The following is a 144179-nucleotide window of genomic DNA, read 5'->3' as shown; positions in this document are numbered from 1 at the left end:
TTCAGGTCGCAGTGCACAACACGTGGCCCAGGAAACCCCAACGCCATATTGTGTTAGTAGATACAAAGTTGATAAAGTCAATAATTGATTCAAGAGATAGGTTTTGTAAGTCATAAATGATACTACTTCTTGTATATTCAACATGGTGGTCTTAATATTAGTGTCCTAAATGTATTTAACTTTAGTGGTGATAGACATTAAAGCAATATTACGGTGATAGACATTAAAGCAATATTAAAGCAATATTCTTACAAGGCCCATTTTTGAGTCCAAACTTTTCCTAATGGCTCCGTAATAGCCTCGAGTAGGAGGACCATCATCAACCTCAAGATTTGCATCCAATTCAAACAAAGTACATCCACCAAGCGCAAAAAATTCTAGTTCTTCGGCCATCACCTCTTCCCCTTGCTCTTGGCTATCTTCATTGTCATCCATATTCCGTTGTGGTACGTGTTCTTCATACTTTTCAAATTGAATATTGTTGAGGAGTCTACGATTGCAATACAAAGTATACCAATTTTTCGGCACGATCGCTAGAAGGCGATTACAAATAGTCGAGTGCACATAGCTGTAGGTACTCCAATTTTGCTCATCCCTAGACACCTTGAACTTAGAATCCAGTGCAAGCATTGAGAGCACTTTATAGTTTGTCTAGACTCAGTCCCATGTCACACACGTCCAACTAGACATGTTGTGCAAATGACATGGCAAAAAATGATTTGGCTACTAGGGATGTCCGTTAGTAGACAGAGTAGACCGGGGCTACCCCCTCACCCTTCACATTAAGGTAGTGGACATACAAAACAGAAGGCTTGCAAAATGCAAGTAGAGGTCTTGACCTCGTTGCTCCTTGCAAGGCATGCGAAATCATTTCCAAGTGGATTGCACTCATTCGCTAACGAGAAAGGTTCTTTTAATTTGTTGATTTCATTTGTCTATGTGTGAAACACATGCTTCCCAATAGTGCACTTTTTGGCTTGTTCGATCACCTGTGTAAAACATTGGCCTCATTGATTGCTTTAGATATGAGATATCGCTTGTGTGTGCCAACGAGGGTGTCCACTTTGCTTGTTTTGGCATGTTCGAGTGTCATCCACGTGTGAAAGAGGCCTTATTTTATCCAAAATGAACCTGCGTGTAGCCATCTGCGTCAACGTGAATGGCTGCAAGTAGGTTGACACTCCATTGACTCACACAACATGGCTTCAAATTGTCAATTCCCTATAGCCATTTGCATCGACGCAGATGGCTAACTCTAGGCTTCTCATCACCTCTCTTGAATGATCTGCTGCGTAATCCTATCATAACTCTCAATTGAATCATGTCTCTCTCCACCGATTTGCTTTGTTGATTCCACCGCTTCTACGTATAAGTGGTCGAGTCATCTTGGGCTTTTGCTGGTGCGGTGAACTACGCTCAAGCAGTGACCAGCTGCTCCAACCCAAAGGCATAGAAAATATTTAATGGCAGTCGAAAGCGACCTATATGCGGCCAAGCGAGCAACTATCTTGAAACAGAGAAAAAGCGCAGAGACGATCCGGGAGCTGGGGAGAACATTGCAATGGAGAAACACCTTGTGTGTGTGTGTGTATGTGTGTGTGTGTGTGTGAGAGAGAGAGAGAGAGAGAGAGAGAGAGAGAGAGAGAGAGAGAGAGAGAGAGAGAGAGAGAGAGAGAGAGAGAGAGAGAGAGAGAGAGAGAGAGAGAGAGAGAGAGAGAGAGAGAGAGAGAGAGAGAGAGAGATAGATAGATAGATAGATAGATTGTATTATCGTCCACGGAGGTCAGATATGACCTATGGGACCAAAAACAAAACATTACAAACGTGAGGGGATTGTGGGATACATCTTAGTTAAGGACTGAGGGTCCAAAAAGAAAGTTAAGATAAGATAAGATGAACAAAATCTATGCAGAAGGAGGTGAGGAGGGAACCGGTTTGGGAGTTCGAAACTCTTAAGTAATGGCTCTACCTCCTCAGTAGACTGCCCATTTTCTTGCTATGCGCGCTTCTCACATCTTCTGTAGTTCTGCCTTCTTTTGCTTGAGTTGAGCGGGTGTAAGATCTTCTGCAAACCACACTTTGGTGTCCTTTAGAAGTCTTGATTGCTCAAGAAATTTGATCCTGTCCCTCTTGGTTTTGAAAGTGTAGATTGCATGATTGGTGCGATTCTCGTGTGCAAGAGAAGTGATTGTTGCTGGATCACATTGTACCATAGGGATTGCGGATTGGATGCGGGCAAATGACTCGCTAAACTTGGGATCCCCCTCCCCTTTCCAATCTCTTGGAAGCCCACCAATGCGAACGTTGAGGGCGATATCCTCCTGTCGTTGCCGTTCACGTAGTGTGAAAGCCACACGATCTTCGACCCTGCGAGAGATTACCTCTTGTACTTGAGTTTTGACCTCCTTTGTGATGGTCGTCTCTACTTCTTCTTTTGCCTTTGTGAGTTTGATTTCGATCTGTTTTAGCTCCTCCTCCTTGCAATTCTCTATTGTGGCTAGCCGAGCCTCGAAAGCTGCAAGCCTTTGTTTCAACTCGTCATTCTCCTTGCGAAGGCTTTCGACTTCCGTTTGAAGGCGGGTGATGTTGTCTACCTTCGGAGGTGTTTCCACGACTCCGGCAAAACTAAGCTTACTTCGGGACGCAGCCCGGGTAGCCATGAATGCAATGAGCTGCTTAGGTCGGAGTAGTAAAGACCGAACTTCTTGAAAAATCCGGCCTTCTTGAGGTCGCAGTGCAGAGACAAGACCTTAGGAATGCCAACCTTCTTGAAATTGTTTGAAGTTGCTCGGGTGAATCTCAAGCAGTGAACCAGGCCGAAATCAGACTGTCAGGTGGTGGTGAATCTCACGCAGCAAACCAGGCCGACAGACCGAAATGAGCTAAACCTCTTCGAGGGGCCGAACCAGGTTGTCACATGCACGAGACTGTCTCGCAGGGCACTCTGTCGCTCGCAGGGTTACACAGACGACTCTATCTCGTAGGCTCACACGGACTGTCATAGTACGAGCTCGTGCTTCTTGAGGTCGAACGAGCACGCACACAAACTGTTGCCTCACACGGACTGTCACACGCATGAGAAGAGAGAGAGAGAGAGAGAGAGAGAGAGAGAGAGAGAGAGAGAGAGAGAGAGAGAGAGAGAGAGAGAGAGAGAGAGAGAGAGAGAGAGAGAGAGAGAGAGAGAGAGAGAGAGAGAGAGAGATCCTTTAACAGTCACGCATTGGCACAAGTCGAGAGAGAGAAGAAGAGAGAGAGAGAGAGATCCTTTAACAACTGATTGTTGGCCGTCGTAGGCCGAGCGAGAGAGAGAGAGAGAGAGAGAGAGAGAGAGAGAGAGAGAGAGAGAGAGAGAGAGAGAGAGAGAGAGAGAGAGAGAGAGAGAGTTCCATCCACTGAGAAACTGCGGTTGAAGAGAGAGAAGGGAAGATCGAGAAGCACTATCGTTTGGAGCAGTGAGAAGTAGTGCTTATGGACATGGGCAATTGGTGCTGGACATTGCACTTTTTCATCGATAAAATGTTGAAAACAGATGCATCTGGGATCCCTGAGAGAGAGAGAGAGAGAGAGAGAGAGAGAGAGAGAGAGAGAGAGAGAGAGAGAGAGAGAGAGAGAGAGAGAGAGAGAGAGAGAGAGAGAGAGAGAGAGAGAGAGAGAGAGAGAGAGAGAGAGAGAGAGAGAGAGAGAGAGAGAGAGTTCCTTTAATCACCGATTGTAGGCGAAGGCCAGTTGAGAGGGGGAACACACATGCACTGACTATAGCCTTTGAATTGATATTTCAAGAACGTGAATCCTAAAAGCGATGCAAATTCACCGATTGGAACCAAATAAAAATTGCACTTTGTTGTTGCATAGGGAGGTGTGATGGAGAAGGTGTGGAGAGTTGAAGGGGGAACTTCCACCAAAAAATAGGAGAGAGAGAGAGAGAGAGAGAGAGAGAGAGAGAGAGAGAGAGAGAGAGAGAGAGAGAGAGAGAGAGAGAGAGAGAGAGAGAGAGAGAGAGAGAGAGAGAGAGATAGATTTTATTATCGTCCTCGGAGGTCAAATATGACCTATGGGACCAAAGTTACATGTGATGTAGTATGTGTATGGCTGATGAGTGACTCTCAATGCTCCAAAATTGTGGTGATCACTGATGAGAGTCGCTTGCAATGGAGAGCCCACTCTGTGGCTAGGAGAGGAAAGTGTGTAGGTCTAACTTATGGCTGAAAATGTGAGAGAAGAAAGTTCGGATGTGACCAAAAGCTGAGCACTCTAGTAGTGTGTGGTACTCTGACTCTCGAACTTGCAGTGAGCATAATGTGCACAGTCGATTTGACTCTTCTGCATTGCCCCAACGCCCTATCTCGCATTGAAGGAAAAGGGAGCTAAGCCGAATGGCTGCGATAGTATGAAGCATGACCCACCGGATTTCTCCCAAGCTGTAATACATTGGCGTTGTAGAAAATCTTCATTCACTTGGGAGTCAATTGAAGCATCACGTAGCAAGTGTAATGCATCCCATCTCCCAAACCACTTCTTTATGTCTTGCATCCATCCCATGCTCAAAATCTTGCTTTTATGCATCTTTTGAACTTTTTTGCTTGCTTCCCATGCAATTGTAGGAAGTCGATAGTGCATCAAGATATGCGTTTTGTTAAATTAACACCCCATCATCACCGCAGGCCAATTGAGAGAGAGAGAGAGAGAGAGAGAGAGAGAGAGAGAGAGAGAGAGAGAGAGAGAGAGAGAGAGAGAGAGAGAGAGAGAGAGAGAGAGAGAGAGGTGCTTTGTACCTTGAATGGCCCATTGTCACCATAGGCCACATAAGCGAGAGATAGATATATTTTATTATCATCCTCGGAGGTCAAATATGACATATGGGACCAAAGATACATGTGATGTATGGAGCCGATAAATGAATCTCAATGCTCCAACATTGTGGTGAGGAGAGTCACAGTTGAGAGTATCCATCCCACGCTCAAGATCTTGCTTTTATGTGTCTTTGAACTTTTTTTCTTGCTTTCCATGCAATTGTAGAAAGTCGATGTGAAGGGTTTCAAAGAATTTTTATCATGTAGTCAAAAACACTTTCCATGTCCATAACCTCAATTGGAGGAGATTCTGACTCAAGAAGTCATATATGAGAGAGATAGATAGATATATTTTATTATCGTCCTCGGAGGTCAAATATGACCTATGGGACCAAAGTTACATGTGATGTAGTATGTGTATGGCTGATGAGTGACTCTTGATGCTCCAAAATTGTAGTGATGAGAGTCGCAATGGAGAGCCCACACTAAGGATGGGAGAGGAAAGTGTGTAGGTCTAAGTTATGGCTGAAAATGTGAGAGAAGCAAGTTCGGATGTGATCAAAAGCTGAGCACTCTAGTAGTGTGTGGTACTCAGACTCTCGAACTTGCAGTGAGCATAATGTGCACAATCGATTTGACTCTTCTCCATTGCCCCAACGCCTTATCTCGCATCGAAGGAAATGGGAGCTAAGCCGAATTGCTGCGATAGTGCGTATCGCGGACAAGGGAATAGGCTCAAGCATGTAAGTGTGAGTACGGTTTCCTCTCTCAGCGAAGAACATGGTTTTGTAGTTGGGGGCAATATAGGTGGTGTAATGTATGAAGCGTGACCCACCGGATTTCTCCCAAGCCGTAATACATTGGCGTTGTAGAAAAGCTTCATTCACTTGAGAGTCAATTGAAGCATCATGTAGCAAGTGTAATGCATCCCATCTCCCAAACCACTTCTTTATGTCTTGCATCCATCCCGTGCTCAAGATCTTGCTTTTATGCGTCTTTTGAACTTTTTTGCTTGCTTCCCATGCAATTGTAGGAAGTCGATGTGAGGGGTTTTGACGCATCTTTATCATGTACTCCACAACCCTTTCCATGCCCATAACCTCAATTGGAAGAGATCCCGACTCAAGAAGTAGGAGCATATATGGTGTTTGTGTCTTAACTTGGAGAAAGTTTGTAAGAAAACGCTTTTGGACATTCTCAAACTCTTTCAAGTAGACTTTGAGATGCTCCCGCCCCACACTTAAACTCCATAAAGAAGAACCGGTGTCACCAATGCATCAAAAAGATACTTCTTGAGACCCAACACTTGATGTTTCCCGCATTACACATGTTCTCAAATGCATAATATGCTCTCTTTCCCGCTTCCAAACAACGCATAACACATTCATGCCACTTGTGATTGGATGGAACCTCAAGGCCAAGGTACTTAAAGCTCTCAACAACTTCAAGTGTCTCGTTGTTGTACACAATGCATGGCTTCTCCTTATGGTTGGTTTTCACAAGCATAACCTTTGTTTTGGATTCATTTACAATCAGCCCACTATGCAAGCAAAAGTTCTCAAGGACAACCATAAGCTTTTGTGCATCTTCTAAAGTGTGTGCTAGAAGCACTACATCATCCGCATACAACAAAAGCATGATTACCGCATTGCAAATAGTGACCTCTTCAATGCCTTCTTCTTGCATAAAGTCAAGTACCATTTGTTCCAATTGATCGATGCATAGACCAAAGAGAGTTGGTGACAATGGACATCCTTGTTTAACCCCAATAGTGCTTACAAAAATTTCTGAAATTTCTCGTCCCATGCGCAATTCACAAATCACCTTCTCATAGATTCGAGAAACCGCAAGCATAAACTCACTTGGCACTTGGAGTTCTTCCATCCTTCTCCACAAATTGTTACGTGGAATCATATCAAAGGCTTTCTTAAAGTCCACAAAACAACAATACAATCGCTTGCCTTTCAACCGACTTTCCTCCATGAGAACACGAAGAGTGACAAGATGATCAATGGTGCTATGGCATCGACGAAAACCCCCTTGTCCCTTTGCACGCTTGTCATTCTCTTCAGCCCAATCACTCAATTTCATCTCCATTATGCACCCAAACAACTTTGCCATAAGAGACCCAATCATTATAGTCCGGTAGTTGCTTACATTCTTTACATCCCCTCCTTTATGCAAAGTCCTAACCCAATTAGTACTCCAATCATAAGGCATACCATGTTGAAGTGCAAGGTTGAACATATCACACATCCACTCATGGATAAAATCTGCCGTCCATTTGATCATCTCCGGCTTGATACCTTGAAGATCTCTCACTTTGCGAGTGGCCAACTTTTCAAGCCCACCGCATACATCCTCAATAGTAAAAAAAGATGGCATACATGGGAGTGAACCATAAAATGGTATTTTTTCAGTATTTTCTTGCTCATATAATTGCCTACAATGTGTGTACATATCCACTAGACTCAAGTTACCAAAATTCTCAACCCGCTTAAGCGCCTCTCAAGTTTCTCCAAAATCTTCCACATTCATGTGCCTTTTCTTGGACTTGAAATTCTTGTTGCTTTACTTCCCATCTTCTTCTCTTCTTTTGAATCAATGCCTTGTATGTATGCAAATGACTTCGATAGTTGTCTTTGTCCATAGTTGCATCAAGCTTTATCAAGGACTTTCGAGCATCTTGACATTCTTTACCAAACCACCTTTTGCGTGATCTATCTTTGTTGATACCATGGAGATGCTTTATGGCAAAGCATTCTTCCGCACAAGAATAAATAGCTTTCTTGAAAGCTTCCCATTTAGTTTCCAATGGTGCATCACATTGAAGCTTTGTCATCCATAATTTTTGCTCAACCATTTCAATGTACATTGGTGCCCGTTTGAAATCCATACATAGTGATAACTTCTCTTTCCTTTGGCTGCGATTATCATGCTTAGTTGCTTCTCCACATGAAAGGTCAATACATAACGTGCAATGGTCGGATTCCGGGGTCCATTGACCAAAAATAAAACTCTTTATGCGATACATGATGGCTTCAGAGAGTAGCATATAGTCAATCACACTATCCCCATTATGTCTCCTACATGTAAATCCATTGGTTCCACTCCACAAAGATACACCATTGGCAATGAGCATACCCGTGCTATTACACATGTGTAAAAGTAACTTTCCATAGTGATCCGGCTCTTTCTCATCCATTGAAGTACGATCATACAAGTGAACTTCCTCCAACACCCTTGAAATGTATGGCATATCAAATTGTTGAGTATCATGTTGCAATGTTTTTGTGCGAGCATTCATATCCCCAAATACAATAACATCACCTTCACCTTTGAAATAAAAAATGTCCTCTTCCAAATTAGAAAATGGTTGATCTCTATCCATGCAAGCATAAAAGGGAGAATCATGATGAGGAATGTAGCAACTGGCTACAAAAATGGGTGCTCTTTTTGGTGTCATAATTTTCAACCATACATAACGTTTGTACTTGTCATCTTTCACAATTGATACAAAATCTTCCAATCCTTTCTTAACCATACATGCTAACCCTCCTTGTCCTCTTCGTTGCTTGAGATTCTTTGACCACATCAATGAATGTACATTGTAATCCTCCAAGCCGTTAATCCTTTGTGTATCATGCTCCCAAGTTTCAACAAGAAGTACAACATCGGCTTTGCTTGTTAGTTCATCAATGCCAACCCCCGCATTCCATGGGTATCCATTACAATTCCAAAAGCATATTTTCAATTGTAACTCGGTCTCATAGGTCACGCATCCCTATTTGCTTGAGAGACTTGCCTCCTCTTTGGGCACATTTTCTTCATGAGAGATCTCCTTGTTTTTATTATTCTTTTCCTCATATGCCTTGCGACGCATATTTTGTTGCTTAATAGTGCGATCTTCACATACAAAACATTTTGTATCCCTCAAATAGATCCAACTATTATCAAGGATAATCTTTCGCTTGGTCCCATCCGGCATGGTGCATACAATTGGCCGTTCTCCTGAGCGAGGAGCTCCTTGCTTCCCCACTCTATGTGCTCCATAGACCATAACTCCGGACATGCCAAAGTGGGTTTTGAAGAAATCTTCAATAACAATGGCAAGAGAAGGAGGTGTCTCTAACTTCTCTTCGGGAATTCCACGAATAACAATGTTCTTGGAACGTCGCTCCCGTTCCTTCAACTCCTCCACATCCACATCCTCAACATTCTTTGTTTGAACCATAGCTTGCATGAGTGAGGAATTAGAAACCACATTGCTACCATATACATCAGCCCAAGACTTGTTTGTGCATACATTTTTCATGTCGCATACAACCCGGCTCATAGTGTCAAATTTATCCTCTTTCAATACATGGTCATGCTCTACTTTGCTCATCCGCTCCTTCAAAGCATTCAAGTCCACAAGAGAGAGAGAGAGAGAGAGAGAGAGAGAGAGAGAGAGAGAGAGAGAGAGAGAGTGAGAGTATAGTATCATTCAAAAAAACAAACAAATTTCAAGAACTCTTCAAATTTATTGATGGTACAAGGTATATGTAGTGATGCACTCATGGTAAAGTGGGTGATATTGCCCCGTAATATTAGCTTTAAGTTTGCTCGGTTTTACGTTTTCTTGGAGTATGGGATTCCTCAAGAGTTAATAGTGTCACTAGAGAAAGACTCAGTGATAAAATAAAACAAAGGGTTGCACGAGTCCTTATTGTAGACAGACATGCAGGTGCACGATGAAAGTTACAAATGTGTGTGGCAAAGGAAATTGTGACAAAAACTTTGATGCAAGAAGGGGGCTCCTGCCATGTACTTGGCAAGCAAGAATTTCTAAGTGTTGTTGCAGCAATGGGCCCCTTAGTGGAGGAAAATTTGTGAGGATGATTACTTGTTGCTCTTGTTTGTGCATATTTTTTCAAAGTAACTAAATTCTATAATACATGTTTCATGGGTTTGTGGCAGTCAACAAGAAATGGCCCAACAAAAGAGAGCTTCAATACAAGTTTCCTGTTGCGGCTAAAAAGGGATTGCACATATGATTTTTTTCATAGAAGTAGGTTTCTTAGGCAAGGAGCAAAAGGGGAGTGTGCTTTGTGTTCAAGATGTCTATGATTGGCCCTGTCTCATGTTTAAATTTGATCACTTGGATGTGATGAAGTGGAATTGGAGATCTTCGGCACGCTTAGGTGCAATTTGATCACACTCATCGAGTGGCAGACTAGGTGACCATGGCATGCCATGTGTACGTTCCAAGGTTTGGTATTCTAGCAACATATTTTTCAAGTTTGACATATCTTGAGAAACGACTATTAATATGTATACTATATGAATATAGCATGCAAGACCTCCTCACTATTGCAACTTGTGACATAAAAGAGAAGGACATGGAAGGACAAATCCTTTTTTGACAATGCATAAATGATTTTATGGAGGAGCATGGATGTGAGAAAGAGGATTTTCATGTATTCATGGCAGACAAAGCTCAAGACAATAGGAATGTAGTTCGCATTGTGTTCAATTGTGGGAAAGAGAATGTTCTACAACGTCTAGAGCTATCTTGATTTTTTCATTGGAAGAAAAGCATGGTGGTGCACAGAAAAAAGTACAGTGTTTCGTCGTCTCAACAAACTCACAAAGACATAAAAGTGGTGTTGGGTAGCCTCTAGAGAGGTAGCATCTGCATAATGAACATTGCATGGATTAGAATATCCCTGCAATGGACTCTTGGTTGAGTTGGTGGAAGGTACATATTACACATTAGGGGAGAATCATGAAAGCACTAGAGAAGAGTAGTAATGGGCAAACACTCCAAGAACCAACTTGGCTGAGAGTAAGCATGGGAGATGGCTTGCAAGTGAGGGATTCCAAAAAAAAAAATCCCCATTTGTATGATGCATGTACTTCAGATATGGTGAATGCAATACTACAAAGCAGGAAGGCAATTTATTACTCTCAAGGTAAACTTATTGGAAAGGGTCCTTCATTAGAGAGACTCAAGGAGAGAGTTTCCTCTAGTTCAACGCAAGTGATAAGAGGAGTAGATAAGGCTACATTTGGAACACCCATGTATAAAGCTCGCACACCTCTGTAAAGAGACAAAGAAACCATTCTACAAAAGCGAGGGCTATCGATTGTGATTGATGTTGAGGATGAATCCATACATAGGCCAGAGTACAATGCAAAAACATGTGATCGTACATCACGTGGAAGGCCCAAGAAGATCATTTTTAGAGAGGATTCAGGGGCTGCAGATGGGAATGAAAATTCTAAAGACAGCAAAGGTTTGTGTTCTGGTATGAAAGGTCAATGAAGCTATGTGGGCAATTAGAAGGACTCCTCTCGGCAGCCATGTAACATGAAATGACACCCCCAATGGTGGAAAAAGATGTGGACAAAATATAGTGGCATGTTGTAAAGGGACTCCTGCACCATCTTTTGAGAGGAATAGAAAACATCCAAATGGGCTACTCAAGCTATGGTTTTGGTTTTTTCGCAACCATGTTATTCATTGTTATGTGGTGGATCATAACATAGATCCAAGGTCAGCTCCTCCACCAACAATTTGGTCGGTTGATCTAGGAACAAATCTTACAAATGAGGAAGTTCAGATATTGCTTGAAGGAGGATTTCAAGTGGGGATAGTTGCAAAAGAACAAATGGGTGCAACTACAATGCGGACTCCTCCTAGGGTGGAGGTGATTCCTCTTCCGCTTCAACAAAAGCAAGTAGTAGTGGTTCAATACTAAGAAATGGCATAAGAGTCAAATTTCATATTTCCATTTTAGAGGAAGCAACAAAGAAAACTGGTTTGGCTATTTGTTTCAAGGCTAAGGTGATTGAAGAGAAATCCATTAAGAGAAATCCATCACAGACAATGTACATGAAGTCTTCAAGGTGGAGTTTCACACAGGAGACGGTCATGTGGGGGTGTATGAGGTTCACATCATGGATGAGACCTACTGCACATGCTTTGATTCACCGATGGGGAGGCCAAGAAAAAAGCTTATTTGGATTGCCAACATTTGTACTTCATTTTCTTGAGAGGCTTGGATTGAGCCAAAATGAAAACATGTTCATATATCAGCCTATGCTAGGCGAGGTAGATGTCTACAATGCTCTTAGCCATTGTTGCGCGCATTTTGAGAACCCCATTTTTGTAATTCGTACATATGGACATGATGCCTGATGTCAAAAGGGTGTGTGGGATTTTGTTTTGTGGGTTTTTTATCTTGCTTTAGCAAGAACATGTACATGCAAGGCAAGTCGCTAGTGTAGCGCCAACTACTGTGAGGTTATTGTAAGTGTCCGTGAGTGAGTTTTTTAAAGTGAGACTTGTATATAACTAAAACTCATGTACAAACTTAAAAAATTTCAGCCAAAGTTCAGAAATTTATAGGTTTTAGCTCGTTGTGTCTCCTTGATGGTTTTTAATGCAGTTTTTGCCCTCACCTTGCTTGCTCTATGTGTAATCGTGTCGGGACAGCTCTCTGTTCGCGTCAATTTTGCATGTAGCGGTGTGTAGAATCAATTTTGATCATCTCTAGATTTCTCACCATTCATTTTTCAAGCTTTCTCTCAAGCTTTAAAATACCCCGATTGGATCGTGCTCTTCAAGTTATGACCAGTTCTTTGTAGGGTTATGGCTATGGCATCCTAGTGGCAAATTGTGTGCAGACAGATTGGGAGGACATGCATCTATGAATTGTGGAATTGATGTTGAAGTTGTGTATTTGTGATGTTAAATTGTGAAAGGTGAGGCCCTTGTATTCATATGCATTGGTCGCCGTGTGCTATAAATCCGTGCTTTGACGGGGTTTTGCTCATATGTGCTATGGTCCTTTGGGTGGGCGTGTGCTTGTAAATTCCCAAGGGAGCATAGGCCTTTTGGTTGGGGTTTACTAAGAGTGGTTTTAATTTATGTTTTGGTGCTGAGGTTGCAATTTTAATGCTCTTGGGTTGTAAAGCTATAGAGGTGTCCCACTTTTTCTATTGCCCACCAACAGTGTTTTGGTGCCCCCACTGAGGAGTTGCTTCAAGTTAGCTTTAGTGTTGGTGGTTCATACATAAAAGTGAATCCATGGTCAAGGTCAGTTATGCATTGTTCAAGATGAATGATATGATGAATAAGTTGAAGCTAAGCAACATAGTAGAGTTAGGCATGCACTACATGAGGTTTTGCTCTCTAAAGCAGGAGCTAGAGGTTTTTGAGGATATGGTTCTGGATGCAAAGGAAGAGAAATTCTTGTTTATTGGTACTCTTCCAAGATGTCTGGGCATTGAGGTTTCTTGCATTGAATTGTTGGGTGTAAAGAGCATTATTGATTTCTTGAAGCAAGGAAGATGGTTGGAAGATGTCAACCAGTCTTCTACTTCTTCATGCATTTCACACAAGAGCTTCTCTATCACTAGTGATGATTGGAGCAGTAATGATTATATTGAGTTGGACGTAGAAGATGAGGTTTTGTCTCTTGATGATGTAGATTTTATTGAGGTGTTATGTGCGGGCAATATTGTGAAAGAAAAGACCTTGGAGTGCATGTATGACAAAGAGAGCAATGCCATGGCTGATTTGGTTTCCTATACAAATACTTGTGAAGATGAGGTCTTTCATACTCCTATGTGTTTGGATCACATGCTTATCGGTTCTCCTGCTTGTGGTGCGAATGACATGTATGTTGACATTTTGGGTGATGTTTTTTCTCTTCCATATTATGAGTTGATGTGGTATCCAGATGAGTTGTGGGCATGTGGACCCATTTGGGATGCTGAGATTGATGTTTGCTACGTTGATGGTTCTATTGGCGGCATTGAGTTCCCTACTAGTTATGAATTTCATTGTGAGCAAGAGGTTGGTTTGAGTGATGTGGATTGTGATGGTAGTCTTGATTGGGGCTTTGATGATCCACAAATTAAGATGGATGATGAGATTCAAGTTAAAGTATGCCATGCATTGTCAAGGGTAAAAAAATCTTAGGGAAACCTCACATTCATGTGTGGATGTTGAAGAGGATTGTAGCTTGGAAAGTTGGAATAGCCATGATGACATGGATACAATGGATGTTTTGTCTTGGCTTGATCTGAGTGATACATCTCATGATGCTGAGAATGTTGATTCATGGTCTTTTGGTTTGTATGACATGAACGTTGATGGTTGGAGCTCACTAGTGATTGATGATTGTCCTTGTGACTTTGAAGGATGCCATTATGTGTGCACGATGTATGCAAGGGATAATATTTTTCCATTTGATTGTGCTAAGGGTATATGATGCTGATACCTTGAGACATGATGTATCTTTGTATATAAGCTTGTGCATAGTCTACTACTGAGCATGAATGCTCTGGGAGAGAGAGATCTTTATTGCTCATGGGATCACAATCTTTGATCGATTTGTCTTAAATATTTGAAAGAGAGTGTATGTGTTTAATGATTTGAGTGTGTTTTGGAACTTGATGTATGTGTGCTCACCAAGGAAATAAATGAGAGAGAGAGAGAGAGAGAGAGAGAGAGAGAGAGAGAGAGAGAGAGAGAGAGAGAGAGAGAGAGAGAGAGAGAGAGGAGAGTGAAAAAAAAAAAGGAGATTTGTATGATGGATGTTTGATCGAAGTGTGTCCACCAAGGGAAAAATTTAGAGAGAGAGAGAGAGAGAGAGAGAGAGAGAGAGAGAGAGGAGAGAGAGAGAGAGAGAGAGAGAGAGAGAGGAGAGAGAGAGAGAGAGAGAGAGAGAGAGAGAGAGAGAGAGAGAGAGAGGACAAGGGCGAGGGAGTGGAATGAGCTGGATGTATTCAAATAGCTATTCCAGGTTGGTACTTAGAACTAGAGATGTCATATTCAAAATATTCAGTGCACTTCAAACTACTGCAAGATAGAACTAGAACTGAAAAGACAAACACTGGATTGAAAAAGACAAGATACTGTAACTGAGATTGGAATTGGAATTACATTCAGCATATTCAAATCTCAACTGGTGAGCATCAAGTATACCAGTAGTTGGCTTGGGAATGATAGAAAGAGAGAGAGAGAGAGCCAACAAATGATTACAAAGGGATACAAAGAGCACAAGTAGCTCAGAATCTAGGTGTCTAAGGATTTTAGGGAATCAAAAGTCCTACAAAATGAGTAATGGGTTCTATTTATAGGTTGTCAGATTGATGTTTGACTGACTGTGCACTGCTAGTTACTGTGGTAACTCACTAATTACTGCTTTTGGAAGCTTCATACATCCACCAGTTCTGTTAGAGGTAGTTCCTGCCTTCTACATTCCTCCTCTCCTTTCTTGAATTTTGGTATATACCAAAATTTTAGATAACGGCTCCCAAAATGTTTCCTAATTTCCCAATAACAGTTCCAATAACGATTCCTAGTTGCTTGTTGTTTCTTTTGTATTTGGGCAACCGACTCTCATATGTCAGCATAGTACTCCAAAGGTGCCTACTACTGACTCTATTGGGTCTACTTCATCTTGCAAGAGGCCAGCAATATAACACCAATTAACTCATGAAGTGTCTACCCAACGAACCCTTTTCTTGTCAAGTTCCTTTTTCTTCTTGGATCGTGTCTGGGATGCCTTTGAGGTAGTGGCTCCAACATTTTCCTTCTGAATCAATTGAAGAGTGCCTCTTGCTCAAGTTGGTCCTTCTTGGCAGTCTTCATTTCCACTTCATAGGGTGTCATAACATCCAAATTTTGGTGTTAGCATTACACAGGGTGCATTTGCCTCTTGTCATGTGATTCCTGACCAGTTTGTGAGAATAGGAAGCAATATGCATCCATCCCTTCGGGACAATCGCTGGTTGCACTTGAGGTGAGCTTCAAACAAGATCTCAGTCATTTCTCTGAATCGAGGTTCAGAGCTTGCCTTACGGGCCAGTTCTTTCTCTGTAGGCCTCAATGGTCAGCTTCTACAATAGCTGGTTTGTGATTCAAATAAGTTGTTTGATCTAAATTTTCCATTGGCCCATTAACAACTAAAATCTTTGGAGATAATCCAGTAGCTCAATGACCACAATCTTCTGTAGTGCATCTTGCAGTACTTTATTCCATGCCAACCATTCCATAGTCGCTTCTTCATACCAAGTTTTGAGCCCATTAGCTATCTGAAGATATCTTTGCTGGTCTGCTGCTCAGTGTGAGGTGGATAAAGAGCTGAAAAGAATCAAGGTAATTCAACTTCTTTGACTGGGATGGCATAGAGACATGCTGGAGAGTTAGAAACAAATTCCAAAAAATTCAACACCATCTGATTCTCCTGTTACATCATTTTCCTTGTAATTTTGATAAGGTGGAACAGACTCTTCAGATGTGTTTCCTGTTATAGTCATTCTGGTCTTAGGTCCTCTATTTCTAGATTCATTGTGCTCTTTTGACCCTCAGATCCAGAATCCCTTTGGCACTTTGCATTTGTACAAGCATCTCCTTCAGTTTGCTGTTGAATTTTAGTCATGCATTTGTATCTAGGTTTGTTACCTAGTAGCATTTCCACTTGAAGCCTGATGACTTGAGATCTGTTGCGGTCAAGTCTTTAGCCATTGGATGCACTGCTCTATCATTACTGGTAAGGTCCCATTCTGGAATTCTTTCCAGTATCTAGATGCATGCAGGATGTACATGTAAATGACAAATTGCTTTGGTCATGGTAGCTGGTTGACTTCCTGTCTGCAAACATCCGTCTTACTCCCACATAGAGCATCTGAAATCTTTCCAAATCCGAGTAGACTGAATCATTGTCCAAAAATTGCTCAATCTAAAATGTTTGGCTCTTTGTAGACTTTTGTTCAATGCTAGCAACTCAGTAGAATGATCGTGGTCAGATTCAGATTCAGTGATCAATAAAACTGTTCCCTTTTTTTTTACTTGAACCTGCCTGGCCTTCCTATCCTCTAGTCTGCTAAGGTGGACTTTGATTGTCTCTCACTGGTGGTTCATGGTGTTCAGTTGGCTTGCCTGAAGTCTGATTTGGAGGTGTACTCCAAAGTTGCTGACCCCCCAACAGTTGAACCAATATAATGACCACCTGCTCCATCCTCATCCTCATCATCATTAGGTTTCCTTCGGTTTTGATGATCTTGATCCTGACCTTTATTCTTATCATTGTCTTCTTCCTCATAATCCTTATCCTGATTTTGCTGACTGACGATATATTCAATAATGGCTTCATTGACCAGTGTGGTATGATATTGACCTGCCTTTTCTTTGAGCTCTGACTGGATTGTCTCAATGAAGGTCTCAAGATCAGACACGTTGCGGCATTCTTGTCCACTATCTGTACCAGACTGTGATAGATATATTTATGGGATATAGCCTCCCTTTTCACTTGATGTTTCTTGAATAGGTCCCTATAGTCTGATTTCTAATTCTCCAAAAATGTCTAGAAACGATCAGTGTCTCTCAGAGCATCCTCTGTTGACTACTGCATTATTCGATTTTCCTGGGTAAGTTTCTATATTTTCTTTTCGAGTCCTTCCTTCTCTCGTATGTGTTGTTGCTCATATATATGCATGGCCAGATTTCTACCTGACTAGGTAGTCTTTTCCTCCCTTAGCTTCTTCAGCTCAACCTGGCCTGCTGAAGTTCCTCTTGAAGCTGTGTTGTATTAGCAATGGAGGTAGAAGTATGAGCATCCATCGTTTGACCAATGGAATTCACTATTGTGTTCCAACCAGACTGAATAGCAACTGCACACCCTTGAGTGCTGACATCGGGATCAGTTCGATCAGTCTCATAGGCTGTCACACTGGGAAGGGATACGGCAAAGCAGCTCTATCCGATTTCTTTATAACTACCCTTCCCTTTAGGGGTGCTATTTGCAACCTCTACAGCCGGTCCATATTTACCATTGATAGGTTGCTGGTATCTGGTATTGAGCTATTGCCAGATTCCTGGTTGTTCATTTTAGTTCGGTTGGCTGTCTATTGCTCCATTGTATGGACTGGTTGATTTTTTCCTTTTCCTGCGTACTTTGCTCATTAGTAGGGGTATCAGTGCCATCTGGTTTCTGAGTTCAAGCTTTGAACCCTTTGCTCAGTTCTAGAGTTCTAGGCTTCTTAGCAACAAGCTAGTGTCTGTGTCAGCAATAGGGCATTTCTCCCAAACTAGCTCTTTCCCTTTGCCTGTGTCATCAAAGGGTTTTGCTGGACTTTCCTTTCTTTGTGAATCATCCCTTTGTGAGTCAACCCTATTTGAACCAGTTTGATCCTCCGTTTCCTCATCAGATGAATCCAAACTAATTTTGTTTTCTCTAGAAGTAGATACTTTGTCCAAAATTGTTTGAATAAAAACAGGCACAGCAGGTAAGCTTGCCCAATAAACAATCTGTCAGACATACCAAACCTTGAATAAAATCCTGGATTTGGCCTTGGCACTCTGCTGAATGACATTGCTATACAAAAACTACGTGATATATATACTGGCTTCTGGATTCAGAATCTTGGCTAGCAGTAGTACAAATAGCTTTTTTGCCAAATACATGGGGTTATTTTTTAGGCTGACGGTCTCAACGATGAATCTATACACTACAATGTGTTCCAAGGTTTGCTACTGGAATACACTGAGCACCATCTTTTCACTTCTTTCGAGCTTGATCTTCTTCTTTCAAATACTGGCTGACTTCCTCAACCATTGTTGGTGTGGCTTTCTGAACATTGGGGAGTTTGAAAATATGTGCCAACTCACTAGTGTGCAACCATTAATTACAACAATACTTTTCTCAGCATGGTAGGAGGCGAGTACCTGCTGTGTGATTTGTCCATCAAAGGGAAGTGATGATGTTTCCACTATGACTTCTAAGCCCAATAGTTTGAGCAAAGCCTGCTCGCTTTCTTGAAATACATACTTTGCTATCTTATAGTGTGGGACCATACTTAATGATTCCTCAATGCTTTCTGCTTCTGCGTTCATCTTGTCCATTGTTTCTTGCCTACACTGTGACTTTACTTTTCTGCCCGTGCACGACTCAGACGAAGAAGTGTTGATTGAAGATGACTTACTTGTTGTCACTATCGTTCATAAATGAGTTGTTGAAAGAGTAATGAGGTGTGTTGATGATCGTGACTGTGGAAGGAGTTTGGCCATGCGGCAAAGAAGCAGGTATCTGTGGACTTGACGCGTTCTTTGCAGGTTGAGAGGCAAGTGGTCTGAGGGGTTACAAGTAAATTGTAGATGGGCGACCCGTCGCATAGTTTTATGTATCCTTGCCATGAATGTGCCACTAGCTACCCATCCTTGATCTTTGCACTCTGATTGTATCAAAAACGCATTGGCTTATCCGATTAATCATTACTAGTGAGATTCGTTTTGGGATTTGGTGCATTTTCAACTGACAACTGGTCGATGCTATGAATGGGTCGATTGTCTCTGACAGAACTGCCTCAGACTGGGGAAGCAGATTGAGATGGGAAGGTCTACCTCCTCAATAAAAACATCAATATCTACATCGAAACCATGATGCCACTGTCAAAAATGAGCTTTAACTGATCGGATGGTCAGGGGACTCATCGCAATGACCTTGGACGCCATCTTGGGGGTCTCAAACTCTATCTAGTAGTGGCCACGCCCGAGCAGCTGAATGTCAAGGATCTTGCCCACCTCTGTTAAAAGGCAGGTCTGGAGGAGATCACACACCTCTCCTCTGTTGGGTATGGTATCGAGAATTGCAGATAACAGGGGTGGTCTGAAGGCGCGCCACCTCTACCTCTAAGATCGCTTTCTCTGTTGACGAAAGATCAAGTTCGATGGTGGGTTCCGTGGGGTCGAGAGAGGGGGCTTCCATCGAGTCCCTCTGTGGTGGCAGGGTAGAATCCTCTGTCTGTTTCTGTTGCTAATAGAAATGCAAAGGAATGAAGCCGAAACCAAGCCCTGCTGGAGAGAGCGTGCCAACAACAAGTGAGCAATTGGGCGAATCCGTCAAGCAAAACCCGAGGGAGGGGGAGGGGGATGATGGAGAGCAGTGGGGAGGAGCGGGCTAGACAGCGCATTGGGTGGGTGCAGGCAGAGCAGCGTGAAGGCTGCAGCACGTAGCAGGGGGCAGGCGGGCAGCAAGGCTAGTGTGCAGTGCGAAGGCGAAGGGGGGGGAGAGGAGAATGGGGGGGGGGGGGGGGGGGGGGGGAGGCAGGTTTAGGCGAGGGGGGCATGCAAGAGCATCATGAGCCTCAGTTTCTTTGCCTGTGGGGGCACCAACCTATGTCTCTCAATACCATTTCTTGAGACAATATGTCCCATAACTGACCCTTCTAAACCATAAAAATAGACTTGAATCGCTATAAACATATCCTCTTCTCCCTGCACCTTTCAAAGACCATTTCCAAAAATAGTATATACATATCTTCAGTGGAAAAGACAGTAAAGTCATCCACAAAGATGACTAGAAATTTGTGCAAAAAGTCACTGAAGATTTCCATCTTACACCGTTGAAAGGTTGCTGAAACATTACAAAGCCCAAATGGAATTACCAAATACATAAATGCTCCCCATTCAGTGATGAATGTCATTTTAGCTCTGTCTTCTAGTGCAATCCTCAGGTGATTGTAGCCGTTGTAGCCATCTTATGGTGTACAATCTCATCTGACATAATATCCGTGAATGATGGTAATGGGAAGGATCTTTAATGGTTTGTGCATTAAGTTTCCTATAGTCCACGCATACTCTAAGCTTACCGTTCGTTTTTGAAACAACCATTATAGGAAATATCCAGTCGCTGCTTTCCACCTAAATGAACCCATCTTTAAGCAAGTTATCGATTTCCTACTTGACCTTCTTTGCATAATTAGGATTTATTATGTACCTCTGTAGTCGTACTGGTTTGGCATCAAGTTTTAGTGGTATGCAATGTTGGCACACTTCTGGATCTATTCCCTTCATATTTGTATGTTTCCAAGAAAATACATCTTTGTATTTTTGGAATAGTGTCTTGGACTTTTCCTTGATCTCTGTCTTCAGATGTTTGTTGATTTTAATCATTTTGGGACTCTCCTATGAGCCGAGATTCCATTCTTCTAATTCTTGATTATGTGGAAGCAACCAATTTGACCCACCTCCCTTTCTCTTGGCCAATGACTCTGCTTCCTTGTCTGTCCGGATACCAACAGCATAGTCATTAAATAGACTTTTCACTTCCACTAGATCATTTTGAGCATCTGGTTGTAGTACTATTGGAATTTCTTCATCATCAATTGAATCATTTATTGAACTGGGTTCTGGTTTGAAGTTAAGGTTTTTTGGTGTAGACTAGTCTGGTACTCTACCATCAATCTGGACTGATCTTTTTATAGTGTTCAATTTAGTAAATTATTTTGGGTATTGCTGCTTTTGTCATTCAGCTTGTTCCTTGTTCATCAATACTACACTAAGGTCGATCTCTATTAAGGGAAGATGTCCATGGAGGCTAGCATCCTCTCAATCTTCTTCATTCCATACTTCTTACATAGCTCTTTTGATCTCAGTGCTTTCCTCCATGTCCTGATGTTTTCTGTCTTTATCTAAATTCTTCTACTAGAGCCTTGAATCATTAATGTCTGGTTTGCATAGTCATGTATAGCTCCAACAGTTTTGAGCCATGGTCTTCCCAAAAACATATTATAAGCTCCTTGACATCCAACACCAGAAAGATGGTTTTAAATTTCTCTTTTCCCACCCTTATTTCATGTTTTCGATAAGACCAGTGGCTTCGACTACTCTATGATCTGCCATCCTTATTCTGAACGGAGCTGGCTTCATCTCAATTATCTCCAATTTTTGTCTGAGATTCTCACCAAGAATGTTCACTCCGGTACCTCCATCCAGAATGACACTAGATAGTGGTTCCCCTGCCATCTCCATTCTAGTAGCATCCTCTACCCGCTCCAATGCTTGTATTGGCTTCATTTTCTCTAGACCCATTGGCCCCATCAGCCTTGGGTGCTTCTAGATTGATAAGTGCGATCATTAATGGGTTTTTCTCCTTTTTAACATGATGGATCCTAATCCTGAAATTATTCCAGACATGACCAAAGGCCTTGCAATACGTGCACTAACAACACTCATTCGACATATGGTCCTTTGATCTGCATTTAGAGCACCAGATTTTTGCTTACCGTACTGAGGGTCTTGTCTTGGCTATCTCAGTAATTTGTCTAGACATTTCTTCAATCTTCTTGGTCCAAGACCCTTTCTTAGCTTTACCTTTGTCATCTGGATCGCTTTCAGAAGAATTAGAACTAGAAGTGGATCTAGAACTCTTTTCAGTAAAGGATTCATCATCACTGGGTTTTCTTCTCCTATGGCCCTTCTCCTTTGTTGCCTATTGCTCCAATTTCAATGTTCTTTGTACCAGGTGATTGAATTTCTTTGTCAGTGTTGGTACCTCTTGCTCCATCAACTTCTTACCCTTAAAGCCATTCATGAACCAAGCTCTCATCCTTTTCTTTGAGGGTGGTTCCAAAGGATGATATAAAGCTCGAGCTTGTGAGCTTATCTTGTGATATGATCTGAGTCGACACGCTGGGTAACAGTAGTACCATTTCCTAGTTGTGTCCTTCAGTGTTTGAGGAAAATACTCCCCCCATTCATCTTCATCAATATCTTTCAATTCTTCATACTGCTCAAAAGCTTGTATGTGTACGTCGGGGTCATCCTTTTCCCTCCTTTGAATATTGAAAAGGAAATTCTCAGGTCAGTGGAATGTTCTTGCTTTTGTTGATCCTAGTTCTGTGTACTAGCTTCTTGTCGCGTGACTTTTTCTTGTCATAGTGATCAATATCAGCCATCAGTTCTCTGTCTTTGTCTTTGAAATTGTCTCTTCTACTAACTCCTTAGTCCCTTGTGTGATGGGCTATAAGTTTCCAACTGCTGTCACTTTCATGAGTTTGTGTTTGACTTTGAGATCCATAAGACCTATTCCTCCTTGCAGCCTTGTCAACTCTCCGATGAGTAGAATGACTGGAATGTTGCAAATCCCTTGATTCATTAGCAGTGCTCCCTCCTCTTGGAGCGACCTCAGTTTCATTCCTAGGGTGCAAATTAGTTTTAGAGCTTACTTCAGTCTCCTCTAGAATTGGATTGACTCTTTCTTTGTTTTTCACAAAGCAAGTTGTTGGTGTTTGACCTCTTGTGCTTGATGTAGGTGGCATTGTGGACATACACTAGCTCTAATACTAGTTGGGAGGTAGTTTGTCTATCCTAGAGCAACGTAGCTCAAACCACCGTGATCGTCAAAATGGAATGAGCTAGATGTATTCAAATAGCTAGTCCAGGTTGGTACTTAGAACTAGAGATGTCAAATTCAAAATATTCAAAGTACACTTTAGACTAGAACTGAAAAGACAAGAGACTGTAACCGAGACTTGAACTAGAATTGCATTCAACATAATCAGATCACAATTGGTGAGCATCAAGTATACCAGTAGTTGGCTTTGGAATTATAGAAAGAGAGAGAGCACAACAAATGATTATAGAGTGATACAAAAAGCACAAGTAGCTCAGAATATAGGTGCCTAAGGATTCTAGGGAATCAAAAGTCCTACGAAATGAGTAACGGATACTGACTCCTATTTACAGGCCACCAGATTGGTGTCTGACTGAATGTGCATTGTCAATTACTGTGGTAACTTGCTGGTTATTGCTTCTAGAAGCTTCATACGTCCGCCAGTCCTGTTAGAGGTAGTTCTTGCCTTCTACATGGATCATGAGGAGAGAGAAAAATGAGTGAATCCTCAACTATCAAGGGTTGAGAGAGAGAACGAATCTTTTTGGAATCCGATTGCCAAGTTCCAAAAAAGCACTCGTCAAAAAATGCTTGACAAAAATTATCACTCGTTACACATTAGTGTCCACTAGTAGTTTTTGTTTTATGCTCAATAGCTCATGCATATCTTGGTTGAGCAAGAGTAAGTCTACAATGGCCACCTCTAGTTGTGAGGTTGAGTACATGGCAGCTTTTATAGCTAAGGTAAAGTGTATTGGATCAGATGCCTTTGACTAAGTTGGGTGTTGACGACTGCCACCATGGTCTACAATGACAGTCAGAGTGCTTTGGCAGTTGTAAGGAACCCGTTGTTCCATGCTTGCACAAAGCACATTGAGATACATTATTATCATGGTAGGGAAAGATTCTCTATAAGAGATGTCAGCTTGGCTTATATAACACAACCCTCATGAACTTTTTACAAATGTTTTGCCTTGTGATAAGTTCAAAGATTTTTTCAAATCTTTGTGAATTGATCACATAGGGTCCAAAAAATCCCTATACATGAGTGCTAGCTCATGTTCACCGCATCAGTCTAAGGGGGGATTTGCTACCATATAATGGTACTGATGTGTGTGAATAGACTTAGGACCACTAGGGCACTTCTTTCCCTCTATAGGAGTTTTTCCCCCAGGGCTTGTATAAAAACCCATCACTCTAGGCCAGCCTTATCTTTGTATTGCCACACTCAACAATACTGCTTCATGTGTAGTGTGCTCTCAAGCTTCTTGCATGCATTCCTATAGCCGTATTTCCAACATTCACTATGGAAATTGATAGCAAAGCATTAAAATTTTATCATAACACTATATAATGTAAGTTCTACACCAAGTACTTAACTTGTATGAGTGGGGGAGGACTTTCTTTTTTGCCCAGAATATTCCCATCACATATAGAGAAAATCTTAAAGTGTGGTAGGCCATACCTTTTACAACCAAAACCTTCAGTATGCATAAATAGTGTTCATTCAAAATATTGAGACTAAACTCCCTTTCTCTCTCTCTCTCTCTCTCTCTCTGTGTGTGTGTGTGTGTGTGTGTGTGTGTGTGTGTGTGTGTGTGTGTGTGTGTGTGTGTGTGTGTGTGTGTGTGTGTGTGTGTGTGTGTGTGTGTGTGTTCCTTCTTGAGTAGCAGCTTTTGAGTTCTAGAATTGTTGTGGATAGACCTTTGTGGTCTCTTGGGATTGTTCCACAAGATTGGTGTGTGTGTAAATAAGAAGAGAAATGTTTTATGCACATACACACACCCTAATAATTGGTAGTATCACATTTGAAAAATCCTTAAGCACACATTTATTTTTTTGGGCACACACAAAGGCAAAATTAGTCTACACACCTAAAATTAGGCGTACACACACTCAATTAGAGTGCACACACACCTAGTCTTAGTGCACACAGATAGATTTTGTTGGGAGAAGAGGGGGAGATCGACCGCTTAAAATATTAAACACAAGATTCCAAGCAATCATTATCAAACTGTCCACCTCTTCTTCCAATTTCCAAGCACACACACTCACCTAGACTATCACACACACACACACACACACACACACACACACACACACACACACACACACACACACACACACACACACACACACACACAGAGTAAACATAGAATTGACATAGACAAGCTTGTAAGAGAGTGTAAGAGATGTGTAAGAGATGGAGACTAGATTAGAGAGTACACAGCAAATAACCATAGCATAAGAGAGTAGAGAAGAGAATCTGCAAGAGAAAGGCCTAAATCTAGCCCCCAACTCCCCGGCACCTCTCTTGTGGAGTTGGTATTTAATATATTATTTTGAGTTTAAGGTGCCAAAAATTGAGGCCCCTCTTTTACAACCACTTCACTTTTGTAAATGAGTGAAGCTCATTAGTTCTTGCATGACCCATAAGGGGAGTTCCCACTACAACTATTTATAGAGCCATAGTGGCTTATTGAAATGATGTTCTAAGATACTGTGCAAATATAAAATGGCCAAGAGTAATTGCCGTCGCCTCTTCATCAACTCCCCGCATTCCACTCTACAAAATCATCATAAACTCAATTAGTAAAATAAATAGATAGCACATAATTAACCATTACGCCTAGATATCCCAATTACAGCTAACCACTACAACAGGAGGGTGCACAGTCTCGTAATAGATTTTGAGGTCTCTCGGGATTTCTCCTACAATGTAAAAAATTCCTCTTCTTACAAGTGCGTGAATACAAAGAAGAAAGTAGGATAACCTTTCGATCATGCGTATAGTAGATTGGTTATTTTGTCTCCCTCTTGAGGAACACATCTCAAGTTTAAGACTCATGGAATAGATCTTTTAGGGGTCCAACAAAGAAAGAACTTGTCCCGCATTATCCACCACTTAATCAATGTGGAATATTCCTTCTTGCAAAGGAAAGTAAGCTTGTCTAGGAGAGCGTCGAACCAAAGTTAGAGAGAATGCTTTGCTCCAATGGATGCTCTCCAATCAAAGTGACTTTCTTGGCGGAGATTGACGACCATGCCAGGATAAGTACAAGGTAACAACCTTTCAATCCGCAACAAGAGATGAAGTGAAGGGACATCCCGGAAAATGACCATCCCATTGCCCAAAAATGGCATACGAAGGATGCCAATGACCAAAATATTGTGTGATAATGCCATCACATAAATGCAAAACCATAAGCATTCATGGTTGTCTTTGGTCCACCAGTGTAAGCAGAAGCATAGCTTTTTGAGCCAAAACATGCCGATGTAAATCCAAAATAAGCCGCTTAGGCATGCATAACTTATCCACTGATAAAAACCACAATCCTTTCTTGTGGGATGAAGTACACTAGAAATGTTCCAACATACATGACATAAGAGCCCCAAGGTGCCACTAAGGCCAGCATAAAAGTGGAAAATAGAACTTCACATAGGTCATCATTATGCTTTGGGCAATTTTGAGTCGAGCATGCAATGGCCACATCGACAATTTCCAATAGTTGAGCTTTAAGTGGATTTAGTGGAGCACCCATTCAAGTTTTTGTGTTGCAAACACATTCCAACTGATCGGATATCCTAGATGGTGGACTATGGTCTGAGGGGGAACAATCTCCCCTAGCCATAAAAGCCTATGCCAATCGAATTTCTTCATAGGCATCATCTTGGATTTGCAAAAATTAACATGCAGTCCAGCTGCCAGGCCAAATAAATGCAGAGCATGCATAATCTGTTGTACATCCTCCTTAACGTTTTTGGGCATGAAAAGAGAGTCATCAGCATATGCCTGGCCAATAAATTTCTTTCCAGAAGGTAGAGCAAGACCATGCAGATGACCTGAGGAAGAGTGAGAGCCTCAAGATATGACAAGGGTTGCGAAGCAATTGCATAAAGCAAAGCACTGAGAAAAGACACCCTTGTCTGATCGAATGGCCTAGATTCCAAGCATCGATGATAGAACCACTCAATAGACCTGTAGAAGTGCTTTGAGCATACATGAGAAAGACCACCTGCAAATTTTTTGACCCAAATCCCAACCTTTGCATTGCTTTTGCGATATAATCCCATAAAACAATACCTAAAGCCTTTTCAATGTCAACTTGCATAACCAACACATCTTGTTGAGTATATTTCGCATATTCCATGCCAATGATTACGTTCACCTAATTGTCAGTGTTGTGCCGAAGATTGGGATTGATGAAGTCCTTCATGCAAACAATCCTTAATAAGCTGACTATCATCTTTGCCACCCATCAACTTGTAGACTACTGACATAAGGGAGATAGGCCGCCAATGGTAAATTTGATCACAAAGGACATGCTTTGAAAGTAGCTTGAGTAGCCCCTCCTTCCAAGAAATGGGTACATCTTGCTTCTCCCAATCCATATTCATCATCATTAAAAAAGGTTCCCTAAGGTATTCCCAAAAGGAGAGAAAGAACTGAATAGTAAGACCGTCCCAATCAGGAGATTTCCATCTTCCTATATCTCGCAGACTTGCGTGCAACTCTACCTCCAAATCTTGTTCTTGATGTACAAAGATAATTGGAGCCACATGTGACAAGAACAGATTGCATGCCTATCTAGCTTCTCGGGAGAGAGGGGGTGGTGTTTCAAATATCTTTCCATAGTGCGCAACCAAAGCCTCTACCAATTGCTGGGAGGAAGATGCCCATTTTCCAGAGGAAAGATTAACTCTTTTGATGTCCTGAGATCGACAAGAATGATGCAAGTGCTTGAAAAAATGTTTGGGAGCACATCCTTTATCAACAAAAGCATGATGCCTTGCATGGGATTTCCATTTAGCCAATTTCGGCTCATCATTATGTCGTATAGTAGTACTGGTTGAAATCAATGCATTAAGTTCAGTTTTCAAAAGCATGGAGGAATTAGCCATATGCATTAATGTTTGACAAGTGTTCCTTGCCTGCTGTACACTATAATGCTTGCCAGAATTTCTAATAATACTCTGGATCCGCATAACAAAGCAGAACCATGCAACATCCCATATCTATGTACATATGGGAGGTCAAAGACGGGATTATGTCCACAATAATTGCACAAAAAATGTCATGCTTCAGATATGCATTGTTGACATGTAAAAGTCAATTTTTGAGCAGAGAAGCAACATCCGTATACGGACCACAGTGTAAAACCAAACATATAGGAGCATGATCCAAAAGGCATAAAGTGTAGTCGATCCTCATATCACACACAAAAGTGTCACACTGCTGTTTGTTAAGAAGTTACTAGCAATCAAGGCGAGCTTGATAAGAGGATCGAACATTATGCTGCAAGGTGAACCCTGGATCCTCAATATGAAAAAGTGGCCACAGATCTAATGCATTACAGAAACACATCATAAGATCCCATGCCTGACGTTCCATATGCAGCATGTGTGACTAGTCAGTAGTATTGTCTATAGCAACTGGCACAATATTAAAATTTCCACAAAGAAATGCATCAGAATTCCAACTATACATGGAGATATCTCTCCATAATCTTTCACGATCATTAGAAGCTGTAAAAGCATAAACCCCTCCTAATTCAAATACTTCCACATTAACAGTATATTGAGCCACCATCCATCTTCCATTGGGTCATTATAAGCAATAATTGGTTGTAATTTATGCCGAACAAGCATAAGCACTCTCAAGTAATTAGAATTGCCTGCATAGGCAATCCAATATCCTACAAAATAAGAAGTCTGACTGGCAAAATGATGTTGATTATGCTCTTGAATAACTACCACATCCGCTTTACATGTATGTACATAGTGCCAGGTTAGCCTCCACTTGTCATGATTGCATAACCCACGCATGCTATATGAAATTGTAAAAGTGTGGGTTTTGTCCTAAAGTCTGAGTGAAGGAGGGAAGAGGGGGAATTATCCCACATGTAATGGATTCAAGTTGTAGAGCTACTTAAAGCTCATTTTCATGAATAAACACATAGTTCAAGTTTGCACTACATGCTCGTCTATGGTGAGACTGTGCTAAGCTAGGTCAATACTCAAGATTGTGTTTATGAGTTCAAGTTAATCTATCTTGGAACCTAATTCACTTGAGTGATAATATTGCTTACACACAGTCGCACACTTGTACTATGTTTCTCTTTCATCCACCCTAGCTTGCACGATCCCATTCCCATCAAGTGGTATCAGAGCTCTAGGTTGTGCCAGCTAGATTCATTAGTATGCATTTGTGTGATTAGCATCCTTAATCATTAGCTTAATAATCCCAATCCCTAATTACCACTTGGGGCACGAGCACGTTCCACTACCCTTTGGAAATTAGGTAAAGGGGAACTCGCATTTAGCATTGGTTGTGTGTGCAATTTCTCAATTAATGTCTTACATTTTTTTTTGGTTTTGCATTAGCTTTGTTCGGCTTCAATTTTGCATGTTTTGTTCTAATCGTACGTCAAGCTCAAGAAACCCTTTTTTTTCGTGCTTGAAAAATTGGTTTATGCTTGAAGAATAAGCTAAGACCAATTGTGCGTGTGTGTAGCTTGTCCTAAGAGCTCTCATTTGAGCCTATGCATGCCAAAAAATCGGGTTAGGTCTCAAGGATTAATGCCCCAATTGAGTTTTGCTTAATTGAGCTTACTCTATGGGATCTCTGTTGTAGCAACTTGGAGACTTTGCGTTTGTGTGTGTGTGTGGTTCTTGACATTTAATGCCCATTGTCCTTTTCTCTTGTACCATTATATTTTTTTGTGAAGGCTCCAAACCCCTCCCCCGTGGTGGGAACCCTTGGCTTTTGAGGAGGAAGTCAACCCTTTTTTAAAGGGGTCACACACAAGGCCAAGGCTTCATTGGGCGCCCACTGGGCAGAATTCAAATCGGTGCCAAAGTGGATTTAATTCCAACTTCGGGTTTGACCTGCCAAAAATTGGCCGCCTGCATTCAAGTTGTCGTGTGATGGCTCAAGCAGTTCTTGCTTATTGCGACCTATCGACTGGCACTACCGCCTCGCTTCCCCTGCTTCGGTCGACTAGTGGTGGACCTCACCCAGGTGCAAAACTTGCTTGAGAATGACCTTTGACTCCACGAGCGGCCGCTCCCACACAATTTGCAGCTTTTCATAGCCCACCTCCACCTCATCACTCCCTACAAGGGGGTGCTCACACCCTAAGGCCTACAAAGGCTTATTGGCGGCGTGTTACACCTACAGAATAAAGAAAAAATCCTAGCCCTTCAAACACCTACTCCCACTGAGTTTTTGCAAAGCCAAACAATCAAAAGGGCTTCAAGGCCACTCAAAGGCAAATCATTGAGCCCTCAAAACATAGCAATATTCAAGCCTTCCAAAAAGCATTCAAAGGCGGACCTCAAGGTTTCATCAAGCTTCAAAAGGGCTTCTCCAAGCACAATTCCAAAAACCTCAAAGACTATTGTGAAGAGGGGCTTCACGGGCCTAGTGAAGAGGAGATTCACAAAGTTCAAAAGGACTTTCTTACTCTCTCTCTCTCTCTCACACACACACACACAGACACACACACACACACACACACACACATTAAAAACTTTCAAATCTTGCAGCGAAGCACAATAAATTACAAAATATATTTCCTATCATCTCATAAGGGGTATTTATGCTCATATAAAGAGGTAGACACTGGCTGGGAGAGTCTCCCAAGCTAAGACCCCTCTATTAGCACAATGGGAGGGAAGGGAATAGAAAAGTACAACGGGGAAGGATTTCACACTTGGCAAACAAGGTCAAGGGGATATCTCATGAAAAAATGCTTATGGTCTGTTATCAGCATTGCCTTAGAACAACAAGCCGACACCGATGGAGTGCACACTAGAGCATCTACACTCATAGCAAGTGCACAGAATTTGGCCAAAGACGAACAAGCATTAGGTTATCATCACCTCCTTACATGACAACTATGTGCATTTCATAGACAAATGTAAGCATGCACATGAAGCGTGGCATGTCCTAGAAAGAAATTTTGGAGCCAAGGCTAAAAGAAGTAAGGTTAGTCTCAAAAGACAACTTTACAAGATCTCTATGATTGAAGGGGAGGACATTTCTAGCCTAGTAAATAGGCTTAAGAGCATTGTCATGTAGCTCACTTACACCTTGTGCAAAATACCAAAAGATGACAAAGTGGCCGTACTTTTAAGTGCACTTCCACCCTCTTATGATCACTTAGTCACCATATTTGAAGAAAAAGAACCGGCTCCACCTTTCCAAGATGTCATCAACTCAATTCAAGCAGAAGAAAGAAAGCAAAAAGACTCATTAACATCGTCATCAAGAAGGGCTTTTGTCATGACATCCTCAAGGGGAAGATATTCACCACCAACATCATCAATTGGGAGAATGTTATGAATGTGGAAGAATGGGACACGTAGCAAAAAATTGCTACACAAACAAAGGTTGCAACAAATGCGGTAAGAAGGGACATCCTCCTTCTCGATGCTACTCAAATGGAGTCAGTAGGTAGCAATGGAGAAAGCAACAATAGTCAAAGCTACGAAGAAAAGAAACCTATCAAAGGATCGGCTCACATGGTAGAGGATGAAGAAGAAGACGAAGGCGATAATAACCTTGTCTTTTATGATGACATACTTTGAAGAGTGCAGCCTCTCAACTTGTAGGGGATGAACTTTTTGTCCTGTGTGGATATTATCATCATGTGTGGATTTTGTCATCCTATGTGGATATTAGCATCATGTATGGATTTTGTCATCATGTGTGGATATCAACTTATCATCCTGTGTGGATATCCAATGGATATTGCATCTTTAGTATTTTGTCTTAGTCCAAATCCCAAGGAGAAAATTTTAAAGTGTGGGTTATGTCCTAAAGTCTAAGTGAAGGAGGGAAGAGGGGGAATTATCCCACATGTAAAGTGGAGTCAAGTTGTAGAGATACTTAAATCTCACTTTCATGAATAAACACAGAGTTCAAGTTTGCACTACATGCTTGTCTATGGTGAGCATGTGCTAAGCTAAGTCAATACTTAATATTGTGTTTATGAGTCCAAGCTAATCTATGTTGGAGCCTAATTCACTTGAGTGATAATCTTGCTTACACACACTCACACACTTGCACTATGCTTCTCTTTCATCCACCCTAGCTAGCACGATTCCATTCCCATCAAGTAATTTCCCACATGTAATGGAGTCAAGTTGTAGAGCTACTTAGAGCTCACTTTCATGAATAGACACATACTTCAAGTTTGCACTACATGCTTGTCTATGGTGAGCCTGTGCTAAGCTAAGTCAATACTCAAGATAGTGTTTATGAGTCCAAGGTAATCAATCATGGAACCTAATTCACTTGAGTGATAATCTTGCTTACACACACTCACACATTTGCACTATGTTTCTCTTTCATCCACCCTAGCTAGCACGATCCCATTCCCATCAGAAATGCATCTCAATGAACCATGCATCCTATGAGATATATACAGAGGATAGCAATGCAAGAGAATCAAGTGGAAGTGCCCATGAGCACATCCACATCTACTACAAAAGCAACCATAGGTGGATCACAACCATATATAGCAGTGAAAGTCTAAAGAGCTCCTGACAAAGAAACCAATTAATTCTCCTGTACTGCTTCCTTATATGACCGGACCACCTTATCCCAAGCCTCCGCCAGATTTATTATCATTATACAAAAGCTTCGCTCAAAGTGCAGTCTTTAGGAGGGCCACATAATTTCGTCTTTTTGGAAACGACCCAATCATCCCTCCCTATGCTCTTGTCTTTGCCCTTTCCTATCTCTTTGTCTTTGTACTTTTCTTTTTTTCTTTTTTTTTTTGAAACTATAGAGGAAGGAGCACTGTTTCCCTGTTTCCCTTATCCACGAACCCCCTGTTTCCCTTATCCCTTTTTGAAGCAAGAACCTCTGTTTCCCTTTCCCCTTATCCACGAAGGAGGGCACTATCGAACTCGAAGCACCACTGTCTAAATTCTGGAGGGGACTTTGGGGGTGGGCAAGGATGTGCAGGGGGTAGCATCAAAGGAGGAAGTTGCAATCGGGGCTCCAAACATTCTAATTGCATGTGACAAAACTTACCACATCTAAAACAAGAGCTGGCAAATTTGCCCCATCTCAGCTTAAAAGGGTGTTTCTCTACTAACGGGTCACCTGAATTTATCATTATGCCTGATGATGTAGGTACATTTGTATCCCACAAGATGCAAAATCTATTAGTATTCGCATCCAACCTGGGAGGACAAACCACTTTTTCCAACCGGGCAGCCATAAGCAAAAAATCCCCATCCTCATTTGCTTCCTAATCAAGGCTTGAACACAAGTATAAAGTTTCCACATTAATCTTGTTTGAGTGACTATGCTAGAGGCTAATGAGATGAAAAATTTGAGAGACATTTTCTATCTACATGAATAGTTTACTTTTTGATACAATAGATTTAAATCATAAAGCCAAGAATGCAAAGAAGGAAGAAATAGCCAAAGAAGTAGCAAAGAGAAAGTTGTAGGAGGAAGAAAAAAGGCTACAATTCCTTATTGGCAAACTCCCAATGAAAGGCATGTATAATCCCAAAAAGACCTTGACAAGAAAGATTACAAAGCACAAAGAATACTTCTTGAGAAAAATGTGCTCTATTCTTTGAGAATATGGTTCAATTGAGGGTTTTTGTGATTTCATCTACCCATTGATCTAATATATCATGTCTTCCATAGATAACATCAAACATAGGACTTACAAAGATATGAACAAGCCCCTCAACATAGAAGTATAATTAGGAAGAGAATGGGGTTTAGGAGGGCCTCTTTATTTGGAAGTTTAAGGGAGTCAAACCTTTAGTATTAAGTAAGCAATCAAATGATATTTTTTGAATTCACACAGACAAAACGACTAACTTATTTGAATTCAACTTTTCTCCCCAAAACGAAATTTAGAATCTAGTGGACAAAACCATATCATGTAACATATCTATGGAAAGAGCTCGTCGTGTAGATTACAGATCTATAATCTCCGCTCATTCTCAATGTTGGGTCCCAATATTTGTTGTTCAACTTCATCTTTTATCTTTTGACTGGCCTAGTCACCTTCCTCTCATGAAAATTCTTTGCATCCTCTAACAAAGGTCTACTATTATGAGAAACTTAAATTTTTTAACTTAAAGCCCGTTAATAGAGTTATTTACTATCAATATTGCTTCATGATTCGGACTTCTTAAAAAGCGAAGAAGTGGAAGAAAACAATTCATGTTTAGATATCTATATGATTTAGCCAACACTTATTATTCAAGAGTTTTGAGCAATGTGTTTACAAATGGATGTTTTTTTGTCAAATTATGATTGACAGAGTGGATTTTGCAACCTTAATGCTACTCGTCATCATGTATTCCGATTTTGTTTTCTCTGTTACATTTTGTGAAAGAAAAAAGAAAGTCATGGTGTGGTAGAATGATGCTATGTTGGTTTCTTTTCTTTATGTTTAAGTGGCCCAAATCTTGCCTACATCCACAACGTTCTCATCAATGTTTGCATCAATGCATGCACCATGCCAATATGCTTAGTGTGATTTGCATCTTAGCACCTCCAGAGGAGGAAAGTTTGAGCAACAAGGGGGCATATCAAAGTGTTGTATGACTTGTAAGAGAGTGATAGTAATAGAAATATGGAAAAGTCTTATTATGCGACTATAAATGTGCATGCAACAAAAAGTTTAGCCTTTCCCAAGGAATTAATTTTTCTCCATCCAAGAATGCTTTTGAGTTGTTTTTTGTTGTGTGTTACTTCATTTATTGCACAGATCAAGCAAAGATCTTGTGTCAAACCTTGGCATCAAATCAAGATTGGTTGAGAAATTTACTCTTGTTGTCGAAAGACACGATGGCAACGGTCAATTTATTTCCTTGTGGATTGATAAAGAGTTCTTGAGCAACACAAGTGTCAGTTGAGGCATTTTTCTCCCAGAAAGAGTGTAGAATGTCTTTTTTTGGTACAATGTCTACATGAAAAATTGCGATACCCACCACTTCTATAAGATCGTATGCTGCACATGTCACAATGTGGTTGGTGGGAGGAGGGGCGGAAATATACCCACGACCAGAATGCCCAGAACAGACGGTTTGGTTTGATATGCAACGACGGCCTTGTATATATATATATATATATATATATATATATACATATTGAAGTGGAAAACTACTTGCATTGTCAATTAGTGTCCCGGCATGGCAGCAACTACAAGACCAGCTTTCATTCTGCTGTTGCTCCTTCCAGTGGCAGCTCTCTCGTGGGGAGACATTGAGGTATGCGCTCTCTCGCTCTCTCTCTCTCTCTCTCTCTCTCACACACACACACACACACACACGAGCACATACCTATAGAAACTCTTCCACATACATGCACACCTGTATGAACTCACAACCCGCGCACACACTCTTAAGGTTTTCTATGATCTGGGCAGTGGGAGAACCATGGTAATGGCCTGCAGAACAACAGAAGCGCCAGGTGGAGCTGGATCACGGCAAGCACGGCGTCGAATCTGAGGCTGATGTGGGCGTTTCCGACGGGATTCGACGTGAGCGCGACACCGGCGGTGGCAGACGGGACGGTGTATTTTCCAGGCTGGAATGGGAGGTTGTATGCAGTGGATGCGCAGACCGGGAGGCTGCGGTGGCGGTTCAACTTGAGGGCGCTGGGGAGCACAGGCTCTCGAGCGACGCCGGTGGTGTGGAAGGAGCTGCTGCTGGTAGGCCTGCTGCGCCCACCCATGGTGGTGGCCATCAACCGCTTCACCGCCCAGCTGGTGTGGAAGAGCGCCGTCCTCGACCCCACCGATTATTCCATCATCACCATGTCTGGCACAGCCTATCAAGGGTACGTACTTTGCCTACACCAACGTGCTGTTTTTAGCTTAGAACTGTGTCCCACCCAGTGTGAGTGGGGAGAAGAGTCTTTCCAACGATAATTGTGTGTTTTCTTCCTTGCTAGAGTCCTATCTTTGCTCCTTTGGAGAATGGAAACTCGAGACACCCAATGATCCGGGGTCGTTGATCTCCTTTGAGGCACCCCGTTTTAGAGAGTGGTGTGGGACGGGGAGGAGGTCCAAGGATGTCGAGGAGAAAGCGCCTCAATTATTATAATGGGCACCCCATCATTAGTTACAATCTTTCTCCTATGCACTAATAAGATTTTACATTGAATTGATAATTGTAACATTTGCACTCATAAAGAAGGTGGAGATTCAATAGATTGGCTGACGATGGCAACATCAAGAACATTATTGGCAAAGACCATAATCTCTCTCTCTCTCTCTCTCTCTCTCTCTCTCTCTCTCTCTCTCCACTTTTGATGTTTCCTCTCTAGGTGGACCTATTTTTATGAAAGGAAACTAAGAGCTAAATCCCGATGCGTGCTTACAGAGCCTGTAGCACATAGGGCTGTTGTTGGCCTGCATTCAATGCATCTAGTTCACCTACTGCTCTTGGTGCAGCAAGCGAGGACAACTTGTCTTTATCTGCTGAAAATTGCTCATTGCTAGTCGCTACCACCGCTTACCCGTTGGACAAGTAGCTTGCGTTGCAAAATAGGCCAATTGTTGAATTTTTGTAGCGCTCAGAGCACATACTGTAGTCCATGCCTATGCACTAAATGCACTCTCTGCATCCAGCGAGACACACCTCTAAGCTCAAGCAAGTGTCTCTCAACATTGACATCCCTACTCCTGTTTATCATGCTTTCGTACTAGAGCCTCCAAATTTGATTTAAAACAATTTATGGGTAAAATATCCTTTAATTGTTCCCCATGATATTTATGTGATTTGCAACGATCATTATGTATACATGGAAAATTACAAGAGAGGGGCTTCACCATTCCACGAGACTAATTAACACCCCAATTCCAGTAGGGATCAACATTGTAGAGATCATCTGCATCCAAGACCGTTAGATGGACAAGGGGAATAATTTGAGAATCACAAGCGAATTTTTGTTATCTTGGAAAGGAAAAAAATGCCATGTGGGTGGGGCACTGGTTAAACTCACCATCACAAGCCTACTAGGCAATATCTTACCAATAAGCTATTGCTTGCAACTTGATGGACAAAGCATGAATAGAAAATATAAAGTAAATGGTGGGGTTTGGCATTTCTGAGGATAACACAGGGATCACATTCGGTTCACACATGGATCACACCACCCCATGTGTAGCTCACGTGAGGATCACATCGTGATTATAGCAAGATCACATTGTGATCACGTCACGAGATGATGCCATTGTGATCACAACTGTACACATCCACGATCCAATGATAGATGAGTGTTGCTCAGGCCTTTTGATAGGTAACATTTATCCCCATTGGGGAGGTCCGTGTCAATAAGTCATAAGGGCTTCACCACTGTATAGTGTTGTGGGGGACACCTAGGGTACACTAACAAGGCCACTTAGGGACTTTGTAATAGTCCATAAAGAAGTGTTGTAACACAGGGAGCCGTGTCCAAAGCCCATCCGCCTATCCATAGACTTGGTTGAGCACCACCAACCTCATTATCATAATGGGCATTCCATCATTAGTTATAATCTTTCTCATATGCACTAATAAGATTTTACAGTCCAATTCTTATATGAGCAAAGTTTCCACCCTCAATAGTGGTGTTTGAGAAGAAGTCTAACCTTGGTCCTTTTTTTTGGTCAAATGCACTCCATGCAATATGATGCTTCACATGCCTTTCAATATCTAGTCAAACATTTGTACTTGATATATGCAACCTTGGCTTGCAAGTACAACACAACTGAAGGTCATGCTACATAGGTCATTGCCTTATTGAGCACATGCAAGATAGGACCATTTTTTCCACCTACATGGATAACCCCAAGAGTGGTCATGAGAGACAAAGAAGAAGAGAGGGAAAGCAAAGAAGAAGAGGAGAAGGAGGAGAAGAGGAAGAAGAGATTGCCTAATGTCATAGGAATAATCCCACAGAGAGAGAGAGAGAGAATCTTTTTAATAAATTTTTTGTTGCATTTATTGAATAAAATGAATGATGGAACATATTATTAAATTATCATGTGAGTAACTACCATGAGTCTGTTTATATTTATATATTATTTTATTTTCATTTATATTTATACTTATATATTTTATTTATGTTTTTTGGTTATTTACTTATATTGATACTACATGTTTGTTTCACTACAAGAGGTTGTGTGCACTTGTGGCGTTTTTAGCGATGGAAATACGTTGGGTTTTTATACTCCCCGACATTGCTAACAGCATCGATACGGGAACGTCGCTATAACCGTTGCTATATGCGTCGCGATAGTGACGCTTACAGGCTACCTATAGCGATGCTTATAGCGATGTTGAGAGATTTATATAGCTACGCCCGAGAGTAAAATTTTTTGGTGGTAGGGCATTCACCCATCAACCATATTGAATGTTTCAATAATAAAGTAAACCTAAATGAATCCAAGATAAGCACATATTCACTTTTGAAAGAAAGTGCAAGCTTATGTATGGACCCAAAGTAGTCACCCACAAGACAATATAACCATTAACTCCATCATCCATAGTATTGTTTGCAGAATAAAGATACAAAACTGACACAAGTAAATTGATGAAAGTAAATCAATGACAATTGTAGACATCATAGGCAAAATCGCTTGATTGCTAAGCTTTACAAATGTAATAGTTACAACACCGAAAAAAATGCGATACAATTGTGTAAGTAATCTATCAGATCATTATACATCTAGAGTTTTTTATTAAAGTAAACACATTGTAATAGATCACCTGAAAAGCGCTGTGACGCTAGTGTCAGTCTATCCAAACTTTGCCTGCATGTTGAGAAGAACCAGGAGCGCCTTTAATCTAAACACACGTGCTCCATCATACAATGGCGTATGGGCTTCACTTTTCATATCATCATAGATAAGCCTTTCTGAATCCATGATCGTCTCGATCATTTCATCGATCTCGGGCTCAAACATTGCCTCATTGGAAATGTGGTCTGCATGATCATCCCACGAGCTGTCAGAGGCTATATCTTGTGGTCTCACATACGTTGCTTGACCAAAGCACATGCGAATACGTCTATTGGGTTGCAAGATTCCTGTCTGCTGACCAGAGTCAGAGTCCGCCGAGTTATAATTGGCAACAACTCGATCTATAATATATGGATCGAACTCGCCAAATTCGTGAACGTGCTGCAAAGAAACGCGTCTTGTCCGTCGCACAGCATGCTTGCATTGATTACAAGGACATAAGATCCTTGTTGTGAGATAGGTGTTTCGGTTGGACGGCCCCACATCCTCGTCACTACTCATAATGAGGGTAAAAACCTTATAACCTGGAAATAAATTTAATCTTCTATTGGCATTCTTCGTCTTTTATCTCTCTCTCTCTCCCTCCCTCTCTCTCTCTCTCTCTCTCTCTCTCTCTCTCTCTCTCTCTCTCTCTCTCTCTCTCTCTCTCTTTGTTCACACTGTAAACTACCTCACATTGTCTAGTCATGTCCAATCCCCGCATACCTCGGTCTAGAGGTGCACGGAGATCAAAACCACCGGGTTAGACGAGACAGAGGTGCACGGAGATCAAAACCACCGGGTTAGAATCTCGTCTTTATTGGTCAATGCCTATATTTGTGTGTACGAGAAATCTACATGCCCATGTCTACATGATAGTGCATGTAGTGGACAAAACCCCTTTCTCTAGCTGTAGCATTTTACAGTATCTTAACATCTTTTCACAGTAGATCTTTGTTCGAGGGATTACTTAGCACATTACATGTTGGCCTCCAATCTGAGTATCATGCCGTTGAAAGCTTTCCAACTTAAGGTCTCATCCGTAGAGAGGAAGAGAGGGATCACCGTTCATCTAACTCTAATTTTTTTACCGTAATCCCGAAGGTAGATTCTAATATAAAAACTCAATCCAAAATCTAATCTTAAATCTAATCTAATTGAACATGTGGTGATTCGTAGCTAATTGAATATAGTTAGTGTGTGAATTAATAGGTGTGAGATTCTGATGGGAATATACATATTGTTGTGTAACTAGTGTTTGCTCTTTGAGTAAAGCGTGCCTTCATTGACATGCATTAAAATCTAACCTAAATCTAAAAAAAGCTAGTCCATCGAACATAAATCTAGATCTAATCTAATCTTAAACTCAAAATAAACCTAAGTCTAATCTAATTTTAAATCTAACGTAAACCTAAATGTAATCTAACTTAAATCTAAATTTAATCTAGTTAATTTTAAATCTTGTCTTAATCTTAAATCTAAATCTAATTTAATAATAAACTCAACATAAACCTGAATTTAATCCAATCTTAAATCCTAAACCTAAATGTAATCTAATTTAAATCTAACATAGCTAACTAATCTTTAATACTTTCCTAATTTTAAATCTGACCTAATCTTAAACGCAATATAAACATAAATCTAAATGTAATTTAACATAATTTAATTTAAATCTTAACTTAATCTCTCTCTCTCCCCCCCTCTCTCTCTCTTTGGTTTTTTATTCTCTTTCTCTTTCTCTTTGTTTTCTCCTTTGTCTCTCTCTCTTTTCCTCTCTCAATGTGTATATGTGTGTGTGTGTTTTGTTTATGCATGTTCTCTCTCTCTCTCTCTCTCTCTCTCTCTCTCTCTCAAAGACACAATGTGTGTGTGTGTGTGTGTGTGCTCTCTCTCTCTCTCTCTCTCTCTCTCTCTCTCACACACACACACACACACACACACACACACACACACACACACACACACATTGTGTCTTTGAGAGAGAGAGAGGGAGAGAGAGGGGAAGGGAACATGAGAGAGAGGAGAGGGAAGGAGCATACCTGGCTTTCCTTCCTCTCCTCGTGTATGTGTGTATGTGTGTGTGTGTGTGTGTGTGTGTGTGTGTGGGAAAGAAAGAGAGAGAGGGAGAGCGCGAGTTATCTCTTTGCTTGAGCGTCAAAAACTCAGATCCAAGATCTGAGTTTTCGGGAGCTCTCAATTTATTTTTTACCCCTGTCAGCGTCGCTATGTAACAAATAAAATAGCGACGCTAATAGCGACGCCGTGGATTTTCACTTTTGAGCGTCGCAAATGTGAAGCACCTCTTGTAGTGATTCTTTGTTTATGCATGTGTGTGTGTATGTGTTTTTTGTTTATGCATATGCTCTCTCTCTCTCTCTCTCTCTCTCTCTCTCTTTCTTTCAAAGACACAATGTGTGTATGTGTGTGAGAGAGAGAGGGAGAGAGAGAGAGAAAGAGGGGAAGGGAACATGAGAGAGAGGAGAGGGAAGGAGCATACCTGGCTCTCCTTCCTCTCCTCGTGTATGTGTGTGTGTGTGTGTGTGTGTGGGAGAAAGAGAGAGAGAGAGAGAGAGAGGAAGAGCGCGGATTACCTCTTTGCTTGAGCGTCGAAAACTCAGATCTGAGATCTGAGTTTCGGGTGCTCTTGATTTATATTTACCCCTGTCGGCGACGCTTATATGGGCGTTGCTATAGGTGTCGCTATGTAGCAAATAGAATAGTGACACTGATAGCAATACCCATAGCGACACCGTGGATTTTCACTTTTGAGCGTCGCACTGCGAGCGTCGCTAATGTGAAGTACCTCTTGTAGTGTTTTAATTATATTTTTGTATTTGTTTTTGGCTTGTATATTCTTTATTGGTTAAAATATATATCTCATAATCAATTTTATCAAATTAAATTTTCTTTGTAGACTTTAAGAATTTTTGGATCGAAAATCATTTTTTCTAATTTTCATCTCACTACATAAACAAAATGTGTCAAATTTTTTGTATTTTTCATAATATTTAGACAAAAAAGCCAAACTTTTATAGTTCTTCATGTTATTAGACATATTTATTTATTTGCATATGTGTGTGTGTGTGTGTGTGTGTGTGTGTGTGTGTGTGTGTGAGAGAGAGAGAGAGAGAGAGAGAGAGAGAGAGATGTGAATGAAACTACACTAAATTTGTCAATTCATTATATTTTAGGGGGGAAGAGAACTTATGTATATGTTAACATTATACTATTAAAGAGAATATTTAAAAAAATGAGAAAACATGGAGAGAGAGAGAGAGAGAGAGAGAGAGAGAGAGAGAGAGAGAGAGAGAGAGAGAGATGGAAGAAGGATAGACTTGAGCGAGATATAGAGAAGAAGAAGAAGAAGAAGGTACACACACACACACACACACATAGATTTAATTATCGTCCTCAGAGATCAAATATGACCTATGGAACCAAAGATACATGTGATTTACTATGTATGGGGCTCATAAGTGATTCTCGATGTCATAATAATCAATATCTTATAATTCTCCTAAATGATCATCTCAAGTTAAACTGATCATTTAATATGGGGAAGTGCGAGGGGGAAAAAGATAGAATGTTGGTCAAGCTAGCAGACTGGCCACAATAGGGATCCAAAGGAGGGAAAATAGGGATCCAAAGGGGGGCCATCTGCAAAAGAGCAATGTGCAACAATGGGCTTAAAAGACCCTAAGGTTCAGCCCATTAAGACTTTCAAAATGCTAAGGTTCCAAAATTCAAAGGGTGTGTCGAAAGGCCAAACACTAGGGAAATTGGATGCTTAGTGTGTGTCACAAAAAGTCTTTGTCAATCCCTACATAGGAGGGGGCGAGCCTTGCAAGTAGGGGATGAGAGAGAAACTCTCTCTCTCTCTCTCACACACACACACACACACACACACACACACACACACACACACACAAGCTCCCTTTACACAAAGGGAATGAGGGACACATGTCAGCTCCCTAGCCCAGATGCCCACAAGGTGTATCCAATTCCTATTGGATGGCCTTGGAGGTGGACCAATGAGAATTGGGCTAGAGTAAATCTAATTTAATTAATTTAAAAACACTTAATAAAAGAACCAATAAGAATTAAGCTCTCTAGAAGACTATTGGACAGTCTCCCAAGGGGACCAATGAGCATTCAGCAGCCCAATGGCTTGCCTGATTCCTATTAGCCAGGAGGCAAAGGGGTCCAATGAGAGTTTAGTTGAATTAAATAATTACCTAAAGCTTTGACAAAAGGGGAAAGGGGGACACATGTCAGAGGGCTATCACTTATGCTGCTTAATTACCATTGGATAAGCCTGGGGAGGTTCAATAGGATGCTAGCAAGAGCAAATAGCAAGAGGGGTCGACCAAGAGAGAGAGGGGGCTGATTTTTGCAAGGCATTATCACACACACACACAATCTCATGTGTGAAGAAAAAAAGACTCTCTCTCCTTCTCAAGCTTTAATGGAAAGCTTACTGTTGGGGTATAAAGCCCAATGTGGTCGCCCAGGTAAGTGGGCGGGCCGCCAGGTATGTACACATATTCTTTTGTAAAAACCTAATAAGAACTCACTATGCTCTACACATTACAGTAGAGCGAGTTCACCATATCGTCGTGCTCTTCTTCTCTCACTCTCTCTCGCGTTGCACTTCTGCTTGTACTCCTTCAACTGGTATCAGAGCTCAGATCGAGGCTCGAGGCAGCACTCCAGGAGGCTAGAGTCACCAGCTCAGATTGGAGTGAAATTCGACAGGCGAAGACACGGCCAGGTGAAATTCTGAGGTCATCTCGGCCACCGTTCGGCTTCGACAAAGGTCTACGCAGGCCATTTTTGACTGCGTGGTCTCGACGGGGCAGATCCGACTCTGCAAATTTGGGGTTTTCGGCCTACGACTGTAGGTGCTGAGGATATCGACACTCCCAGAGTGCTGATTTGTGGTTGTCTACACATCGAAGGACGACTCACAATTCTTGGAGGTGTGTCACATACGACACGAGCGCATCTACACACAGACTGTAGGCGACATCCACTAGTTCATCAGGTAGCTTGTGTTTGCTGCTTGATATTCCAGATTTCATCCTGACATTGCAGGTACTTCCACATGGATGTATTGTCAGAGATGATGTATGTCTGTTGAGGGTTTGCTGGCTGTGAGTCACGCAGCAAACAACCGCCGCAGCGGTTACAACATACAATGGGAAATTTGTGGATGTATGACTTTGTGGGAAGTCTATGTACTGTCAAATTTACTGCAGCCTTTGTTGAGGGTCGAGTGAGGTTTTATTGAGCTGGGGGATTCTCGAATGTTGAGATCCTTTCAGTGATACAGGTCTTGGAGCGATCCCTCGAGCACCCTTAGATAGGCAGCTAGGATGTATTGACTGTGAGTTAGACAGTTGGGATTGTATCTTTGCTTTACTGCCGTTGAGGCATTGTCGCAGTCTATGCTTACAGGACAGTGACAGGACAGGGCCTTTCAGGACTTTTGTGAGTCAAAAGGTATAAAACATGAACTTACTGCTCCTTACAATCCTCCTCAAAATGGTGTTACTGAGAGGATGAATAGGACCATACAAGAGAAGGTCAGAAGTATGTTGTCTAATGCACAGCTGCCAAATGCGTTTTGGGCTGGAGCTGTATCAACAACTGTTCATCTTGTACATAGATCTCCTAGCAAGGTTTTGCCGAAGGATTCAGTGCCAGAGATGGTATGGTCAGGCAAAATGCCCTCATACAAGCATCTCAGAGTCTTTGGCTGTGAGGCATATACTCACGTTCCAAAGGAATTTATGAACAAACTTGAGCCAAAAAGTAGAAAGTGCATCTGTCTAGGCTATGGTAATTCTGGTGAGATGGGGTACAGACTTTGGGATCCCGAATCCAGAAAGGTTGTCCGTAGCAATGATGTTCACTTTAATGAATCCAAATATTATTCTAAACCAGAGAGGGTTGAGGAGATTAGAAGAGTTGTCTTCCAAGAAGATGGACCTGCACGTGCAAGACAAAATGTCAGGGCTCAAGAGGAGCAAGGACAGGATAGAGTGGAACCACAGGTTGTGGCTGAGCCTGAGCCACCTATTGTGCGTAGATCTGGACGTATCACGCGACCTCCTGATAGGTTTGTTCCATCTATGAACTATGTCATGTTGACTGATTGCAATGAGCCTTCATGTTACAGGGAAGCAGTGCAAATGAAGGACTCCGGGAATTGGAAATTGGCCATGCAATCAGAGATGACATCTCTGCATAAGAACCATACATGGAAGCTAGTTAAATTACCACGGGGCAAAAAGGCACTACCCTGTAAATGGGTTTACAGGTATAAGATCACCGCTCATGATAGTTAGCCAAAGTACAAAGCAAGGCTTATTGCCAAGGGCTTTAAGCAAGAACAAGGCATTGACTTTGAGGAAGTCTTCTCTCCGGTGGTCAAGATGACTACATTGAGATGCTTTCTTGCATTGGTTGCCATATTAGATTTGGTGTTGCACCAAATGGATGTCAAGACAACGTTCTTGCATGGTGATTTAGATGTGGAAATTTACATGCAGCAGCCAGAAGGGTTTGTTGAGAAAGGCAAGGAAGATTGGGTATGCCAGTTGTTAAAGAGTCTTTATGGCTTAAAACAATCACCGAGGGCATGGTACCATAAATTCCACAAGTTTATGCTTTCTCAAGGCTACAAACGTAGTGAGTTCGATCACTTTCTATATACAAAAAAGGCTAAGGATGGCAGTTGGATGATCCTTATTTTGTATGTGGATGACATGTTGATTGCTGGCAAGCACTTGGAAGAAATTTCAGCTTTGAAGTCAAAGATGGCAAAATCGTTTGACATGAAAGACATGGGTGAGGCAAGTCATATACTTGGTATGCGCATTGAGAGAGACAGATCAAAGAAGTTGATTTGGTTATCTCAAACAGAGTATATTGACAAGGTTTTGCAATGTTTCAATATGGAGAAGGGAAAGGCACTGAGTGTTCCATTGCCACCATATGTGAAACTTAGCAAACAAGATTGTCCTATGTCTGAGGAAGAACAGGCTGAAATGGATAAGATTCCATATGCGTCTGCAGTGGGTAGTTTGATGTATGCAATGATTTCTACTCGCCCAGACATTGCATTTGCAGTGGGAGTAGTAAGTCGATACATGTCAAACCCAGGCAAGAAACATTGGGAGGCAGTGAAAGGAATATTGAGATACCTGAAAGCTACAAAGAGTATGCGTATATGCTATGGGAGTCAAGAGCTGAGTGTAAAGGTTTTACAGACTCAGATTATGCAGGTGACTTAGACAACCGAAGGTCTACGTCAGGGTATGTCTTTACATTGGCTGGTGGAGCAGTATCATGGCGTTCTAGATTACAAGATTGTGTTACTCAGTCTACTACAGAGGCTGAATATGTTGCAGCATCAGAGGCATGCAAAGAATCAATTTGGCTTAATCGACTAGTAACAGATTTGGGAATCAAAGAAGAGATGCCTGTGTTATATTGTGATAGTCAAAGTGCTATACAATTGGCTCGCAATCTAGTTTATCACTCAAAGACAAAGCATGTGGATGTGAAGTATCATTTCATCAGGGAAATGCTCGAGGATAAACAACTTCAGCTTGTCAACTCCTTGCTTTCTTCAAAATCAGATGGTCCTTTGTCTTTAGACCCTTGTGAGTTTCCCTCTTCTTCAGTCTCAGTCTTTTCTTCATCCTTCGAGCTTTTGCTGGATGCCTTGGCCGAGCGCAATGATGTGGCGTTAGTGGTCGTCCTTACTGAATGAGCAACCAGCTTTGCTTTCTGAATCAGTGCCGTTTGAGAACTGGCCGCCGCCGGCATATCTTCAATCATTCCCAAAGCTTGGTATGCTATTCTTGTTAACATTGGCCCTACACTCATGTAGCTTTTGTTCTTCATCGAGACTTTCAAATTTGCTTCGACCATGTTCTCCAAGATGTAAGAACCATAATCGCAGCGGATGGTTCTATTTTCAGCTGTTGCCAGAGCCATAACCACTGCGATGTGCAGGATTGGCTCGGTGTAACGAGGAGGCTTTTGTACTCTGAAATGCTGAGAGATCAATCTCATCGGTAATTCTAGCTCACCGTATATCATGTCACTGTATTTGTACTTATTTCCTTTTGCTGTGATGAATGCCTTCTCGTTATCCAGTGACTTGGTCTTTGCCAGCAAGTCGGGGTGTTGACCTGGAAGGAAATGTAAAGCTTCGTTGATGATTTCTTTTGTGATCTTTACCTTTACCTTTGATCCATCCTTGTCAGTGAGCATTGCTTGCCCATCATACTATATCAAGCTCTTGAGCTCGTGGGCCCTCATGTAGTCTGTTCCCCATGGCTGCAATCTGAAAAACTGCTCCAAGTGCACGGCCCGCACGGCTTCTGTGACCTCTGGTCTTCGGTGGAGATTCCATATTTCTCGTGGCATGATAGTCATCTTTACCATGTCACCATTAGCATCCCTAAACTTCGTGATGAAAATGTGAGCAAGGATCTGAGCTAGTATTTTATCCGAGATGTGAGCTTTTTCATTTGTAGCAAGCTCATCCACTTCATATGGTGCAGCTGTCCACTGCCTTTCTTTCTTTTGGCGAGGCATTTTGTGTCAGTAGAATCACAAGCTGTCAGGATTTTCCTTTTGCAACCAGTAGCATTTAGACTTTTAGTAAAAAGCAGTTCAAAAGTTAAAATTGATAATAACTTGAACAAATCTCATCCATTCTTGTCCATATTTCACCAGTGGGACTAGGAAGACTAGAGCTATGACTGATTGAAATCTGAACCAAATATGGGCCTGAGGTACACCGATCGCGATCGTAGTACATACGCCAAAATGAGATCTGATCACATGAGTGGTTTGCTGATAGCTAGAGGGTCATTTTGGTCCACTCTGTGTTTTATTTGAAGCACTTTTGAGTTTATAAGTCCCAATTTTGGGTTACAAAGGAGTTTTGGACTAGACTCTGATTTTTCATGGGTTTTTGATGTCCAATTGGCTTGAAACTTGATGTGTGACTTGCACACGATGTGTACAAGAGATCTGTTAAATTTTGGTCAAAATCTGATGCTGAGGTACACCGATTGCGATCGTAGTACCTGGGCTTTTTTGGGTGAAAACTGGATGGCCTTGGTCCCCTATGCCTGCCTAGCCCACTGATGATTTATTTTCAAGTTTGGACTTAAAATGAATAAATAAGAGCAATATTTCACTGTTTGACCTTATTTTACAAAGTCTAACCATATTTGGTTTTCCTGATGATTTCTGGTTGGAGCGTGGAGTTAGGTGATGTTAGTTTTTGAGCTTTTTCTGCTTCCATGACGTGCTGCTATCATCAGCCTGCTCCGCTCTCTGATTCTGACTTGATCGGACACTTTTTACCCCGTCTTGGGAGATTTTTGAGACTTGTGCATTTTTCAGGCATTCTTTGGATACCAATGTGATAATTGGGCATCTCTAAGTCGCCTTTTAGTCTTTGACCTTAGTTCAGCCAAATTCTTCCCTTGTGTGATCACTCGAGACTGAAATGGTCATCTGCGTCCTTGTAGGAGATTCTGAGCTCCATTCAGGGTTTTCTACTACTGTGTTGATTCCTAGTCGGACAGGTATGCCTTTCAAACCACCCGTCATAATTTTCAGTCGAATTTTGGTAGTTGCAGGTCAATTTTTCCCGTTTCGGTTGTGTTTCACAAATTTGACCCAATCTATGAGCAAAATTTGTGCATTTTCCATGAAAATTCAAGAGAGTGTATCTTTCTCTAAGTTCTAAGCTTGGGCCAAGCCAAAATTTACAAAACCTGCATCTGGGGGCACCGATCCCGATCGTACCATAATTACCAAATTCATTTTTGACACCTGCAGTCTGTTGGTGAAGCTGAGGGGATGCCTTTTGCAATTTCTGTGCCAAGTTTGGTTAGTGGGGTACAACGGTCGCAATCGTTGTACCACCACCAAACTGACAACTGATCATCTGGCCTGGTTCCTGGCATTGTGGGGAGCACATTGATGTGTTCTGTGCTTGAAAAAAGTTTTGTTTTGATGCCTCTAAGGGCCCTTGACCTATTTGACTCAATCCGACTTTTATTTGATCTATCCGCCCGTTTGTGCAATGATTCGCGCTTGCATGCATAATAGACTTGATCTTTACTTGATAAGGAACATATCTGTGAAATCTGGTATGAAATGCCGGCTCCGACCTTCCGTACGGGGTAGAAATGGGCAGCTCGCTCTAGGTCAAGAAGCTCTCTTCTTCTCTCTCAAAATGTGAAAATGAACAATGAGCTAGATTTTGGCCTACTTGACCTATATCTCCCCGAGGTTTTCGTGACATAGGGCTGATTTTCCTCACCTTTGATCTCGATATAATCTGCATACCATCTGTGGGTCGAACCGTTCGTCATTTTGGCGTCGTATGACCATTTGATGCGATTTTGGCGAAATGTGGTCATGATCATTAAGGCTGAAAATCGACATCTTCATATTAGATTCATATATTCCATGCTTGATAACCCTATCATGATACTTCGGCGTTTGCTTCCAGAACTTGATTCCGACACTGTGGGTGATATTTTTTAATTTTTGGAAGATTATTAACGAAAATCAAACAAAATAAATTGAAAATACTTATTAACTGGCAAAAAATTAGCCAAAAATTATTATTCTCACCCCTAAGCATATATTTTCACTAGAAGCATCCCAATGCTCCCGATTTTGTCATTACAGCTCATTATTATGCTGGTTGGATGATAAAAACGCTAAAAAATGCTAGATTTTGATCAAATTTGTTCGAAATTGAACTCTAAAAAATGAAAAAAACAACAAACACACGCATTATGTACATATATACACGTTGGACCCCTCAATGGTCCTGACTGTTGCTAGATTCAGCAGTTACTCTCCCCTTCCTAAACTGAGTCGTCCCGGACAAAGGTTGTGTGCATGTGCATGGGTTTTGAAGTCTGTGTCTATGCACGGCTGTGTAATGTGGCCCTATCCTCATGTTTGAGACAATGCATTGGGAAGCAAAGTGCAGTGCAAGATGCGGGGACACTACAACAAAAAAGGCGGCCTTCGACGCAGGTTTCGACGCACCCCGTCGAAAAAACCGTCGATATCCCGTTCCTACAAAAACGTCACTATATGCATCGATATACGCGTTGAAAGGTAATATTATCGACGCATATTTCAACGGGCTTAGCGACGCATATAGCGACGACCATAACAGAAAAAAAATTTCTTGGGGAGAGAACAGGCAGCCTAGCCTGTGCCCAATGAAAAGATGGACACAGCCACAGCCAGACTGCCTGTCCTCTGCCCAAGAAAGAGAGCAGCACCAAAATCAACCGTGCTCCCGCAGAAATTTCGGCAGAGTTCCCTTCGTTTTTACATAAACTTTTCAAAAATAAACCATATCATGTATACGCCTCCTACATGCTATCCATGTAGGATCTCACATGAGATTTAAGGCAAATGAAAGAAATGAAATGAACTTTGTGCAAAACCATAACCGGCCATAACCATATTGATCAAAACCATAACCAATTTAAAACCATAACCATAACGAACTTAATTTGTGCAAAACCATAACCAAATTAAAACCATAACCGGCCATAACCATATTGATCAAAACCATAATGCAGATAACCAGAACCATAAACAAAACAATAACCATAAGCATAATCAAAAAGTTAAACAAAACAATAACCATAACCATGTCTATACAAGAATAGGAAAAATAACCATGTCTATACAATGACAATGACAATAACCATAACCATAAGGAAAACAATAACCATAACCATGTCTGAACAATAACCACAACCATATATGTCTATACAAAAAAGAGACACGAAGCGTGTCTGTGTCTCACAAAGCATATATATGAAATCCACTAATGACTAGGCGTCACAACCTGCACATAGGACAAGTCACAAAATTAGTATTGATATTACTTCACATATACTTATTTAATTAAATCAACTCACATATATTAACGTCTCACCTCAATCGATCATCGAGACTCTAAGGTCTCCCAGTCTATAGGCTCTCCTGAAGCATCAAGATCATTCAATACTTCATAGATACCTCTATGATATCCATCTGTCTCCTCCTGGCGTGTCGGGGCTCGATGCATCGCAAGATTCTGCGTTTATACAAAAATCAAAGTAATAAGAATACATGATTCATCACATTTAAAAAAACGCCATAGCTAGGATTGGATTGGAAACTCACAAACTCATAGCGAAACGTGTCGAAGCCTCCGCTGCCAAGATGAGATGTCCCCCTGATCATCTGTCGTATCTGCGCGGCCTGACGCTGTTGTCTAAACCGCGTGTCCACTGTCCGCTCATCCTCCCTGATCTGCTGCCACGTCTCATGTGGGATGTCCGAAGGCTTCGGCGAGCCGGTTCTAAAAGCCTGCCGAGCTGCATCTTGTCGATGTTTCACGGTGTCCCGTGCAACACCCTTGATCCGCCTCCTCGAAACAGCCTTTGAACCCGGAGCAGGCTGGTACTCTCTCATGATGGTCTCCACTATATAACTGACTTTGTCCTCATCCTGGTCAGGGCAAGGCGTCAGAATGCTAGTCCAAAACTGCATCTCTGCGAGCTGGCGAATCCGCTGTCTCATCTCAGTCCTGACTCTATCCATGTCAATAGAACCATCTGCCCATACAGTATAGAGCTTGGAGGCACTAGGATCGTGTGCTCCCCAAGGTGTCCGAGGTGTGCCAAGAGGTGTGTCAAGAGGTGTGCCTGGATAGGATGGGGATCGTGAGCGAGGAGGGGTCGAAGCATCTGTGGACCCTCCTCCACAACAACCACCACCTCCATTTGACGAGCGCTGATATCGACGAGTGCACCTGTGCTGCGGAGATGAGGACGTACCCACATCTGCCGCACCCCTAGGTGTCGAAGCGGTCGTGATGGTAGACCTCGCAGGCGTTGTACCCGTAGGTGTCCCCCCCCATAGGCGTCCCTCCCCCCATAGGCGTCCCCCCCATAGGTGTCTCCCCCATAGGCGTCGGACCCTCTGGTGTGAAGCCCGGAGGCGTAGTACCCGTGCCTCTGGCTACCTAGTACTGAGATGCCTCTGCCATTTGATTGGGCGTCATCCGTGTGAAGAAGCCCATAAATGCATCTGCACTCATAGAAGCGGGATCTGGAAACTGGTCTGCCATACTAAAGTCCTGCACAAAGAATGTAAAATAAAGCATCAGAACACCTTTGTTTAAATTAACTTTAAGCTTAATTTTAAATCAACGTCTTCACACAAACACTTACAGGCCTATGCCTCGACGAGTGAGGCATCATCGCGATAAGATCTTGCACCGTATCATCGTCTATCTCTAATTGCAGACATAACACTGCCCCAACTCGTTCTGGCAGATTGTCTTCATCCATTGCATCTTCATCTACAAGTGTCAATTCTACCTCGTCTGCGTCATCCCTCATATATCTGTCAGCTTCCTCTGCCAAACCTTCGTCCATCTCATCTAATGTCACAGTAGTATCTGCGTCGTCTGACCGACTTTCCTCCAGGAGCTCTTGCCCTTCAAATACTTGTTTATTTCTTGGAGCAACCTGAACCACAAACCACCATTGTCGCTCTCGAGGGTCCGGTACAAAGACCACTTGCTCGCAATGTTCGGGGAGAGCAAATGTGTCGCTCGCATCTGTCCAAAACTTTGTAGAATCTATTTGCACAAGCTTGTTTCCATCTCTGCATATCGTTGCATTGCGACCAGAAGTAATCACCTTGAACCACTTCACATCCAACAAAAACATCTCAAACCGCCTGAAGCTGACTTTCAGGATATCTGACACTAGACCACAGTAATCCAGGTTTCTAGTGCTCTCATTCGTGTCTCTGGCACTGGCCTTGCTCTTTTGCATGAAACTAACCATTACCCCACTGTCAAACGTGTTTCTTCTGCTGTCAATTTGTTGTGTTCTGAAATGCTTTCCATGCGACCACAGTGCCATGTATGTATGATACTTCCAGTCACATCCAATAGCCAGCTCTTCCTCTTCTAGAGATATGGGTTCTCTGATTTGTCGAGATGCTCTCACTGTCTTGTCAAACCATGCCATTGTAGGAAATTCAGGTAGAGGAGCGAGATAGTCTGGCAAGGGTAAGCCTCTAGTCGTTCGGCTTCGCCTGAAATCGTGTCGCTCCCTATTGCGTCTCTCTTTCTCTTCTTCGTACCTTTCAAGACATTTTTCATCGGCTCTGAATTTAGTATACAGAACTTCATGATCTATTCTTGCATGTCATCGTTCATTTTCTTCGGCTCCCCTTGCCCTTGCGGCTCCTCTCCCACCAGTCTTGCATCCTCCTCATCGCTCCACAGTCGAGGCATTTCTAGGTCAGAAACGGATAGCAATTCGGTCGTCAAGACAAGAGACTCTTGCACCAGCCATCCTTCTACCATGCTCCCCTCTAGACGCGCTTTTTGGTGAACAAACCCCTTAAGTGTTTTCATGAACCGCTCTAGAAAGAACATCCAATGGCTGTGGACTGTACCTGCCACTGCAACCTCATCTACTACATGGACGAGCAAGTGCATTTGGATAGTTAGGCAGCTCGTGGGTAGATACTTCTCAATCATGCAAACTGCCTCAATGGAGTTAGCCCTTGCGACTGCAATAGATTCCTCCCGTATCTCCTTGGAAGAGATCCAACGTACTAGCTCTGAAATCTTGTATATGCAGGTCCGTACTTCCTCCGTTAAACACCCCTGGATCACAATTGGAAGAATGAATTGCAAGAACTTATGCCAGTCGTGCGATTTCAGTCCTAACAGTTGATCGTCACGGGTGAATGTTGTCTTGAGACATCGCATATATCCTGTTCGCGTCCTGAACTCTGAAATCACCCTTTTAACTTGTCGCTCTTCGCTTTTTAGCAATACCCATGGCGCTCTTGGAAGTTTTGTTTGGCCAGCTGCATTGGTGAAAGGCCACAGCTCTAGCATCTTTCCAACTGACTGCAAATCATCTCGTGAAGCTCAATTGTCTTTCATTCCCATGATTGTCTTCCAGAGGAGCTCTCCTACATTCTTGAATATATGCATTGGATCCAAAAAATGGTTAATTAATAGATTACCCCAGTACGGCAACGTATGGAGAATGGACAAACGTTTCATTCCTGGAACAAGCTGCCCCTCATGTTTCTCCCATCGGCGACGCCACTCTTGTACATGCATAGGACGACATTCGACGCGACCAAGCTGACCTTCGCGCAAGTGATGGCCATCTGGAAGATAACAATGGTGGCCTCGATAAATTGTCTTTTGAGGAGAGGCAGAATAGCGCACATCCAAAGACTGCCTGCAAATTGGACATGCATTATACCCCGAAGTTGTTAGCCTTGCATATATTAAAGCATGAATCAGGCCAAGGCAAAGTGCTTGCGAATAGCGAGAATTTTGTAAATCAAGAACCATTACCAGAAGCTTCTCCGTAACCTGGCCAATCATGCATAGTCCACATAAGAAGTCCATGGATCCTTGCATGCTGTTGTCCTACTGGTTCAACCACATCTGCTATGTCGATCCCATGCCATAACTCCTGGAGCTTGGCTTCTGGTGCTTCGTTAGTGTTCTCCTCGCTTGTCTGGAAGAAGGCATCCAGCATCTCCTCCATGCCGTCGTCTTCTGTCTGTAAGCCCTTTTCTGCTTCCATCCTTGGCTCTATATTGGTCGGACCTTCACGCATAATCCTCTCTCTCTCTCTCTCTCTCTCTCTCTCTCTCTCTCTCTCTCTCTCTCTCTCTCTCTCTCTCTCTCTCTCTCTCTCTCTCTCTCTCTCTCTCTCTCTCTCTCTCTCTCTCTCTCTCAGATGTAGGTGCTATGTCGCGAAATCAATGCCCGTTCCGTAGGAGTCGTATCATAGATTTTGTACGGTTTCTCTAGCAAACTCTCCGTACTTGTGCACATGCTCATTACATATCCTATGCTTGCGCAGGATTTGATACTTGCAGAGCGTGCATGAGCATGCAATCTTTTCCTCCATGTTAGTTGATGACGTTGCCATCTACAATGATTATGAATCTACTCCTCACAATGTAAACTACCTCGCATTCTCTAGTCTTGCCCAATCTCCGTACACCTCGGTCCAGAGGTGTACGGACATCAGGACCATCGGGTCAAAATCTCGTCTTCATTGGTCAACTCCTATATGGGTAGACACATACGTGCACTCCCAGGTGTACATGGCAATGCATGTAGCGAGCAAAACCCCTTTGCCTCTTTTAGTTCCATAGTTTCTTCTAGAGGGAGAGAGAGAGATAGAGAGAGTTTCTGTCCTTTTCACACAATTGGTTAGCCAACCTAACTCTTTCTCTCTCTCTTTCTCTATCTACTATCTATCTCTCTCTCTACCTCTGTATCTATCTCTAGTTAATTCTCTCTCTCTCTCTCTCTCTCTCTCTCTCTCTCTCTCTCTCTCTCTCTCTCTCTCTCTCTCTCTCTCTCTATATATATATATATATATATATATATATATATATATATATATATATATATATATATATATATATATATATATATATATATATCACTCTCTATCTTCTATTTCTCTCTCACTACCTACGTACCCTATCTCTCGTTCTTTCTCTCTCGATCTCGCTCTCACTATCTCTCTTCCTCTCTCTCTCGATCTCGCTCTCACTATCTCTCTTTCTCTCTCTATTTCCCTATTTCCCTATCTCTCTCTGTCTCGCTCTCCACTTCCCTATCTCTCTCTCTCTCTCTCTCTTTCTCTCTCTCTCTCTCTCTCTCTCTCTCTCTCTCTCTCTCTCTCTCTCTCTCTCTCTACTTCCCTATCTCTCTACTGATCGAACGAGCGACTGAGCTAGGGAGATCCAGACGCCCACGACTGTGAAGGACTACACAACATCGACAGAGGCTGCATCAAAGGACCCAGGTCACTTTGGCTCGACATGCACAACGCCCGGTCAGACTTCTGACCATGGAGGAGATTGATGAGATCCGCCAGCAATGCTAGATCTCTTATGATCTACCTATCCCAACTAGTTGTTTTAGCTGCTTAGTCCACACCCAGCAATTTAGGATTCCATAATATTTTATTTTGTCATCTTGTTATTCTGACTTTGTATCAGATCCACCACATTGTAACTTTCTGGTCTCATAGGTCACTTTGGCCTTTTGAAGACGTTAATATAACATTTCATTTCATTTCTCTCTTTAATTTTAATTTCCTACGCTTACATTAATTCTCTCTCTCTCTCTCTCTCTCTCTCTCTCTCTCTCACACACACACACACACACACACACACACACACGATGTAGAGAGATAGAGAGAGAGAGAAAGAGAGAGAGGGGTTGGGGGGGGGGGGGAGTTTCATAATACCTGCGCAGCAGGTTTCGGCCAAGATCTGAGCGCGCGCGTCGCAGGAAAAAATGGCCCCTGCGCGCGGGTTTTTCTTTTTTTTTTCCCCCAATTTTTTTGCATCAAAATGTGCGTCGATATACTCGTGGTAATGTCCGTCGATATACGTGTGGAAAAGTATGCCTTGCCATGCGTATTTCCACCCGCATATCGACGAATATTCCGACGCATATATCGACGGCATGAAAGTACGTCGATATCCACGTGGAAAGGTACGGCCGTCGATATATACTGCGTCGATATCTTGATGTTATGTTGTAGTGGGACTGAATGTAATTTTCAGTGGCTTTTGATGGCGAGGCTAGCTGTTTATGGAACAAAAGAGCTTGCAGTTCAATTACTCTCTGCTTGATTGTTGGTTTTTTGATGGCAACTATTTTTGGAACCCATTTGTATTCAGTGGTTTTTATAGTTGCAATTTTTAGTGTAGGTTCCTGAATTTTCTTAGGTTTCCATTGCCATTTTGTTAGCTTAGTCTTCCTGTGTTGAGTTTTTGGTCTCCCTTCGATCTTGGTTGTCGAAATTGTTGGTTGGCTCCAGCTTTGGTTGCCATTTCCACTCGGGATTAGCTCCTGAAGGTCTTTGATATGGTGTTGTTGTCGTCTTGCGTTGTGCCTTGGGCAGCCATATCTGTCTTGGTTTGTTATGCACGACGGTTTTCTTTATCCATACTTTTCGAACAACCGTTTTCGGTGTTTGTGGCTGATGAGCTGATTGCTTTTTGTTAACGGGGATAATCGGCCATGAGTGATCTGTTTTGGCGAATGGAGTCATGTACGTGTTAGAGTTGTGTGTGTACCTCAGCGCATGTTCTGACCATTCAGTAACTGCATTGTACGTTCTCATCCATGGAACTCCTAAACATAGTGATTCTCTGATTTCTACGTCTTGCATTACGACAAATTGATGAGGACAACTATTTCCATCAATATTGATTGGTAAGTTTGCTATCCCCAATGTTGGCATTGTTGCCCCGTTTGCAGCTCGTAAATCTCAGATGGGTTGCACTAGGGGTTCGTCAGTAAGCATCTCGTAAGTGGAGAAGTTGACCACATTGACTCTTGCCCCTGTGTCAATCAATGCTCGTTGATATCTTCCATTCGAAAGTTTGACATTGATGCGAACATTGATTCCTATTTCCCATTGCTCGTCAGTGTGAATTATAGAAAGAGGAATTTGAGCCGTATTTGCTGGTTGAGGAAGCCTTTGTTGCTGTAATTTCTGCTTCCGCTTTAAAATCCTGATTCTGGCCTCCTCCCGTGCTTGAGATTTTGTCTCAATTGCTTTGTTCTTGCGCTCCTTCGCAACGTGGATTTTGGCAAGCATCTCTGAGGTTAGTGGTAAGTGGTACTTCTTTAATCTGCAGCAACTAATCCAATTAAGCATCTCCTCTCCTTCTAATGTCGCAAGCTTAATGGCACTGCTAGCTGATATGTCATGAATCACATAGGATCCATTTCCTCGCTTTTTTAGTTTTCGTGAATGTTGTTTCAGGGTATACATTAAGACGTAATCCCACGTAGCAAATTCCTTGCTGATAACATGTTGGTCAAAGAATGATTTCATGTTTCGTTTTTGCGCGTAGATTGATGCAACTGCTCTCAATCTAGTTTCATCCAGTTTTTCTAGGTTATCTATTTGATCGGATAATTCATGGCCCGTCCATTCTAATTCTTTAGCTACCCGAAGTGTGGGGATAAGAAATTCAAGTGGCAAAATCGCTTGAATTCCATAAACCATGTTGAACGGAGTCGTTCCGATTGAGGTTTTGTACGCTACTCTATATGCCCATAAAGTTGAATGCAGCTTCTGATCCCAGTCGGCTCTCGATTCACTAACAATTTTTGTGAGAATTGTCACCAAAATCTTGTTCGTACTTTCTGCTTGGCCGTTAGCTTGTGGGTGATAGGGAGCTGACTTCTTGTGAATTACCATGAAATCATCCAATAGGAATTCAATCACTTCATTCACAAAATGAGTCCCTCTATCGCTCACTATCTCTATTGGTAAGCCATACATGGTGAAAATGTTCTCATACAAAGACTGTGCTATCGTTTTCGCATCATTTTTGGTTGTTGCTTTTGCTTCAACCCACTTTGTTAGATAATTTGTTTCCACAATAATGTATTGAGCACGCGTTTTATATCCAGGAGGCGCAATCGGTCCTACAAAATCTATTCCCCATTTTGCAAACGCTCTTGCCCCCATCATTGGCGTCAAGGGCATGTCATCTCGTGCTCTAGGAATCTTTGTCCTCTGGCAATCATCACATCGTTTCACAAACTCTTCAGCGTCCATGAATAGTGTAGGCCACCATATGCCAGCAATAAGAATTGCTTTGGCCATTTTGTCAACTGAGAAATGTCCCCCAGCTTGTCCGCCATGTGCTTGCTGTAAAATAGGAATGTATTCCTCTTCCGTCGCACACATTCTTAATTGATTGTCTTTTCCCCCCTTGTAAGATTGTCCTCAATCAATACATAGTTTTCTGCCTCTTTCGTGATCGTTTTGATACGTGATCTACTCATCCCTTTAGGCAGTATCCCGCTGGTGAGATATTCAAAAATGTAGTTACTCCATCGGGGTGATACATATAATTTTAATAGAGTTGTGTGTTCTATCGGCTTTTGAAAAGTGCAGATATCACATGATTTGATATGCATATGAACACTTTGTTGCATTTTTGGCCAAATACACCCATTCTCATCAATTTTTGATACGTCTGTGCATGCCCATTGTGAATCCCCGTGGTTTGCACATGAGACTGGTGTAGATACAAGTCCTGTTCACTTGATTCGACACAAAGACTAAGGATTTGATCCGATCCCTGTTTGTATAGCCTTCCAGCCAGCATTACCAATGATCTAGATGCTGCAATGGTAGATGGTTGTCGTGTCAAATTCAATGACCCAATAGTCAACAAAGGAATTACGTCCTCGCTTTATCTTGGAACCATTTCTATGTTGAAGAGATATGCATCTGGCAAATCATCATCTACCCCTACAGGGTTTTCTCCATGCATCATTCTAGATAAATGATCCGCTCTTTGGTGTGTAGTCCTTTTTTTACTACAACCGTGAAGTCAAACTCAAGCAGTATGATGAACCATCGTACAATCCGCCCCGTACTACAAGGTTTGTTTACCAAGTACAGCAGTGCTTGGTGATCAACGAAGAATACAAATATATTGGAAAGTAGGTAATGTCTAAACTTTTTCACAGCATAGATCATACCAAAACCCTCCCTTTCAGTTTTTGTGTAATTCTTCTCTACACTGTTAAGTTGTCTACTAGAGTAACTGATTGGAAAGTCCATGTTGTTTTCTCCAGGTTGTGCAAGTATGCATCCTATAGCATAAGCTGATGCATCTATGTGGACGTGGAATATCTTTTCCCAATCCTGAGCCTTCAAAATTGGAGCGGATATCAATCTTTGCTTCAAAGTCTGAAAAGCTTTCTCGCAATCATCTGTCCACTCAAATTTTGGTTATCAACGTGTAAAGTGGTTTTGCAATTATAGCGTATGAGTAGATAAATCTGCGATAATACCCACAATGGCCCATAAATGCATGTACCTCCTTTACCTTTACTGGTCGTGGTAGATCAACAATTACAATGATCTTCTCTATGTTTGTCGAGATACCGTTTTTGGACACTATATGTCCCAATATTTTGCCTTGTCTTACCATGAAGACACATTTCTCCGGATTCAGGCAAATCCGATACAGTCTGCACTTGTTGAACACTTTGGTTAAGTGCTCTATGTGCTCCAATCTTACGAGAGAGTGAACGCACAAGTCATCCATGTAAATTTCTAAGAACTGTCTTAGATATTCTTTAAAAGCATGACCCATCAGCCTCTGAAATGTGGCTGGTGCATTCGTTAAGCCAAAAGCCATTACCCTGAATGCAAAAATGTCCCATTCGGTTGCAAAAGCCGTCTTGTGTTGATCCTCTGGCTTAATTGCGAGTTGGTTGTAGCCTAGAAATCCATCTAAGAAACTATACGCTTCTTTTCCTGCCACTCTTTCTATTACTTGATCAGTAATGGGGAGGGGATAGTTGTCCCGAATCGTAGGAGCGTTTACCTTCTTGAGATTGACGCACACCCTCAACTTTCCGTTTTTCTTCGGGACCACCACAATCGGTGAAACCCAATCAGTGTGCTCAATTTCGTAGATAAACTATGCCTCTCTCAGCTTATCTATCTCCTCCTTGATCTTCCTTGCAAACATCTCATTGTAAGTATAAGGACGTTGTCTGCTTGGTTTGGCGTCATTCTTAAGGGTATTGTGTGTTGACAGATTCTTGGATCCACCCCCTTAAGATCTTTGTATGACCATGCAAACACATCTCTATACTGTTTTAGAGTAGCTATCAAAAGCTCCTCCTCTTCTTCAGTAAGATCCGTGGCAATATATGCACGTTTTGGATCTTCTCCTGGCTCCGCTAGATCTATTCGTTTGGCTTTTTCAAGACCATCGTATGATGTACTAGGTTCCTTCAATTCCCTCATAGGTTGTTGCACTATGATTTTCCTATCTTGTATGGTATACTTCTTATAATAGGATGGCACATCCATCTTGTCAGAATTTGTGTTCTCATCGGTTTCCATTTCAGTTGTCCATATGTCTTTGAGGGTCTGTTTGAGCTTGTTGTACTCTGCATTCCTCTCTGTTTTGGTCATTCTAGCATCTATTTCCCCCTCCTTATGTGTCTCAGTCATTTGCTTTTCGCGCTTGTTCTTCTTGTTGTTTTTCCATGGTTTAGTTTTGATAAACCGGCCAGTGACCTCGTCTTTGACACAATCGTCAGCTTTTACAAGCCTTAGATATCCCGTTTTGTATTGACAAGAGGTATTATGGGTTTATGCTTATTCGCTTTTGATTTCCTTGTTCTCTTTGACCTATACCGCTCTTGTCGTTTAGGTTTTTGGTTAGGAAACTCGTAAAACCTGTCCGGTCTCGACATATACTTCCTATTCGTGGCTGATCCACTTGATCTTTCGTCATCAGCATCTATCATTTGGATTTCATCACCTAGTGATGGAAGGTCACCGCTTAGTGAATCTGTGAATTCCTCCTCTGTTCGATTCCTATCGTCCACTACAGATATCTCATCAATTATTCTTTTACACTCAATCTCACGTAGTGGTTCTTCCTGTTCTTCACTATCTGATCCTGACGCAAGGATGACGCTAGCCATTTGCAACGTTACTAGGTCGTATCCTTCATCGTCACAAAATTTTGTAGGCGTGCATTCGTTAACACATACATCCAAGGTTGACAATATTTGAGTCCACCCAAATGGCTCAAATAAATGTTCAGGGAAAGGTTCTGGCAAATAAGCCTCGTTTTCTACGGATCTTTCCAATACACAATCCTCTTTTATTAATTCTCCACATTCAGATACTCCACACATCCAAACATGTGCTTTCGTTTGTAACCACACATGTATTTCTTTTCCGTCCACGGTGGTTGAATCAAATTCTTGCACTGGTGTTTTTGCAACGTCTCTATAGCTGTGATCTTTCATGTTGATTTTCGTTGTTAGCTCCTCATGCCTGAGGTAAATGTGGTCGTACCCCCAATCTTGTATCATTTTGAGTTGACGCATAAAAGGTCGCCCCAAAATAATGTCAAAGTTGTTCGTTTTCTCGAAATCTACCACGGCAAAGGTGTGCTCATAGTTAATTCCATACGAAGTTACAACTATTTGGTCTAGGATTCCCAATGGTCTCTCTACATACCCATCTGCAAGTTGCAGTTTCATTCTCGTCTTTCTGAGAGCTAGACGGCCCCATTTCTCCCAGATTTGCTTTGTAGCAATCGCAACTCCCGCTCCACGGTCTAGGATAGCTATCGTCTTTATATCCCGATACTCGATAGGTAAGGTTGTATTACCTTCCTCACCTTCACAGTAATCTCCGACCTTGTTTATGGGCACAGGTTGGGCTTTGGGTTGATCTTCCCGTTTGTTTTCTTCTACAATAGGGTTTGTCTGAAGCGGAATCTTTATTCCTTTGTTCACCAAATGTTTTCCCATGTCTTCCCATAAGTGTGGTCTGACTTTCAAGAGTTCTGACAGGGTGATTGTGCATGTTACAGGTGTCGACAGCATCTCTTGAAGACTTTTTGAGTCAATCATTTGTGGAATAGTTCTCATCTGGGATGGAACTAATCTTATCTCCGATCGTGCCTCGTGTTCACCTATAAATGAAGGCAGTGTTTTCATGGATTGAGCTTTGCTTTCCATCAAAACCTCTGTTCCTGCGTCTCCATACAACGATTGTATATCTCGTGGATAACATTCATTGTCCATATTAACCTCAGGAATCGGTGCAGACTGTAACGTCGCGCTTCGGTTCTTTCTATTTCTAATGGTTTCCCATAAGTGTTGTGGCCATGGTTCTTCCACTTCTGCAATTGGCATTATAGTCATTGACTTAGCATCATCAGTGGTGTTCGACACCACTCGGTGATCTAATGACACTATCGTTTCAGGCCTGGGTTTGTTTACATGTTCTGATTCATCGATCTTCAGTTTTTCTCGCTCTTTGTGAATTAGCACTTCTTGTTTTGAAATTCTAATCGCATTAGGTTCCATCAATGCCTGGGCTGCTTCAATGAGGTGTTTACACATTTCCAAACGCTTCGTTTCCACTTGAGGATAATTCAACCATCTCTACTCTAGGGTTTGGCTTGTTTTTAGCCTCGCTTCATACGCTTGTAATAGAGCATCTAAAGGCTCTAGCACTTTCTCAACCAAGACTTATTCCCCTGAGCTTCCAAACCTCCCGATTGCATGGATTGTTACCTGATCGGTCTCTGCAAATGAATACACTTGATGGCTATGAGATCACTGTATCATTCCAACTGTCAGCAGATTCAACAACTTCACAATGACTTCAACATAATTTTGCTTGCAGATTATTGACAGTATGTCCAAATTGGGTTTTGACAACTCCTGATATCTTAAATAGTATAGGTCTATGAACAGGTCAAAATTGAGTCAGATCTCGCACAGAGGTACACCGATCGCGATTGTACTTTTGAGCCCAAATTTGATGAAACTTCACTAGCTTGTTCACTAGGCTATTTTAAGGCTACCCACTTGATACTTTTGTATTCAGACTCCAAAAAGTCAAGCTTTTACCAGTTCTTGGTTGGAAGTGTCTGTTTTCCTGAATCTGTCAGTTTGACTTGATTTTGGTGTTTGTTTTGGGATTTGAAAGCTATTTGGAGTTGTCCTATGTACAGGCTATCCCTCTGTATGGTTTCCTCCCAGTTTTGATGTGTTTTGGTCTACTAAAAGTCAATTTCTATGCTAGTTTAGCAGTTTTTGACTTGGATCTTTATTCAGATGGTTTGACAGGTATTTTGAGGTTTTTGGCTCTAGGTCCTTTAGACTTTTATGTTTGTATACACCTAAGGATCCCACATATGAAATCTAGTCAAGATCTGGCACTTAGGTACACCGATCGCGATCGTACTTCTGAGCCCAAATTAGACCAAAATTTGGCATGCTTGTAGACACTGACGTTTTAAGGCTATCCCCCAAGTCTTTTTGCATTTGGATCACCAAAAGCCAAGATTTTGCACTTTCTGGGTCTGTCAGGCTAGTTTTACCCAAGTGGCCTGATTTCCTTGATTTTTGATGTTTTTGGGTGTGGTTGCTTTAGACAAACTTGTTGAGAATCTTATCAGGAAGGCACACAACAAATCTTTCCAATTCTGGCACAGAGATACACCGATCGCGATCGTAGTACCTGGGTCAAATCTGATGAAATTTTGTCTGCTCCCTCTGACAAGTGTTTCCCAGTGTTTTATGCTACCACTTTGTGATTTGAATCAATATCAACCATGTTTGGTCAGATTTTCTAAATTTCACAGTCTTATGGTCTTTTTTGCCAAAGTTATGGTTTTCTGGCTTCTCGACTCTAACTTTTGTCCCAAATCTGACTGGAATGTGATTTACTTATCCTACTCCTAAGTACAGAAATGAAAGAACATAAAGAAATGAATCAAACAAAACAAACAAAATGGATTTTGGGTGAGATTTCAGTACTCAATCGAATTAGAGAAATTGAAGAGCAAAAATGCTTTGAACACTCCCACTCACAGCTCCCTAAATCTCCTAAGAGAGGATCTAGCCGGTCCACTGACTCTAGACTCCACTAAGCTCTAAACCCTTGTCTAGTAGCCTAACTAAGGTGTAAAATGGATTTGTGGATTGATCTTCTTTTAAGGAAGTTGACTGCACACTCGGTCACTCATCACCTAAGGTGCATTCCCCGGCAACGGCGCCAATGTTTGTGGATCGCCGTGACAGACGTCCATAGCATAGCTTTCACGCATCAACATAAAATATCAATACAAGGGAAGCGACCAGGATGAGGCATGGAAACTCACTAGGGTATCAAGCCTAATGAATTGAACTCGATGAGATGCAACTACTAACTCTGCAAGCAAATCATACGCACAAAAGCCAAGCAATCTGCCTATGTCCTTCTACATAGCTCTACAGTCATCACGCCCGTTTACCATGCAAATCATGTCGAAATTGCACGAAACTTGAAGGGAAGCTAAAGGGGACTATCAGGAACATATCTTATCACTATCACACCATTCTAGAGAGGTACAAAGATCGCGATCGTTCGTCCCAAAGTCAGCAAAAACAGTGAACAGGTGATCTTAAAGGGTCATTTTAGGGTCCCTAAAGTCTCTCCTACGGTCAAAACAACATAAAATATGCATATAAACACTCAAAACAGTGATTTAAGGTCTTGAACTCTTAGTTGAAAACCTACACCGAGTCTTGAATGATTACACTTGAATGGAAGAGTAAAGTAAGAGGAACACAATGCAATAAACGAAATTGAATTTGGATTACCGTAGCCACAGTAGCGAAGATTACAAGTTGGAGCAAGAAGAAGCTCTCAAACGTACGCTGTCTTCTTAGTTTCTCATCAAAAAGATCATGTTCAAACTTACAAAATTGACCTTTATAGTTTAGGTCTTTACAAATGGCTTGTCCGGCCAAAAGCTCATAAACTTCTAACTGGCTCTCTTATATACATTTGCTCCCAGAAAAATAATCATAAATTCTTTTACAAGTTCTCGGCTCAAAGAAGCTCTTTTACAAAGGATGAGATTTCCGCAAAAATGTAGATTCCGTGAAAAATGTGACTCTTTCTTTGGAAACCACAGCTTCGTCATTTCGTCCGCCAACCATCATCCATTGTGGAATGATGTTGTAGGGTAACATAGGAATCCTCTACCCGGTAGGAAAAGGACTAATGAATATGCTTTATCTTCTCTACCCCATAGTCAAGGAAGACTATGATTTCAAGAGAGAGGTAATGTCATAATAATCAATATCTAATTCTCCTAAATGATTTTCTCATGTTAAACTGATCATTTAATATGGGGAAGTGCCAGGGGAGAGAAAGATAGAATATTGGTTAAGCTAGCAGGCCGACCACAATAGGGATCCAAAGGAGGGAAAATAGGATCCAAAGGGGGGGCCATCTGCAAAAGAGCAATGTGCAACAATGGGCTTAAAATACCCTAAGGTTCAGCCCATTAAGACTTCCAAAATGCTAAGGTTCCAAAATTCAAAGTTTGTGTCCAAAGGCCAAACACGAGGGAAATTGGATGCTTAGTGTGTGTCACAAAAAGTCTTTGTCAATCCCTACATAGGAGGGGGCGAGCCTTGCAAGTAGGGGATGAGAGAGAAACTCACACACACACACACACACACACACACACACAAGCTCCCTTTACACAAAGGGAATGAGGGACACATGTCAGCTCCCTAGCCCAGATGCCCACAAGGTGTACCCAATTCCTATTGGATGGCCCTCTAGAGGTGGACTAATGAGAATTGGGCTAGAGTAAATCTAGTTTAATTAATTTAAAAACACTTAATAAAAGAACCAATAAGAATTAAGCTCTCTAGTAAGACTATTCGACAGTCTCCCAAGGGGACCAATGAGCATTCAGCTAGCAGCCGAATGGCTTGCCCGATTCCTATTGGCTAGGAGGCAAAGGGGTCCAATGAGAGTTTAGTTGAATTAAATAATTACCTAAAGCTGTGAAAAAAGGGGAAAGGGGACACATGTCAGAGGGCTATCACTTATGTTGCTTAATTACCATTGGATAAGCCTGGGGAGGTCCAATAGGATACTAGCAAGAGCAAATAGCAAGAGGGGTCAACCAAGAGAGAGAGGGGGCTGATTTTTGCAAGGAATTATCACACACACACACACTCACACAATCTCATGTGTGAAGAAAAGAAGGCTCTCTCTCCTTCTCAAGCTTTAATGGAAAGCTTACCACCTACTCCAAACTTGTGAGAAGGGAGGCCTACACCAACAACTCTTGGCTTTGCGATGCAAATCCAACCAAGAGCCAAGCTTCAATGCATGCTCATCTCCTCTACCATGCTAAATACTAAGCTAAGCTATGCTAATATGAGTGATTATGTGAGATGTACATATTTCTTGTAAGAATACTCCTTCTTCCTCTCAATCTACTCTCATACCCCGCTAGCTCTCACCATCTTTGAAGATGTGTGAGGTCTTGGGTCTGAGACCGTGAGGGAATTGATGTTGTGTTTGATAAATGTTTTGCGTAGTGCATGAAGTTTCCATCTTCATTGCACTAGCTAGTATTGAAGGAACACAAGAAATTGTATTGTAAAATGTCTCTCTTGATGGGAGAAACATAATACAAAGCCTTTTGGAGGGGGGACCGGCTCCATGCAAATCTGGTCCTTAACAGTTGTCAATTGCTTAATTTCTCTCTCTTTTGAATTATTGTTCATGCCATCTTACTAGGTGTTATGCTTTTTGTTGCTCTCTCCACCCAAGCACTCTTGTTATTCTCATGAGGAAGCTATTCTAATGAAATGCTCACCATGTTCATGCTATTTTCCGCTACACACAAGTTACTAGACCATTAAATGTTACACTCAATGCTCCAAGATTATTGTGAGATGAGAATTGCAAAGAAGAGCCCACACTATGGCTAAGAGAAGAAAGTATTTAGGTCTAATTCATGGCTAAATGTGAGGGAATCAAGTTTGATGTGAGAAAAAGTTGAGGATTTTAGTAGAATGTGGTATTCAGACTCTCAAACTTGCAAAGAGCATTATGTGTAGAGTCAATTTAACTCTTCTCCATTGCCCCAAAGCCCTATCTTCCATCAAAGGGAGTGGAAGGTAAGCCAAATGGCTACAATAGTGCATATCGTCGACAAAGCGATATGCTCAAGAATATAAGGTGGGGGCAATATAGGCGGTGTGATGCATGTATACATTGGCATTGTAGAAATGCTTCTTTCACTTGGGAGTCTATTCATGTATCATATAGCAAGTGTAATGCATACCATCTCCCAAACCAATCCTTTATGTCTTGTGTAGATAGTGGGAAGTTCGAATGATATGATATATCTCTCATCCAGCTAATCATTTTTGGCTTGATACTTTGACAATCTCCCACTTTGCAAGTGGCCAACTTTTCAAGGCCGTCGTACACATCCTATACTAAAAAAGAGGACATACATGGGAGTGAACCATAAGATTTCATCTTTCCGGCATTTCGTTGCTCATATAGTTGCCTACAATGAGTGTACATATCCATCAGACTTACTTACCAAAACTTTGATCAAGTTTCTCCAAAAATCTTCCATATGCACGTACCTTTTCTTGGAAATTGACTTTTGACTTCCCATGTTCTTCTCTTCTTTTGAATCAATGCTTTTTATGCATGTAAATGACTCTGATAGTTATCTTTGTTTACAATTGCATCCTACTTTTTCAAGGAGTTTTGAGAATCTTGACACTCTTTATCAAACCGCCTTTTATGTGATCTACATTTGCCTATATTGAGGACATGCTTTATGGAAAAGCATTCTTCGACACAAGAACAATTACGTTTCTTGAAAGCTTTCCATTTAGTTTTCAATGGTGCATCATTTTGGAGCTTTGTTATCCATAACTTTTGCTCAACTTTTCTTCACTTTCATTGAGAATTTTATGTTTAGTAGTTTCTCCACATTTAAGGTCAACACATAAAGGTCCATTGGCCAAAATAAACTCTTTATGCAATACATGATGGCTTCAGAGACTAGCATATAGTCAATCACACTATCCCCATTGTGTTTTCTACATGTAAATCCATCGAAGATACACCATTGGCAATGAGCATACCCATATTATTACACATGTGTAAAAGTAGCTTTCCATAGCGATCTGGTTGTTCTCATCCATTAAAGTATGAGCATACAAGTGAACTTCCTCCAACTCTCTTGAAATATATGGCGTATCAAATTGTTGTGTATTATGTTGTAATGTTTTTGTGCGAACATTTATATCCCCATAGACAATAACCTCACTTTGCCTTTAAAATAAGCAATGTCCATTTTTAAATCAACAAATTGTTGATCTCTATTCGTGCAAGCATAAAATGGAAAATCATGATGAGAAATGCAGTTAGTTACTGGCTTAAAAAAATGGGTGCTCTTTTTGGTATCATGATTTTTAGACATACATAAGATTTGTGATTGATACAAGATCTTCCAACACTTTCTTAATCATACATGCTACCCCTCTTTGTTCTCTTTGTTGCTTGAAATTCTTTGACCACATCAATGAATGTACATTGTATTCCTCTAGCCCGTCAATTCTTTGTGCATCATGCCATTAACTCTCAACAAGAAGTACAACATTGGCTTTGAAAGTTATTTCATGTATGCCAATCCCCACATTCCATGGGTATCCATTGCAATTTCAAAAGCATTCTATGTCAATCCCCGCATTCCATGGGTATCCATTGCAATTCCAAAAGCATACTTTCAATTGTAACTTGGTTTCATACTTCACATGTTTATATTTTCTCGAGGAACTTACCTCCTCCTTGGGTATGTTTTCTTCATGAGACATGTCCTTGTTTTTTTTGTTCCTATTCTCATATGCCTTGCAACACACATCTTGTTGCATAATATTGCAATCTTCACATAGGAAACATTTTGTATCTCTCAAATAAATCCAAGGCTATTATCAAAAAAACAAAATTGCTTGGTCTCATCCAGCATGGTGCATACAATTGGTCGTTCTTCTGAGCAAGGAGCTCTTTGCTTACTCACTCTATATGCCCCATAAACCATAACTCTTGACATACTAAAGTGGGTTTTGAAAATTTTCCAATAAAAATGGCAAGAGAAGGAGGTTCTCTAACTTCTCTTCAATAATTCCACGAATAATAATTTTCTTGGAACGTTACTTCTATTCCTTCAACTCTTATACATCCACATTCTCAGTGTTTTTTGTTTGGGCTGTAACTTGCATGAGAGAGGAAGTGGAAACCACATTGCTACCATATACATTGGCCCAAGATTTGTTTGTGCATACATTTTTACATCATATTAGATATTTTGAGACTTATAGAGTCACTTTGGGAATCACCAATGTCTTAAAAATTTGTCCATATGGACAAATCTCAAACTGTCTTTTAAGGCCGAAGCCTTCCACAAGGTATTACTTGAAAAGCTCTTTCGAGCCATACTCTCAAAAAGTTGACTAAGATTTAGCCATGTGATCAAATCTTAAGATCATTTTGAAAGTGAAAATTGAAAAATTTCCAAATTCACTAATATGATGTTTTTTTCATTTCACATACATCACGGCTCATGGTGTCAAATTTTTCCTCTTTCAATACATGGTCATACTCCATGGATCATGGTGTCTAATTTCTCCGTGATCATACACCACTTTCCTCACGTGCTCCTTCAAAGCATTAAGTCCACACGAGAGCATGAGAGAGAGAGAGAGAGAGAGAGAGAGAGAGAGAGTAAGAAGAAGAAGAGAGAGGAGACAAGGATGGAGAGCTTGAAGTATTGGAAATTCAAGAAAATCATTTCAAGTGTAGCAAATGTGGGATCTTTACTTTAAGAGCTACCTCTAAAGGTTCCACTTACATGATTGACTTTTGCCAATAGTTTTTTTAATTTATCCATAGTAGAAAACATTTGCCTAATTATGGACACTTTTCTTCAAGGTTTTTTAAAACTGGCATACATAAGATTAGGCAACCAAAACGAATTTTTCACAAATGCATTAATTAGTTTGGGAAGGGGGAAGTTGGAAAAGGGAAGGGTGGGGGATAAAAAGGGAAAGGAGAGGGGGGGGGGTAGGGTAGGGTAGGTTTTTTTTGTTTTTTGGGGGGGGGGGGGGGGGGGGGGGGGGGGGAGGGGGGGAATCCTTTTTTTTATGGCTCAAAGGGAGCTCAAAGACCAACTTAGGCATATAGCCTAGTGGTTTACGTTGAGTTTCATACTATGTTGAGTTTCATACTATGTTGGTGATGAGAACTAATGTGTGCAACCCAATCCTCAATGCCCCTATTTATAGAATAAGAAAATAAATGTCATTTATGACACTAGGAGCATGTATAAGAAAACAAATGTCATTTATGTCTCATAGTGGCGTGTATATACAAAAGACAATGCTTAGTGACTCTCTCGTACAAAATAGAAAAAAATCTACTTTGCATAGGATTTTTTTTTTCAAGTACTCACAATTGTGAGTAGTAGCTATATTAGATAGCAAAAAGAGTTACATGGGTAGCCATGCTCAACATTAGCCATGGCATCAAAGAGGCATTACTAGATTGACCAAAGAAAAATTGGACCAACACCATAAAGACCACAAGAGTGACAACAAAATCGTAATCACAAATGGCCGAACAGGGGCTACTATCCCCAAAAAAAAAAGGGATCAAACTAGATAATGCCGAAGGGGCCGGGCCCATAGTCCCCATCATTGAGATGCTTTTTGAGGTGCCACCAACGAGCAACCGTGGCCACCAGCCATCTATTGCCCCGACCAACACTCCAAAAAAATAAGAAAGCACAACAAATTGTTGTCATAGAACCATCTATCGAAACACCCACAACCAACATTAGCTGCAAGCAAGATCCAGGGACTCAACATGAAGGTTTCCACGAATCAGACCAGAGCTGCCACCACTGACAAATCCACCAAAGGACCCAGGCTATAACGGGATCCATGCCCGTGCAAAGAGAAGCGGCCAAATGCAGAAGATCAAGATCCCAAGCATACAAGCTTCCCAAGGCCACCCATTCGCCTCTCCAAGAAGAGGCAAGAGGGATGGCAGCTCTCGCAGCTCCAAAAAATGTGGCCCCGACAAAGGAGGCGAGCTTGCAGTTACAACGGACCTGCCTGGATATCGTACACCTACGCAAGCAACGTTGGTGCAACCAAAATCGGTCGACCATAGAAGATGGTATCTGCAAGTATGTGTAGATTAGATGAATGGCAAAGAGCAGTAGCAACTACAAAGATCCTAGGCAGACATGTAGCATCGAATGTGTATGGATGATGCAGTTTATAAGCCAAGAAGAGCTCCAAAAAGGGCTAATTTGGGTGGCAGATGAAAGAGCTTCAAGATGTATTCTTTTTGCTTGAGAATGTAGAGCTTGAGTTGTTGAAGGAGTAGGTCCAGGCGGCTCATCAAACAGAGCTACAGAGCCCAAGATATTTGAGTTTGAAGGTGCAGTGCATTGCATATCGAGATAGACGGGGCAGGTGGTGCCAGGTAGTTCGAGCCGGTTTCAGCACAGAGATGCATAGTGCTTGATTTATGAAGCCTGCTGGTCTTTTCAGATCGGAAATCTAAGTCACGGATATCGAGATACGGAGCTTCGAAGTTGTGTCGGGGCCAAGTATGTGACATTTTGACTACTTTGAAGAGTGTGCCATCTGGAGGTTTTTAGAGTTCGATAGGGTTTGAGGAAGTAGTACACAATGTATGGAGCTGACAAGAAGAGATTGCTCATCAAACGGAGATATGCTTGCCAAGTTATGGCCGATCAAAGTCTGGGTGCGGTTGCTCGAGGTTGGCTACAAATGGTTTTCTCGCATTTTTGTGGCCTCGGTTCATGGTCTTGGGAATCTTGGAATACAGCAAGGTCAAGGGAGATTAGAGTCAATCATGTGATCTTTCGGCCGGGCTTTGCAGATCCAGAGGCAAAATAACTGAGTAGAAAATGGTGGCTCTCAAAGCGAGGGAAAAAACGGTCTTTTGATGGGTGTTCAAGGAGTTTTTGAAGCATGGGAACGCCATTGAGCCTGGTGGTGTCACATGGCAGTGCGACAAAACCTACATGTGGTCACGCAGGAAGCAAGTTTGGGGTATATAGGCTGCGAGGGTCACACCTCATAGGGCATCAAAGAGGAGGTTGGAGCTCCGTAGGCTCGTGGCCATGGCGTCCTCACCCGAGGCACTGCTCACACGATGCTCGGTGACGTTGGGCAACCCTTTGGGCGTAGCGGGGTGGTGACTAGAAGCTTTTGGTAGAGCCGACGACAACGGCAAGCAGGTGGTGGTGTCTGGCGGTTGCCGGTCGATAGTGATGACGTGGTAGGCGGCCTGTCCCGTGGCCCTTACGGGCGCACAAGCTTTTTTAAAGAGAAAGAGGCAGCCCCCACCAACGATATCGCTAGTGGGTGGGGGGCAGCCCGTGGCATCCCGAATGCAAAGCGAGAGAGGGAGCGTGAGCCCGAAGCCAACTAGGGGTGGTTGCACATGTAGTGAGAAGGTGAAAGTTGCCGAGGTGTCCACCATGCAAGGCAGTATCCAAATTGAGGTGCCACATGTGTGTAGTCCATAGAAAATGCTAAAAAAGGACTCTTAGAGAGCTGCACGAGCAAGGGAAGGCATTTTTTCTTTTCTTTGGATGCTCACCTCCTATTCAGAGGAGTTTTTTCTAGTTGTAAAGGGCTTTTTGGGCCATTTTGGACGGGGACGGATAGCCAGAGAGGGCTGCCAACTCCGGATTTTGAGCTCATCGAAGCTATACTGAATGAGCATTTTTATACATGGTTGTGTTGATGCTAGTTAATCCACCATTGCTGTCTTCTTGCGTTGACTCCCTCTTCTCTTCTCTGCTTGTGTGCGTGTGTTTCCGGCCGTGTATCGACGAGTGTGCCCCCCGAGGTTTGTTGTGCAAAGAGAGATAGAGAGAGGCCGTGTGCGTGTGGAAGGCTGTGAGTTGAGCAGAGCAGGATGATTGGGTCTGTTTGGTGTGTTGCAAAGCATGTGTGCGTATGGTCGTGTGCAAGCGCTGGTTTGCTTGCGGATAGTATTGAGTTTTGAAGGTGAACTCTAGTGGACTGGGACGTTGTGTATACCCTAGGCTATAGTGAGGCATTGTGTTGTTCTGGGTGTGTTCCCCTTTCCCCCTCTTCAACATCGCTAACGTGCCCATCCGCCCCACACCCTACCGCAACACCTCCAAAGGATCCCCAACTTTGAGGTCTTGCAGGCTGCACAAAGACGGAGCATGAATGCTCCAAAAACCATAGGCTTTGTTTCACCTTACTTTGCATTGGATTCTTAAAACTAGTGTATAAGATTCTTAGAGAGAGAGAGAGAGAGAGAGAGAGAGAGAGAGAGAGAGATGAATAGTCTTGCCTTGAATTTTAATCCTAGGAGCTAGGTTACATAATGTGATGAGGGTCATGTTATTTCATTTCAATAATGAGGATTTTTTTCTTTTTTAAATAGCAAAGCTCACAATTGTGAGAGAATTATATTGATCAACCTAGAAAATTACAAGATCTTGTCCTGCTCGTGTTGAGCTAAATAATGAGGATTTCTATGACAGCTTGTCCTTCTCTAGTATTATTAGACATTGTATTAAGGATGAAGCTTGATATGATAAGCATCCTTTTATGAATTTTGATAGTAAAACTCAGGATTGCTAAATAATTTCTACATTAAAACCATCAAAATAACAATTCTTGAACCCCCTCTATATGCATTGAGGATTTAAGGCTTCTAGAGGCCCTGTCTAAATTGCATTGAAGATGAGCACAAGATCTTACCTCATTGACTTGTTTTTTATTCAAATCTTTTGTGTGTGAATAAATGTCACTTAAGGTTCTACTACGTGGGCACTTCTTCAACAGAGGAACTTGCACCCACTTGTTGTACATTTCGAGGAAGTTTCTTGAAGCTTGACATACAGGATGGAGCTGTTGTGTGGCAAACTTTCATGGTTCCACTTAATTCAGACTACTATGGAGTTGCAGTTTGGGGTAGTAGCCCTTCTATTGATCCGAAAAGACGGTTGGTGTTCATTGCAACAGGTTCTCTCTCTCTCTCTCTCTCTCTCTCTCTCTCTCTCTCTCTCTCTCTCTCTCTCTCTCTCTCTCTCTCTATATATATATATATATATATATATATATATAGACACACACACACACGCACACGCGCACACACACACACATATGTATATATATGTGCGTGATACAAACACAAGAAGATATAGAAAATTTTCATGTAGGAAAACGGAGTCTTTTTCAGTGTTTTTCATACAATGCATAACATCATGAGCTTCCGCTCGAGAGGCACCGCATACCTAGCTAGGTACACGGTGCCTCCCTCACAGAAGCTCATGACATTGAGGTAAGTCACAATGTGGGAATTATTGTGAGAATTTTTCCAAAAACTTCTTGTGACACACACACACACACACACACACAATAAATAAATAGTTATATCGTGTGTGTGCATGCGTGCGTGCACGCATGTATTACACAATACTTTTAATGATTTTCCTAGTAAGCTTTCCAAGCAACAGCAAAGATTTTGCTACAACTAACTAAAGGCCCTCGTAGATTATTTGTTTTCCTCTCTAGCAATTCAATAGAAGTGAGCAAGCACTTCCTTTTTTGAAAAGGTGGTTGTTTATCATATTATTATGTCAACTTTACTATAGATTTTGGGACAAAAATTAAGCAACTTGAAAAGATTAGCAATGCTCAAATTAAAACCCAATCAATTAATGTTTTGCAGTATACACTTTTCTTGCACGTTTATCAGGATTGGCGCATATTGTCTTTTGATAAGCTAAAAATCTCCAATAAAGGGAATAATGCTCAATATCAAGTGATACTAATTGTGCAGGAAACAACTATCAAGTTCCTGAGTCTGTTGAGGATTGCCAACTTGCGAGGGCCGCACAAAACAATAGTTATAATTCGAGTCCAGACACTTGTCTAGATCCCTCAAATCATCAGGATTCAATGCTAGCATTATATATTGATTCTGGGATCATTAAGTGGAGCAGAAGATTAGAGGCTTATGATGTTTGGACTCTCGCTTGTCAACTATCACCCACCACACCAAATTGTCCTGCTATCCTTGGACCAGACTATGATTTTGGAGCGGCCCCCCTGATTATCTATCTTAAACAAACATACTCACGTTATCAGAAGAGAACACAATGCATTGTTGTTGCTGGTCAAAAAAGTGGAGTGGTTTGGGCATTGGATTGTGATACCGGATCAACTGTTTGGTCCACGGTAAGGCTTACACTAACCTCCATGATGCCACGAATTTTATGCATTACTTGACCTTTTCATGCTTATATCCACATTGGAGTTGCTTAAGCTAGCAAACAAATGCACTTATTTTAGGAAAAGATCTAGGCTTATTCAATAATATTCAATAAGGATCATGGTAAGAAGGTGATACATACATGACTTTGGGAGAATATTGTTCATTTCAAGCTAGCGGTACTTCTCTTGTGGAGTTACTAATCTCTAACCATTCTAATTATATTGTATAGGGAGTTCTTTCTGTCTCTCTCTTTTGTCCATACTCACAATTGTGAGTGATTGCATAATATTCACCCAGAAAGGAATGTACAATAACCCTCAAGCACAAGATGTGCCGTGAGGGGCCACAAGACACAATATGGAGCTACACACCGTAACACTGACATAAGCTACTTTGGGAGTTACATTTCATGATGTGATCTAAATGTGATCGAAATTGTGATGGCTTTAATTGCTTGCTTCTACTCCTTAGAGTTCTTGCTTTTTCCAATAGCTACGATCACTTCCCTGCTTTCCTGAACAACCTCTTTGAAGCTAGTTGATGAGAGGTTGGGGGGTAACAGTTTTCTATTAAAATCCTTTAGTGACTTCATACCCTTTATTATAGCTTTTGCCTCATCAAGGCACAAACAAGCTTGACTTTTATTGTACATTCATTTATGAGATAATTTCACTCTGCCACTCACAATTGTGAGTATGAAAAATAAAAAAAATAAAAAATCCCCTAATAAGCGACGGGGGGAATATATAGAGAGGCACCAAGTGCAGCAAGAGAGAGAGAGAGAGAGAGAGAGAGAGAGAGAGTGTACTGCCATGGCCTTGACGAGAGCGAAACGAGCACAGAGATGGTGACAAGGGCGACTTTTGTTTGCAACAAATGGAGATATAACTCCATCCGTACAAACAAGACAATAGGACTTTCGCAGTCACAAAAGTATGGAGGATTGTTGTAGGATTGTTGTAGCTATGTAATGCTATGGTCACGCGAGACATAGTTACCCCTTTTCATTTATGTGAATTTAAGTTTTTTTTTAATTTTCTTTTTATGCCTGACCGCACACCAAATGTCAAGAGACTTAGTTTTGTGCATAGATTTGCATCTATGCCCAAAAAAAAAAAAAAAAAAGCTTAGTTACAAAAGGAAAGGCTTACTTATTTGACATAAGCAAATAACTAAGCCTACCCAATAAACATCACGAGTATGTGCCAACGTTTTTCAGAAAAGAAAGAGGTGGCGAATCTTGAATAGATTCCAATGACGGAGTTGAATTTTTAAACAAAAGCGAGATGGCGTTCAATTTGCAGATGTCGTGCACAATGACCACAATCCAATAAACATCACGAGTTCCCTTTTGCATGGTTGTGCACAGAATTAACCTTGGCGTGTGGATAATTTGCTTTTCAAATACAGATAATGGTTTCTCGATCTTATCTTTGAACTTTTGAATAAATTTTGGCGGTATTTAGGAATTGTCAACTTCATCAGAGGGCCTAAATCCCAAAAGTGATCCAATTGATGGCTAGCAATTGACAACGTTGGTTGTGCATTATAATTCAACTTTGCAAATCAATTGAAGGATTTTGGAGCCTTTTGTGCAATGGCATCTAGCATAAGTTAACTTAGAGAAAAAGTTGTTTAGATTGCTTTCATAGTTGGAGCAAAGGGTGGAAAATAGTGAGACGTTCAATAAAAAATTGCATGGATTGTGTTGACAGGCTGCAGGACCAGGTGGCGCTTTGGGAGGAGCATCATGGGGATCATGCACTGATGGGAAGCGGGTGTACACAAACATAATCAATAGTGAACAACAAGAATTCATATTAGCGCCCCAAAATGAGGTCACAACAGGGGGAGGATGGGTGGCAATGGATGCATATTCTGGAGAGGTGATTTGGTCAGTGGCAGAGCCTAGTGGAGGGCTTGCAATTGGACCTGTAAGTGTGTCCAATGGGGCAGTTTTTGGAACTTCATACACAAGCTCTGGAGATGTTTATGCCTTAGATGCACTCACCGGATCTATCTTATGGCATGGCACCACAGGTGCCGGCATTTATGGCGGTGTTTCCATTTCTCACTCTTGCATCTTTGTCGGCAATGGATATAATAACCTTCCTTTTATCCCTTTATACAATGGTACTGCCCTTTCAGCATTTTGCCTTTCAACAAAATACTCATGAACCATGTTATTGCATTAGTTCTACCAATGAACGTGCACACTCAACAAAACCTTTTGTTAAGTACCACTTGTTTGACATTGTCATATCATTGGTCTATCACTCTCATCAGCAGATGAAGCAAAGATTAGCTTTCCACCCCTTTATTTCATCAGCCACCATGTTATAGCAAGTATATTTTGGACCAACCTATTCTCTCTCTTATAATATATTCTCTGGATAAAACTTAGATAAATTATCAATAGGCTTTTTAGGAGCATATTTTAACAAAGCAGCAAATTAATGCTCATAGTTTTATGAAAAAACATACTTTTCCCTTCTGCTCGAACTAATTTAACGTATCATCTCATGTTTGAATTAGATGGGGAAAAGCATACTAAGTAACATCCTCTTTGTCTCTCTCTCTCTCTCTCTCTCTCTCTCTCTCTCTCTCTCTCTCTCTCTCTCTCTCTCTCTCTCTCTCTCTGTGTGTGTGTTGAAAAAGGTGCTTTTGGGGGCGGGGCGGGGGCGGGGGCAAGGGACCTAGACCCAAAACCTCCCACATCCTTAACCAGGTACTTTGACCGTGTCACTCATTGCTATGTTAGACCATGTGGGAGAGAGACCCATTTTATGCAAGTATGCCTAGATCATGGGGGTGTCCACACATTCAGTTTTGGGCCAAGTTTAGCTCATCAACATAACAGACAATGAAGTTGATCATGAGATCCACCCCCCACTCAAGCATGATCATTACTTTTGAGGACCATAGGCACCTTCAACAAGGCACTGTTCTTGACATGCGAACCCTATAATCAAGAGACGAGCAAGTCCTACTTGAATTTCTCTCTTACAAAGACAACAACCATCACGTTGAGTCATCAATAAAATGAATAAATTAAACATTATATCTTCTTCTCCTCCAACTTATTTATTTAGTGCATAACTCCTCCACCAAGGGACTACCATGCTAGAGAGAGAGAGAGAGAGAGAGAGTGTGTACTACCATGCCCTTGATGAGAGCGAAATGAGCATAGAGATGGTGACAAGGGGGAATTTTGTTTGCAACAAATGGAGATATATATATATATATATAACTCCATCTGTACAAACAAGACAATAGGACTTTTGCAATCACAAAAGTATGGAGGATTGTTGTAGCTATGTAAGGCTATGGTCACGCGAGGCATAGTTACCCCTTTTCAGTTATGTGAATTAAGTTTTTTAAAATTTTGTTCTTATGCCTGACCACACACCAAATGTCAAAAGACTTAGTTTTGTGCATAGTTTTGCATCTATGCTAAAAAAAAAAGCTTAGTTACAAAAGGAAAGGCTTGGTTATTTGACATAAGCAAATAACTAAGCCTACCCAATAACTAGTCTTGCTTGGTGGGACGTTCTATTTAACATCTATAGAATATAATAGGACATATGCAAATTGACATTCATCATCTAGCACTGAAAGGGAACAAGAGCATGCATAATTTGGCAAGGGCAGCACTGCGTGAAAGGGATATACATTTCAAAAATGCTATGATGTTTATGGGATGAGACTAAGTTAAGTACATCAATTATTAGAGATTATAGGGATGGTTACAATTGAGAATATATCTAAGTGAAGTTGTACTACTATGTCTATGAATGACTGTTTTTTTCCTAGTATACGTGTACATGTAAATTCTTGCAAACGGAAAGTATTTCAAAAAGAAAATTTTCATCAAATGGTTGGTAGCATAGAACGTCGGTTCACATTTTTGAAGGTGAATGTCGAGTGTGTTTTGTCTTTCTTCTTTTGTAGTTATTTGTTTTGTGTTTTACCTTTCTTCTTTTGTACAGTTATTCTCGGTACAATGAATGAGAACACTGATACATGTAACTTCACCTTATGTGTTCTATGTTATGGCATCACCAATGTATGTTGCACCGCTTGCCACACCGATTGTCATGTCGATGTTTTCAGTGATCATGCAGCGCATGCCAATAGCGATTGAATCCATCTCAATGAACTTAGGGTATAGGATCCACTGCTGAAGGACATTTATGTTACCCGCGTTCGTCTTCATTTCAACTTTTGTAATGTCAGTTTGATTGTACAACTTATTCAAGGCAAGGTTGTTATAGTGTTGGATGTCTGATTGTGAGTTCAAATTATCGTAGTAGAGTTGTTGATGTAGTCATGCACATGCGCTTCATCTATAATACATGCACCAAAGGTACAACTAATCTCATCTACGATTGGTTTTCTTTCACAAATAATGGCCAAGAACTGAAATAATTTAGGGTTCATTGCATGTCTTGCAGAGCATGACATCTTGTATAAAGTTGCATGTAGCCAGTGGACCGAGCTTGTGATATGGCATGTGTTACAAAGCTCCCATGCGTGATTACAAACTAGGGATAGTTGGGCAAGATCACTGAGCAAGAGAACACATTTAATGCTGAAGGGATCTGCCAATGTACTTCTTGTTACGTTGACATGTGGTCTTATGATAAATATTGCTCATCGGTCTCATGAATAGAGAGAGGATATTATTGATTCATGGTTGGTATCTTGAATTGGTAATGGACTGCAAATGCAATGCTGCTAAATCTTGTTGATGCTGCTCCGATGCAAAGCGCCCAACAATAATAGAAAAGTGAGGATAGTAGGAGTGTCTATTTCATTTGTTTGTTGACCTCGTTTATCGCTATATATGTGAGGTATGCTGCCGTGCAGAAGGGACATATTTCTATATTGTAAGCAAAGATGTCACATTGCATGCTCTAATCTTTATACAATGCAGTAATTTCAAACCATGACCTACCATATGGATGATAAGCTAGTTTCAAGTTGGCCGTAGTTTGTTCCCTAGCTAACTGACGCTTGGACTGTAATATTCTAGGTCTTCAGAACTTCATACTGACACCTAGTATGAGAGAAACGAGGACATATATAGTGCAGTATCAATTATTTGGACACCTAGTATGGTATCAATTATTTAGAGGCGCTAAAGTAATTAGGATGCACAAGGTGAATTCACTATACTGCGACACACCACATGCATTCACTACTTATGTATTCAGTATTGTAATACATCATATGTATTGGCTAGCAACCATATGCAAAGAGTTGCGTGTGTAACTAACATGTGCAGAGGTTGATCAATATCGAGTGTATAGTTCTAAAAATGAGATCCAAATAAACTGAAGGAAAGGAAGTAATGCAGAAGATTCTAAAGCAAGAAAATAGATAAAGCATGAATGAAGTGCAACAATAAATGAGGTGCTTTACTGACCTGCAATGTTGTACTGTTACTTTTCGATTGCCAAATCTACAGACCGATATTTGAGTCAAGCTACAAAAAAGCAATGTGAATAGTTAAACATATCGTCTTGCAATGAAACGTCACAGACTAGAAGTGCAAAGTATATAGTGCACGTCATACAGATGTGCCATACAAAAGTATGGTGGAGAGCTGGTACTGTGGTCTCTCCAAAAAACTATAAGAAACGGAAGTCGTGCCCTACCTCGTAGCGTTTATGTGTTGCGCCCAGCAAATACATGCGCATGGAAAATTGGATGCAGATAACGGACCTTGCCGTGTTGTCGAGTTGGAGTCGCGCTTATGCAATTAGAACGTGCAGTAATGTGAACATATGTCCTCCCTGCCATACAGAAAATACGCAGATGTAACTTTATGTTATATGTCCTCAAATCAATATTTCTCTCTCTCTCTCTCTCTCTCTCTCTCTCTCTCTCTCTCTCTCTCTCTCTCTCTCTCTCTCTCTCTCTCTCTCTCTCTCTCTAACTACTTCGCTCATCAATTATGTCTTCTTCCCTCTTTGTTGACTAACTCGCGTTATGTTTCGTTCTTCCTAACTGCACATGATAATGGGCATCCTGAGGTCGGTATGTCCGTAGCAGAAGGCACTATATTCAATCCGGTCATCAATAATCGTAACACGTATCTGACGAACTACTATTACGTAACGCTCATGGACATAAGTACGGGTGGCGTTCCGCAAGATTGTCATGACCAAGCTGATTTATAATGCCTGATAAGAAGTGATGAGCCACTCACAACCCATGTGTTCGCCGCAATTGAAGCTTGTATCAAATGAATGACCGTATCATCCTTGAAGATGTTGACTTCCTCAATATTTACATCCAATCTTTTCAAGGTGTTCTGCAATCTCTTAGGGACATACTGGTAGATCTGTTATTTTAATCCACTAAAATCTCCCGAGATCTTCGATAATCCTTTTTCTCCTCACCTTCTTGAGGCATTCACTCAATCTCTCAAACAGCTTTATGCAGTATTTGAACGCGGACACTCGAAGCACCACTCTCAGCATTCTGAGATATCAAATCGGGTTGCGTCCGCATGGTGCCTGCTGATTCAATTGTCTTAAAATAAAAAAAAGGAAAAAGTTAGCCTTGGAGCCCTTGCGCATCGTCCCTCAGCTCTGCAAACGCACTGCGTGTAGGAATTGTGAGTGGAGAAGGAGCCCTCTCAACGTGCATCTACTGGTCTCCTTGCTGTGAAAAAGCACGTGAAGAGCCTAGCAGGGTCTCCTTGCTGTGAATGAGAGATCCTGTCAAGATTCCTTCTAATGGGAATTTTTGCAAATCGTTGCAAATCATTGAAGCTGATGACACAATGCATACTGGTACATACTTTAAAAAAACCTAATAATTGCGAGATGCTCCCCAATACCCCCCCCCCCCCCCCCCCCCCCCCCCCCCCCCCCCCCCCTCCTTTCGGCTGTACACTGCTCTCGCAGGCTGAGGCATGAGCGTGCCCCCCCCCCGGGGCCGCAATCGTTGTCTCCTTTGCGTAGGCTGAGGCATCTCCAGAAGCCACCTTTGCGCAGGGTGTGCCAGCCACCACAGAAGCAACATTGCCTCCCTTCGGCTTGTGTATCCCACATATCATGAGAGATAGATAACCAGCGGCAAATCTACATGGTCACAAAGGGGCATCCAAATCTGCTCTGGCGAGAGAGAGAGAGAGAGAGAGAGAGAGAGCAAACTACAGTTGTTCTGCTCCCATGCAACCAACTTTCTTTTCTTGAACTCTGCCCCCAGCATCTACCCAGATTCTCACCTTCCTAATGATTTTCAAAAATCGTAGGGACATACTCTTGTAATCTGTTGTGGTTATCTTGTGGACAACCTTCTTCTTTCTTATAGTTCCTTTGCCCCCAACACGTACGACATTGGCCATCTTCAAGAGCTTCTCTCTATTCATCTTGGACAATTGAATGAAGAAACACTGAAGCTCTTAAGGATGGGCTCGGAAAGGTCAGCCGCTCATGTAAGAGACATGCATAGCCACAGACTTTTCACAGAAGCTGAAGCAGAAGCAAGGAGAGGAGCAGACGATAAAAGAAAACTCTCTCTCTCTCTCTCTCTCTCTCTCTCTCTCTCTCTCTCTCTCTCTCTCTCTCTCTCTCTCTCTCTCTCTCTCTCTCTCTCTCTCTCTCTCTCTCTCTCTCTCTCTCTCTCTCTGCGTGTTTCATGTTTGCTTTTGATTTCCTATTCAGCTCCCCTGTTCCTCCTTTCGGCCTTCCACGACATTCAACTGCTACTGTGTCCAGTAGCTCTGTAAACCAAGATATACATACCAAAAAATCCCACAAAAAGGTTGCACCAGTTTATTCTACCATAAAACTGGACTCGAGTCAGATGGACGGAGAGAGAGAGAGAGAGAGAGAGAGAGAGAGAGAGAGAGAGAGGAAGACAAAGAAGAGCTCTTTTCAAACGATGAAAGAAAAGCAATGTTTTTTTTTCCAGCATAACCTCATTGGGGGCAATCAAGCCATGGCAGAGCTGGTTATATTTCGTAGATCATCAAACTAGAAGGTACTTCAGATGCTTGCCAATGTGATGAGCACTTTCAAAGTTTAGATATTTCGTGAGATCAAGCCATAGCAGAGGTCTATTCTAGCGCTATTAAAACAGAAGATAACAGATTTAAATCGATGATCAGTTGGCATAATCTCGAGTGAGTTACCAAAAGTCATTGCGTTTCTCTCTCTCTCTCTCTCTCTCTCTCTCTCTCTCTCTCTCTCTCTCTCTCTCTCTCTCTCTCTCTCTCTCTCTCTCTCTCTCTCTCTCTCTCTCTCACACACACACACACACACACACACACAGACAAACCTGCTACTTCTGAAACAGACAATATTAGATCTCAATCGATGGTCGGTTGGCGTTACCTGTATTGCCTACGAGCTGCAAACCTGTTGCTTCTCGGGAACCTGTCTGGCCTATATCTCACACGGGCATGGGAGGAGATGGGATCTACGGTGGGATGATTGAGGACCGTGGATCCCGGGCTTCCGTGGACAATATAAACTCGGGAAAAATGTAAACTCGGGTACAATGTAAACTCGGGTACCCGAGTTTACTTCGCCCCTCCCCCGCCCCGCCTCGCCCCACGGGATTGAACCCACAACCTAGGGTTTGAGGGCCATGTGGCCTATCCACCATGCCCGCGCACGTCACTGTGGAATGTACACATTTCCATGGAGTTTTGACGTGCAAAAGTATCGGAGCGAGCAAAAGTAAACTCGGGTGCCCGAGTTTACAGAATACCCGAGTTTACTTTTGCGACAAGATCTACGGCGCGCGCCTAATGTCGGGGCCCAAAAGTGATGGGAGCCTTTGATCCCATCTCCCATGCCCGTGTTAGATATAGCTGAGGACCTGGGAACCTGCTTCTGGAACTTGCGAGTTGCCAATGTTACCTTCGCTGGCTGCGAGCTGCACGTTTCTACTGAGGCTTATAATTAAGTATTGAGGCTTCACTGCAACATCTACGAATGTTGTTCACTGAGTGTTTTAACTTTTTGCTAGCATGAAAAGCTACCAATGAGAACATGCCACGTGGTGGCTTGTGCGATCAAATAGAGCAAAAAGGTCCTTTGGCTCACCAAGTAAACATGACGAGTATGTGCCAACGTTTTTCAAAAAAGAAAGTAGGTAGTGAATCTTGAATAGATTCCAATGACGGAACTGAATTTAAAAAAAAAAAGGCGAGATGGCGTTCAGTTTGTAGACGTCGCAAGCTTGGGGAAAGGCCAGCAAATGTCACGCCAAGAGAAAAGGCTAGCAGAGGTGGGGAAAACCAGCTGGCGACGTGCGAGGTGGGAGGCACTGGATAATTCTTTTTATAATTATGGATCGATACAGATGCAGCTTGACGCATTGGCTCACCTGGTTAAGAGATCGCTTTGTTGACATTACAATCATGAGTTAGTGTTCGAACCGACTTCAGACCTTTTACAACGTAAGCAAAACGGTAAGGTATGATCCTTACGAGGAAAGAATGGGATTCGACAGAATCTCATGAAGAAATGAATATAATATCACATCACGAGTTCCCATGACCACAATCCCGTAAACATCACGAGTTCCCTTTTGCATGGTTGTGCAAAGAATTAACCTTGGAGTGTGGATAATTTGCTTTTCAAAAACTGATAATGGTTTCTTGATCTTATCTTTGAACTTTTGATTAAATTTTGACGGTATTTAGGAATTGTCAACTACATCAGAGGGCCTAAATCTCAAAAGTGATCCAATTGATGGCTAGCAATTGACAACGTTGGTTGTGCATTATAATTCAACTTTGCAAAACCATTGAAGGATTTTGGAGCCTTTTGTGCAATGGCATCTAGCATAAGTTAACTTAGAGAAAAATTTGTTTAGATTGCTTTCATAGTTGGAGCAAAGGGTGGAAAATAGTGAGAAGTTCAATAAAATTTTGCATGGATTGTGTTGCCAGCCTGCAGGACCAGGCGGCGCTTTGGGAGGAGCATCATGGGGATCATGCACTGATGGGAAGCGCGTGTACACAAACATAATCAATAGTAAACAACAAGAATTCATATTTTAACGCCCGGAAATGAGGTCACAAGAGGGGGAGGATGGGTGGCAATGGATGCATATTTTGGAGAGGTGATTTGGTCAGTGGCAGAGCCTAGTGGAGGGCTTGCAATTGGACCTCTAAGTGTGGCCAATGGGGCAGTTTTTGGCACTTCATACACAAGCTCTAGAGATGTTTATGCCTTAGATGCACTCACCGGATCTGTCTTATGGCAGGGCACCACAGGTGCCGGCACTTATGGGGCGGTGTTTCCATTTTCACTCTTGCATCTTTGTTTGCAATGGATATAATAACCTTCCTTTTATCCATTTATACAATGGCACTGCCCTTTCAGCATTTTGCCTTTCAACAAAATACTCATGAACCATGCTATTGCATTAGTTCTACTAATGAATGTGCACACTCAACAAAACATTTTCTTAAGTACCACTTGTTTGGCATTGTCATATCACTGGTCTATCACTCTCGTCAGCAGATGAAGCAAAGATTAACTTTCCACCCCTTTATTTCATCAGCCACCATGTTATGTTATAGAATGTTATAGCAAGTATATTTTGGACCAAGCTATTCTCTCTCTTATAATATAATCTCTGGATAAAACTTAGATAAATTATCAATAGGCTTTTTAGGAGCATATTTTAACAAAGCAGCAAATCAATGTTCATAGCCTCGATAAGATGTTTGTGCATAATGACAGCCTTTATGAACAAACATATTTTCCCTTCTCCTCGCACTAATTTTCCTTATTGTGTTTCCGGGAAAAGGGCCATCATCTCATGTTTGAATTAGAGGAGGGAAAGCGTGCTAAGTAACATCCTCTGTGTGTGTGTGTGTGTGTTTTTTTTTTGTTGTTGTTGAAAAAGGTGTTTTTTGCTGTGTGGGGTGTGTGTTTGTGTGTGGGCACAAGGGACCTAGGGTCCTAGACCAAAAGCTTCCCACTTCCTTAACCAGGTACTTTGACTGTGTCACTCATTGCTATGTTAGACCATGTGGGAGAGAGACCCATTTTATGCAGGTATGCCTAGATCATGGGGGTGTCCACACATTCAGTTTTGGGCCAAGTTTAGCTCATCAACATAACAGACAAGGAAGTTGATCATAAGATCCACCCCCCACTCAAGCATGATCATTACTTTTGAGGACCATAGGCACCTTCAACAAGGCACTATTCTTGACATGTGAACCCTATAATCAATGAAGGAGTACGAGCGGAAGTGCGACGCGAGAGAGAGTGCGAGAAGAAGAGCACGACGATATGGTGAACTCGCTCTACTGTAATGTGTAGAGCATAGTGAGTTCTTATTAGGTTTTTACAAAAGAATATGTGTACATACCTGGCGGCCCGCCCACTTACCTGGGCGACCACATTGGGCTTTATACCCCAACAACCTCCCACTTAAAGTCCAATGTGGTACTTTAAGTGTGAGAGAAGCTACTATACAAGCTAATATACAAGAGATGTAGAGAAGTGATGTACTACCCTACACCTAACTGCTTGCGAAAATGCGCAAAGCTCTCTGAGGGAAGTCCTTTTGTAAGTAGATCAGCAGGATTTTCTGTGGTGTGAACTTTGACAAGCTGAAGTTGCTTATCCTCGAGCATTTCCCTGATGAAATGATACTTCACATCCACATGCTTTGTCTTTGAGTGCTAAACTGGATTGCGAGCCAATTGTATAGCACTTTGACTATCACAATATAACACAGGCATCTCTTCTTTGATTCCCAAGTCTGTTACTAGTCGATTAAGCCAAATCGATTCTTTGCATGCCTCTGATGCTGCAACATATTCAGCCTCTGTAGTAGACTGAGTAACACAATCTTGTAATCTAGAACGCCATGATACTGCTCCACCAGCCAATGTAAAGACATACCCTGACGTAGACCTTCGGTTGTCTAAGTCACTTGCATAATCTGAGTCTGTAAAACCCTTTACACTTAGCTCCTGACTCCCATAGCATATACGCATACTCTTTGTAGCTTTCAGGTATCTCAATATTCCTTTCACTGCCTCCCAATGTTTCTTGCCTGGGTTTGACATGTATCGACTTACTACTCCCACTACAAATGCAATGTCTAGGCGAGTAGCAATCATTGCATACATCAAACTACCCACTGCAGATGCATATGGAATCTTATCCATTTCAGCATGTTCTTCCTCAGACACAGGACAATCTTGTTTGCTAAGTTTCACATATGGTGGCAATGGAGCACTCAGTACCTTTCCCTTCTCCATATTGAAACGTTGCAAAACCTTGTCAATATACTCTGTTTGAGATAACCAAATCAACTTCTTTGATCTGTCTCTCTCAATGTGCATACCAAGTATATGACTTGCCTCACCCATGTCTTTCATGTCAAACGATTTTGCCATCTTTGACTTCAAAGCTGAAATTTCTTCCAAGTGCTTGCCAGCAATCAACATGTCATCCACATACAAAATAAGGATCAGCCAACTACCATCCTTAGCCTTCTTTGTATATAGACAGTGATCGAACTCACTACGTTTGTAGCCTTGAGAAAGCATAAACTTGTGGAATTTATGGTACCATGCCCTCGGTGATTGTTTTAATTGTACATTTACTGTTGATAATTTCTTGTATATAAATCATATTTGTTAACAAATGTATATATTTCATATGATGCAACAAAACCTAAGTTTAAGTTTTCCTTTCAGCTTAATGTGTCTAAATATTCAACATTGATATTAGGAAACATGTCTGTATATTTAAACATGTTTGAATTATCCTCTTTTTTTGTTAATATATATTTGCTTGTTTTAATAGACTTGACAAGAGACCTTGGAACAAATCTTGTTTAATTTTGATGCTTTACAAAAGTCCAAAGTACTCAAATGGATGCAATTAATCCATCAATTGCACGCATAAATGAAAGGAAAAAGCAAGCTAGAAGGTCGTAGAAAAGGACAAAGAGTGGTTGATCCTACCAAGCCAATCACTGAGGCAGAAGCAATAGCTATCAGACCGCCTGCCATCATTGCTATAGAGCTTAGTTGTGCAAAAGTGGGAGCACTAGACCAAAGCTATGATCCACTAGTGTTGCATCTCCTACAGGAACACCATGTTTTCCACTTACAAGCATCCCAACTTGGAGAAAACAAATGGACATATGTGAAGAAAGTTTGTGTACTACATCTTGCTTTCTCAAACTTTGTGTATGTAGCTAAAGTATTCAAGATACAACCACACGAGCCAACTACAATACAATAAACCATTCAAGAAGCCACAACTTTAAACATCCAGCATATTGAGGCATGATTCTACCACTTGGCATCGTGTGACACTCTCCACGACCAATGCTTATTTTCAAATATTGGAATGGAAGCCATGTGGAGCAGTGGATACAACCTTGTCACTCCAATGGAAGCAAGCTTGCCATCAAGGAGTTGTTGCGAACAGCTAGCACTATAGAGTGCTTCCAAGACAATATTTTACACATTGTCGATGCTCATCTACAAAATTTGAAGTATTTACATAACCATGATTTTTTGCACAACGGCCTTCACCCTTGCAACATTATGTTGCATTTTGCTGACAACTGTGTTCATTGCGGCATTACAGATTGGGACACTTCTAGCTTGTTCCCAACTACAAAAACATTTCCAAAGCTAATAGATCTATCTTTGGAATGTCAAAACAATCACAACCGCTAGAAAAGGGGTATTCATCAAGTCGGTGATTGGAAATTATGTTAATTTGATGCTTTGGACATCTCTTGATAGTTTTAGTTAATCTCATTAGAAGTAGGTTAAGTAATCACTCATCAAAGGTGTGACCCACCCCTAATTCCATTCTTGATCCTTAGGAATAGCCAAAGTACATTTTAGAGTTTTATCTTGTGATTTAGCTTTGAGTTGTGTTGTATGTGTTTGCTTGAAATTCTAGGGTTAAACAAAGCTTCTCAATCAAGATTTTATTATGTATGCATATACGTGTTCTATAAGCAGTGGAGGATGTGTGGTAAAAAAATGTGGTAAAATTTATTGCTATAGTCCAACATCATGGTACTTGACCCTTTCATCAAATTTAAGGGGAGACATCACTGGTGGGTTTGTAGTGTCATCCCATATGCCGAGCCATTTTCACCTACTTTGGACCATAGAATCACTAAAAACTCCATAGAGGGGTTATTTTCAGAGTTTCACAACCAAATTGGGTCTAACTCTCCATCCAAAGGTTCAAATTTATCAAGATTTGATAAGAAGCCTTGTGATAGCATGTACAACCAACTCCAAATACCAAAGTGATGTGCTATGAACAATAGTTCCATATTGCAATACTGAAGAATTTGTTCATAAAATGTACGGGCTAAACTCATTTCTTGATTGAAATTTTTATCTTCTCTCCTTTAACGCCTCTAATTTATAATAAGAAGTGATGGATACATTAAGAAATTTTTGTATCATATATAGGTACTCACCATTCTCTTCACTACTCAAATGAGAGTGTACCTTGAATCACCTCTTGTTTGACATTAGGTTAAGCTTTGGGTTGCAACATCCCTTCAATTTTCTCATAAGGACCAAAGATGTCCTCATTCTCCATAAGGCAAATAAATATTTGTTTATCGTCTTGAGCTTCTTCTAAGAACAGGAAAGAAACCTCTACATCATTGTCACTAGTATCATCCATGTCACTCTCATCATCACCATTGTCTTTTTCTTTACTTAAGGACTCTTCTTCATCATTTTTTCATCAAAATTATCATCCAAAATATTTTTTCTATCCACATCAAACCTCTTCTTGTAACCCCTTCTATTGTAGAGAGTGGTAGTACCTACACCACACCCCAATCTTGTACATCTTTGGTTGCTTGTAACCATGGCCAAGCATGAGATGGGTATAACTGTTGGAATTAGGGTTGCAGAGAAACACACACAGCTTGGAGAAGACAAAGGAAGCTCAAGGCACACAATAGAGAGTGTGTTACTTAGTATGCAATGGAAAGATAGATAGCCCTAGAGTGATGGGCATATATACAATGCTCGGGGGAAGAAACCTCCTAAAGAGGGAAAAAATGCCCCGGCGGTCCTAGTGTGTTCACACACATCACTACCACATGTATATGGTAACACTTGGAACTTCCGATATTCTAGCATGGAGTCTTCCTGTAACACCAATGCAAGGAATTCGGATCAGCTACCTATATACCCTTAGTTTCTTTTAAATATTCACACAATACAACTTTATTTCTTAGTCTAACCTAAGCTTAACTCTGATACCAGGTGTGAGGTCCCCACCCCGCCGTCTCAAACGGCGGATCTGATGGTAAACCTGGTGGCCGCTAGATCTATAGCGGAAGCAAACAAAGTGGTTCAGGGTTCATCTGGCGGACGATCTCTCATCACAAAGTGAGTCGAGTTCGAGCCTACTAGAAACGAGATCTAGCTCCACCTCGTAGGGGAAGCGTGCTTAACTTATCTAGCGATCCTAAGACCCACCTTCCAAGAGGAGAGAAATCCCGAGTGCCTTTTTCTCCATGTTTCAGAGGCACGTACACTTGAGACCTCGCCGCTCTTGGGGCAATGAGTATTACTAGTATCGATTTATAACACTATGGGGATGGAGAGTTCCCGACCAATCGGGACCACCCTTCTCATAGGCATTGGCAACCTGAGCCAAGCCCCACTTTCCACCCCCACACTCACACTTCTTTGTGTGTCCTAATTACTACCACAATGGTTGTTCAACATATAAGTTCCTTGATTAGGTTCCGATTCACAAGGTTCATTAAGACAGCCCTTCAACCAGTATTGCAAAGCGGCACCAAGATAGTAATTCTAGTAAAAATTTTACTCAAAACTTATTCATTAAAATTCCAATGTTCTAGAGGTACAACATCCCCCTTCCAGCGAGAGTTTACTTCTCCCATTGTCGCCTAGCTTCCCATACAACTAGGTATGTCCACCGCATAGAACGCACGACATGGACATTCCCACCGCATAGAACGCAAGACGTGGGTATCCACCGCAAGAAACGCAAGTCGTGGATAGAGGCCCTAAGCTAGTAACTCTAGATACTGCGAAATCATCGCGAGCCGCCCCCTGTGATCAGTAGGGGGATCATGACTAGTTTCAACATTAGAAATAGAAACAAACATGCCGAGCTAAATTTTCCCTAGCAGACATTCTTTCCTATCTCAAAGAGTATATCCAACAATCATTCTTTCCTACTTAGAATTTAATATACATTTCAATTCAAATGCCGAGGTTTCCGTCGGATTTTTCCAACATGTTTAGGGATGTGTTCTTTCCTAACTTATTGTATGCAATGTTAAATTAAACAACTTGAATTTAAAATGTGACCTACCTCCTCCATGTCCTCATCATTGACTCGTGAGTTGACCGGTACTTGGTCATCCATGGGAGCTTTCCCTTTCCGATTCACGTTGCTTGTTCCCGCCTCGCGGTCGTGGGCACCACCAAAGCAAGTTCTCTTTACCGGGGCCATTTTATACTCTGTCAATTGGCAAACTCGGAGAAAAAGAAGTAATGTCCGAGATTACCATAACAACCAAGATGACAGATTAGAATCACTGAACAATTCCTTTTATATGAGGGGTTAGATTTCCTTCAAGCCATAGCAATTTATGGATGGTACCTTACTTGTTCCTGCGGGAATTGGCTCTAAAGTTAAATACTTGGCCTAGGTAATTAGGAATTTCATATTTTTACTAATCAAATTACTAGAGGGTGAATTAGACATGCTCGATCACCTTCCTAATGTAAGTAGGGAGATGCAGAATTACCATATGCATAGGTGAGAGGATTCCTCCTTCCTAGTGGATTAATGATGGATTAATTATCCTTAATTACATCCTAATCTATGAACAGATTGAATCTAACTTAGTTACTCAAACATTATATGGTAATAGGGTGAAATTCACCAATTCCACATCATTGTCGACTTGACATTTATTTACTATGATAACTAGCTCGAGATTTCTTCTTACTAATCATGCATTTATCTATGATTAGGAGAGGTTAATGGCTTGCATAATTAACTATTAGATTAAGAATTATGTAGTAGGCTAATGATATGGAGAATTAGAGAGCATCTATTGAGTAATTTAGCTATAATTAAGCATAATAGTTGCGAGATTAAGAGAATAATGGAGAGATTTGCAGCAAAGCTTAAAATAAAGTTTATTTTACCGTGATTAGGGCTGAAATCTACTCGAAATTCTGATCCAATGGAGTCCTCGAGATGAGAATCGGGCAGCACTTCCCTCCTTCGCTTCTTCTCCAAAAACTATGTGTGCCGGCAGCACCTCCCCAAGGTGTGTGTGTGTGTAAGTGTGTGTGTGTGTGTGTACTGAGTGGGTGCGTGAGCACATATGTGTGTGTTTGTGTGTGTGAGCACACTTTTATATAGGCTCTCCCATGCTGAAAATCGACCCAAGCTTCTATAAGCATCTGAAGAGCACTCACTTCATGCATGGTAAGTCCAGTTACATGCCTACGAAGTGTCCAGTTAGCTAGTCTAACTGACTCTCACACTCTCTCTCAAGCATGGAAACTCTCCCACAACTCCCTAGAGATGAGAGGGCACCCCCTAGCTGCTAAAGCAAGCTTTGAGTGGCCTGGGACCTGTTCCCACCTAGCCTCGAGCCCTGGTGCCTCCCCGCACAACCTTAGGAAATTTTGATTTTAGGCTAAAACGGCCGATACGAATTGGAATTTAATGCCGTAAATTGCTATACTAAGCTCTAACTAAGGTGTACCTGTCCGAGTACCTATCATATTTAGCAGTCCCCGGGGTCCAAAATTGCATTTTTTTCAAATTCGGGGTACGGGTACAGTTTTTGAGACGGTTAAAACTAGACGGGTTGGGCGACCAAAAACTTATTATTTTTGGAAATTTTTCACAAAAATTATTTTAATTCACTTTTGGAAGCTTTATAACACTCTAAACATCATGGCACCGACAGAATTTGGAAAAATGCTAAAAATAGTAACTTTTTCCATTATCTTTAGTCCATGGTACAATGGTGCCCTTTTTGGTCGGGGTCAGAGACCTTACAACCTCCCCAACGTGAAGAATTTGAGATGTCCTCATCTCAAGAATGTATTTGGGTAATCTTTTATGAGCGTTGGTTCGTCCTCCCAAGTTGCATCTTCTTCAGGGTAATCCTTCCAAAGTTACTAGATGCTCCGTGATTGTTCTGTTGCGTAACTTCCTTTCCCTTGTTTCAAGTACATAGTCAGGTTGGAGCTCGAGAACTCCTTGTGCTGGCATGACTATCTGATCTGAGTCCAAGAATTGATCAGGATTAGGAATATAGGGTTTAAGTAAGCTGACGTGGAATACATCATGAACCTTTAAGTTTGTAGGTAACTTTAGCTTGTATGCCTAGTTACTCACAACTTTAATGATCTCGAATGGTCCACAACCACGAAAACAGAGTCATAACCTCCTGTAGAAGGTAATCATGTAACAAAGTCCATACTGATCCATTCCCATTTCATCTGGGGTATATCAAGAGGTTGAAGTTGTCCCGGTAACTTGATTCTTTCGGCTTTTATCCCGCTAACAAGAAAGACATTGCCTCACATAGCGAAGTATGTCTCCTTTCATCCCGGACCAAAAATAACTCCTCCTAACAGCATGAAGAGTCTTAGCATAACCTGGATGTCCTGATGTAGGGCTATCGTGTGCTTCATACATGATAGTCTTCTTTAAAGTTGGGTCTCTGGGTACACAGAGTCTATGTCTGTAGTAGAGACATCCTCCCATAAGAGAGTAATCTTTAGCTTCAGGCATCTTATTCTGTTGGACTGATGATACTATACGTTGGTATTCTGGATCTACCAATGATGCTTCTTTAATTTTATCCCAGATAGGGTTATTTGGAATAGAGATAGCTCCGAGGAAAGATTTTTGGCTAAGTCCATCTGCAACGGCATTTTCCTTCCCTGGTCTATACTTTATGTCAAGGTCATATTCTTGTAAGATTCTATCCATCGCCGTTGTCGCATATTGAGAATAGGTTGAGTAAAAATCCATTTTAAGCTCTTGTGGTCTATAACTAGCTGAAACTTGTGTCCGAGAAGATAATGTCTCCATAACTTTAGCGCATGTATAACCGCTAAAAGTTCCAAATCATGAGTAGGATAATTCTTCGAATGATCCCTCAGCTTTCGCAAAGTATAAGCCACTGGTCTTCCTTCTTGAGTGAGAACTCCGCCTAAGGAAAATTTGCTAGCATCGGCTGCTACTTCAAATTCCTTACTGAAATCTGGAAGCTTTAAGATAGGAGCTGAGACCAAGAATTCTTTTAGCTTAGCAAAACTAGACTCGTGCTCGGTCTTCCATTCGATCCTCATTCCTTTCTTTAGGAGTTTCGTCAAAGGTGCAGCAATACGTGCATAGTCCTTGACAAAAATCCTGTACCATCCGGTTATCCCAAGAAATCCTCTTACTTCGTTGACGGTTGATGGTTGAGGCCAATCAACGATATCCTTGACTTTATATGGGTCCACTGAAATCCCTTCGGCCGATATGACAAATCCAAGATAATTGACCTTAGGTGAGCAGAAGGTACACTTGCTCACTTTAGCGTAAAGTTGGTGTTCTCGAAGAAGATCAAGTACTTTGCGAACATGTTTTTCATGATCTGCCTCATTCTTAGAATAGATCAGAATGTCATCAAAGAAAACCAAGACAAAATCATCCAGATAAGGTCTGAAAATATCCTGCATAAGTCGATTGAAGCTTGCAGGGGCATTTGTTAGACCAAAAGACATTATTGTGAATTCGTAGTGTCCATACCTAGTGTTGAAAGCTGTCTTTGGAATGTCTGATTCCTTGATCCTGATTTGGTAATATCCTGACCTTAGATCAATCTTTGTAAACATCTTGGTACCATGGAGTCTGTCCAAGAGTTCGTCAATCCTTGACATTGGATATTTGTTTTTGACAGTTACCTGGTTCAGTCCACGGTAATCTATGCATAGCCTTAAGGTCCCATCCTTCTTCTTCTAAAAAAGAATTGGTGCACCCCAAAGAGAAGTACTGGGTCGAATGAATCCTTGTTCAATGAGTTGCCTAAGTTGTTCCTTGAGTTCGATGGCCTCTGGAAGTGACATTTTATAAGGTCGCTTTGAGATAGGTTCACATCCAAGGATAGTCTCAATCTCATGATCTACCTCTCTATGTGGTGGAAGATTCGTAAGGTCTTCATGGAATACATCATCATACTCCCTCAACCAGTTTGGTCGAAGTGTGGTGTCTGATTGGTCCACCTTGTTGAGCTTTACCACATAAATTTGCTGCCTTTCTCAGTCCCTTCAAAAGTCTGCTGGCCTTAACTAGAGTAGCCCTAGGTCTCCCATTTTCCCCGTGGACTAAGACTTCATTACCCAAGTTATCTATAAAGGTAAAGTTCCCTTGTGCACAATGGATGTGGGCCTGATTTTGCTTTAGCCAGTCCATCCCTAGTATCCCATCAAAGAATCCTAAAGGTAGGGTTCGAAATTGGGCAAAAGTTGGGTGTCCCCCTAAATCAAAGTCGATTTTTCCTGCAGAGTGTTGAGATGCTACTTCCTTGCCATTTGCTAATTCAACAACTAGCTTGCTTGTTGGGTACTTATCTAGCTTTAGCTTCCTCATGCATCTAGGTGAAAGAAATGAAAGAGTACTACCACAATCTATAAGGAAGTTAACTTGTTCACCTCTGAGAGATCCTGGCATATGAATGACTGTGTATTGCTCACAACCATTGGGGTTGTCAATTGCAGCATGCAAGGTTGCTCTCTCCTCTGCTTCATCTCCCACAGTTGGTTGTACCACTGCGGCTTTCACTCTGGCGGTAGCTCCACGTCCTCGCCCTCTGTTTACCCTTCCACGTCCTCCTCTTCCATTAGGTTGGCCACGCCCATGGGCATTCAAGAGTATGGCATTGGCGCTGGTTGCCTGAGTCTTCTTGGGACACTTGGATCTGTAATGCCCAAACTCGCCGCATTCGTAGTATCGAACATTTGGGAACTCCATAGTTGTGGTGGTAGCCACAATAGGGCGTTGGTCATATGCTTGGTTAGCTGGTCTGCTATTCCAAACATTTGTCGTTGCCCTTTTTGCCAAATGATTCCTCCTATTCTGATTAAATTTTTGTACTTCAAGAGCTAAAGGTTTGGCCCTCAACAAGGCATCCTGCAGTGTTGTCGGCAAGAGAGCTTCCAACCGAGTATTCAAAGGGTCGATTAGCCCTTGGCAGAACCTTGCTACCTATCGTTCCAACGTCATCTTAGGAGCATATCTCCGAAGAGTGACGAACTTTGAATAATATTCTTCGACAAATGAAGTCAGTTGCCAAAGTGAAAAGAACTCGTTCATCTTCAAGGTTTTATAGGCGGGTGGTAAGCAACGCCCCATCACTGCAGCCTTGATGTCTTCCCAAGATTGGGAAGATCCCTTAATATCCAAGTCCCTACAATGTTGCTTCCACCATATCTTGGCATCGCCAGACAAGCGAAACATCGCAAGCATGGTTTGATTCACGGGTTGGGTTCCCGCAGCTTCGAAATAGTCATCCATAGCCTCCATCCATACTTCCGCATCTCTCTCCACATTTGCCCCCTAGCCCTTAAAGAGTGGAGGTTGGGCTTGTTTAAGGAGGAGCTTCTTCTCTTGCACCGCCAAGTAAAGAGCAGCAGGCGGTGCCTACAAGGGTTACACGAGATTCTTGATACCATTACTTGGATTACAATTAGACACGAGACTTAAATAAAATTCAAGATCCCACTTTATCAAGAGACAGAGACTCAGAGACAAAAACACTTTATTGATGAAGATTTATTACAATCGAAACCCCTCAAGGTTTAGGATAACTCATGATCAATTTATTACATGGCTTTTGGAATGCTTATAAGATACGCCTAGCAGGTTGTGTTCACATGATACTCTACTTTATTCGTGAAGTAGTTCCTATACTCATCTTTGAGTGGATAGTAAACTATGGTGTCGAGTCGGGATAATTCTTTTGGTACTCCAAAAGTTCTAACTCTGTTTGTTGGGATTACATTAGTGACCTTCTCCAAAAGCCACTCGTTGAGGGTTTGACTGGTGTCGTCAGACAGTCAGGTCCATACATGTAGGCAACAAGTAGAATATCTGCACCACCCTCAATTCTTCTCCCCAACGTATTTTCTTCAAATCGGCGGCCAGGCATCCTAGCTTCCGAGCGTTGATGCAGTAAACCCCTCCTGCAAGTGTCCAATCGAGCCCCCATCCTCTATCGATGCGAGTGGAGTGCCGTGTATGAGCCTTCAGCAGCATCTACATGACATCTCGCCTCAATTGGTAAATTGGGGATTGTTGAGCTTGTTCACAGATAAGCTCAAACACTTGGAACTTTCGATATTCTAGCACAGAGTCTTCCTGCAACACCAATGCAAGGAATTCGGATCAGCTACCTATATACCCTTAGTTCCTTTTAAATATTCACACAACTAGGGATCGTTGAGCTTGTTCGCAGATAAGCTCAAACACTTGGAACTTCCGATATTCTAGCACGGAGTCTTCCTGCAACACCAATGCAAGGAATTCGGATCAGCTACCCATATACCCTTAGTTCCTTTTAAATATTCACACAATACAACTTTATTTCTTAGTCTAATGTAAGCTTAGGTCTGATACCAGGTGTGAGGTCCCTTCTCCGTTGTCTCAACGGCGGATCTGATGGTAAACCTGGTATCCACTAGATCTATAGTGGAAGCAAACAAAGTGGTTCAGGGTTCATCTAACGGACGATCTCTCATCACAAAGTGAGTCGAGTTCGAGCCTACTAGCAACGAGATCTAGCTCCACCTCGTAGGGGAAGCGTGATTAACTTATCTAGCAATCCTAAGACCCACCATCCAAGAGGAGAAAAATCCCGAGTGCCATGTTTCAGAGGCACGTACACTTGAGACCTCGCCGCTCTTGGGGCAATGAGTATTACTAGTATCGATTTATAACACTATGGGGATGGAGAGTTCCCGACCAATCGGGACCACCCTTCTCATAGGCATTGGCAACCTGAGCCAAGCCCCCACTTTTCACCCCCACACTCACACTTCTTTATGTGTCCTAATTACTACCACAATGGTTGTTCAACATATAAGTTCCTTGATTAGGTTCCGATTCACAAGGTTCATTAAGACAGCCCTTCAACCAGTATTGCAAAGCGGCACCAAGACAGTAATTCTAGTAAAAATTTTACTCAAAATTTATTCATTAAAATTCCAATGTTCTGGAGGTACAACATCCCCCTTCCAGCGAGAGTTTACTTCTCCCATTGTCGCCTAGCTTCCCATACAACTAGGTATGTCCATCGCATAGAACGCACGACATGGACATTCCCACCGTATAGAACGCAAGACGTGGGTATCCACCGCAAGAAACGCAAGTCCTGGATGGAGGCCCTAAGCTAGTAACTCTAGCTACCGCGAAATCATCGCGAGCCGTCCCCTGTGATCAGTAGGGGGATCAGGACTAGTTTCAACATTGGAAATAGAAATGAACATACCGAGCTAAATTTTCCCTAGCAGACATTGTTTCCTATCTCAAAGAGTATATCCAACAATCATTCTTTCCTACTTAGAATTTAATATACGTTTCAATTCAAATGCCGAGGTTCCCGTCGAATTTCTCCAACATGTTTAGGGATATGTTCTTTCCTAACTTATCGTATGCAATGTTAAATTAAACAAGTTGAATTTAAAATGTGACCTACCTCCTCCATGTCCTCGTCATTGACTCGTGAGTTGACTCGTGAGTTGACCAGTACTTGGTCGTCCATGGGAGCTTTCCCTTTCCCATTCACGTTGCTTGTTCCCGCCTCGCGGTCGTGGGCACCACCGAAGCGAGTTCTCTTTATCGGGGCCATTTTATACTCTACTCAATTGACAAACTCAGAGAAAAAGAACTAATGTCCGAGATTACCATAACAACCAAGATGACAGATTAGAATCACTGAACAATTCCTTTTATACGAGGGGTTAGATTTCCTTCAAGCCATAGCAATTTATGGATGGTACCTTACTTGTTCCTGCGGGAATTGGCTCTAAAGTTAAATACTTGGCCTAGGTAATTAGGAATTTCATATTTTTACTAATCAAATTACTAGAGGGTGAATTAGACATGCTCGATCACCTTCCTGATATAAGTAGGGAGATGCAGAATTACCATATGCATAGGTGAGAGGATTCCTCCTTCCTAGTGGATTAATGATGGATTAATTATCCTTAATTACATCTTAATCTATGAACAGATTGAATCTAACTTAGTTACTCAAACATTGTGTGGTGATAGGGTGAAATTCACCGATTCCACATCATTGTCGACTTGACATTTATTTACTATGATGACTAGCGGGAGATTTCTTCTTACTAATCCTGCATTAATCTATGATTAGGAGAGGTTAATGGCTTGCACAATTTACGATTAGATTAAGAATTATGCAGTAGGCTAATGATATGGAGAATTAGAGAGCATCTATTGAGTAATCTATACTATATATAATTGAGCTTAAAATTTTCAAGGAAGGAGAGGGCATCCATGTGTCACTCTTGAGTCTCTCTCCTTCATTTCAAGAACCTCAAGAAACATTTGGTTTGAAATGTAAAAGTGAGGGTAAGTAGCAAGTAGCAAGTATAGTAGTACTGTGAACTTGTGAAGGGTAAGTAGCAAAGTGAAGGGTTAGGGGTTAGTAGCAAGTACTCTGATGATAGAATGAAAAGACTTAATTTTGACTTCTCATTTCTATCAAAAAGTCACAATACTTTGTACTATATATATTTTTATATTATTTAAACTCTTTAGCAATGCCATGGAGTGAAAATGGAGTTTCACTCTAGCCTTCAATTTTGAAGGGTGATTACTTTTGAAGGGTGATTACTTTTGTTTTTGTAAAAGGTGGCTCTACTTAGTAGCTTGAGAAATAACGAATAATGAGCTATGCTACGCGTCGATAAGTTGGTCCATCTCGAATGTGTGTGTGTGTGTGTGTGTGTGTGTGTGTGTGTGTGTGTGTGTGTGTGTGTGTGAGAGAGAGAGAGAGAGAGAGGGGGGGGGCCAATCCCATTCAGTCATGCTGAGGAGTGTGTGTGTGTGTGTCTATTTCTGTTCAAAAGAGAGAGTGAGTGCCATTGATTAGCCTTGGTGCTTGACAGAGAATGCCCCCCCTCCCCCAAAAAAAAAAAAAAAACTCGATTGCCTGCTGTTACAGTGCTCACGGCAACGTTCGTGCAAGGCGGGTCTTCGATTCAGTGTTTGGGAAAAATGTGTCTCATCTTAATATCATGTCATTTTCAATTTCAAAAATACCGGTTGAGGGCAAGGGGAAAAGGAGAAATTCCACCCCAAAATAGAGAAAAATAGTGTACAAACCTACAAAATAAACCTAATTTTCTAAATTTCCTCTTGGAAAATTAAAGGAAAGCAATTTTGTATGTTTTAAAAAATGATTTTTTTAGAATACTGATGTGATTGCATTGAAGTATAAACATTGCCAGTCGAGAGTATTGTCCTTGGTCTTGGAGTTAGAAATCCTTTGCTCATTTGGATCCTCCTTGGTGCTACATACCTAATGTGGGCCCTTTGCCTCGCCCTAGAAATGATGATTGCGGTCTCTTTTTGTAGGGCTACCACCATGCATGTGCCTCCATTGTAGGACTTCCTCAATGTCATTTTTCTTACATTTAGAGACTCGTCACTTTGGAATGGCTAAATAGCCTTCCAGTTTTGTTTGCAAGTCAAGAAAACCGGTGGTTTCAAAGATAGATGCTTGATTTGACTGAGTGATGAGACAGATCTTGAGCAAGTTCCTGCTAACCGAGAGGGCCTCAAAAGTCAACCATGTGAAAGGCTATGCCCGTTTTGAGGCTCTTAATTATCACGATTAGATAGGTAGAGAGAGAAGAGCCAACTTGTGACGGGGCAAAAAGCAGGCTTGCTGGTACACGAGACCAGGCTCTTGGCTTCCCACATGCTTCATTTTAAAATTACAAACTAGACCTGCAGCCTGAGAGAGAGAGAGAGAGATTTTTCTTCCTACTGATGCTGTTTGAGATCCGTTAATCTTGAGGTCGACTAATCTTGACTCTCAGCTATTAAGTTTAGGCAAACCTTAACCAATCCAAACATTGTTGGCAACAAGCTGTCATGTTGCATAGAAAGCTAGAAGAGAGAGAGAGAGAGAGAGAGAGAGAGAGAGAGAGAGAAGAAGAAGAAGAAGAAGAAGAAGAAGATCACATGAGACCTAAAAAATTTAGCCGATGAATGTTGATTCTTGAACTCAAGGGCTTGCATGCTCACATACTTATACAAGGAGAGGGGGACATAACTTTTAATATCATAGAAACAATCACAGTGACCTCAAAGGTTAATGAGAGAGAGAGAGAGAGAGAGAGAGAGAGAGAGAGAGAGAGAGAGAGAGAGAGAGAGAGAGAGAGAGAGATCATCCTTAAAGGTCAGAGTGACCAATGTGACCAGTACAGCATGTAACATGCTAGAAGACTATGGATATAAGGGTGGCCACTGACAAGTTGAATCCATGAGGTGGCTAGGAGAGAAAGGTATGTAGGACATGGTATGGGCTAAAATATAGGTAAAGCAAATTTGATGTGATCAAAAGCTAAGCACCCAATGTAGGGTATGATGATCGTACTCTCAAATTGTTAAGGGATATAATTTGCGTACAAAAACAGACTCTCCTCCATGTACTGCCTCAATTCTTTGTCTCACATTTAAGGGAGTGGGAGCTAAGTCAAATGGCTGCTATGATATAAAATATCGGTAAGGGCAAGCATTTGAAGGATCGGATACAATATGCTCTCTCAAAGAAGAACATGCATGTGTGTGTGTGTGTGTGTGTGTGTGTGTGTGTGTGTGTGTGTGTGTGTGTGTGTGTGTGTGTGTGTGTGTGTGTGTGTGTGTGTGTGTGTGTGTGTGTGTGTGTGTGTGTGTGTGTGTTTTGCAACACACTCTTTCTTTTAGCATGATGCCCAAAAGTCTTACAAAGAGAAACGATTGAGTGAGCTTTTCTCCTTTCATTGTCCTCATATTTTAAGGTGCCAACGGTGCCCAAATGTACACAAACAGACAGTATGCGGCTTATATTACTAACCTGCTTATGGTCAATTGCAAGAGACCTCAACATCCATGCGACGAGTCTTGGTAGATGCAAGTGTACATGCTAGCTAGATTGAGTGCAGTCCAACCTTTAAATTTTGAAATTTACCCGCATATAGAGACAGAGTTGCTATAGCCATGCAATCACCCCCAGGTCACACACCCATCATGATTACTTCCTTTGAGAAGCAAACGACGCACTGCTCACCAAATCAGTTGTGCATACCAATGGCAAAGTTTCTTCTACTACTGTGTGGTGTAATGTTGGCATGTTGGGTCATGGTTGGTACATGCATCCTAAGTGCCAACAAATAGCAGTTGATGACATAGTTGACTATGATGCCCCAAATGCAAGACCAAAACTACACGAGAGAAGCATGGGAGAGTTGTTATCATGACCAATGCCTTGATTGGTAATGTCGGTGAGAGGGGATGCTAATGCATCTAAAGAATTCATCGTTCAATGAAAACACTATAAAGAAGGATATAAGCTCTCTATTAGTCTATTTAGAGGGCCACTACCACTCACCAGGGTCCCATATCAATTGTGTGAGGGGGACGTCTCTAGCATAATCGCAAATTCGTTGCCTCCTTAGGGAGAAAAATAGGATGTTAAGACAAGACATCATGCGAAGGGAGCCCATTACTTAATTCATTCCCAAGAGACCTCAAATTGACCTTATAATTCTTGAACTTAACACACATACACATAGATAGAGAGAAAGAAGGGGGGGGACAAACTTTCCATGATTAGGAGGAGTATGTTGGAGCTTGGCATGACCAACTAGAAGGAGATTTGTCCTTGGTCAATCCACAAGAATGTGGAGAGTAACTACACCTCATTAGTTGTTCGATCTTACACTCGAAAAGGTAGACATAGTGTTAATCCAAAATATAGATTTGTGCTTGGTTGATGTGAATGTGGAGAGCACTTAGACCTTGTGTGTTATCATACATTATCATCTAGAAAGTAGTTATAGTGGTGGTTGATGCACAAGTGTATTAAAGAGCTATAAAAGCTCACAGAAGAATCATAGGCATTTGCCCACATTTGCCCTCCCTCTGAAAGGAAGGAGAACATTGCTTCAATTGACGCACATGTAGCCGCGGCAACGCGCAGATCACATACTAGTTTAGCTATAATTAAGCATAATAGTTGCGAGATTAAGAGAATAATGGAGAGATTTGCAGCAAAGCTTAAAATAAAGTTGATTTTACTGTGATTAGGGCTGAAATATACTCGAAATTCTGATCCAATGAAGTCCTCGAGATGAGAGTCGGACAACACTTCCCTCCTTTGCTTCTTCTCCAAAAACTATGTGTGCCGGCAGCACCTCCCCAAGGTGTGTGAGTAAGTGTGTGTGTGTGTGTGTGTGTGTGTGTGTGTGTGTGTGTGTGTGTGTGTGTGTGTGTGTGTGTGTGTGTGTGTGTGTGTGTGTGTGTGTGTGAGCACACTCTTATATAGGCTCTCCCATGCTGAAAATCGACCCAAGCTGCTATAAGCATCTGAAGAGCACTCACTTCATGCATGGTAAGTCCAGTTACATGCCTACCAAGTGTCCAGTTAGCTAGTCTAACTGACTCTCACACTCTCTCTCAAGCATGGAAACTCTCCCACAACTCCCTAGAGATAAGAGGGCGGCCCCTAGCTGCTAAAGCAAGCTCTGAGTGGCCTAGCACCTGTTCCCACACAGCCTCGAGCCCCGGTGCCTCCCCGCACAACCTTAGGAAATTTTGATTTTAGGCTAAAACGGCCGATACGAATCGGAATTTAATGCCGTAAATTGCTATACTAAGCTCTAACTAAGGTGTACCTGTCCGAGTATCTGCCATATTTAGCAGTCCCCGGGGTCCGAAATTACATTTTTTTCAAATTCGAGGTATGGGTGCAGTTTTTCGAGACGGTTAAAACTAGACGGGTCAGGCGACCAAAAACTTACTATTTTTGGAAACTTTCACAAAATTTTTTTTAATTCACTTTTAGAAGCTTTATAACATTCTAAACATCATGGCACCAATAGAATTTGGAAAACTGCTAAAAATAGTAACTTTTTCCATTATGTTTATTCCATGGTACAATGGTGCTCTTTTTGGTCGAGGTCAGAGACCTTACATTTGATAGGTGCTTCAAGAGGCAGCAAAGAAGCAACCATATTAGATTTTTGCAAACGCAGCAAAGTGGAAAAATTCAGATGACCAAAACATGCATGCCAAAGTTTTGCACCTGAAATAGCCCTTGAATTTGCAACAGCATTTGCAAAATTTTGTCCACACTTGTCATACAAAGTGAGCTCATATAGCCCACGGCACGAAAGGCGAGATGCAACAATTTCATCACCAAAACTGAGATCATGGACTGTACATCTATCATCCACAAATTTGACTACAAGTCCAAGTCTAGCAAGTGCGGATACAAACAAGAGATTCTTATTGATCCCAGGTACATAAAGTGCATCAATAAGTGTGAAGGAACTACCATTTGCAGCAGTAAGCACAATCTTTCCAACTCCATGAACCGGGTAAGAGACATTGTTGGCACAAGTGACTGAATTCCCATGAGGGACAGAATCAAGAGAGGTGAACAATTCACGATGTGAGGTAATTTGCTTTGTAGCACCACTGTCAAAATACCACACATGTGAATCTACAGCAACTGATAAGCATGCATCATGGACAGCAGGATTGTAAGTGCACTTTGCGCTAAAAGCCCATTCTGCATCAACATCAGAATTACAGTCTCCTTTTACAGAAGACTCAACAATGGCTGCATTTGTAGTGGAACCAGCATTTGCAGTGGAACCATCCTCTTTCTTCTTAGCCTCTTTGCCCTTCAACTTAGGACACGACTTGATCAAGTGATCATTAGCTTTACAATAATGGTAACACATCTTCTTTTTGCCCTTATCACCAAAATTGCCAGACGAAGTGCTGACAGCACAAGCATCAAAAACAGAAGTTTTGCCACTCGGAGCAGAACCATAAGAAGTGGCTGCATTATTGTTACCACCCTTTCTTTGAGAAGCAATAAAAGCCTGTTCAACTGCACGTTGTCTAGTCCTGTTCTTTTTGGAAAGTGACTCTTGCAACAGCAATGTGCATAATGCATCAAACTTGACAACTTCAGGATTTCCTTGGATCATAAGTCTCCAAATACTAGCAAAAGTCTGGTAAGAATCTGGTAAGGCATCAAGAACAGTCTGCACAAGGGAACTGTCTGAAATGACTTCAACTGCAGAAATAAGTTGCTCATTGATATCATTGACACTAGCAAGGAAAGTGTCCATATGATCTTCCTCATGCATAATCTTCGACTCCAGCTCTTTACGCAGCAAAGCAATTTTAGCCTCATTACGACTTGCATAAAGACCAGCCAAAATATCCCAAGCATGTTTTGCAGATTTTACTGAACGGATGTGAGGAACAATAGTGCGCTTCACAGAAAACGCAATCAATGCATGAGCCTGTGCATCCTTTACAGCCCAACGAGCTTGTTCTGCTGTAGGCAAAACAACTCTAATAGCAGCAATCCTTGCAACAAGACCTGCAACATCCTCAACATCGCCTGCATCCTCAGAACTAGGACGTACATCAATGCCCTGCACAATATTCTAGGCGCCCTTTGACACAAGAACATGTTGCATCATGTAAGCCCACATAGGGTAATTGTCCCCATCCAACCTGTCCTTAGCAGCAAACATCTTGAACACATCTGTGTTGTTGTTGTCAGCCATGGTAAATGCTGCACCTGATGTGAAAACTGCCCAAAAATAGGAGAAACGGAGCAGGAACAACACGTGCTATATAGCACAAATCGTAGAAGACTATAAGGCACCTGTTATGCAGAAAACGGCACTAACAGAAATTTTGCACAAAATGACGAAATGCCTGTGCAGACCTGCCTGTAGTGGAAACAAAGGCCGAAATGAGCCTGAATAAAAAATCTGAGCAGACTAAGATCTACGAGCTATCCCGAAATATTTTTCGACCTGCGAACGCTCGCGAAAGCTCACTGAAATCGGAGAAATTGAGCAGGCGTGTACTGGAGTTGCTATCGACTGAGCCCGGGAGGACGTAACCTGCTCTGATACCAATTGTTGGAATTAGGGTTGCAGAGAAATGCACACGGCTTGGAGAAGATGAAGGAAGCTCAAGGCACACAATAGAGAGTGTGTTACTTAGTATGCAATGGAAAGATAGATAGCCCTAGAGTGATGGGCGTATATACAATGCTCGGGGGTAAAAACCTCCTAAAGAGGAAAAAAATGCCCCGGCAGTCCTAGTGTGTTCACACACATCACTACCACATGTATATGGTAACAATAACATTAGAATTAACTAGCGCTTTAGCATAAAATAATTCCATCTCAAAGTTCTTTATAGCTCCCAAACACCATCCTTTATCAGTTTGCAAGCTTTATATGTAAACCTAAATTCTTCTCCATTTTTTGTCCCAATTTTGATACACAAGCTTGAGTGATAACACATATCTACACAACTCCATCGATATAAGCCTCTCACTCTTCCTCTTATGCCATGCATCTACTCAAGAACTTATGTAAGGTGGTTCATTTAAAGATAGGACTCTCACAGACCCTCTACCAAGCTCCTTCTTCATAGGGTTGATCACTTACTTCCATTGCCTCTTTGTTAGCAGCAGCAAGCTAACCTGGATATCATTTTTGAAGCTCTCATTGTAAAAACACTTATTATTTTGATAAATCGAAAATATTGTAACTCTTATTTTTTGGATAAACCTTTGTAATTGATGAGCCAGGGCTACAAGCTTCCAGATTGTATCAAACTGTCATTACCCATCTTTAGTTATAGCTCCAAAATTATTAGTTTTGAGCACCAAAAACCTTGGCTAAGGTATAAAAGCCACTTTTTGTAAGTTATTTTTAAGTTTTGGATAATGAAATACACAGCTTGAGGTAACGGCGCTCACTTCTCTCCTTCTCACGCTTCCTACTCTCTCTCCGGTTGTCACGTTGCAGTCGTGTTTGTTGCATTGCAACCGCAGGTAAGAGCTCTACGCATTGACGTGAGCATTTCATAGTAATTCGTAGTTGTTGGCGTCGCCGATCCGCGGTCTAATTTCATCATAAGCAGGAATTTACAATTCAAAATAAAAAACTAAGCATAGGCGGGGTATTAAGGCATCATTGCTAAGCATTTAGGTGCATTCAGGGCCGAAAACGGCTAGGTCAAAAATCCATTGTTGTTAATAATTGTGATTTTTGCACTTGACCTAAAGTGAAATTTGAGACCATAAGCATGTGTGCTCAGATCTTATAAACTTGTCCTAGAAGTTTCGTTATGTTTGGATGTCATTTGATGCTGTAACGGATGTGTGGCTTTTGGCGATTTCAGTCACTTGAGTGTAGCTTGAGTTAGATGCGAGTTTTTGTTGTTTTCCAAAAGATTGATAACCTCTTGTAGCCTCTATGCACTAGTCGAATCAGCTTCGTCCCATGGATTGACAATTTCATCGTGGTTCTCGCTAAATCTGCAATAAGATAGGAGTGATTAGACACCCATCACACATTTGGCACCACTGTCAGGGATCGAAGAGACCTAAACTAGGAAAAAACACGAGCGTCTTGTGAAGTTATTCTTTAACTTCCTAGAGTAAAAACCTTCTTTTTAAAACCGCATAGCCTTAGATTGTCGTCTTTTGCTATGTAAAGGTAGCTTGGAGGTAAGTTGTACTTGCTGAGTGCCTTTAGGATTGTAGGATTGTAGAACTAGATTAGGATTTTGAGAATGATTGATAGACGAGACAAGTCTTAAGATCAATGCTCAGGAAACCATAAAAAGCAGAAAAACGAGTGTTTGTGGACACTTTCCACAACCCCATTACATGAGAACCTAAGAGTAGGGTAAATAGGATCTGAGGTGGAATTCAGAACATTTCTCTCTCTAAAGAAATCATTGTGAGTTGTTATTTGAAGTTGCAGAATTTTAGGTCTACGGCTAGAAATAGCACGAAAAGACTCCAGATCACTCAATCTGACTGGAGAGTATGCTTAAAAGTTGTATGAACCAGTGGGTAAGCTCAAGGACACATTGAGGTAAAAATTTCAAGAGTTTGCAAAAACTCAGATTATTTACTTTTTCTTGACATTTTAAGCCAAATTAAGTTTTGACTTGATTCATAGGCTTAAAATAGCTCTTGAAAAGACTGTCCATTGAAAAAGTGCAAAAAAGTGTTAATTTTGGGCATAAATGTAATAATCAACGACCTCCATATCCATGACATAATGCAGTGCCTGTAAAGTACATGCATCCACAGGAGTCATAGATGACCAATCACTAGTGCCTGTTACACCCTATGCTGAGCCTAGTCCATCTACAGTAATGGTAGAAGGAGATTGGTATAATTCACATCCACCACCAATGGAAGGACCTGTGACTTATGCTCCACCAGAGCTTGCACCAATGTATTATGTGGCTAATCAAGGTGTTATATCTCCTATGGTAAGACCCATGATTAAGCCAAAAACGGGAAACTGTCATAACTGTGGTGCAGATGATCATTGGAAAAAATGAATGCCCAAAGCCTGACAAAAACCTCAACCCAGTTGAATCTTATTGCATACAATGTTGCAAAAACGGAGGACACTTCCCAGAAGATTGTCCAAAAAATCTTTTAAACAAGGATAAAACAATCATGAACGTAGTCCAAGTTATACCTAGTAGCTCGTCTGAGAGTGACCAATTGTTCCAATCAAAGTAATCACCAGAGCCCAGGCTAGAAAAAGAAACATAACTCCTCTGATGATTCAAAAAATACAAAAATTCCCTCTCAAAAGACCATATGAAGCAGAAACAAAAGGTATGAGATAAGGAAACAGAAACAAAGGGCTGAAATCGAGGAGAAAGCAAAGAAGGTGAAAGAAACTCGAAGCGAAATCAAGGAAACCAACGTCAAATCTGAAGAATCAAATTTGGTTGATAAAATTTTTGAGCCTATTACTGCAGCCTTGGAAGCCTACCAAGCGGGACCTAAGGCAGGCAAAAACAGGGAAAACAAATGGAAGAACTATCCTTCTCCGGACATGGAAGCAACTAAGCTTGAAGGTTATCAAAATTTGGTAAGAATCACGCAAGAGATGCTAGAAAAACAAAAACCCAATCTTGAAAGTATGGCAAAACCTGAGGAGTTTGTGGCGAGGGACAATCAAGAAAAATCCAAAGTGGTGGTAGAACCCCATCTTGAAACAAAAGAGCCTGAACTTATAGTGACAGACAACGAAGATGCCTTAGACGGAATTCCATTCGTAGAAGAAGACTAGCCAGGACACTTATGGAAAAAAGTTAGAGAGATCAATGATGGGAGCCTAACTCTTAAGTCAGCTCCTATAGAGGAAGTTTGGTTAGACAACCTACCTCCTGATATGGACATGGATGTACAATCCTTGTATGGGGATTGCGGATGTGAAGCTTCAGGATTGTCTAAATCATTGACCATGAAAACATTACCCTATTACTTGGGAAATAATGAAGATGAATCCATAGTGTGTAAGACCACTCAAGTAAAAAGAGCGGAACAGACCCTAGAAGTAGACAACATTCATTCAATCATGTCTATACCTATCCAATGCACTCTTACTTTAGGAGAACTGTTGAAAATTAGACCATATCTATGGAATGATCTACAGAAAACCCTAGAGAAGGTGGGAATAACGGGGCTAATTGCAAAAAATTTGGGAAAATTGAAACACGAAATGTACAACAAAGAGATTCAATCTGTTCCAATGAACAAAGTCGGAGAATACTATGAAGGGGAAGAAGGAAACACAACCCTTTTAGTGAAATATAATGACATAGAAACCATGGCAATACTGGATAGTGGGGCAAGCATATCCATAGCCACAAAAGCCGTATGAGAATCCTGGGGACAACCATCTGTTGGGGGTCCCATCGTTGCAATAGCTCCAATGACCAACAAAATTATCAATGCGGAGGGATGAGCTACCCGGCTAGGGCATGGAAACACTCACACGGTTAGTGAGCTAATCGTGGCAACATGAATGGTTAACTCTACAAGGTGAGATTCTCGGCCTATGGAGGAGCTAAGCCGCAATAAAGGGCAATCTCCATATCCACTTTTCTTCACCTCCAATCAACCCAATCACACACAATACGATTGCAAGACGCACACAACACTAATCGTATCATGCAACACACTAATCGCAAGAACACACACATAGATCTATCGAGCACCACACTCCAATCAAACCTATATGCACACACAAGCAAAAGAGGGCAATCACACAAGATTAGAGAGGGATTAACCACTAATTAGTTAAGATCTAGTTAATCTAAGCATCATAGGTAATCATAAGAAGTAAGAGAGAGGCATAGTGAGATAGAATGAATCATTGATTAGTGTTAATCACATCTCATGAGCAAGGAGAAGTTCAAGGACTCCATAGCCACACACCTCAAGAGCTCTCACCAAAGAGTGCTCTCAACAAATGACTTGAGAACCCTAGTTTCTTTTACACGCTGCTTTATGTACCTAGGGTAAAAATATGCAATGTCCGGGCGCCCAAGGCCTTTAGGGATCCACCACTTAGTGAATCTGCAACCTAGGTACAATAATTGGTCTATTCTTTACAGCTTGGAACTCCCATTGAGCCCGTAACACATTAAAATATTACAATGACTTGAAATAAATCGGGAATTTATAATATGTGACCATTTTGGAAAAATTTGAAAAATATGTAACTCCAATCTTTACTGCTTCTTTGCATTCATTTTTGATGTGCATTCGTACATCTTTGGTCTTTAGCAGCTTTTGTTAACTGACGTTGACTCAGTTAACATTCCCCCCTTCCTATTTTAGTGCCCGTCCTCGGGCACTGTCGAAAAGTGTCTATGGACGCAAGGGAAGGTTTTGATTGGTTGTTGATGGGCTGATTTCTTCACTTGTCATTGAATCTGTTGGTTGATGAGGTTCAATTTGTTGCAGCATCTTCATTGGTCCGAATATGTATGATGTGAGAGATGATGTTGCATTTGTCCGTTGTAATAGCATTATGAGGAGGCTTCTGTTTATTTATAAAAAGAATATATACAAGGGAAATAGAATGATGAGGTTCTAAATTAGGGTCTAATACCTGGATGATTAAAGAGAAAAAACCCAGTGGGGAAAAAGTGCCTTTAGGATATGTGCATTATTGGAGTACTTATTAGCATGGGAAATATCAATAAAGTACTGAAGGTATTATTCACTGATAGATATGGAATTAATAAATGTGATATCCGTGGAAGTGTACTGGGTCGACGTCAATTTGCCAAGGTCAACACCAAGCAATGGGGAGCGTTGGGTAGTCACCAACACTGCTATTCGCTCAGTGCTGACTTCATCGTCACATGTAATGATTTTAACCCAAAGTTCAGTACCAAGCGATAGGGAACATTGGGCAGTCCCCAAGCGTCCTATTTGCCCTGTATTGACTCAATTGGTGTATGTAATGACTTTAAGAGCAAGGTCAACACCAAGCGATAGGGAACGTTGGGCACTCCCCAAGCTTCCTATTTGCCCAGTAGTGACTCAACTGTATTTTTGTAATCACATCACCATGGTCTTCATTGTCGGTTACACCAAAGTCAGCACCAAGCGATAGGGAGCGTTGGGCAATCCCCAAGCGTCCTATTCGCCCAGTAGTGACTTATTGCATGACTTGTCTTTCTTTTGTCGGTTATCATGCCCCAAGGTTTTTGTTGGCGTATGTAAGGGCTTTAACAGTAGGATCAACACCAAGCGATAGGGAGTGTTGGGTAGTCCCCAAGCCTACTATTTGCCTAATAGTGACTCCACTAAATTTTGTCTTACCATTGTCGTTTGTCGTGTCCCAAGGTCAGAAGAAACATTCCATAGGAGAAAGAAGTAGTTCCTCACTTATAATCACTCTTATTGCTAGCATACATAATAGCATAGTGATGAAGATGGAGAATATGGCAAGCTTGAGCATTGAAGCATGGCTCTTGGTTGGATTTGCATTCCATAGCCAAGAGTGTTGGTGTAGGCTCTCAACTTCTCTGCTAGCTTCGAGAAGGAGATGGAGCTCTTGCACTTTACACTTCACACAATGAGAGTGTGTGAGAGTGTGTGTGGGAGAGTATACCCCCCAAGCTAGCCCTCTTCTTGCTTTGGTCGACCTCCCCGTTGTAGCTCAAGCTTGAAGCTCATTGGACCCCTGCAAGACTAGCAAATCACATGCAGGATGCATTACAGGCAGCAAGGGTAGTCTTGGGACAAGTTTCCCCCTTTCCTTTTTGAGAGAGAGGACTTGATAAATGCAAAAACAATAATTAAATCTACTAAATTATCATTGGACCCCTTGGGAGGCTAACCAATAGGCTTTGGGCACACCATGAGGGCAACATGAAGAGGAACTTGACAAGTGTCGTAAATGCTTTCTTTGTACCAAGCTTACCTTGTGTGAGGGTGTGAGTGTTCTCTCTCTATCCCCCTCTTGTAGGGCTCACCCCCTCCTTATAGGGATAGTTGTTGACTTTGTGGAACACCTTACCCTCAAGCACCTTAGTTAGAAAGCATGACAAAGCACCTCAACCTTGGGTAATGTTCCCACAAGCATCTCAAGCTCCCTAGTTGGCAAGCACGACAAGCACCTTAAGCATCTTAGTTAACAAGCACGACAAGCACTTCAAGAACCTTAGTCATCAAGCACGACAAGCACTTCAAGCACCTTAGTCATCAAGCACAACAAGCACCTCAAGCTTGGGCCGGGTTCTCACCTCAAGCTCAACCCTAGCTTACCTAAGTTCAAAGGACTTTTAACACTAACCTTTGGAGTTCTTTAATGAAGCTAACCCTAGGGTCTTTAAGCTCCATTAGCATTTCTCTTTGATAGACCATCTCCCCTTTGAACCCATTACCTTTGGTCCCATGCTAAGATGCATCTAATGCACATACCTATATTTTAACCCTTGTTCCCATTTATTCTCCCACATTAAATGATCAATTTAATATGAGAAAATCATTTGGGTTGGTTAGATATTAGATTTTATGACATTACCTCTCTCTTGAAAATCATAGTCGTCCTTGACGATGAGATAGAAGAGATAAATCCTTAGTCATTAGTCAATGTTTCTTAGCGGGTAGAGGATCCCTTTTTACCCTACAACATCTTTCCAAGATGGATGTTTAATCCATTTTGTGCTTGGGAGACATAGTTGCTGCAAGCATGTCTGCTCTTTAGTCCATTTCATTCTCCCAAGTAGAGTGACAAATTCTACTTGGTGTTTGAGAGATGTCGTCATCACAAACATGATTCTAAGCATACTATTTAAATTTGTGCACAATAAAAAGAGAATTAGTCTTATAATACAAAAACATTAGTCATTTAGAAGAAATTTGTACATTTGCTTACTCTAACGTAGTTTTTAACTTAATAACACACCGTCGTATAATCTTACCATGTCATAGTACCTTGTCTTCATGCCGATGGATAGCTTTGGGTTGTAGCACCTCTTCTTGGTCTTCGATTTCGGGAGGGTCTTCGATAATTGATTCACTTGGTGGCTCTCCTTTGTAGGGCTTAAGTAGGCTCACATGAAACGCATTGTGTATGAGCCAATGGTTGGTTATTTTGAGTTGATAAGCCATCCCATTAATGGGCTTCAAGATTTATAAAGGACCATAGTGTCTTTTTTCTAGTTTAGCATAATACTTTTGATGGCCCGTAGGAATTTTGCCCATCGTTTGCCTCAATCAAGCTTTGAGAAACTTAAGTAAGACCCAATCATTTCTTTTTAAATGTTAAGGCCTTCTGGCTTGTCAACAGCAGCTTTTTGCCTTTGTTGAGAGATGGATATATCCTCCTTAATTTTTTGAAAAGATTCTTGTAGGTCACGGCTATACTCATCGACAACAAAGATCTTCCCATGTACCTTAAGTAGCAAGGAAATTTTAGGTTTTTCCTCAATTATTTCAAAAGGTTCTTTTCTCGTAGAAGTATGGACAGTGTTATTGTATGCATACTCTACAAGAGGTAAGTACTTCTCCCATTGTGGCATTGATCTACTTCTATAACATAAGTTTTAGTAGATTGAGTGTTGTAAGATTGGCTATCTCACTTTGGTCATCCGTTTGTGGGTGATAGGCTGAAGAGAAATTCAATCTTGTATCTAGATTTTCAAAGAGAGCTTTCCAAAAATTACTGGTCATTTTAGGATCTCTATCTGACACGATGGATGCTGGTAATCCATGTTGTTTGAAAATATGAAATATGAAGAGAGTTTCCCATTTAGTGTCTTAATAGTCCTTTTGACAAGAATGAAGTATGAAATATGAAGAGAGTTTCCCATTTAGTGTGTCTTAATAGTCCTTTTGACAAGAATGAAGTATGCTTGCTTGCTAAACATGTTGACTATTGTCCATATTCTCGTATTCTCATGGATAGACTTGGGTAATCCAAAGATGAAATCCATGGGCATACTCTCCCATGGTGAATTTGAGATAGGAAATGGGTGGAGTAATCCATGTTGCTTCCCTCTATCATACTTGGTCTTTTGGCATGCTACACATTTTGAAACATACTATTGTATGTCCACTTTCATGGTAGGCCAATAGAAATATCTTTCTACTCCTAGGAGAGTAAGTTGAACGCCTCTATGCCCCGCATAGGGAGGAGCATGGGATTCATACATGACTTTCTCACAAAGGGATCGGGTAACACATAGCCTATTTCCATGGAGAAGATAACCATCATGCAAGGTGAATGGTTCCTCTTTCTTCCCCAAAGCAAGGGCTGACATTATGTCTCTAAAGTCAGGGTCAATAGCATACTCATCTATCATAGAAGATAGATCATTGTGAGTTGCTATAGACATCGCATTAACTTTTGGTTGTTGTCATGAAAGTGCATCGGCCACTTGATTGTGCTTACCAGCAGTATGAGCAATATGAAAATTAAATTGCAAAAGAAAATTTTCCCACCTCGTTTTTTTGTCAGAAAGCTTGGTTTGCGTCATGAAGTATTTGAGACTTTGGTGGTATGCTCGTAAAATGAATGAATTTCCCAATAAATAGTGCTTCCATGTGTCTAGGGCATGTCGAACAGCTAAAAGCTCTTTCTCATAAATGCCCAAGACTCGTTCATTTGTATTGAGCCTTCGGCTCTCATATGCTATGGCATGTCTTTCTTGAAGCAAAAGTGCTCCAAGGCAATCACCACAAGATCACATTGGACCTCAAATGGCTTTGAGAGATCCGGAAGCATGAGGACTGGTTGGGAGGAGGTAAGATTCTCTTTGAGCTTATCGAAAGCATTTTTCTCCTTACCATTCCATGAATACTTAACATTCTTCTTTGTTAAGTCATGTAATGGTCGTGCTATTTGAGAAAATTTTGCTATGAAGCGTCTATAGAATGCACACATACCAATAAAGCTTCTTACCTCATGTAGATTCCTTGGATTAGGCCATGCTTTTATTACCTCTAACTTCAATGGATCCATACGGATACCATCTTGAGAGATAATATGACCTAAGTATTGAATCTCTTGAAGGAAAAAATCGTTTTTCTTTTGGTTGAGAAAAAGCTTGTTCTCCCTCAATGCTTGAAAAATCACTTGGATATGTTGCTTGTGTTCCTCCAAGTACTTGGAGTAGATGATGATATCATCAAAGAACATCCAGTGAATTTGTGGTAGGGTCTAAATATTTTCTCCATTAATCGATTGAACATGGCTGGTGCATTAGTCAAGCCAAAAGGCATTACTAGATATTTATAAAGACCAAATGTTGTACGAAACGTGGTCTTTAGGATACCTTCATCCACTATCCTTATTTGATGATAGCCACTTTTAAGGTCAATACTACTGAAGTAGGTAGAGCCTTGTCGCTTATCAAACAGATCTTCTACTCGAGGCAAGGGAAATCTGTTTTTGATAGTGATATGGTTTAGTGCTCGATAGTCCACACACATACTGTATGTACCATCATTATTTTGCACTAAAAGGACTGGAGAATAAAAGGGAGAGGAGCTAGGCCTCACCATCCCTTTGTCTACAAATCCTTGTACTTGCCTCATGCTCTCCTCTTGTTGAGCTTGGGAAACTCGATAAGGAGGCTTTTAGGCGGTGAGCTTCCTGCTAGGAGCTCAATTCGATGGTCATCATCCCCTCATTTTGGAGGTAAGTCCATAGGGATATCATCGATGAACACATCTTGGAATCCTTTTAGAAAATTAAACAAGTCTAACTCTTCTTGATTCCTACCAGTTACATTTGATGAAACATTAGGATCTTTTAGGGACTCTTTGACATAAATCATGTACGCAAAAACTGAGCTCTTCATTGATTTATCAAAAGCAAGAGGATTTACAAGTGGTATAGTACGACCAAACTCACTAGCATCTATATACATGTTCTTTTCCCTATAGGTCATGTAGATTCTCCTTTCAAGGAACTTCATGTTGGCAGCCATGCGGTTGAACCATGGTGCCCCTAAGACAACATCCTCATGTTGGAGAGGAAAATAAAGAAGTCTTCTTTGTCAACATAGCTTTGGACATGAAGCCTCAACTTCCCAATCAAGGGAATAATGAAAGCTTGTTGTCCCTTGAAAGTGGTGTGTGCCGTTACGGCATCTCCCATCTCAAAAGCTTGAATGCCCAACTTGGTGGCCAACTCCATTGATACGAAGTTGTGAGTAGAGCCAGGGTCAAACAAGATGAAGGCATCATGCTCCCTTAGCTTTTCCCAAGCATAGGAGAGAGGTGACCCTTTGCAATGAGCATCCTCTTTTGGAGCTTTGATGGTGGAAGCTCTAGGAGTCTCATTGCAAGAATTTCTCTTGGGGCAAGAACTATAACCATGTCCTTGCTCCCCACACTTAAAACATTTATGCTCCTTGCGAAAAGCTTCAAGATTTTCAGGAGAGAGTTTAGTTTTACCTTTGTAGACTCCCTTCTCCTTGGACTGATTGTTGTTCTTGTTGTTAGAATTTCCTTGGGAAGAATTTTGGGCATTGGTTTTCCCTTTGGCATCACTTTTGTCTTTATTTTCCATGGGCTTGACATTCCGTCAAGCCCCTTGTTGAAAATTGATGCGCAAAGCAACCATGTTGTGGTGGATTACTTCGGCGATAGAACTAGGCCATTGAGAGTTGACATACTCGGCCATCTCTTCAGGTAATCCTGCACAAAATTATTGCTTTTTCTTGATGAAGTCTATCTTTTGAAAGACAGTAGCTTTGAGATGTAAATCCCAAAACTTGTCTACATGTGAATAGACTCATGGGAGATAAGCTTCAAACTGTGCCATTCGGTAAGCACTTTTTCCTTTGCATCGCTTGCAAGGAATTGCTTTGTAATGGAAACTAGTAGAGATTTCCATGTCTTTGGGGCTTCACCGTTGCCATGAAAGCTAGCCCACCATTGATGATCCAATTTCTGGAAGTGCATAGCTACATGGTGTAGCTTGGAGGACTTTGTGAAGCCCTCATCTCCAAAGGCCGCATCAAATTGTTGGATGAAGGCCAATACTTTGTCGGTGGCACCAAAGGTGCCATCATAGGTGAGAAAAGAGATACTCTTGCCTCCCTATGAATTTCTTGAGATTTTGTGACCTTCACCATGCAGGGTATGATTTGCGATGTCCTCCCCTCTTGTATTCTCTATGAGAATAGCCATAGCTTTCATCAAAAGAGGAGGAAGGTGAAGAAGAAGGAGAAGAGGGTGACCTCTTTCTTGCCTTTTCTTCCTTTGTTTCCTCTCTTCCCTTTCGGACTAACGAGGAGAAGGCATCTTCGGAGGAGTTGGCGATCCTCTAGACCGCCGTCTTCATGGAGCCACTTCTTAAGAGGACCTTAAAGATTCATTACTTTCTTTCTCTTTGGATTCCTCCTCTCGTATAGGAGAGAGTCTTCTTTTGGGAGTCTCTTCAAGAGGCCTCCTAAGCTCGCTCCTCTCTTGGAGAGGAAGGGAAATCCCATAATCACAAAGTTGTTGAGTAACTTCGGCTTGCAAAATAGGGTTGCCCATAGCTTGCTACAACCTAGTAACAAGATAATTGACAAACATGGGGGCATCTTCGTTAGCACCTTCATGTGAGAATTCAAAGTTATCAATGTTCTTTTTACTCTCTTGGCTATTGTCAACCATGTTACTTAAAATTAGGTGTTTACTTAGTGTATGCTTTGGAAATTCAAAACCTTAGTTGCTACTCCTCTTAGCCTTTGAAAATCGGCACTTAAGTATCTACACCCTTGGATCGAATTGGTTAATTATAGAGAGTAGTGGAGTGGGTCTAATATTGCAGAGTTGCCGAGGGATAGCTCCTTTCAAACTTCTTATGGATCAATAATAGTAAAGCCGTAGGCAATTCTAAAAAGACTCCATTATTAATACCAAAGCTCTCGAGGTGTGCACCTTATCTCACATAGTGGGCTCAATAAAAACCGCTAATAGATCCCAGTCCCATTTACCCTAATATAATAAACAAAATCAACCATTAATAGGCTACTTAAGGACCTCCATTCGTAAGCAAGAAAAAAGAAACCAAATGCTTTGATACCAATGTAATGGAAATGGCCTATGAACTTTGAGAGTAATGGAAATAGGAAATTAGATAGAGCACTTTTGTGAGATTACTTTGTGAGCATAGATTGTGAACTTAATTGATGGTAGAAACATAAACATGGTACTTAGTTAACTTGGCGCATGAACAACACTTTTGCACAAGAGAGAAAGTTTAGAGAGATGACAACAGTTGAGGACCCGATTTATGTGGAGCTGATCCCCCCTCCAACAGGCATTTGTATTATAGATTCTCCCATTAAGAGAGATTTGTCACAATACAATCTTTGTGTTCCTTGTGACCTAGATGAAAAAATGAAGATGGAAAGCTTCAAGTATCACAAGCATAACATAAAATTTTCAAAAAGCATTAACTATCCCAAGACCTCAAACACCTTCGAATGGTGGAGAGAGCTAGCGGGGAATGAGGGTAGGGAAGAGAAAGAAGAAACATTACATATGAGAACGAAGTAATTCCTCACTTATTATTACTCTTCATGCTAGCATACATGATAGCATAGTAATAAAGATGGAGAAGATGGCAAGCTTAAGCATTGAAGCATGGCTCTTGGTTGGATTTGCATTCCATAGCCAAGAGTGTTGGTGTAGGCTCTCAACTTCTATGTTAGCTTGGAGAAGGAGATGGAGCTCTTGCACTTTGCACTTCACACAATGAGAGTGTGTGTGAGTGTGTGGGGAGATTATACCCCCCAAGCTAGCCCCCTTCTTGCTTTGGTCGACCCCCCCTTGTAGCTCAAGCTTGAATCTCATTGGACCCCTGCACGACTGTCCAATCACATGCAGGATGTATTACAAGCAACAAGGGTAGTCTTGGAACAAGTGTCCCCCTTGCCCCTTTGAGAGAGAGGACTTGATAAATGCAAAAACAATTAATTAAATCTACTAAATTATGATTGGACCCCTTGGGAGGCTAATTAATAGGCTTTAGGCACATCATGAGGGTAACATGAAGAGGAACTTGACAAGTGTCCTAAATGCTTTCTTTGTACGAAGTTTGCCTTGTGTGGGGGTGTGTGTGTTCTCTCTCTACCCCACTCTTGTAGGGTTCGCCCCCTCCTTGTAGGGAAAGTTGTTGACTTTGTGGAATACCTTACCCTCAAGCACCTTAGTCAGCTAGCATGACAAAGCACCTCAAGCTTGGGTAATGTTCCCACAAGCATCACAAGCTCCCTAGTCGGAAAGCACGACAAGCACATCAAGCATCTTAGTCAGCAAGCACGACAAGCACCTCAAGCACCTTAGTCATCAAGCATGGCAAGCACTTCAAGCACCTTTGTCATCAAGCATGACAAGCACTTCAAGCACCTTAGTCATCAAGCACAACAAGCACCTCCGGACTCCCACCTCAAGCTCAAACCTAGCTTACCTAAAGTCAAAGGAATTTTAACACTAGCCTTTGGAGGTCTTAATGAAGAATCTCCATTAGCATTGCTCTTTGATAGATCATCTCCCGTTTGGACCCATTACCTTTGGTTCCGTGCTGAGAAGCATCTAAAGTACATACCTATATTCTAACCCTTGTTCCCATTTATTCTCCCACATTAAATGATCAGTTTAATATGAAAAAATCATTTAGGTTGGTTAGATATTAGATTTTATGACACATTCCATCTTGAGTCTAATGATCAAACCAAAGTCATTAATTGTACCATCATTGATTTATTGAAAGCTTATGTTTTTTCTCAAGCAAAGAAATGGGATGTGTCAAAGGAAAGTCATTAATTGTACCATCATTGATTTATTGAAAGCTTATGTTTCTTCTCAACCAAATAAATGGGATGTTTACATGCATATTTAATAGTTTTCTTATACCAATACCACTCACTCTACTACAGGTAAATCTCCATTTGAGATTGTCTATGGTCACTCTCTTCCTACTCTTGCTTCAAGTCTTTCTAACATTCTGCATGTTGTTGGGGTAAAGGCGATACGCCTTTTGCCCAGCTCGGACGTCCAGTGTCCGGCCTCTCCTCCACATGTGTACATACCCTTATTCTCATGTATATGAAGAAGAAGGAGCTCCTCACTACCACTTCTTGAGGTTGCTCCACCCACACAGTCTCTTGCTCTTCCCCTTCCCCGCACGCATCGCACCGCGCACACGTACACTCACAAGTGGTATCAGAGCTTTGGTTTAGCGGCAACGGCAGTCTCTTGGTGGTCCCACAAATCTCGATGCTTCACAGCATCGGATAGGGCTTATTCGGGGTGGATCCGGTACGGATCGGAGGAGATTGGGCAAGTTCGGTGAGGTTCTCGGCTACCCGACGCGCGTAGCCACTCTCGGGCTTGTGGGGGATCTTGGAGATTCTCAAGGAATCGAGTAAGAAACTGTGGATCTACAGTCAAAAGTTCAGAGCAAGGAAAGCTTGGTTAAGGAAGAGCTTGGACCTCTACAAGACTTGGAAAAACGAGTCACGGGCAGATTCGGGAGCTTGACTGGAATCGACTGCAAGGCCGACCACAACTCTATCGAGGTAAGCAGGAGAGCATAAGAAGCAAACCATTCAAAGACTTGCAAGCTTGGAAAATTACACGCAAACCAAGTGAGCTTAATAATGGGGCAGAATTGGGTGCCAACCAGTGAAGCCAATAGTGCTAAACAGAGCTAGTCTCAACAAGGTTGGGCCAGTGGCAATTCGAGGGCAGCACTGCTCAGTAGTGCTTCATGGCCATATTGCTTCATGGCATTTGGGGAGCAGCAGCAGCAAGCAGGCGGCAAGCAAGAGAGAGGAAGGGTGATAGGAGGCTTGCATAGTGTGCTTTTTTTAGAGTTGTGGCCTCTCTCTCTCTCTCATATGCCCTCGACGCAAGGTTTCTTTCACGCAATTGATCAGAACCAAGTCTTCGAGGGAGGGAGGGAGGGAGAATATTCGTAGGGTATCTACCAGTAGGTCTCCCCAATTTTGGAAAAAGGAAAATTCCTTGTATTAGTTTAGGTTGATTGATGTAGGATTTGAAAGTTCTTTGATGATGACTTTTAGAACATGTATCACTAAGGACTTGGAAGGTCAAGCTTGGTTTATGGGAGTATAAATAAATGCTTTCCATATTTGATTAGCATGCAATAATTGTTGTCACAGTGATTGAACTCTCTCTCTCTCTCTCTCTCTCTCTCTCTCTCTCTCTCTCTCTCTCTCTCTCTCTCTCTCTCTCTCTCTCTCTCTCTCTCTCTAAGTGTGTGTGTGTGTATGTGTGTTCAGCACCGGCGTCCACTTCTAGTAGTCATGGGCCGGGCTTGTCGATCCAAAAGGAAAAGGGTAAGAGTGATCGGGTCGATGAGAGGTGCACTCTAACTAGAACATTCAAGGGTTAGTTGGCTAAGCATGGGCTCCCAAGTGTGAATAGGCAAGCTCATATAAAAGTCACCTAAACCTAAAAATCACTCATTCTCTCATTTGTGCAATTGAAGAGTGCTCTTGCTCCATCTCCATCTTCTTCTTCATCTCCTTTTGTGTGTGTGTATGCGTGAGAGAGAGAGAGAGAGTGTGTGCGATGGAGCATTGCGATGGCACGACAGCAGCAAGGCGGTTGAGCACGGCACAGTGGTAGCTCCCTCTTCTTCACGGCGAGGAATCCTCCATGAAGGCGAGCGCAGGGCGGTGACTAACACACCCTTGCTCTCTTGAGCTTGCTAGATTAGTCCGGTTGTGTGTTTGCAACCATTTGTGGCTCGCACACAGTGTACGGCAAGTCCCTTGCTTTGACACGTGCGATAGACGCGCACATTTTTGGCGCTGTTGGCGAGCAAATGCCCTGCACTAAGCTCGAATAGCACTCTATGCTGCTTTGTGGTGCAATGTGAAATGTAGGAAATGTAGACAAAGAAGGTGTGTGGCTTGTTGAGAAGGATTTGTGAACTTTGTTTTTGCTGTGTATTGTTTTCTGTTAAAAACGTGTTAGTTTTTTGTTGCAATGTACTGTTTTCTGTTCATAAGGTGTTAGCTTTAAGGTATTAGATCTATAATGTTGAGTTTGTAAGGTACAGTAAGTAGATATGTAAGGTACAGTACGTCGATCTGTAAGTTAATTAGTTGATGTAGTACTGTGTTAATGTGTTAGCTCTGTTAGTTGCAAGTAGGTAGGTTAGGTGTGTGTGCTCGCGCGACCGCGACGACCTCATCCAAAAAAAAAAAAAAAAAAAATTAAAGGTAGGATCGGGATTGGGAACATTCCCCAAGCCCACGCAGGCTTAGGCCTCAGTCACCCTTTTGTACTTACTTATTTTAGCCTCATATCTAAGTAAAAATCGACCCTTTTGAGGACCATCGGAGCTTCAAGTAACCAAACGTTGTGTTGGAAAGCACACCACTATCCCCTGAGCGATACACTTTTTTTGAGCTATCACACACTCTAATCCAAAAAACGATCATAAAAAGACAGTAAAAAACATCAAAAAATGAGTGAAAACGGGGTGCAAAAACGCCCAAAAACTCAAATGAACCTTCGAGGGTATTCGCCGATGCTTGTAGGGTGCCAAAGGCACATGCATCTGCGCTCTGGTCGTGTGCTAGAGGCCGAGCTACTATCGAGCACTTCGACTTACGTGGGTTCTCAATACCCACCTATTTTAGGTTCCGAGCCCTCGGCGGGGACCCAAGGTAGTACAACCCAAGACCCAAACATAGTGGCTAGTGACTTTTCATCTGACTACGATATTATGGAAGGACATCCTACACCAAACCCCCAGCAAGTAAACAAAACCGTACCTATTTAGGCCCCACAGCATGGATCTAGTGTGTTTAGTTCCTTTATAGAAACCTTTAGTAGAGCTACTCGCTCTGAACCTCCGGCTAGTGAAGTTAACGAAGGTGAGGGAGAGGTAGATTCGCCTTTGGTATCTGAGGGGGAGCCTATACTCCCCAAGAGTGTCCACGTCGATATCCTATCCTCTGCTTTCATGGAATACCCTGCAAAGCAATCACCCCCCGAAATTCTACTACACGATGGTAGGAGTCTTGCGGAGGTGTAAGAAGTTGAGCGCTATATGCAAGCGGCCAGGGAGAGGGAAATGGAGAGTTTCCTAGAACAATGCCGAACCATGAAGGAAAAGACCCCTAGGACAACGAGCATAGAAATCGAGAGTAATCGAGTGCTCCTGAGTTAGTAGGCAATGTGGGTCAAACTGTGGGGTACAACAATGCTACCACCTCAAGGGAAACCTCAAGTACATCGGGTCTAGAAGGGTTATTTCTCAACAAAAATTGGGAATATGACCTACAAACTGAAACCTTGACTGACATGTACACGGGTTACACATACCGTATAGGTTGGTTAGAAGTTGTACAATCTACTTCTCACGCCACAAGTCTAGAGGAGCAGCAACATATGGTTTTCAATGTCATCCATAGCACCATCCAATCGGAGAGGCAAAACCAAGGGATTAACATTCCTTCAACGGGCCTTATGAGATTCCTGGATACGAGCAAGTCCAGACAACTGGCACTACACAGATGGAAACTCCTTCAGTGAGTCCAATGCACCCTTCATATATTGTGTCTCCTGGAGTTTCGTTACAGTCTGAACCCACAAGTAGTAGTTTGACTTTTCCAAATCTAGCTCATCTTTCCCTTGATGGCACCACGGCTACCATGCCTAACCCACAGATGGGCATGCCAAGAAACACACCATGGACCTCATTTGTTAGTAAAGCACCACTACATGGTAGCTCAATGCCTACAACAGTACCTACAAGTGTGTGCCAATCGTATACACCTATGGGTCCTTGTACTCATGTATCCCCTACCCCTCCCATTGTTTCAACAACCTATGCTCCACAAACACAACACCCAAACTCTTATTTTAATGTGACCATACCGGCTAGCATTAGCATGTCACATCCAACATCTGCTATGCCTAGGGCCACACATATGAACTTTGGGCCACCACATGGCACAACACCATACCAAACTTGAAACCCAAGGGTATGCGCCAAGCCCAATGCCAATACCTACTCCACATGTAGTCTCTGGAGCGCCTTCACCCACGGTGCCTGCTCACTTAGGTGACTTGGCAACATTTGCTCAAGCTATCGATCGATGTATTGCTGAGAATATGCGTAACATGCCTGATAGAGAGCCTAGAAGTAAGGCGGTACAAATAGCCAAGCTCACACAAAAATTTACTGGAGACGGGGATGTGAGAAAGCATATCGAAGTGTTTGAACAAATATGCAATTCTCTAGGAGAACACAATGACCTGCATAAGAGTAATGCTTTAAGCCTAACCTTGAGTGGGAAGGTTGGATATTGGTATAGAACCCTAAGGGTGGAAGAAAAAACGATGTACCCTACTCTTAGGAGACTGTTCTTGAAAGAATACATACGAGAAGTGCTTTGGGGTGTATCCTCTCAACTCCAGAAAGCCCAATGAGAGCAAGGAGATTCGATGAGAGACTTTATTAGTTGCTTGAAGCATTTGAATTCTCGTTGTAATCCAAATGAGCACTTCAATAATAACCAGTTGCTTGATAGATTCATTTGGGGATTATGACATGAGGATATCTACAATGGCCTAGTCCTTAGAGGTATCACCACTTCAAAAGCAGTTACCACCAATGTGATCCAATTGGAGGATAATTTAATGATTCAAAGAGAAAGAGTGTCTATTGAGCCTAAATCTACTAGCTCGCAAGCATCGGGGTATCAACCAATGACCCTAAAGCCTATTGCTAAGGAGCCAAAGATATCTGAGATGACTTTAGCAGATCTCACCAAGGCCATTCAAGAGAGTCTTAGAGACAATCATGCTCCACAAAACAATCATGTGTATCCAAGAAGGGAGCAACAATGGTGATCAGTATGCTATGGTCCGCATAGTACCAGTGAATGCCCTACTTTTAGAGTAAAATTCAATGGGAATTGCAATGCATGTAGGAGGTATGGTCATCAAGCTAAAGATTGCATAGTATTTAAGCGCGTGATGGTCAATAGACCAACCTTAGCATCGACAGACACACCTTGCATGCCTGCATTGATGTTTGCCCCACCTCTTGAACAAACGTCACAACACTTGGTTCCTAGGGCCCAAAATGTTGTTCAAACAACACCCTTACCACCTCCAATTCTAGGACCGCAACCACCACATCCGAGAATCACTTATGTTATTCAAGTGGGTTGTGAGTCATTTATTCCTTGCTTGGAAGGCTATGAGGAAGATATATACCCTAATCATGCCTATGGGATTGATGCTTGAAGAAAGTCCACAATACTACATGGAGGACTATTGGGGACAAGTCAAACCTGTCTATCAAGTAGTTGCTCTTGCTGCAAGAGGCCTAAATATCAATTACACTACCAAAAGACCACCTCTTCAATGCTATGAGTGTGGAGGTCCACATCATGTGGCTGAGTGTCCTATTAGGCTACAAAAGAACATCACACGAATGAAAACCAATCAATCGAGCATGTCCACAATGCCGATACTCATGTGTAATCGATGTGGCATAGATCATTTGATTGCCCAATGTCCAAATAATCCAAATGTGCCGAAGATCGTGCCATTTAACTTGATTCAAGCTACAGAGGAGCCATCACAAAGTACACCTATGGTACCAGTAAACGTACTCACATGATCGATGCTCCAAAAACAAAATGATATTCTTGAATAAAGAGACACGGCATCAATTGCCCAATCTCAAAAGAAGAAGAAGAAAACACAAAGGAAGAGATCGCAAAAAACAGTGAAGTTAGACCCCAGTTCAAAGACCAACATAGGACTGGTGACGACCCCGTATATATGAACGACGCTGAAGAGGATTCTGATTCAAGTGAAACCATGGAGACCAAAACGGCCACTAAGAAAGAAACCAACAAGGAAGATCGTCATGAGCCACAATGGCAAGATAGGAACTTATTCAAATCCTACAGAGGAGATCGAGCGAGTCAAGCAATTAAGGAGTTTGGTAGAAGATACCCAAAGGGATCTAGAACCACCACCTAGGTAGATCCAAATTACAGACACAATGTTCCCTACGCAACAACAACCTCACAAAGTCCATAGACCCCTAGCCATACCTAATGTCATCCAAGAAGAAAGTGGCTTAAAGTCATGGGAAAATGGGCGTACTCACTTCTTGTTGGAAAGAATGTTTACAGAGGGACTACCTGACCCTATCAAAGAAATGGAGATCCCATCTTCCCCACGTCAAGGGACTGAAGCCCAAAAGATGTCGCTAAACATTGCCAAATTGATGGATTTCATGGCTTCAGAAGTTAGAACCACCATCATGTCCAAACTATATGGAGACCCTGAGCTATTCTTAGATCTTCGAGCTTTCCTCAATGGAGAACTGAAGGTCGTAGGCTACCACAATTTGCACAGATAGATGGAGCTAGGGAGATGCCAATAGGGGAGGAACACTTAGATCCACAACCCAACCTAGATGAGAACCCTGTTGTAGAAACACCTGTTAACAAGTTGGGACAATACCTTGAGGGCGATGAATCCAATGCAACCATACCAATCACTACCGAGGGATTAACTATGAAGGGAATCCTTGATGGTGGCACTGGGGTTAGCATTGTGACTAAAAATTGCTGGGAAACTATGGGAAGACCTCACCTTGGGACCACAACCATAGTAGTAAAGATGGCCAACGGGTCTATTATTAAACCTATTGAGATGCTAGAAGATCTCAAAATCAAGGTCTTTGGACATAAAATAAGAAATACCTTCATTGTTATGGATTTCTCAAGCACACTATGGCATCTGAGATGATCTTAGGATGTCCTTTCATGAGGGAAGCAAAAATGGTGCATGACTAGTATAAAAACCATGTCTATTTGCAGTTCCAAGATTATGTCATTCGAGTGGATCTTGTAACTGGTCGAGCACATCCTCTGAGAAACACTTTATAACTTATCATAGATCTGACACCACAATTCACTCGGCCCCATTGCAGTATTGTTACACATGTAAAGTGGACACTGATGTTGGGGAAGATTCTCCTTATATGGATGTTCTACCTGGGATGACTGAGTCTGACAATGTGGATTGGGTCCACTTAGCAGCAACCATAAACACTTGGGAAAACAGAGGGACGACTTGGGTAACACCTGAGGGGGATGAAATGCCACCACTCATACCCTTAAATATGCTAGAAGCAATGCATATAGCTTCTGATGACCTAAAGATGAAGGTTTGACTGGCATTGGAACCAGTAGTGTCTCACAAGACTATAGCCCACACGATTTGGGGTCAGAATCATCAATTGAAATTGACTATGAGGACAAAGAATCTGAGTTAAATCTTAGTGCAAATGTGGGGACAAACCATTCAGGGCCCAGTGGTACCCTAGATGAAAATCTATCCAAGGGAGCAGAAGACACAAGTAGCGATTCATCTAGTGACTCTTCACTAGAGATCGGCCGTAATAAAAAATTAGACAAGAAGAGTAAGAGATATAAGAGGCAACAATATCGAGAAAATGTGTGTGCTAGAATAAATGAAGTTGAAACCATTGGATTCCTCAATGGGAGTAAATTCAAAAGGTACTATGATCCTCTAAGCCAGGAAGAGTTACAAGCCATCCATCAAAAGAAAGAAGCCAAAGAACAGGTAGAGCTTAAGAAGATCCAAGCAAGAGTTAAGGCTCGAGAAAGACAAGAACGTCTTAGACGCCAACCAGAGGCTAATCTGGGAATCACGGAAGCGTTTTTTGAAGACACTGACAATGATTCATCGGAATCTGAGCCACCTCTACGATATCCAATTGAACTAAATAGCCTCTATGGGAGAGTACTATATAATGCATTATTGGATACAGGAGCTCAACATAATTTGTTATCCTATGGAGTTTGGTGTTAGCTAGCAAAACCACCCCTATCCACAAGCACCATCCAAGTCAAGGGTGTCAATAAGAAGAAGATGACTTTTTTTGGAATCCTACACACTCTTATTATTTATGACAATGGAACCATGGTTCAAAGCTTTTTTATCATGCCTGTTAGTACTATGGAGGGTAATATAAACCTGGGGTGCAAATGGATGCTTGCAGTCAAATGTAATATTGATTGGGAGACCGGGAGTATCACGACACAGAAACCAACTCATGGCCCTACGGCTCAAGGAATAACACCTGAAATCTCACCTCTTCATAACACAAAAAACAACAAAATATTGCCAATCCAAAAAGTCACAACATCCTTGCCAATAGCACAACCCTCTAAAGCTTCAACTTCCATGACTATGACAGGCATTGCTACATCAAAGGCTCCATGTGATCTGACCAAGGGTAATGGGTCCCCAAGGTATCGTTATCAGACCCCCCTATGGTTCAAGTTAATTCACAAAGGAAACCTCAAAAGAAGGCGACCACTCAGGTTAAGAAGGTGAAACCCAGATCATGTTGGATTCCTAAACAACTATTAGAAGCCCAAGGCTACTATGAAGGAAATGATCGAATTTGGGTACCTAAACGTAAATGGTGTCCTTCCCTATCCACTACAAAACCATGTGAGTCAAACCTTGTGATTCCAAAGCCAATGGAAGACCGTGGGAAGGGAAAGATCACAGAATGCTACACACTTATTCCAGAGCTAGTTTGGGTTCCAAGGCAAAACCAATCTATTCGGCTTAGCTCAGGGAAGGGGGAGTTGCATGAAGCTTCTAGCTCCTCATGTAATGCATCCATAGAGGCAAAAGCTTCTACACTACCTCCACCTACCATAGGCAGCCTCCATGAAGCTACAAAAGATTTGACACCTCCCATTGTTCAATTATTACCTGATGCACTACTTCAAGTTCGTTCATGAGAGAGTACCTTACCACCCTTGCAACTCGACGAGGCACCCAAGGTAATAGAGAACTATTGGTTAAAATCCTCACCTATTACCAATTGGAATAATTGGTTCCAAAAAGTGATGACATCCTTTTAAAGTATGATCTACTCAAGGAAGGGGGGAGTCTTCATTCACGTCGGCCTATTGAATTATTTTCCTCTTACCCTTCTTTCCCTGACCCTTGAGCTTTCCGATTTTAGGGATTGTATATATATATAGATATATAGTAACTAACCACCCTAGTTTAAAACAAAACAAAAAAAATAAAATAAAAATACTAAACAGCAAGAGAATTAGCAAATGAATGTGCACAATACTAGTCAAAACACGGCCTCACCGAAGAGGATTACACCTACCTTGATGATAAGGATGGCGGTTTAGTTTTAGAGCTACCGACCAAGCTCTCCAACCTCCACTTACTTTGATCCTCATCACTCGAGTGATAGAGGGTAGGTAGAATTAGTATGATTGAAGTGTTTCTGTTTTAGAGTTTAGTGATTAGCAAAGTTCTTTTTTCCCATTGATGTGCCTTTGGAAGGTGGATGTTTGGTGGTGACTATTGTGCAGTTTGTGACTACATAAGGATGCCTTCGAAGGACAACGACAATGGATGTTTACATGTTACAACGGATGTTCTCCATTATATGAGGTGTACTGCTTCCTTTTATCTATGCTTTACACAGTTACATGTTTGTATCTTGTCATTTGAGTTTCTAACAATGCATAAAATTAATGAAGTTGTGACATGCCAATTTAGATGCTATAATTTTTTCAAACTTCTAGTACCTTGTTTTTCTCTTTGAGTTTGGTCTATTAGTTGGCTTTAAGTAGGTATCAGGACCTTAGGCTAAACTAAGCCACTTAATGTTGCTGGCTTTAATTCCTAAATAGTCTATTATTTGTAGTAACTTTAGGCTATGAGGATATAGTTCTCTCTAGCTTATTCCACCTAAGTGTGACTTGTGTTGTGGAAGTCCATGTGTTAAGCTGGTATTTGAGACCTCGAGTCTCCCGGGTAGTTTATGCTCGAGCTGGTATTTGAGACCTCGAGTCCCCCAGCTACTTCTAGCAACTATGAGAACAACAAAAAAGAAAAAAAGAGAAAAAAAAAAGAGAAAAGAGAAAGCAAATAGCACAAACTTTCTTCTATTTTATTTTGATCACACTTCAGTGGTATAAGTGACAAGATCAGTAGTCTTTAACCCCAACAAGCATTCCTAGGGTTAACTACTCTTTCATCGGCATTTTTTAATTAAAGTTGGTCAATCTAGTTGTCATAAAAACTAATATCTAATTCTCCTAAATGATTTTCTCATGTTAAATTGATCATGTAATATGGGGAAGTGTCAGAGGAGAAAAATCTAGAATATTGGTTAAGCTGATAGACCAGCCACATTAGGGATCCAAAGGAGTGAAAATAGGGATCCAAAGGGGGGGCCATCTGCAAAAGAGCAATGTGCAACAATGGGCTTAAAAGATCCTAAGGTTCAGCCCATTAAGACTTCCAAAATGCTAAGGTTCCAAAATTCAAAGGTTGTGTCCAAAGGTCAAACATTAGGAAAATTGGATGCTTTGTGTGTGTCCCAAAAGTCTTCATGCATCCCTACATAGGAGGGGGCGAGCCATAGTTGTAGGAGATGAGAGAGAAACTCTCACACACACACACACACACACACACACACGCACACACACACACACACACACACACACACACACACACACACACACACACAAGCTCCCTTTACACAAAGGGAATGAGGGACACATGTCGGATCCCTAGCCCAGATGCCCACAAGGTGTACTCAATAAAAGAACCAATAAGAATTAAGCTCTCTAGAAGACTATTGGACAGTCTCCCAAGGGATCCAATGAGCATTCAGCAGCCCAATGGCTTGCATGATTACTATTGGCCAGGAGGCAAAGGGGTCCAATGAGAGTTTAGTTGCATTTATTAATTACCTAAAGCTCTCACAAAAGGGTAAAGGGGGACACATGTCAAAAGGCTATCACTTATGCTGCTTAATTTCCATTGGATGAGGCTGGGGAGGTCCAATAGGATGTGAGCATGAGCAAATAGCAAGAGGGGTCGACCAAGAGAGAGAGGGGGGGACTGATTTTTCAAAGGCATTATTGACTTACACACTCACACAATCTATGGTGAAGCAAGAAGACTCTCTCTCTCCTTCTCAAGCTTTAATGGAAAGCTTACCACCTACTCCAAGCTTGTGAGAAGGGAGGCCTACACCAACAACTCTTGGCTTTGTGATGAATCCAACCAAGAGCCAAGCTTCAATGCATGCTCATCTTCTCTACCATGCTAATTACTAAGCTAAGCTATGCTAATATGAGTGATTATGTGAGGAGATGTATATCTTTCTCGTAAGAATACTTCTTCTTCCGCTCAATCTACTCTCATACCCCGCTACCTCTCACCATCTTCGAAGGTGTGTGAGGTCTTGGTCTAAGGCCGTGAGGGAATTGATGTTGTGTTTAATAAGTGTTGTGCTTAGTGCTTGAAGTTTCTATCTTCATAGCACTAGCTAGTATTGAAGGAACACAAAGAATTGTATTGTAAAATGTCTCTCTTGATGGGAGAAACCATAATACAAAGCCTTTTGGAGGGGGGACCGGCTTGATGCAAATTCGGTGCTCAACTGTTGTCAATTGCTTAATTTCTCTCTCTTTTAAAGTATTGTTCATGCTATCTAACTAGGTGTTATACTTTTTGTCACTCTCTCCACCCAATCACTCTTGTTATTCTCATTAGGAATCTGTTCTAATGAAATGCTCACTATGTTCATGCTATTTTCTGCTACACACAAGTTACTAGGCCATTAAATGTTACATTGGTATCAGAGCACAAGTTTTCTCTTTTCTTGCTCAAGAAGGGAGGTCCTCAAGCTAGCTATAAATGGTTGGTATTATTAATTGCATGTGAGTAAGTAGAATAGGGATTTTTCAGCCTTGCAGTGCGCCTGCCTTCGTGCAAATACGCTTGAACGATAGATAGGGCAACCGGTTTATCTTTCCACCGTATCATATTTGCAAGAGGCGTTCTTTCATGAGCCCGGGGCATCACCATCGAGAGCTATGTTCTTAATAGTGGACTCCTACAGGGCTTGCCTACGGCTTAACCACTATTGAGCTATTAGAAGCTTGACAAGAGCCGGCGTTGTTTTGGTGTTGAAAAACCCTCTCTTCTATTCCTTGCAATTAATGGTACTCGAGCCATGGGTACAGTAGCTTGAGTGCTTTTTCTAAAGGGGTAAAGAGGAATAGCAACTAGGGCTTGAAGTGCCAAAGTACACCTCTAGAAAGTTTACACCTAAAAGTTGTTAGAATGGCTGACAATACAAGAGAGTGAACTTAATGTTGATAACTTTGATTTTGCTAATGAGCAGGCTACTAATGATGCCCCTATGCTTGTTAACAACCTTGTTCCTAGGCTTCAACAAGCTATGGGTAATCCATTCCTCCAAAGTGAAGTGCAATGGTAGCTTCATGCTCATGGGATTCTCCAAGCTCCCCACCATGATGAGAGAGCACCTAGGAAGGCTACTTGTGAGACTTCCAAAAGAGGCCTCTCTCCTATTTGGGAAGAAGAAGAGGATCCATACAAAGGGCTCAAAAATTTACTCCTTGATGACACATCTCCTTCTCAAAGGAGAAATCAAGAGCATCCACCAAAGGAACGAGAAAGAAGTGAGTCTCCCGCCACCTCGATGGAGATGGCTCCACGAAGACGGCGGGCTAAACGCTCTCCATCACCTCCAAAATGAAAAAGACCATCACATACTTCTCCACACCCTACTTCAAAGAGAGATGACAAAAATCAAGAGAAGAAAAAGGTGAGAAAGATGACACCCTCTTCTCCATCTTCTTCATCCTCTTCCTCTTATGAAAGTGATGGTGAAGACAAAGAAGATCAAGGCAAGAAAAAGGCGAGAAAGAGGTCACCCTCTTCTCCATCTTCCTCAAATTCTTCACCTTCTGAAGAAAGTGATGGTGCAACCTTTGAACCATCAAAAATAAGAGGCCATAGGAAATCCTATGCCGCATGGAAGAGGTCGTCCAAACTCAAGAAGTTCAAAGAGGGAGGGAAGAGCATCTCTTCCTTACCTACAATGACACCTTTGGTGCTACGGACAAAGTCTTGGCCTTTATCCAATAGTTCGATGCGGCGTTTTGAGATGAGGGCTTCACGGAGTCCTCTAAGCTATGCCATGTAGCTATGCACTTTCAAAAGTCCACCAAACAATGGTGGTCTAGCCTACGGGCCAACGGTGAAGCTCCACAAACATGGAAAGCTTTAAGAGCTTCCATTTTGAAGCAGTTTTTGGCCACCAATGCCAAAGACAAAGTACCCACCGAATGGCAAAGCTTGAAGCTCTCTCCCTATGAATCCTTTCACAAATATGTAGACCAGTTTTGGGACTTACAAAGCCATTGTCTTCAAGAAGTTGGATTTTTGAGAGCAAAAGCAACAATTTTCTGCGGGCTTAACTGAAAAAATAGCGGAGTATGTCAACTGCCAAAGGCTGTTACCATATACATGTGGTAGTGATGTGTGTGAACACACTAGGACCGCCGGGGCATTTTTTCCCTCTTTAGGAGGTTTTTTCCCCCGTGCATTGTATATACGCCCATCACTCTAGGGCTATCTATCTTTCTATTGCACACTAAGGAATACACTCTCTATTGTGTGCCTTGAGCTTCCTTCGTCTTCTCCAAGCTGTGTGTGTTTCTCTGCAACCCTAATTCCAACAATTGGTATCAGAGCAGGTCACGTCCTCTCGGGCTTAGTCGCCAGCTGCTCCAGCACACGCCTGCTCACTTTCTCCAATTTCAGTGAGCTTTGGCAAGCGTTCGCAGGTCGACAAATATTTTGGGAGAGCTCAAAGAGCTTGGTCTACTCAGAATTTTGATTTGGGCTCATTTCGGCCTCCGTTTCCACTACGGGCAATACTGCACAGGTTATTTCGTCATTTTGTGCAGATTTTCTGTCAGTGCCGTTTTCTGCATAACAGGTGCCTTATAGTCTTCTACGGTTTGTGCTATATAGCACAAGTTGTTCCCGCTCCATTTCTCCTATTTTCGGGCAGTTTTCACATCAGGTGCAGCATTTACCATGGCTGACAACAACAACACAGATGTGTTCAAGATGTTTGCTGCTGAGGACAGGTTGGATGGGGACAACTACCCTATGTGGGCTTATATGATGCAACACGTTCTTGTGTCAAAAGGTGTCTGGAACATTGTGCAGGGCATTGATGTACGTCCTAGTTCTGAAGATGTAGGCGATATTGAGGATGTTGCAGGTCTTGCTGCAAGGATTGCAGCTGTTAGAGTTGTTTTGCCTACAGCAGAACAAGCTCGTTGGGATGTTAAGGATGCGCAGGCTCATGCATTGATTGCGTTGTCTGTGAAGCGCACCATTATTCCTCACATCCGTTCAGCAAAATCTGCAAAACAGGCTTGGGATATTCTAGCAGGTCTTTATGCAAGCCGCAATGAGGCTAAAATTGCTTTGCTGCGTAAAGAGCTAGAGTCGAAGATTATGCATGAGGAAGATGATATGGACACTTTCCTTGCTAGTGTCAAGGATATCAATGAGCAACTCATTTCTGCAGGTGAAGTCATTTCTGACAGTTCCCTTGTGCAGACTGTTCTTGATGCCTTACCAGATTCCTACCAGACTTTTGCTAGTACTTGGAGACTGATGACCCAAGGAAATCCTGAAGTTGTCAAGTTTGATGCATTATGCACATTGCTGTTGCAAGAGTCACTTTCTAGAAAAAACAGGACTAGGCAGCGTGCAGTTGAACAGGCTTTTATTGCTTCTCAAAGAAAGGGTGGTAACAGTAATGCAGCCACTTCTTATGGTTCTGCTGCGAGTGGCAAAAATTCTGTTCCTAATGCTTCTGCTGGCAGCACTTCGTCTGGCAATTCTGGTGATAAGGGCAAAAAGAAGATGCGTTGCCATTATTGTAAAGCCAATGATCACTTGATCAAGTCGTGTCCTAAGTTGAAGGCCAAAGAGGCTAAGAAGAAAGAGGGTGGTTCCACTGCAAATACTGGTTCCACTACAAATGCAGCCATTGTTGAGTCTTCTGTGAAAGGAGATTGTGATGCTGATGTTGATGCAGAATGGGCTTTTAGCGCAGAGTGCACTTACAATCCTGCTGTCCATGATGCATGCTTGTCAGTTGCTGCAGATTCACATGTGTGGTATTTCGACAGTGGTGCTACAAAGCACATTACCTCACATCGTGAATTGTTTACCTCTCTCGAGTCTGTCCCTCATGGGAATTCAGTCACTTGTGCCAACAACGCCTCTTATCCAGTTCAGGGAGTTGGAAAGATTGTGCTCACTGCTGCTAATGGCAGTTCCTTCACACTTGTTGATGCACTTTATGTACCTGGGATCAAGAAGAATCTATTGTCTGTATCCGCACTTGCTAGACTTGGACTTGTAGTCAAATTTGTGGATGACAGATATACAGTTCATGATCTCAGTTTTGGTGATGAAATTGTTGCATCTGGGCTTTTGTGCCGTGGGCTGTATAAGCTCACTTTGTATGACAAGTGTGGACAAAATTTTGCAAATGCTGTTGCAGATTCAAGGGCTATTTCAGATGCAAAACTTTGGCATGCACGTTTTGGTCATCTGAATTTTGCCAGTTTGCTGCGTTTGCAGAAATCTGATATGGTTGCTTCTTTGCCGCCTCTTGAAGCACCTATCAAACATGTTTGTGAAGGCTGTATTCTGGGTAAAATGCAGCGTTCTAAGTTTCCAAAGGATGGTTCAGTTAGGGCCACATGCAGGTTGCAGCTTGTGCATAGTGACGTTTGTGGGCCCATGCAAACTCCGTCCTTGGGCAATTACCTGTACTTCGTGACTTTCATTGATGATTACTCCAGGCATGCGTGGGTATTTCCGCTTAAAGCGAAGTCCGAAGTTTTTATGTGCTTCAAACAATTTGTGGCTATGGCTGAAAATGTCTCAAAATGTACTATGGGCACCCTCCGTTCCGATCGAGGGGGGGAGTATATGTCTCATGAATTTAATGAATTTCTGGCTAGTCGTGGGATAAAACACCAATGTACAGTGCCTTATACACCTCAGCAAAATGGTGTTGCTGAGAGGAAAAACAGGTCACTAACGGAAATGGCACGATGTATGGTCAAAATTCAAGCTTTGCCGCATTCTTTTTGGCTTGAGGCCATCATGTGTGCCACTTATGTACTTAACAGGTGTCCTACGAAAGCTTTGCAGTCTATTACTCCATATGAAGCATGGCATAATAGAAAACCTTCTATTGAGCACATGCGTGTTTTTGGCTGTTTGGCATATGCTTTGGTGCCACAAGTGCAGCGCAGAAAATTGGATGATAAGGCTGTCAAATGTATTTTTGTTGGTTATAGTGCTGAAAGCAAAGGTTACAGGTTGTATCATCCGCAAACAAAACGTATTTTGGTTTCACGGGATGTAGTGTTTGTGGAAGATTCTGTTCAACCCTTGCTGTCATGTACTAGAGACAGTAATGTAAGCTCACAGGACATTTATGACACTTTGTTGCCTCTTTTCAGTGGTGGAAATACGAATGTAAGTTCCAATGAGGCAAATGTACAGCCTATGGGGGTTTCTGAAAATGTTTTAGAACAGCCTATTACTGATGCAGATGTACATGATGTACTTGATGAGGAAAGGGCTGAAAATGAGCAGGCTAGAGGTATGCCAAAATGGCTGGTGCACACTTTGCGTGACAGTAAATTGGATGCACCTTTATCTAGTCGTACTCGTTCAGGCTCTCGCCATGCATCTTATGCATCAGATTGTTATGCTTTGGCTGTGTCTAGTTTACATGATGTTGAGGAGCCTCTATCTTTTGATGAAGCACAGAATTCAGAAAATTGGATTGCTGCCATGAAATCAGAATATGATGCACTTATAGAGAATGACACATGGACTTTATGTGATTTGCCTCCTGGCAAAAAGGCCATTGGTACGAAGTGGGTTTACAAGTTGAAACGCAAGCCGGATGGTGAGATCGATCGCCATAAGGCTCGACTTGTTGCAAAGGGTTATGCACAACAAAAAGGCATAGATTATGAAGAGACTTTTGCTCCCACTTGTCGTATGACTACTGTGCGTTTTCTATGTGCATTGGCAACTCATTTTGGTTGGGATGTACATCAATCAGACATTGTTACTGCTTTCTTGAATGGTGACATATTTGAGGAAGTTTATGTAACGCAGCCTCGCGGTTTTGTCATAAAAGGACAAGAGGACAAAGTGTGCAAATGTAAGAAGGCTTTGTATGGGTTGAAGCAATCTCCTCGTGCTTGGTATGAGAAAGCTGACACTCATTTGGTTAAACGAGGCTTTCGTAACAGTCCAACAGAAAGCACATTGTATGTAAAGCGTGAGGATGATGTATTTCTCATTGTGGTTCTTTATGTTGATGATTTGCTGATCACTGGACCAAATGAGAGACATATTGCTGAATTTAAGGCTGATTTGAATGCTACTTTCAAGATGAAAGATTTGGGGCTGTTGCATCATTACTTGGGTATACAGTTTAAGCAGTGTGATGGTGGTATTGCCTTGTGTCAGAAAAGTTACATAGAGACATTGCTATGTAAGTTTGGACTTGAGGATTGCAAACCTATTGCCACTCCCATGGAAACAGGTTTGAAGTTGAGTCTACATGATGCTGGCGATCCTGCTGATGTCACTCTTTACCAAACTGCTGTTGGCTGCCTCATTTATGTATGCAACACGAGGCCAGATATTCAGTTTGCAGTCTCGCAGGTCAGCAGATTTATGCATAGCCCAGGGTCTAAGCATTGGCAGGCTGTCAAGAGGATTTTCCGCTACCTTAGTGGCACTTTACATCTTGGCTTGTTTTATCCCAAGGGGGGATCATTGCCGCCAGACTTACATGCTTTTTCGGACTCAGATTGGGCTGGTTGTTTTGACACGCGAGTGTCCACAAGTGGTTTTTGTTTCATGCTTGGCAGTTCATGTATATCATGGTTGAGCAAGAAGCAACCTACTGTGGCCACTTCGAGTTGTGAGGCTGAGTACAGGGCAGTCTTCACAGCTACGGTTGAGTGTGTATGGCTCAGACGCCTTATGGCTGACTTGGGTGTTGGACAAGACACTGCCAACACTATCTACACTGACAGTCAGAGCGCATTGGCAGTTGCGAGGAACCCAGTTTTTCATGCTCGCACAAAGCACATTGAGGTGCATTACCACTATGTCAGGGAGAGGCTCTCAGCAGGAGAGATCAGCTTGGCTTATGTGCCAACACAGGACAACCTTGCAGATCTTTTCACAAAGGCATTGTCTCGTGAGAAGCTTGAAGCTTTCCGCAAAGCTTTGGGCTTACTCCCCTTTGTGGACTGATCCTGTCCTCAGGGCATGGCACTTCCCTTTACTCATGTGCCAGCTCTCGTTCACCGCATCACTCCAGGGGGGATTTGTTACCATATACATGTGGTAGTGATGTGTGTGAACACACTAGGACCGCCGGGGCATTTTTTCCCTCTTTAGGAGGTTTTTTCCCCCGTGCATTGTATATACGCCCATCACTCTAGGGCTATCTATCTTTCTATTGCACACTAAGGAATACACTCTCTATTGTGTGCCTTGAGCTTCCTTCGTCTTCTCCAAGCTGTGTGTGTTTCTCTGCAACCCTAATTCCAACAAAGGCCACGCACCATATCGGCGGTTATACACCATACTATGGTGGCTTTTCAAATCAATTTCCAAATGGGGGCTAAAAGAAATTCTAAGCCCACGGAAAACAAGGGTTCCAATGAGCCTAAGGGGAAAGGACAATGTCCAAAAGTCTCCTAATGGAAACTCCAACAAAGCTAAAGAGAGGGAGTTTACAAAGGAAAAAATAAACTCTCTCTTGAAGAGCTTGAGTGTTATCGCAAGGATAACACTCTGATGTTTCAAGTGCTACGAGCAAGGGCATGTGTACCGCGCTTGTCCCCAAAAGAACACCAGCCATGAACCTCCTAGAGCTACCTTGGTCGAAATCCAAGAGGAAGAAATTCACCACAAAGGATCTCCTCTATGCCATGCTTGGGGAAAGGTAAGAGAACATGATGCTTTTATTCTCTTTGACCCTAGTTCTACTCACAATTTTATATCCATAGAGTTGGCCACCAAGCTAGGCATACAAGCCTACGAGATGGGAGATGTCCTACCCGCAGATGGTGCTTTCAAGGGGCAAGAAGCTTCAGACACTCCTTTAATCGGGAAATTGAGGCTCCATGTCCAAAGCTATGTGGACAAAGAGGACTTCTTTATCTCTCCTCTCAAGCATGAGGATGTAATCCTAGGGGCACCATGGTTTTGATCGCATGGCTACCAATGTTAAATTCCTTGAAAGGAGAATCTCCTTTAAGTTCAAGAAAAAAGATATGTACATAGATGCTAAGGAAATGGGTAACACATACCCATTGTACATACACAAGCTTTCAACAAGTCAATAAAGAGCTCTATTTCCATGTACCTGATTTTTGTTAAAGATTCTCAAAATGAACCTAATGTTTTAGTAAAAGAAAATATACACAATCAAAAGGATTTAGAGTTATCCAATTTTCTCAAGGGGTTTCAAGATGTCTTTACTGACGACATCCCTTGTGAGCTACCTCCTAAACGAGGTAATGATGACCATGCAGTTGAACTTCTTCCAGGAAGTTCACCGCTTAACAAACCTCCTTATAGAGCTTCTCAAGCTCAACAAGAGGAGATTATGCGGCAAGTGCATGAGTTAGTTGAGAAGGGCATGGTTAGGCCTAGCTCATCTCCATTTTGTTCTCCTATGCTATTAGTGCAAAACAAAGATGGCATATATCGCATGTGTGTCGACTATAGAGCACTAAATAGGATCATTATCAAGAATAGATTTCCCATTCCATGGGTAGAAGACCTATTTGATAAGCTACAAGGATCCACCTACTTCAGTAGGATTGACCTTAAAACTGGCTATTATCAAATAAGGATAGTTGATCAAGACATTGTAAAGACCGCATTTCGCAAAATGTTTTGGTCTTTACGAATACATTGTCATGCCTTTTGGCTTGACCAATGCACCAGCCACATTCAACCGCTTGAGTGTTCTTTGAGTAGGTTTCCCGTTCCATGGGTAGAAGACCTATTTGATAAGCTACAAGGATCCACCTACTTCAGTAGGATTGACCTTAAAACTAGCTATTATCAAATAAGGATAGTTGATCAAAACATTGTAAAGACCGCATTTCGCAAAATGTTTTGGTCTTTACGAATACATTGTCATGCCTTTTGGCTTGACCAATGCACCAGCCGCATTCAACCACATTCAACCGCATGCACCAACCAACCTTTGTTGGAGTGTTCTTTGATAATACCATCATCTACTCTAATTCATTAGACGGACACAAGAAACACCTCCAGGTAATATCTCAAGTTCTAAGAGAGAATAAACTTTATGTTAATCGAAAGAAAAGTGAATTTTTCTTACAAGAGATTCAGTATTTAGGTCACATTATCTCTCAAGATGGCATCCAAATCGATCCATCAAAATTAGAGGTAATAAAAGGATGGCCTAAACCAGGGAATCTTCATGAACTTAGAAGATTTATAGGTAAGTGTGCATACTATAAACGCTTCATAGAAAAGTTCTCACTAATAGCAGGACCATTACATGACCAATGGATCTCTCAAAGCCATTTGAGGTCCAATGTGATGCTTGTAGTGATTGCCTTGGAGCTGTTTTGCTCCAAGAAGGGCACGCCATAGGCTATGAAAGTCGAAGGCTCGACCCTGTTGAGCAAGCTCTAGGAATGTATGAAAAGGAACTCCTCGTAGTTCTACATGCCTTAGACTCATGGAAGCACTATTTATTGCGGACTCCTTTCATTCTACGAACAGATCCCCAAAGTCTTAAGTACTTCATGACGCATACCAAGCTCTTTGACAAACAAATGAGGTGGACAAATTTCCTTTTGCAATTTCATTTTCAAATTTCTCACGTTGTTGGCAAGCATAATCAAGTAGCCGATGCACTCTCAAGATGGCCGAGAGTGAATGCGGTTTCCATAGCAACTCACAATGATCTATCTTCTATGATAGATGAGTATGCTATTGATCCTAATTTTAGAGATGTGATTTCAGCCCTTGCACTAGGGAAGAAAGAGGAACCATTTACTTTACAAGATGGTTATCTTCTCTATGGCAATAGACTATGCGTTACTAACTCACTCCGCGAGAAAGTAATGTATGAATCTCATGCTCCTCCTTATGCAAGGCATAGAGGGATTCAGTCTACCCTAAAGGGGATTGAAACATATTTCTATTGGCCTACCATGAAAGCAAACATACAAGAGGATGTTTCTAAATGTGTGGTATGCCAAAAGACAAAGTTTGATAGAGGGAAGCAACCTGGATTGCTTCAACCTTTGCCAATCCCTAATTCACCATGGGAGAGCATATCCATGGATTTTATCTTTGGATTGCCTAAGTATATACATGGGAATACGGGAATATGGACGATAGTAGACAAGTTCAGTAAACAAGCTCATTTTATACCTGTCAAAAGGACTATCAAAGCCCATCAAATGGCAACCCTCTTCATTTCACAAATCTTCAAGTACCATGGCTTGCCAATGTCTATAGTGTCGGATAGAGATCGTAGAATGACCAGTAATTTCTAGAAGGGTCTGTTTGAGAATTTAGGAACAAGGCTAAATTTCTCTTCGGCCTATCACCCGCAAACGGATGGTCAAAGTGAAATAGCTAACCTAACAATTCTCGATCTACTAAAAGCCTATGTAACGGAAGTAGATCAAGATCCCAATGGGAGAAGTACTTACCCTTAGTGGAGTATGCCTACAATAACACTGTACATACTTCCACGGGAAAAGCACCTATTGAGGTAATTAAGGGAAGATGAAAAAGTCCCCTACTACTTAAGGTACACGGGAAGATCTTCGCTCCATATGAGTATAGCCGAGACCTACAAGAATCTTTCCAAAAGATTAAGGATGCTATCTCTATCTCACAGCAAAGGCAAAAGGCTGCTGACAAGCACAGAAGATCCCAAGCCTTTAAAGAAAATGATTGGGTCTTACTCAAATTTTCCAAGGCTCGATTAAGGCACACGACGGGCAAGAATCCTATGGGACACCAAAATTACTATGCTAAGTTAGCAAAAAGGTACTATGGTCCCTTCCAGATTCTTAGGCCAATCAATGAGATGGCCTATCAACTCAAGTTGCCCAACCATTGGCTCATACACAATGCTTTCCATGTGAGCCTATTAAAGCCTTACAAAGGAGAGCCACCTCAAGAATCAACTATTGAAGACCCACCGGAGATCGAGGACCAAGAAGAGGTGTTGCAGCCCGAGTCCATTCTCCGACATGAAGACAAGGTACTAAGAGGCGGTAAGACTATCCGATGATATCTTATTAAGTTTAAGAATTATACTTTTGAAGATGCTAGATGGATGCAAGGCATACAATTAAAGGATAACCTAAACCTTGTCAATGCTTACAATGCTTTGCTAGAGTAAGGAAATTTACAAATGTTAAAAATGAACAAAGTTTTTGTCTTATAAGACTCTCTTTTTCTTTATTGTGCACAAAAATGAGGTAGTATGTATACTTAGATCAAGTTTGCAGAGACGCCATCTCCCCAACACCAAGTAGAATTTGTCACTCTACTATGGAAGATTGATAGGACTAATGAGCAGACATGCTTGCGGCATCTTAGGCTCTCAAGCGCCAAATGGACTAATCATCCACTCTGGAACCATGTCGTAGGGTGACATAGGGATCCTCTACCCGCTAGAGAAAGGACTAATGAATATGCTTTATCTTCTCTACCCCATAGTCGAGGACGACTATGATTTCAAGAGAGAGGTAATGTCATAAAAACTGATATCTAATTCTCCTAGATGATTTTCTCATGTTAAAGTGATCATTTAATATGGGGAAGTGCCAGGGGGAAAAAGCTAGAATATTGGTTAAGTTGGAAGATCAGCCATAGTAGGGATCCAAAGGAGAGAAAATAGGGATCCAAAGGGGGGCCCATCTGCAA

General features: G+C 41.7%; 1 protein-coding gene across 1 annotated transcript; it reads left to right on the top strand.

Annotated features, from left to right (window-relative positions):
* Positions 1-35056: 35056 nt before the first annotated feature.
* LOC147417460 (uncharacterized) lies at positions 35057-78058 on the top strand. Its single transcript, XM_086506910.1, has 5 exons — positions 35057-35215; positions 35374-35786; positions 74103-74311; positions 75132-75529; positions 77282-78058. The coding sequence occupies exons 1-5, from the start codon at positions 35138-35140 to the stop codon at positions 77741-77743; spliced, it is 1560 nt and encodes a 519-aa protein (XP_086363036.1). The 5' UTR covers positions 35057-35137; the 3' UTR covers positions 77744-78058.
* Positions 78059-144179: the final 66121 nt, after the last annotated feature.

This window comes from Adiantum capillus-veneris, chromosome 30 (genome assembly GCF_014529385.1).
Source record: "Adiantum capillus-veneris isolate H3 chromosome 30, ASM1452938v2, whole genome shotgun sequence".
NCBI classification, from domain to species: domain Eukaryota; kingdom Viridiplantae; phylum Streptophyta; class Polypodiopsida; order Polypodiales; family Pteridaceae; genus Adiantum; species Adiantum capillus-veneris.
This window is presented reverse-complemented; position numbering and strand designations above follow the sequence as displayed.

What these genes read in the sequence shown, in the direction of transcription:
- LOC147417460 (XM_086506910.1), top strand. Translation starts at nt 35,138, where the DNA reads ATGGCAGCAACTACAAGACCAGCTTTCATTCTGCTGTTGCTCCTTCCA. An exon ending in GTTGGTGTTCATTGCAACAG is followed by an intron (nt 74,312 to 75,131) that starts GTTCTCTCTCTC and finishes CTAATTGTGCAG; the next exon opens with GAAACAACTATCAAGTTCCT. An exon ending in GATCAACTGTTTGGTCCACG is followed by an intron (nt 75,530 to 77,281) that starts GTAAGGCTTACA and finishes TTGTGTTGACAG; the next exon opens with GCTGCAGGACCAGGTGGCGC.